Source organism: Terrapene carolina, unplaced genomic scaffold (genome assembly GCF_002925995.2).
Source record: "Terrapene carolina triunguis isolate 2854851 unplaced genomic scaffold, T_m_triunguis-2.0 Scaffold52, whole genome shotgun sequence".
In the NCBI taxonomy this organism is placed as follows: Eukaryota; Metazoa; Chordata; order Testudines; family Emydidae; genus Terrapene; species Terrapene triunguis.
Genome location: NW_020664403.1, coordinates 821,194 through 965,372, shown reverse-complemented (window position 1 = coordinate 965,372; position 144,179 = coordinate 821,194).

Genomic DNA, 144,179 nt, shown 5'->3' with positions numbered 1-144,179 from the left:
AAAGGTTTACAGAGATGCCTCTGAGGATATAATCTGAAGACAATATGTTCACAGACCATCATTATTTATGGTGATATAAGAAGAAAAGAATCAAATTTTACTTGAGTTTGAAGTGAGTTGGCTGAGAATGAGGGGGAAAAAAGTATGATCTGGAAATCACTGAGCTACCACATGCCAAGTAAATTCCATAATGCTGTTTTTACAGTCACTTATATAGTGACACAAGTCGTGTGACACAGGCTTAATATTCTTCTGTGCATTTCTGGATGGCCAAATCTTTTATCTTTTTCCTTAGAATAACTGAGTACAGCTTGCAAGGGTCCAACTCTCCCTATCTGCACAGAGATTTTTTTCTTTAAGAGTTTAAGCTCTTGGGGCTACCGAGTGTATCTTCCTATACATATGTGCAGTATCTCATACAATGAGTGCTACTGCAGTGCAAATAATAGGTGGGGTGCTGTGTGCAGCTAATCCTCCTTAACACAGTGTTCAGAACAAGTGCAAGAGGTGAAGAGATAACAAGAGCATACAACAGCCATGAAAGGTAAGGCTGCATCAAAGGGGACAAGTTGATCACTGCATACTAGCAACAAGCCATAGCAAAGAAGCATCCCTCACCATAGTGCAAGGTCAGAACTCAGCTACAAACCAGATGTGGTGTTGTTCATTGATATTTGTGCACTTTCTGTGACTATGGTAGATAGAGGGCTCAGCAGAAACAGATGCATCCTGCACCTCTGTGTATACATGCAGTTGGTGGTGAGTAATATCATTCATGAATGCTACAAAGGGAGCCAATGCAATGTTAGGCTATCTACATCATAAACAAAGTAGGGAAATGTGGTCTAGGTGAAATTACTATGAGGTGGGTGCAAAACTGGTTGACAGACTGTACTCAGAGTAGTTATCAATGGTTTGCAGTCAGACTGGGGTTCCGCAGGGTTCTGTCCTGGAGCTGGTACTATTCAATATTTCCATTAATTACTTCGATAATGGAATGGACAGTATGCTTATAACATTTGTGGATAACAACAAGATGGGAGGGATTGCCAGCACTTTGGAGGACAAGATTAGAATTCAAAATAGCCTTGAGAAATTGGAGAATTGGTCTGAAATCAACAAGGTAAAATGCAATAAAGACAAATGCAAAGTACTACACTTAGGGAAAAACATCAAATGCACAAACAGAAATGGGGAATAACTGGGAAAAACATCAAATGCACCAAAGGATCTCGAGATTAGAGTGGATCACAAACCGAATATAAATCAAAAGTGTGATGCAGTTGAAAACAAAGGCTAATATCAATCTGGGGTGTATTAACAGAAGTATTGTACGTAAGACACTCTACACTACTCTGCACTGGTGAGGCCTCAGCTGAAATACTGTGTCCAGTTCAGAGGTGCCGCACTTTCAGAAAGATCTGGACAAATTGGAGAGAGTCCACATGAGAGCTACACAAATAGTAAAAGGTTTAGAAAACCTGACCTATGAGGAAAAGTTAAAAAAAAAAATCTGAGCATGTTTAGTCTTGAGAAAAGAAGACTGAAGTGGGACCTGATATCAGTCTTTAGATATGTTATGAGCTGCTATAAAGAGGTTGGTGATCATTTGTTCTCCATGTCAGCTGAAGGTAGGACAAGAAGTAATGGGCTTAATGTGCAGCAAGGGAGATGTAGCTTAGATATTAGGAAAAACTTTCTAACTATAAGTGTAGTTAAGCACCAGAATAGGCTTCTGAGAGCATTGTAGAATCCCCATCACTAGAGGTTTTTAAGAACAGGTTAGACACATATCTGTCAGGGATGGTCTACTTAACGCTGATCCTTCTTCAGCAGATGGGGCTGGAATAGATGACCTCTTGAGGTCCCTTCCAGCCCTATATTTTTATGATTCTAAATCACAGACAGATTGTTGTAATGCCTGATGCCTCCCTAAAGTGAGTAATACAACAGTTGTCAAGGTTACTGTCAGAACAATGGGTATGTTAAAGAGAGTGGCCATGCTAAAGGAAACTGATTCTCCCAGTTTGTCTCTAAAGAGTTGGAACAATAGCCACCTGACCAAGATGCTGCAGTTCGCCAGTGAGTCATATGACAGAGGGGACTTATTTAAGGGCAAGATCCTGTTCTTAGTGCTCTCTCTCTCTGATTGTTTACTGACTGACAATACGAGTACTGCAGGAGGCAGAGGTTAGGAGGTACCTGTCGCCCTTATCTGCAGACTGGGTCCAAGGACTCACAAGAAGGGGTGAGCAGAGATTCTGAGGAGTTGTTTTACCTAATGATCTGTAACACTTGTATGTTCTGAAAATAAAGTTACTGTGGTTTTAGAAACTCCCGTGCAAAGCCCGTGTTTCTAACATTACCTGCCATGTGTCCCTGAAGAGTTAAACTAATCCAGAGCATCCACAGAGTTGGACTCTGGAGGAATGTACATAAGCAGCTGGAGAGGCTTAGGTGGTAAGGATTCAGCATAGCGCAGCTGGAGTGCAGATTCCTACCTTGCAAGGAAAGGGGCCAAACAGGTCTGCACTCAGCATGTGCCATAGAGGCCCAGAGTTAGAAACTAGACACTGCCCAGATGCAGCTGGTGTGGAAGTGCATGTGATCCAAAGGGGGGGTGGATCCAATTAAAATAAACTGGTGGCCATCTTCCAGTGGAACTTAGCCAGGACTGTAACAGGTATCTCACCAAATTCCACTTAGTTTTGCTGCTGACCTCTATATCACCTCTCATCACAGAGTACCCGCTGGAGGGGAACCAAGAGCACTTAGGATCTGACTGTCTGGAAATGAGTTCTTTGCTACAAGGTAAGAGCTTTTTTCTCTCTCTGAACATGTGGTCTCCATTCTCACTCTCCCCCACAGCACCAAATCCAAGTCTATGTCTAGTTAGCGTGAGTCCCCCAGTGTCACTAGAGGAATTGTGGGTGGGTAGGTAGCCTATGCAAATGAAGTTCTCCATGGCAGCACTTACCCCTTTTCACTAATAGAAGGAATAAAGAGCGCTTTCCCCTCTGGAGCTCGTGGCCACAGCATTGAAAATTCAATATACATTAAGAGCTCCGTAGATAATTTTTATTGTAGTTTAAAATATCTGAGCGTTATTAAAACATAAGATTCATGCCTGCTGCTCATGTGTTCAGGAGGAACACTGAGGGTAGTGAGGGTTCTCTCATGTGTACAGTCTCTACTTTCTAAACTGCTCACCGAGGGGAGCAGTGGCTGCACAGTTACGGTGACGACACTGGGTTTAACAGGAGCAGAGCCATTTGGGGGATGTTATTATTATTATTTTTTTGGTGAGGCTATCCTCTGACATGAACATTAGAGGAGGAAGAAAAAACACACACTCTCATCCCTCCGTCTGCCTCCCCCTCACCAGCATAAATGCTTCTAAAGTACTTCCTTTAAATTCTCCAAGCTGATTTTAGTGCAAATCTGCCATGATGAAACTTGTTAAAAATAGACTTTAAATGATAAAGTGCTAGAGGGCTACAACAGTACCTTCTCTCATTGACAGTACAACAATAAAACTGAACCTCAGTGCCACCGGGTTACAGAATCTGAGAAGCTTAATGCTCAAGGCATTCACACATCTTGCTAATTCCACATTCCCATGAGTTCTGAGATTCAGGCTTAGAAATAATTCCCTTTCCTTGGAATCAACTGCTGCTCTTCAGGAAGAGGTAAAAAAAAAACCTAGACAGAAATCTATTAAGAACAACAGTACAAAAGTGCTCAAATCTTTTCGGGCTTAAAAAATAGATATGTATACATTCCTGGTGAATATATTGGTTGGTTCTCAGCTATTTTAAAGTGTATATTTTGGACTAAGCTCCTTTTGAAAATATTTCAAACTGAAGTAGAAAATGCAAAGAGTATTCTGTATTCTGAATATTCTATCTGCAATCTAATATTATCTAAATTCTTCTTCTTCCCTCGTCACTGTGGTATCTCACAGCACACGGTGAAATTGTTTTGCTGGGTGCCATCAGTCTCTTCTTCTCTGGTTAACCCTTTGAACATATGTGTTCATATTTTACCTCCATATATTTAATGTACATTTTTATTTTATTTTATTTGTATCTCCTACAGCTCTCAACCACCAATTTGGCACTTAGCGGGTTACACACCAAGTGGAATGATGTTCTTCTGCACTGTCTAAATGGAGTGATACATTTATTTTGAGAATTTATAGTTTCAATCATATTTCCTTAATCCAGATGAAATTAGTTTATTTAACTGATGTAAACTTCACGTCATCTCTCCTAAGCCTTGATTTGGTGAGGCTTCAAGAGCTAAAGCAAACTGAAAGCAATGCTAACATTTAAAAAACATTTTCTTTACTGTGGTAGCATTGCAGTTGACAGAAAGCATTCTGACAATGTTAGGAGTGCAGAAATTCATTACACTACCTTGTGTTTATTACAGGCCTACATAAAATAAGATTTTAGCTAGGATTAATAGGCCCAGGATGCAGTTTATCTGCAGACGGGGAGCTCTGCATGTAAAGCACACACACTGAAAGAGGACTGGACTATGGCATAAGTACTATATGCCTGTTCCTGGGCGCCCAGTTCCTGCAATCATGTGATCAGATCAGAAAGTACTTTAATTTGAAAAATTGCTTTAATTAGTCCCTACTGTCAATAAAAAGGAGGAACCAATTTTTTCCTCCCTGCAGATTGCTATGGAAGGACATGGGCGTCAGGATCAGAAAGCTGGCTAGGTTCACATTGCAGAGTTCCCTTAGTATTCTCTCCTCAGGTGCGGAGAAGGCTTGGGGGCCCACAGAGGAGAGAGGGTGTTCTGCTTCTCAACCCTATAGATCATGAGGATACGTAAGGAAGGGAACTCTATTTGGAGACCTTCCATTGGAAACCCTTCCCCTGGAAGCAAGACTCCTACAGGATCCATTTCACCATTGGATAGGCCACCCTATGGCAAATCATCCCCAAAGAATGTGGACAGGCATACAATCTGAGTTACCACTGCTTCGAGCTCTATGAACTCAGTCACCTGGAAATGTGCTGCCTAAGAAGGGGAAAATACAGCATAAATCAATCCCCCGCACACACTTGCATCTCCATCCTTGACCTTCAAAATCCCATGCAGCACACACAGAGGGATTTCTTTTGGTGCTAGGGGAGACTGAGAGCACATGAGGTTGGCACTACACCCTTTCTTAGCCCTTCCTCAGCTTGGAACTACTGGGTTCTCCTATCCAACACTCACTGAAGTGGAAGGTAATGTGGGACCCTGCATTTGTTTTTTTAAGATACAGAATCTATTAATATTTTTATCTGCTTAAATAAAAATTAAAGACAACTCAATATATCATAAAAATCCAGGTAGGTCTGTATCACGTGCTGCTAGGGAAGTCTCCAAGGTGGCAGAGTTTCCAGTTACTACTACAGGAAAAGCAAGTGAATTTGTTATGATAAATTGGACACTAAAACAGGATCATGTGTGCAACACATAGGCAGCAGCTCCTGAAGGTATTGTGACAGAGGAAGACAAAAGGTCACCAGGACAGCTGGAGTGTGTGCTGCAGCAGCTATTGCTATACACTTCGAAAGAGAGCATCATGTACTTCCTGTGTCCATGATAGCTTTTGTCCACCGGTCAGTGCAGAAGGCTGCTAGATTCCCTTCCAGGAAGGCCAATCTGGCCTCCACCCAGGTATACAAAGGGGGAAGAGTACAACTTGTATTCTTCCTCCGCTCTTCTGCAACAATGAAGGGCCAGCCTACTTAATTACAAGTAGAGATATGTGACCCTTACTAACTACAAACCATGTTAATTCTCCTGGGATATGGTGTGGGTATGGTTGTGTGTTTTGCAAACCCTAAACTCCGCCTTGTTTGGCAAAAGCTTTGTGGGTTTTTTTCTGAACCTCTGCAATAAATCCAAGCCCATTCTGAGTGACTCTTTTCCTCTCACTACAGGTTGAAGGAAGAAATATATATGGACTATATAGTTCAAAATAATATAAAAACTAATGGATTATTATGGTTTTGACGCAAAACAAGGAAAAATGCAATGGGCTTGACTGAGTTTCATTTTTAGTTTAATTATGTCTGCACCAGAATTGAATCTTCACAGTGACAAGGACACATCCTCCACCCCAATTTTAAATCAATGGTAAAAAAAAAAACAAAAAAAAAACAACCCCCCCCCCAACACTAAAAAAATAAAAAAAAAAAAAAAAAAAAAAAAGTGTACCCCCCCTCCCCCAACACTTCAGCCTAAAATAATTGAATACAATTAAACATGATTTAATTTACAAGATTCTACCTGGGAGGGAGGGTACACTTGTGATGTCTTAAATAAATTCCAGGCATAACCATTAACTGTTACCATGAAAAATCGTAAGAACATGAGCCTAGAATTCTGAGCCTATTGTGTGAACATACTGTATAAAGAGATGATGTGATAGGGTCTATGAGGCCTTCTCTGCCCCCAGCTGGAGGCATCGGTGCCCTGACACCCCTCTGCTCAAGGAAAACCCATTCAGGTTAAACTACCAACAAGACAGTCTTCCAGAGGCCTAGAAGGGCCAGGAGGAACCAGCACCGGCCGGGAGCCAGCAAGCCAGTTAAGAAGGCTTGCCTGCTGCTGCCCAGGGGCAGCGTTGGATAGGGACTGTGGCAGAGGTGTAAATCCTCAGTGCTAGCCAAGAACCTTAGGCCTAGTTAACCACCTTGCCTTGAAGTGCTGCAACTAAGCGTTTGCCTTTGAAGTTGTAAGTTTGTGTAAAGGCACAGACAGACCAATTCTGAGTTTGGTATTTCTATTTAACTGTTTAGAGGCTGACACCGAGCTTAGGACACAGGCTCCCTTTCTCGGAGCAGGCGGTCATAACTTTGAGATTAAGGCAGAGAGTGCCTGCAACACCATGCTTGGTGTTATAAGAGAGTTGAAAACAAGAAAACAGGTGCTTAATTCATTGAATTCAGTGGAGTTACACCAGTGGTAAAAATAAAAAAGACATATTAGGATTAGAGCCATCAAAGTGTTCACAAAGAAACCCTCAAAACATGATACTCACCAGAACAACTGGAAATCTATGTTTGACAAAAGGTTCACTTCAGATTATGAAATGTTTGATCAAACATGGGTCAAATGGGGGTTTGCAAGTAGCCTGTTTTGCAGAGATGCTGATCTCAATTCCATTTGAGATCATTGGGAGCTGCTAGTACTGCACCTCTGAGTATCAGGAAATTGGTTTTGTACACAAAAGGTGTAAATGGGTAGTTTGCAATAAGTTTTGATTGAGATTCTGAGGTTGTTTAACTTAAAACTTAACATGTAACATGAAGCTATGAACCCAGGTGGACCAAAATTGACATGTTTACACAACCCCCTGTAAAGCAAAATGGATGGGCTTTGCACAGGTCTAGTCAGAACCACATTAGCTATAAATATCCTCTATATATACATACATCACTAAATTGATAGAGTGCCCACTATTTCTCACAAAAGTCTTTCCTCGGCGGCAGGGGCGGTGAGTTATATGGGCCCATGGTGCCCGGGCTCCAGCAATATTCAGGGCTCGGGGGCCCAGCTGCACCAATGTTTGGGGCCGGGTCTCTCCCCCGGCCCCGCCTGCCACCCCCCCACACACATCCCCCGAGTGTCCCCCGGCCCCCACTTGCTGTCCCTGTGAGCCTCCCCATCCCTGCCTCTCCCCTGCAGCTCCACGCTGACTCCGCTTTTCTGGCTCCTGACATCAACTGCCGCTGCAGGGTCCTAGTGCCCCCCCATCTACTAATGCCAGAGCAGGCTGTCCTGCCCCTGCCCTTCTGCCTCGGAGGTCCCTTCTTTTTTCCGGCGGGACCCTCCACCAGCACAGGGGGCCCTCCCGCCCACAGTCACTGCTCCTGCCCCACGCTGGACAAGGGGCAGTCCCATCCCCCACCCCCAGTGAGGCTACAGTGAGGGGCAGCAGCAGGGGAGGAGGAGCACATGTGATGGCAGCCCCCGGCATCTACCACAGGGGAGGCAAGAGGGCTTTCTAGACCTGAGAGGGCCCTAGGAGCACGTGCAGTGGCAGTGGTGTGGGGTGAGTGTGCTGCCAGGGGGGAGAGAGGGGCCCCTCCCCTCCCCCAAAGCTCACTGCTGCCAACAGGGAGAGGGCTGAGGGAAGTCCTCATCTCTGGCCCCAGACCCGGCCCAGCCTGCCTGCACCCCAAACTCATCCCCAGCCCTGCCCCACCCCAGAGCCCTCCCCCCCAGCCAGAGTCCTCACCCCCTGCACCCCAACCCTCTGCCCTAGCCCTGAGCCTCTCCAACGCCCCAAGTCCCTCATCCCCAATCACACCCCACAGCCCTCACCCCGGCATCCCCTGCCTCTGCAATCCCTGCCACCCCCAAACTCCCTCCCAGAGCCTGCACCCCCTCCCTCTGCACCCCCTCCTATAGGAGATTTCTATAGAGAGTTATATGAGATGCCATCTGCCTCTCTACCCTTTCGGGGCTCTGTGCCCCAATGCCCTATCTTCTGCTGGCCTGCAGAAAGAAAAGGAGCTGAAATACCTTATGGATTCACCCATGAAATGGCTGCTACTATAGATCACCAAGCCAGACCAGACTTCTTTTTTTCATAAATTTGAGATTTTCTTTCATTCAATTTGACAGTAGTACTGTCTAAGGCACAAGCAAGAGCCTGGATGAGCTGTGATTATGTGTTCTCTGTCAGTGTGCCAGAGGTTATCATTCTATACAAGTAACAAGCCATCATCATTATTATTTCAGTTATTACAGCCTCACAGCCAAAGAAGACTGTAATGACTCTTTTAAACATGTGTTGTTGATACTGTAATAAACTAATATTGTTTGGACAAACTGTGTGTTAACATCTACTGTACTTTTAACTACTTCCACTGACAGAAACTCACCCTCTATTGTTTATAAACACAAGTAGCCAGAAGATGCCATGTGGATCATTCTTTCAGAGTAATTTCTTAACATATATGGGGGGTGGGATGAGGGGAAGCATTGTAGTATTGTGCAATCTATTCCTGTGACTTAACTTTGGTCACAGTACGCCAATATCATCATACAGCAGCAGATCTACTTAAAAAAATAGGCAGCTAATAAGACAACAGAAGTTGGAGGAGCTGGAGCAGGTGCAGAAAATCTCTAAGTATTTATGCATTAAAACAATAGGAACAACTATCTTATAGTGAACTGATTACAATAGGGAACCTTGGGTATAACTTTACCCCAAAGTACATAATGAAGAAATGGTTTTAAAATACTAAATCCAAATATTAATTTCTTAGGTGAAAGCCCCATCAAATTAAGATAGTGTAAGTTTCAATGGCTAGAGTCTAACTCAGACTAAGTATAGTAGTGGTGAGTTATTGCAACATATACACACATGAGGCCAATTGCTGCTCTTAGTGATACCGCTGTAACAGAGCAGAATCAGACCCATGATTATTAAGAGGCTGAACTCCCCTTGAGAGAGGCTGCAACAGGAAGATGTAAGAGGGTGGATTTCAAGATGGTTTGGTAACTCTTACTTAGAGCTGCCTCACTTAGATAATGTCAAAACCATAATATCATTCTACTATCTTTAATTGTATATTTGATTATGAAATTGCATTGTACCATTCTCACGTAGCTTGCAGAAGTGGGGGGAAATATTCTGCTCTACTCCACACCCAAACATACACAAAACAAATCATGCATTTTGTCAGACTTATCATATAGACTCCTCCAGAAAGAGCCATTTACGGAAATATTGAGACTGACCTCTTCTTTGTGTGGAGGTCCTGAATCACATAAACCAGATATTTCTGAAGTCTGAGAGCAGTGTAATTTCATTCTGCTCCCTATGCTGTGAAATATAGAACCATTGGTGTCATGAAATCGAAGAAGTATAAAAATGAAAGTCCTTACTGATAGAAGCATGTGCAGTTTATATTAAATTAAGAGGGATGGAAACAGATCTGTGGCTTTTGAAGTACATGAAAAACTACGTCTCCACCAAAGACACCAGCAGGTCAGGGGTGTAAATGGAAATAACTACTTTAGGGACAGGCTATTCAGGACCCATATTGAAAACCTGTGTATCGCATATTTTCACAAAATCAATTTATTTCCAGCAACTTGGGAGCTTTATGGTTTATGAAATATAGTTATAGTCCAACTGTCAGCAAGGAGCAAGATTTCTAAAGTGGGAAAACAACTGAAGGTTCTGCCCCCTCAATATATATATAATTTGCTTCCATCTGAACCCTAATGTCTCCTACCTTTTGGTATTTACTTTCTTCTGGTAAAACTTCTATATTTTATCTATATCTCAGATATAGTTAAAATCCAAAGTCTAAAGTTCATGTGTATTTCTTTATTTCATAGGAAGTAAAATATTGAGACCAACTTGGGATAGAATGAGAGATTTTTACACTTCTTACTGACCAGTAAATATATATATATATATTTAAGGATGAGTCTAAAAAGACACTGTAGGTACACTGATTGTAGCTAATCTGTTTTGTTATTTAACCTCCAAATGAGACATTTTTTTCAAATAAAGTGGCGTATTAAAAAGTATGTAATTGAAAGTGCTTCTAAAGCTTGGTATACTGTGCTATGCCATGGATATTTAAATACATTCAAAACCATTTACAATTATTAGAGAAATTTCTGCCCTCAGATTTTTTATTTTTATGAATTATAATAAAAGAGAGAATCCTGCTGACTACAATGAGAGTGGCACACCCACTCAACATCAAATATGGCCTATTGCTACTTTTTTGTAATTTCTCCCATAATTTAAAGCATTGGTTAGGGGTAATAATCTGGGATAGTCCACACATTGATGTTTTACTACTGTCTGTACTACTCTCTTCAAGCACCATTCCAAAGTATATTTAAAGCTGTTTGTAGAATAGGTGCTGTCAGGCACCTACAGGCATTGTCTTTGGTGTAAGATCTAGGGTACCAGTTGATCTGTGGTAAGTGTCTGGTTTCTAGGGGCTGGAAGTGGTGTGAACCTGAAAGTGGTGTGATTTTTGGTGTAAGTGACCATTTAAAACCAAGTCCAGTTTGTCTGGGTGGCAAGATGGACCACAGAGCCTATGGGGACTGTCTGTGACTCCATGGTAAGACTGTTATCGTGATCCATGAGTTCACGTTTGTTACTGACTTTGTGAATTTAATTATAGAACACACCACCAGTTTGGATTGTCTTCCAGTTGTGAGCCAGTTTGGATTGTCTTCTAGTTGTGAACCACTTCAAACAGTATGACAGCAGTTTTATGATAATTTACTGGCACTAAGCACTTCTAAAGCTACTGTAACTGGGATCCTTGGGACATATAAAGTTGCCATGTTCTCCCAATGCTCTGGATATTCCTGATTTCCAGAATGGTTCCTTGGGACTGATAGTAGACAGTGGAAGTTACAGTAGTTCTCGGGCTGCTTTAATTTACCCCAGGGATCTAGGTGGAGCACATGGTGGCTCCAGGGTAGGGGGAGGTTCAAAAGTGACTAGTAACCACTTTTATGCCTGTATTCCCCATGGCCCCCACCCTTGGCTGCACCAAGAACACCTCAGCTAAAGATCATTTCCCAACATTACCACCTATCAGCAAGATTGTATGGGTTGTAGGGATATTCCTTATCTTCACAACAGGGAATCCCATTAGAATCTATCAAATCCATGGAACTGTAAGTGCAATAGAGAAAAATTACATGAAGATGGGGTGTGGTATAAAGGTTTTAGCAGCAGGAGTCTGGGATGACTGCATTACTCATGAGTGGCAAAGTCACAAGCAAATTATGCAGGTCATCCTAAAGCAGAGCTAATGGAATCTTTATAACACACCATCATATATTATGTACCTGCCACATATTTTACAGGAAAATTAGAAGCCTGATCTACACAGAGAAGTTTAACTTAAATCAGTTTGGACCCGTACCAATCCCCATGTACACGCACTAGTTTAGCTAGCTTGTTGGCAAAAGTGCCAGCTTGTGAGAGGGTTTTATTAAAGACTACTCTTTAAATCACTTTATATTTGGAGCCAGGTGCCTTAATTACCATGTGTCCAATAGTGCAGGACTCAGAGGGCTGTGAGTATAGAATAGCCACTTACACCTCCTAGTGGAAGCACTGGCTACCTTGCTGTTAGATATTTTGTCGATGTTGCTTTACTTGGTGATACACACCATCAGCAAGCAATGAATCAGTCTAGGAACCTGAAATACAATGAGTCCTGATTAGTCTTCCTAGTGGCACAGCACGGCCCTTTCGGTTGTCAGTGCATCATGCTGTGTGCCTGAATTTAATAATGATTTGAGACTGTCAAATAACAGGCTCAAATGGAATTATTTAATCAAAGATTATTAATCAGAGATTAGTACCGTACTATACAGAATAGAGAAAGAATAGGTACACCAAATGTGGCAATGTAAGAAAAAGACCTGACCTTTGTTTCTTTCTCCTCTGTATCTGGTGAGATGTCTAATTCTCAATACCTCTGACTTTTTATAGTGTACGAGACAAAGAAACACCTTCTGTGGATGGAAAAACACTTTCCTGTGATCGATTTTGTCATGTTATGTTTTAATGTTTTCATTTACCTCACTATTTATGGAATTTCCCTTATGGTAACTATGTTACATGATTGAAAAGCAAAAAGGGAATTTTAACTTGGTCACTATTCCTAACAGTTGGGCCAACTGGCAGTTCCCCAAAAACATCTTTTAATACATCCCCATTTAGTTATTAAAGAAAACATCTGCAATAACAATAGTTCCTTACAAATCAAGAAATCCTGCTTATAACTTAGACACTTTTGGTAGTTTGAGGGGGTCTCTTTCCTAAACATCTATTTTCCCATAGACTCGGAGGTGCCAATCATGATGGATTATGGTCCAATACTCAATCATAAGAAATTCCTGAATAGAGGTCACTTGCAGGTTACGGATCAACACTCTGGACTTACTATTCTGGACTTACTCTTTGCTAATACCATAAAGATTTTGAGAGAACAATTAATATGTAAATGAAATTAATATTCAAATAAGAGGACTAAAAGGGTTAATATTTACTGACCGGTACCAACAAGCAGAGTGTAACTATGCCATAAAAACAACAACATGATGTGCTTAAGATGACTTTTTACATCTTAGAATCCTACAGATGAAAAGCCTGCTATCCAGGGTTTCTAAGGTAAGGGACAGGAGATTAGTTTTTAAAAGGCCTGCACTTCACCCACCTGCACTCAAAGCAGGCCAGCTTCTTCAATACAGAACTGCCCTGGATCTATTCCAGGAAGTCCCAACTCCCAATCACTCCTACTGCAGTGAACAGTCTGTGCCTGATGATTCCTAACATGAACCAGAGTAACACTTCCACAGATGCCAGGGAAGGAAGACAGCTGAGCAGTCTCTATCTAGCATTATAGATCCTTACTCCTCCCTGGCACAAAACACTAACAGCCCTATCCTACCCCAGCCCTCTGGTCCATTTCATGCTGTAAAATACCTCAGAACTAGGCAGCATCACAGCGATTCATTTTTGGGATAGATAACCTTTATGAGCCAGTAAGCATCAGATTCCGGATCTGAGACCCCACACAAAACTACATATCTCTACAGCTACTATGCTTGGGAATTTTCATGCCATGTCTAAGGTTTATAACTCATATATAAGGCAAATGGCATTTAAGACAGTCCCACCCCTGCACTCCTTACAAGTCGACTTGACAATTAATAGCTAAAATGAAATTAAATACCTAGATTCATAATTCTCTGTCAGGTGCTGAGCAATTCCATTAATTTCAGTGAAAGTTAAGGGTACCCAGCATATTACAAGATCAAACCCGCACATAGGGTTAAACTGTTCACTAAACTTATGTCAGGAATGACTGTTCCTCAAGCATATATGCAGAGACTCTAGGGTGTTTTCACTGTCCAGCATAATTTTAGTTGAAACTCTCCTCCTTAAAAAAACAAAAACCAGTTCCTCATTGGGATTCACTGTTCCCTATATTTTTTCTGTAGAAACAATTATAAAATGCAAATATTTATATATCACACTGATCTCCAGTAATCCTCAATAGCAATTCAAAATCCAGTGTTATATTTTACAAATTAGAGAGCAAAAATATTCCTCCCTTTTTAATAGGCACTGTGCTGGCACTCAAACAAGAGGGCTAGAGGTTTATTCTCATAAGATTCAGACACACACACACACACTGCCACCTCCTCCTAAACATGTATTTTATATTCATGCTTTAAAAAGGTTCACCAGAAGTGATTATTTTCTTTTTTCTTCCCTTTATACTAATATAATTGCAAAATAACTGTTCTAACCACAATGCCTTTCCCCCTACTAGGCAGTCAAAATGGCCTTTTGCAGTGCACCACTCACTTTAGATGTAAGGAAAAGAAATTCTAATAGTTCTGAAAGCGTTGAAGATCAGTAAAAGTCAAGACTCACCCCAGATAACACTATAAGAAATATAGATTGCTGTAGTAGGCGTGACTTGTTATATAAGAACTCTCTGAACTGATTGGGCATAAATAGCATAGAAAGAGACCTCTTCTTTATAAGACAAAAGGAAAAATAATCTTCAATATATTAACCAATATGGAGGATGTACTCATCAAGATGAAAACAGAAGGATTCATCATAATGATACACATCACTGAAGGAAAAAAAATGGTTTAAAACTCTGGACTTACTCAAAATGATAGTTAAAGGAACTACAGTTGTTAGAAAAGCAAAGCTTTTAAATCATTCTCCCTTTTTGAAAAAGGATTATCATATATTTTGTCTTGTTTTATTTTAAAACAAAGATGAAGACAACATAAAAATCTCTCAAACCCTTGCTTTCTTCGTGATGATCCTCATTGTTTTCTCTGTTGTCATTTGCATTTCAGATTTTTAAATAATTACTGTGAAAAAATAATTTAATAAATGTCTCTTGTTTATAACCATACTGTTAAATGACCTTGCCACTATTACAAATGACCTTGTGCACTGTTTTTTTGTTTTGTTTTGATTTGATTTTTTTTTTTTTTTTTTTTTTTTTCAAAAAATCACAGCAGGCCCAGGTTCATCACTCAAAAGAGCTCAGTCTGCTAATTGTTGGAATTGCATACAGGGCAGTTCACCTCATATTTCTGGTGTGGTTTGTACATGCACATTAACTTTCTCCGAGGGGCTGGAAAACACAGACATACCCCTGACTTCTCAGAATTATTTTCAGAGCAAGGGGTCCTTCCTGTATGAGGAGCCATACAATTTAGGAGTTGCCTAGCGTGTGTGTCAAGGAATACTCTCTCATCAGCCAGAAAATTACTCCATTATAATATAAGCTGAGCAAAATTCAAATTTCCATTCTGTGGGCAATTCCAACATTGTAACATTTGTTCTTGTCCCAAATCGAGCTGAAAAGTTGAAATTTCAAAATTATTCAAGGAACAATAATTCAAAAAATTCTATTCCAAAAACATGAAAAAGTTTCATTTTGACATTTTCAATTGAAATTGAACATTTCAACATTCCCAAAATTGAAATGTTTTGCTTCAGTTAGTTGAAATGTCCAAAAAAACCTTTATTCAAGTTATTTCAACATTAAACTGCTTTTGCTAATTGTGGTGTTCTGCTTTTCGGGAGATGTAATTCAGGATCCTGATGCCCCCATTTCCCGGGCCAAACTATCTGTCCTATAATGCATCCAGAATCATATGACATTCATGATGACCACAGAGGGAACTCAGTACTTTGTCTTATGGGGAGATGTCGTCCTCCAGGGAGACCAGCCCATAGGAGAGATAATAAGGCAATGTGTCTCAATAAGACAATGCAGTTTAATATTTTGATGAATTGTTTTGAAATCAAATGTTTCAGATAAGTTAAAAAAAGAAATATTCTGATTTGGGTGGAACTCACCCAAAATGGAATATTTCATTTGAATTTTCCAGAAAGAAAAATTGAAAATATTTAGCAAAATCAAAATGTTCTCATGGAGAAATTTGATTTTGTGGAAACTGCATTTTCCATTGGAAAATTATTCCAATGGATAATTCCTTACCAACTCTAGTTACAGTGAAATTAAAATATATATATATATATATATATATATATATATATAAATAACTGTTTATCACTAAATATACTTTAAACATTGTTTAATCTTACCTTATGGAAGACTTATTTGAGTTAATAATATTTCTACACAAAATATGATGTATACAGTCTAACGTAACCACTTTTGAAGCTTATTCAGTATCTAGAATATCATCTATGGAGATTCCACTAAGCCTAATAACCTTAAGCATTAAAACTAATGGTGGGCTTGATGACAGCATAAACCTAAATATATATTACCTGCTATTGGAAAGATTGGCCAAACTGCATTGTAAGACTGGCTGATCAAACAGGGATCAAAAGGTCACATCGATGACATAGTTTTCCACAGGGTATTGGACTATTCCTTGTGCTATAAGGGGCAAATCAATTATCCTTGATGAATAGCCCATCACCTCAGTAGAGGAGTTCATGGCTATTTCAATGATGACAGCCTCAAAGGGCAATACTAAAAGGTTACCTTCCTTCTCCAATCAAGCTTGACCAAAGTTATTAGGCAAGCCCATCTCTATTTTCTTTCTAACCTGGATACACTTTGTGCTATGCTTGATGCTTACTTATATCCAGATAATCATGTACTCCACGGTGGCAAGTATTGTGAGAAAGGTGGCATACTTTAGTAATATAGTGCATGGTGTCATGACTCAAGAGCAAGATGCCTGTCTGATGTAAGTGTGCTGGTGTCTTCCTCAATTTCAAGTTACTCTTAATAAGCAGAAATGTCTTTCTGGGGTGCCAGAAATAACTTGTGTGAAATACAAGCTCTCTCAGTGGCAGGCATCACTCCCCTTCACTCTAATTCAGAAGGTATTCTGTGCCTTCCAGTCATCAACAGCCTGTATTTCACAGGTTAGGACACATTTGAGGACTCCAGTTAATGTGACACTGAGGTCATATATGAAGTCGGTGACCTTAATTCAACTGTAGGAAAACTTATTTTTCCTTTGACATATGATACAACTCTCACCTCCTAAGAGTTTGCACTTGGCTGCTTGAGAGCATAGGATTAGTCCACAATCTTAATGCAAAAGTAGGAAAATTATCTTTCCAGAGACATGCAATATAGTATGACTTTCAACTCTGGGTAGTAAGGGTGATTTTCACGTTTATGCAGACAACCAGAATTATCAAATTATGCATTACATTATAATGTGCAAGGTGGGAATGGAAAAATTGGAAGTCATTATACTGCAAAGCAGGTCTGAGCTGTAAGGCACAAGAGCAGGCATAGAATATAGTAAAGAAAGAGAAAGTACTGCATAACGTAACAGACACTATAATTATATGTTCTTTCCTCCTTTCTTTCAAATTGTATTTCTTTTAACTTTACCCATTCTTTCAGACATTGTTTTCACTGATGTTGCTGAGTACACAAATACAGGATTTGCATCATTGAAATACAAGGCAGGAATAAAATGTCAATACTTCCTTTGTAACTGGCATATTATTTCTGCCATGTATTTCAATGGGAGGAATAAAATGTCAAGTAAACGGCAATTACACAATGAATATATGACATTTTATATATTTGGCGGATAAGCAGGAAAAGAATTTGCTGAAATTGTGTTTTCATTGAGGGGATGGCAAAAAAGCAGGCAAGAATATAATGTGCCTCAATTTAAAGACTGCAAAGGCTCAACTTTTAATGTTTTTGGTATTTGACATTTAAGGAGGACAGGATACCACGACTGAAGGACAAAGAAGAGAGGTAGGAATTCTAATTTTTAAACATAGATTTTTAGTGCTGTGGGAACATGCCTGACTGACAATACTTGTAACTGAAATCCTCAGTGTTATCTATGGAACTGATATGCACTGATGACTTTACTAATCTCCTCCACACCATGCTGCCATTGTACCTCATTTATGACCTATGGGATGACCACTAGGAGCAAAAGGACAGTTCAGTACCTGTGTCCATTCGTTAACTGGATTCCCTGATGAAACTGTAGAGAAAGGGGTCTATTGTAATGGTGTTCTTTTGTGGTCACTAGCCCACTGGCAAATGGATTGAAATGTGATCATCTACCCGACAGTAACAAATACGAACCTGTAAACCAAAGCAAAAAGGCGCTGCTTCCCATTACTAAACTACCATATCTGTCAGCACTGAGAGTTATAAATAAGGACACTGATAGAATGAGGATGCATCTTATAAATCTCTTGAAATGCATTGCAGTTTAAGAGACAGAATAAAAAATGATACCTATTTTATTAAAAAAGGAAGAACTTATTTTTCTGAATAGGTATATCTAGTATGTATGACTATCAATTGCCCCAGAAAGTAGCAGTCTTCATAAGATCCCATTACTGGACCATGAATTAAAGTTGGCTTTAGCTAGTTTAACACACATTGTTCATTTTAAAGAGCAACTTTACACCATGGAATGAACAAGAAAAACTATTTCATTTTAGCGTGACCTTCACCCTTTAAATTCTGAGTCTCCTATCCCACTGGTGGATTTATTTTCTGTTAAAGCATGGAGACAGTTTCACCCATCACAGCTCTAGACACCAGTATTTTAAGCAGCTCTTGCATTGTGCAAGAATATTGCATTGTGTTATAGAATACGTATGGAAATATCCCTATACAAGACAAGAGATTTTGGGGGGATTCTGCTTTATAAAAATATTTTTGAGTTAGAAAATTTGGTTTGTACGTATATATATATAGTTAATGTGTGTATTAGGAATTACCCCCCCACCTTCTTTTTCTGGAATTATAAAGAGCTCTTCTTTGCTCATTGGGCAAAACACTGTGATACATTATATTTAATTATACACCTGTGACCACTTCTGCTGCACTCTTTCCATTAACCATTTCCAACTTATCTGCTGCTAATACTTCAAAACTCTGAGCCATTTCAATCAGCTGCTCAGATTGATTGTTCTGAAAATATTGACCAGAAAAAATAGTGCCCTCTTTCTCCAAAAAGTTGTGTCCTGCTTCCCATAACCCTTCCAGAAAAAGGGCATGGATCCAAGGCCCATGGATAGGCAATATTCATTTCTGGACCAGTGGCAGGTCTAAGGTCCAATATTCATCCATCAAAGCTATAATTGAGAGTTTGTATAACTGGAAAAGGAGTATCCCAGGTTCCCAATCTGACCCACATAGCAGTTTATATAGGTCTTGTAGGTCCCAAGTCATTAGACTTCAAAGTCATGACAATATATATTGTGACAGACCCAGACCAGTGGGGTACAGGAGTCTGGTAGAGGGCAAATATACTGGTCACTGGATGAGTAGTTTTCTGTTCCCTGAGTGACCAGAGCAGGGGCTGCACTAGAGTAGTCAGGAACCTACCAGAACAAGTTAAGGCAGGCAGGCTAATTAGGACACCTGGAGCCAATTAAGAAGAAGCTGCTAGAATCAATTAAGGCATGCTAAACAGGGCACCTGGGTTTTAAAAAAAGGAGCTCAGTTCAGTTTGTGGTGTGAGTGTGAGGAGCTGGGAGCAAGAGGTGCAAGGAGCTGAGAGTGAGAGGGTGTGCTGCTGGAGGACTGAGGAGCACAAGCGTTATCAGACACCAGGAGGAAGGTCCTGTGGTGAGAATAAGGAAGGTGTTTGGAGGAGGCCATGGGGAAGTAGCCCAGGGAGTTGTAGCTGTCATGCAGCTGTTACAGGAGGCACTATAGACAGCTGCAGTCCAGAGGGCCCTGGGCTGGAACCCGGAGTAGAGGGCGGGCCCAGGTTCCCCCCAAACCTCCAAATTGACCTGGACTGTGGGTTCTCCCAGAGGGGAAGGTCTCTGGGCTGTTCCCCAACCCACATGGTGAATCTCTGAGGCAAGAAAATCCACCAATAAGTGCAGGACCCACCAAGATAGAAGAGGAACTTTGTCACAATATATGCATATATATATATACAGACAAGCTTTTGAATGTAATGTTATAGGTTTCTAAAATATACATTATATTTTTTCTCTCCCTCACTGACTTGTACAATTGAACTAATGGTACTAGCATCCTTATTTTTCCATTATTCCAGTAGGAGTCCTTGCAGCATAAGGTATAAATCATTGCAAGTCAGGATGGGAAGATATGACCTTGCTTTACAAGTGAAGGGATACAAAAATAGGGCCAAAAAAACCTCTCCAAAATATTTCTTAAATAGTTTTCCTACCTGCTAAATATGTGGCATATTTAGAATACTTTTTTGTACATGGCTGTAGAAAAGTTTTATTGGCACTCACTTTGGAAGATCTGTGTAATTTGCTCATGTGTTTGCTACTCATGAATAATACAGTCAAACTTAACTCATGCCAAAACACCTTTTTCATTCAATGCCATACCATACCATCATGTATTCTGTATACACATGACAGAGGCGCCTCAGCCAAATCTCCAGATCCAAACACCCTTGAATTTTGAGATATTAGACCTGAATAGACTTGGACAGAAAATGGCTTTCCCATATTGGGAATTTTTTCAAGATTCCAAAAATTTTCCAATTCTGCACTGGGTTAAAACCAAGACTTTTTGAAGTTTTGAAAGAGAAACCTTAGCCAAAAGCCCACTGGTTATGGCACTTACCCGGGGTGTGGAAAACCCAGGTTCAGCTCCCTGTTCTATCTTATTATTCAGACAGGGACTTGAACATTGGTCTCCCACATAAGTGCCCTAACCACTCAGCTCTTGGTTTTTCCAGAGTTGGCTCTTAGCTATTCCACACAGTCTTGAAGTTCTTTCCACTTGTATACATATTTTTTTGAGCAGAGATTTGAACCTGAGCCTGCCATATCCCAGGTGAGTGCCCTACCCTCTACTTATACAGTCAGTCTCTTTTTCTTTTTGGCCAAAGTAGAACAGCTCCATCAGGAGAAAGACACTAATTACAGAGCTATTTTCTATACTAGGCTGGTTGACTGTCTCTTTCTCTCTCTCCTTCCCCCTTCCCAAAAATTCTATCCTGGACCCGAGAAACCTTTCCCACTGAAAGTTACATTGAAACTGGTACGTTCCCATTACAAGTTTTGTTTTTGGCAAATCAGCATTTTCTGTGCAAAAACCCCAAACGTTTTATCAAAAAATTCCTGACCAGCTCTAGATCTGAATCCAGATTTGAACATTACTACCTATTATTAGTATACACAAGTATACTCCTTATGTTAGAATGCTTTGTTTGTGTTGGTTAAGTGACAGCTGATTTAAACTCTGATTTTTGTTAAATGATAGGAATTTAATTTGACTTCTTCTAGCGTGCCCTCTGATATGAGCACTTTGACCATGTCATTTAAATTATGTTCACTGGAGAATTAAGCCATCATACAGATTGCAATCCTTATAATTCCTTTGACTGTTTTATTTTAGAAGGATATGTGGAATAAATATCTGAAATATGATAAAAACTGTGTTTCTCATTTTAATATTTAGCTTCTTCAACAGCTGGATGGTAACATGTAATAAGGGGCTAGCTGATGACCCCATATGTTCTTGGTTTTATTCCTAAAGCTTATGCGTACAGTAGGCTGGATATTAGAGAAGATACTATTATAAGCAGACATCTCTACATTCTAATGTAAGTGACATAGCCAAGGCACCCTCAAGGACCTCATTTAACATTCCAATTACAATTTTGTCAGAATGATGGGCACTAATGAAATTGCTCATTAATGCTGAGCACTGCAATTTTGTTAGCGATGCTAATAAACATGGACAGTGCTATCATTTCTGTGGAAAGATCTGATGTGTGTGTGTGTGTCTCTCTTTCTCTCTCTGCATGATGGATACATGCCATGGCTGAGTTCATGCCATTAACACAGATTTCACTAGCCAGATGGCCAGAGTAACAAAAGGTGAAACTTTGACAGCAGCTTTGGGTTAACAAATATTATGGCTTACAAGTAATTTAGATTAATCCTCTGCCTATTAATTTTGTTATATTAAAAAAACAATAATTTAATTTTTTATTCTTCTGTAATTAGAAGAGTGAACCAGGGAAGAACTTAAATGTATCAACAAGAAAACAAAGGAAAAAAGGAAATGTAAATAAAAGAAAAAGAATGTTCTTTTGGCATTCCTTGAGTTTTGTGACTTTTGATAGTTTTATTCATAGTGGTTTGTATAAACCCTTTTATCTTAAATGAGTCTTAGTTTTCGTTAGTTCAGATCCTGAATTTTGTGTTAGGCTCTTCTCCACCTTGAAACTCAAAGTCAATCTGGTTTCAGCTCCATATTGCATTTTTTAACTGAAACCTTAAACTGCATCAGGATGGTTCAAAACTCAAATCATTCAGAAGATATGGCCACTTTTGCTTTGAAAATTTATCAAAATCTGGTTCTACTCTCACTTACAGCATTTTATGTTTACTTCAATGCAGCTACTCCTGCTTTACACCAGTGTGGTGGGGCGATGCCCCAACCCCTGAGAAAAAGGCTGGAACAGGCCTTTGAGGCTGCACAGGCTGGCAGCCAAGCAACAGAGGCCTGTTAGGAGCCAATCAGGGCAGGGCAGAGGCAGCCAGTCAGGGCCAGGTTAGGTCCTATATAAAGGCCACCTAGCAGGAGGAGAGGTAGTCTTTTCCTGACTGGCAAGGGAGGAGGATTGGCTCCTGGGCTGAAAGGTAGAACCAGTGCTGGGGAAGGGCAGAAGGAGCTGGGGAGCTCCAGCCAAGGAAAACCCCAGGCTGCAGGCCTTGCTACAAAGGGCCAAGCGGGTGCACAAGGCCAAAGGGGAAGCAGCTCAGGGACAAAGTCTGACAAGGGGAGAGAAGGAAAACAGGGAGGCTGCCACTAAAGGGTCCCTGGGTCGGGACCCAGAGTAGCGGGTGGGCCTGGGTCCCCCCCTCGCCCCTTGTACTACACCTGGCTGAGGAGGAGCATGGCCTGATACAGGCTGTGTCTGGCTCCTGTGACAAAGGGCTTAGACTTTGAGGCTGCAGCTGGCCACTAGAAGAGGTGCAGACGGAGGACTGCTGATAACACAAGACCCCCCAGAAGGGGGTGAGACCAGAGCAGTGGGCACTGCTAGAGGGCAGTGTCCTGAAGAGGATGCTGCCGAGCGGGGAGCAACGCGGGTCCGGACACCAACAGGGGAGCAGACAACGGACGGGACACCTCCGGCAGAGGGCGCCCCGCAGAGGACAGAGCTAATTCCCAGACGTGCCAGCAGGAGGTGCTGCGGTGGTGAGTCCCAAACCTGTCACAGCCGGCATAAGTGATTTTACATGCAATGAGCCGAAATCTCCTCTGCCTTGCATTCTGTGCTAAGTGGTTGTACCATTTTGGTCTGGAATGTGTGTTATAGAGTAAGCCCTCCAGAAACCATAGAGATGCCACATTTCCTGTACATTCATTATGCAGGATTTTTGTTTCTTTCATGTGAGGTGCTGCATGCTGGAAAGAGAAAACAGAAGAGCCAAGGACAGTGGATTTGCAGGCTATGGCCAGAGAATAGTAGGAAGTTTGTTACCTTTTTCTCTGTACGGAGTTTCTGTTCTTAATTAAGTTTAATCCTGAAACCAGTCTTGTTAGTTAAGTATATTACATAATACCAGCAGTGGGAGGCAGAGTTTTGGAAGGCCCAGTAAGAGAGGTAACAGTGAAATGACTGCTTTGGAGCCTGTGCAACACCAAGTAGCTTCCTCCCCAGCCTCGAGAAATCCTGAAGATGCCTGAAAACATTCAAACAGGCATTTGAACTATACATGAAAGCTGCAGACAAATAAACTGGAAGATGAGCAAAAGATTGTTCTGCTCTTAACTGTGGCAGATACAGAAGCACTAGCTTTACACAATGCATTCCATTTACATGGTTGAGGGGGGAGAGAGAGGTAAGCTTTGCAGGAAAAAAATGAAAGTCTTTGAAGATCATTGTGTCCCTAGGAAAAAATGTTACTTATGAAAAAGATATATGTGCAGGATGGGAACGGAGAATGAAGGGGAACTGTCAAGGAGTTTGTCACAGACTTAACACTAAAAAGTCAGTTCTGTGAACATGGAATATTAGAAGATTCTCTCATTAATGGTCAGATTGTCCTGGTATGTAACTATAAAAAAAATCTACAACCAGTAACAGAGAGATGGATCTAACACTAGAAAAATCAATACGTATATGCCAAGCAGCAGAACAAACAGAAACATATAAAAGCCCCTACAAAATGCACAGAGCATGACTGGAATATTATAGCTAGCCCAGCAAAGAGAAGGTTCACAGAAATTAAATTGGCAAGTGATAGAAACATTGAAAGCAGGAAACAGTGGCAGCTATCGTAAGTATAGGAAAGGCTCAGAATTTGGGAAATATGCAGAAACTGTAATGAGTCCAACCATTATGCTAAAATGTGCAGAGAATGCATGAAACTGAATGTATTGAGTTAAGAAAGGGATTCCTCCAGTGAAAAGAAAGAACTGTCCTTATGCACAATAATAGAGGAGGCTGCAAACTCAAAAGATTCGCTAATTTAAATGTGCACAAATGTCACATCTGTGCAGGGCCGTCCCTATGGGGGTGTGGGGCCTGGGGCGGAAATCACATCACTTGGGAGCTGGAAGTGACGTCACTTCCAGGACCAACCGCGCCAGGGTTGGGTAAGGGAGGCTGGGGGAGCCGGTGCCTCCCCAAACAGCCAGCCTGGTCCAGCCCACACTCTGCCCCCCCAGCCTCCCTTCGGCAGTGCTGCTGGCCTCCAGGAGGTTGGGGCCACGCCGCCCGCCTTTCTGGGGACAGGGAGGCTGTGACGGCACCATGCGCTCTCCCTCCCAGTGCTCCAACTACCGCGCACTCTCCCTCTGGTGGAATGGGTGGGGCTGGGTCCCCCAGCCAGTGGTTCACCTGCCGCCCATATGGTGCCGGCCAATTGCGCTGGCCCACGGGCCCCCCAAAGCATGGAACCCAGAGCAGTCACCCCAATTCGCCAGCTAGGGATGGCTCTGCATCTGTCACATACAAGATAAACACTGAGGCACAAGTAAATGTTATAACTGAAACAGAAACAGAAAGATGTGAGGAGCACATAAAAATGAAAGAGTCAAAAGTGTCTGAAAATTTTAATGGAGGAACAATTACAGTGTTGGGACAGAGCACATTGATACCTAAATAAAAAGGGAAAATGATAAAACAAGAGTTTGTGGTGGCATCCAGAGACAACCAACCAGTTTTGGGCCAACACATGTGAAACGTTGGTCCCATCAAGATGAAGTATGTTATAGAGACAAAGACAACCTAGAATCAGATATGAATATATTACTAGCATCATATGAAGTTGTATTCACATGAAATGGGTGCCTCCTGCTAACATACAAGATATGGTTAAGAATGATGCAGAACCTATGATACATGACGCACATAAACTTCCACAAGCTTTAAGAAAGAGGGTAGAAGATGAGCTGCAAAACATAACAGATGGTACCATTCAGGAAATACAACAACTGATGGATTAGGTTCACTCCTTAGTTGTTGTAGAGGGGAAAAAAGTGGAGAATTCCAGCTATGTATGGACCCTAAGGAGCTGAACAAAAACATAAAAAGAAAATATTTCCACATGCTCATAAGAAGTGAAATATTGATTAAGATGGAAGGAGTCAAATTCTTCAGCATATTAAATGTATTGGTAGGAATTTGGCAGCACTACTTAGACACAGAGTTTTAAGATCTGCACTTTCAGCACTCCAAGTGGCAGACACTGGTTCATCAGAGGCTCTCTTTCAGAATATATTTGATTCTAGAAGTCTTTCACTGTAGAACGAGCCAGATGCTAGAAGATCTAGCAGGCATGAAAGTATACGTTGATGACATAACAATTTTGGGCAGCACCACCACTGTGCATCAGGAATGAGAGCTAATAACTTTAAACTGAATAAGGCCAATGTCAATTTCAAACAATGGAAAACCATACTTGAGAGAGAGTGTCCTCAAAGCAGAGCTTGCCCAATGAAGCTAAGATTCAGGCAATATTGAACATGCCAACGCCTGGAGATAAAAACATAATTCAAAAGCTTCTAGGCATGTTGAGTTATGTCAGCAACTTCATGCCTAACTGTACAGCTCACACAACTCATCTAATACATCTCCTCTTCAAGGTCACCAAACAGGCATGGATGCCAGAGCATGAAAGAGTCCAATAATTTAAATCAGAGCTCCAGTGCTGCAATTTTTTGACCCATTGAAAGACATCAAACTCCCCATAATTGCCTTGAAAGGAGGGCTAGGAGCAGTAATAGTTCAGTGTAATGAAAATGATTGGTTGCCAGTCTCATGCATCAAGGCCTATGACAATTACAGAGAAGATATACACAAAAATTTTCACACCTTTCTTTACGTTCATAGCTTCAAAGCAGAAATTGATCACAAACCAGTAATTGCAATACACAAAAAGGAAGTGGGAGAAGCACCATCAAGTATGTGACCTGAGTTCCACTTAGTAATGGCACTGTAATGTGGTCTACAACCCTTATACTGAACATAAATAGAGGGGGGAGGAGAGATCCTCCTGTTTACAAGGAAGCAGCTTGGTCACACCCCCTCACAGTTGCCAGAGCTGCCATTCATGGAGGCAGTCACCCACAGCTGCAACCAGGAAACAAGGCCTGCTATAAAGGGAAGAGTGCAGTGAAGGAAAGGAAGGCAGAAAGGTCTTGGGGAGCAAGATGGTGACAATCCTGCACCAGGATGCCTCCAAGAAAACAGCCAGGAGACTGGAAGAGATGACAAGTGAAATGCTGACAGGATTAAAGGAAGGTGAGGGTCCAAACAATGACCTCACTGACAGCAAACTAAGTGGGGGGGGGGCAATCGGGTGATGCTTAGGCCGCTCAAGAGGCCACCCCAAGAGGCTGTGACAGGTAGACACATTCTCACAAACCTATGCACTGTCTAACAATATATAGCCTGATAATCTAGAACAAACCGTAAACATAAATATCAACATGATAAAAGCATCATGTGCTGTATCTCCAGGCACATGGTGTATGGGAGACTTTGGCAAACCAGTAAAGTGCTTGAAACTACTATGGCTTATTGTTAAAAAGCAACCTAGTCAGCAGGCTGTAAAGTGGCCATGCAGCTTGACCAAGGCAGGAAGGGTGGGGGGTTTAGGGTGCTACAGAAAGGGCAGCTTGACTCCATGTCCTTCCTGATAAGAATTGTGTTGAAGTTGCTGATACATTTTAGAAGAACAGGATGTACCCTTAGGAATATCTATTCGGGTCTCAAGGCATCAGACTCTGGAAAGACCCACACCTGGTCAATCAATAATCAGAAGGAGCCTCTTGCTTGCCCAGTGGAACTGCTTGCTTGACAACTTTTCTTTAAGGGACATGTCTTTTATTACTAATGTATAAATAAGGGGAAAAAGCTTGAGATAGGTGGGACTCTTTGCGGGGGGATGGGGACTCTTCAGGACTGGTCTCTCCCTCTGGATGCATCTTGAGTTCCCCACTGGCAGATGGGCTGCCACTGTGCCACTCGAGAGCCACACTCAGCTTTGGTAATTATCAAGGGTTGGGAGTATTTCACTAATCTTGTTGCGGATGTGTGTAAGTGCTTGAGTCTAAGTAAAGTTTAGCTTTAAGTGAAAGCACTCTTGTGTTGTCCTGTTTGTGCCAGCCATCTATCGGTTGGACGGCCATGTCTCCCCTGATTTATTTCCTGACACCTCCTCGCACAGAGTAAAAGTTACCAAGAGCTTTGGGTTGAAAGAACCCCAGGTAACAATGGGATGAACTGGAGACAGACTGCAAGCAGTGACACAAGCTACAAGTAAAGGGGGGGAGGGAAGCAACACTCCTCACCTGCATGTTCCCATTACAGAAATGAGGTTTCAGTGGTCTCAGGGGTGCTCTTGAATGGAGCACAGATAATGCTTCTCAGAGTGATGAGGAGAAAAGTACTGGAACAAATAAACTTGAGATTGACCAAATGACACAGGAGAGCTAAGAAGCTGTATTCTGTCCACCGATGAGTGGTAACATCAGAGAAATGGTAAGCAGGTGTGGAATGTTTTAGAGCTACAGCGATTCCCAGCAGAAAGAACCAATGTTACCACACAAATAACTCAATTCTATAGGACAAAGTCAGTATTGATATATTCAGCCTGGGAAGCCATAATCATCCAGTTATAATGGAGCACTCTACCGATTTCCCAGAAATAGTCACACTTGAAGTACCACAGTTGTCAGAAATATTAAATCTACACATTATGGAATTCCAAGAACAGTAATATCTGACAACAGCCCACTTTTCAAGAATAGGGGATTCCTGAATTTTGCTAACACATACAACTTTCATAATAAAACATCTATTCCCAGATATTCTCAAGCCAATGGATTAGCTGAATGTGGAAGAATTTTCTCATAAAAAAGCAATCGATGCAACAGAAGGAGATCCATATTTTGCATTACTCATCTAATAATACTACATTTGGCTGTCGACAAGTCCTGAACTTTGAACTGCAGTATATTCTCTGGGCTAGCCCAATGGCTCGAACTTTGGTGGGGGGCGTGGTGAAATTGCATCAGGAATGTTGGCTGGCAAGTGACTGAGATTCAGCCCTAGAAAGGATTTCAAATGTGGTCTGCTGGTTGGGTCATCAGTTTCCCTGGGGTATACAATAAGAACACTGATCTATCACCTCTCCCCCCCCAAAAAAATCTGAGTGATATTAGGAGCAATACTGCTGCTGGCTATGATAAGGTACCACTAGGTTTCTTGAAGTAATTTAGGACTCATGCTCACCAGTGGCCAGCACAGTTCTTCACTCAAATGGGCAACGAACATCACAATCTGAAGATATGGCAAATGTCAAAAGTCATAACGCTCCTAAAACTGGAGAAAGACCCACATATTGGTCAATAGCTTGCAACATTATCTCTGTCTGTGCCATTCAAGGTGCTGGAGTGTTAGTCAATACTCAGCGTAGAGTAAGCAGGCTTTCAAAGAGCTCGGAGCACCTGCGTTCAAGTGCTAGCTTTGACACCATTAATCAAAAGTAGTTTTCAGATGGGAGCAGGACAGCAACATGACACTGTCTGGCACATGGGGCTTTTAGTCAAATTGCCAAGAGCACTCCCAGCATGCATAGCCAATGTCATTGACTTTCTCCTCTGCCACAGACAATTCTGAGTGCACATGGGAGACAGAGTTAGCAAGGGGAAAGGGGGAAAAAAACTAAGTCTACCCCAAGGCTCTGTGTTGGCAACGTCACTTTTCAACCTATACACAAATGACCTTCCACTCACCCAGTTCCACAAGTTCACATATGTAGATGACATTTGCTTGGTCATCCAAGCATGCTCATTCTCAGAACTTGAAGATGCCCTAAAGGCTGACTTGATTAAGATGGCCAAATATTGTGGTCAGTAGCATTTACAACCAAGCGTGACCAAGACAATTTTGAGTGTGTTCCATCTTGAGAAAGTCAGAGCAGCCGAAGAACTGAATATCTTTCTCAATGGAGATCTCTTGAAAAAAAAATCCCACCCAGACTACCTCAGAGTAATCCTAGATAGATCTCTCACATAGCTTAACCACCTGAGGAAAACTGCAGTTCAGGTGAGGATGCGTAACAACCTTCTAAGTAAACTAGCCAGCACTTCATGGGGAGCAAACACTCAAATTCTCCAATCTTCCAATTTAGCACTCTTATTCTTCAGCAGAATACAGTGCTCCAGTCTGGCTCCATTTCTCTTATGTAAAGTTGATTGACACACAACTACACTCAACCATGTACACTACAACTGGGATGATTGATCGAAAACAGTACCGTGGCTCCTCATGTTAAGTAACATAACTCCTCCACATATCCATCATGAGGATGCTACAGCCAGAATGGTTGAGAAGATCAGGACAAACCCAAGTCTACCATTACACACAGACCTCTTCAACCACCCAAGAGCACACTTGTCATCGAGGCGCCCCTTGTGGACCCACTTGTCCTGCCCAGATTTCTCTGTGACATTGATGTGGCGTGAAAAATGGTCTGAAGTTGACATAAAAAACAGGTTCTTGTAATTGATCAAACCAAACGTATCAGCTTTGATTTGCCACAGACTCATGGGCCATTCTGAACCATTTAAAAATGGGCCAGGGTCAATGTGTAGCCAGCCTTCTGTCTGGGGTCAACAAGAGGATCCCACCTGCACCTCTGGCCAAAGACAGACAATGTCACACATCACTGGCAACTGCTCTCTGACCAGATTTGATGGTGGTCTGAGGGCTCTGCACTTCTCTGATGAGGCTGCCGCAAATTGGCTTGGCAAGTTCCACATCTAGTAAGAAGATGACTATTCAACTAAAGAGCAACCCACTGCAATATGGAAAGGATATGAACTCCTTTACGACAGATGTATAAATGCCAGATATGACACAAAAACAGAGGATGACTAAAGAGTCTGTGATAGTGAGGACAAAACTAGGAAAGTACAATCTGACAAAATATGACAACAAAGGAACAAGACCTCTTTCACCATTACAAAACAAAACAAAACAAAAAAACACTCCAGTCGAGCATTTGGGAAGATGGGTACTTGCCAGTCAAAGCTATAGTGGTCAAAAAGAAGAATCTCCTTGCTCATATACAGTGATCACAGATGAATGCAAATTCTTATGAAGGAATCATAAGCACCTGTTCAGGATACCTGAGGAGGCAGAGACAAATGAACTGACAGCAAATGTACAAATAAAAAAATAATTCACAAACTGATCCTGTTACTGCCTCTGAGACTGAACAGTCTGTTACAGACGAGGACTTGCCTAAAGAGGGTTCACAATAAAGCAGATCAAGAAGATTGCTGAAATGCCCTAAAGAGACTGATTGAGACATATTAAAGTTTTTTTTTTAAAAGCAAACTGAAGAGTTACATTTGTAGTTTAATTTCATAGTGTTTTACTTCAGTCAGGAAATTAAGAAGAGATTAAAAAAAAAAAAAAAAGGGAAGGTGTGCTGTAGGTTAAGTCCTTCAGGAAATGTTGAAATGTGACACTTGTACACTCTGCATGCAGTCTTTTTATTTTCCTGTGAGGTATTGAATGCTGGGTAAGACAAAAAGGGGTGGGGAGAAACCCAAGACAGGGCGTAAGTTACAAGTGACAGCTAGAGAACAGTAAGAAGTTTTGCTACCTTATTTCTGTATGTAGTTATCATTCTTAATAAAGTCTTTATTTTGAAGCCAGTCTTGCTCATCAATAAGATAACACATGGTAGGCACATTGCCTATGAGTCATAAGATGCATTTCCTCAAGCTTACACCTGCATGATTTTCTACACATAATCCATGTATTCTGTCTTTGTGTGATTGAAGAGAGAGGAAAGGGGGGGGGGAATTTTGATGTGTGTGCATTGCTGTGGGAGGATATGACTGAACATGAGTTAATCAGATTAAAGAGAAGCAGGGCTATGTTGTAAACTCTGAACACTGAGGACTTGTGTGAGAAGAAATGCACCCAACAACCAGGTCTGTGTTAAAAATAACAGTTTTCCTTTGGGAGCATCTGCATGTGGAGTTTTCCAATATATAGTAAAGAAAAAAAAATTGGAGAAATCTTTTCATTTCAAGTAGCAAAATCATTTTGGTGCTGCAGACATAGCAAAATACAAAGGCAAGATAACAGTGCAGGGTGCCATTTTTGCAGCAAAATTAGAACATTTTTGCAACCAATTCTTCATGCTTGAAATGGCCACGTTTTATATATGTCAAAAACATTTTATTTTTGTGGAAATCAGTGAGAATGTGAGCCCATATTTTCACTAGCAGTAAATATTGTCTTATGCCCCTCTATTTAACAAAGACTTATTTTTTGACATCACCATTAACTGAATATCTTTTAGGCAGTGGTTTATAGTGCATCTTTAACTTCAACTCTAAATCTTTCAAGAAGATCATACAAATGGGATCACATACAGTACTGAATATAAATGTGTTGACTATAGTGCACAAAGGTGTGGGGTTTTTTGTAGCAATAAAAACTTTAACAGGTGGTTAAATAACTATGAGAGTTCAAAGAAAGACAATGAGACACTATTGGCCAATTTCTTTTTTTTTTAAATATTTTAAATCAGGATACAACAACACTATAAGTATCATGTACAGCAACTAAAATAACATCATAAGTCATCCCCTTCCTCACATGCCTCAGCTAGTTCTCTATTAATTTCATGATCTAAGTCAAAATTGCCCTCCTTTTAAAACCTTTTCACAGACTTACTCCAGCCTGCTCCACCAAACTTCTCCATTCACCCCCCTTCTGCACTTTTTACTCATCAAGTACTGACTTCCCCTCCATTCCATCACACAATCTCATTCTGTTGATGCAAATGGAACCCAGCTCTCACAAATCCAACTCAAGTCTCTTAACCACAAGATGATCCTTCCTCATCAAGTATTTGCAAGGCTAACATGGCTTACCATGAGTTCTCAGGGATAGCAACAGGCTAATAATGGGTAGTAGAACTTTACAGAAGCACTCAGACTGTGTTTATGCTTCAATTTCACAATATGTGTATCACTCGCTTCCAGAATCCTATTCCAGACCTACCATACCTTATAGTTGCACACAGGATGCTGTATGGTGACATAATTCTTGTTCATTGCTATCTTACAGGCCAGATTCATGATACCCTTCATGAAGTGTTGAGTAGTATCTTATTACACCAATAATCTCCTGGACTTCAATGGGATACAGAGATGGACAAGGATTTCCTTAGTATTCATGGCCTGCCATATGTGATAGTCAACGGGATTTAGGCTACATCTACACTTGGAGCTAGGTGTGATTCCCACCTCGCACAGGTATACTCATGCTAGCTGTTACCAAGCTAGCACACTAAATATAGTGTAGCCGCGGTAGCAAGCAGTGGTAGGGGCCTATCCACCGCAAGTACAAACCCATTCTGGGCCCCAGGGGTATGTACTTGGAGTCACTGTGCTGTCATTCACCACTGCCTGTGATACCACAGCTACTCTACATGAGATCTCTCATCAAGCTAGCATATGTTTGCCTACTTGAGCTGGGAATTACACCTTTAGTTCCAAGTGCAGATGTAGACTCCCAAGTGCCTAAATCCCTTTTAAATGAGATTTAGGCATCTAAATCAGTTAGGTATTACAATGCTGAGCTCAGCAATGCCTAAATACCTTTGAAAATCAGGGCCTAAGTGCCTAACAACTGGATTGCGTCCCCCTACAACACATACACACACACAATATAAGAGTATATTGATAAAGATTGTACACCATTATTATTATTGTTTGTATTATCGTAGAATCCATGAGGTACAGTCATGGACCTGGACACGGGTTTGCTAGATGCTGTAGAAACACAGAACAAAAAGACAGTCATCATGGTATAGCTGGGTCTCCTTTGTTTATTTTGTTTTCAGTCCATTTCTTTTACTCCATCCATGTTAGGAGATTAACTCCCATTGAAGTCATTGGCATCAATAGAAGTTAGATGCCTAACCTTTGTAGGTGCCTTTGTAAATCCTACTAGGGCCTATCTGCATGGATAAGAACCTAAATACCTATATAAATCTGGCCCAATGTAAGATTTTAACCAAAGGCAGGCTGTCTGCACTACAAGCTTGTCCAGACATCTTGGGAGATCTGTCATCCTAATACTGGATAGGAAATTCATGTAATGGTTCTCATCGTCCCCGTATAGCCAACTACTGCTATTTCTAATGATCAAATCTACCACCACAGCTTTTCTGGACCTCACATTGTAAATCCTTCTCCTGGAGTGATCTCAGTGTGTAAGAAATGATCATACTTCTCCAATTTTAGTGGAATGTGGGTCTCATCTGAGGGAGTTCACTATTCCAACTAGTTTCCCTTCCATCATAAGACTTGCTTCCTTGGCTGGAGGATCAGGGCAGACAGTTCTCAGGCAGGCCTGTTCTACAGCATGGTGAAGCCATGAATAATTCCATCTCTTGCTGCTCCTCCAGCCTCAAAATGCTGTACTAGACTCAGAAGGGATATTATGTATCAATCACCTGGCCAGAGGTAGTCATACACTCTGTTCTTGCATCCGAAGAAGTGGGTTGTAGCCCACGAAAGCTTATGCTCTAATAAATTTGTTAGTCTCTAAGGTGCCACAAGTACTCCTGTTATTTCTACCCTAAAAAGTCTGTTGTTGATGCGTTTAGTCGGTAAATGAGTATTAGGCTGACTTAGGTTTCATTATTAAGATAGACCAGGGGTTGGCAACCTCTGGCATGTGGCTCCCCAGAGTAAGCACCCTGGTGGGCCGGGCAAGTTTGTTTACCTTCCGCGGCCGCAGGTTCGGCTGATCGCGGCTCCAACTGGCCGCGGTTCGCCGCTCCAGGCCAATGGGGGCTGCGGGAAGGGCAGCCAGCACATCCCTTGGCCCACGCTGCTTCCCGCAGCCCCCATTGGCCTGGAGCGGTGAACCACGGCCAGTGGGAGCCATGATCGGCCGAACCTGTGGATGTGGCAGGTAAACAAACTGGCCCGGCCTGCCAGGGTGCTTACCCTGGCGAGCCGCGTACCAGAGGTTGCCAACCCCTGAGATAGACGTTAAAGAACTTGGGATTTTTTGTTCACTTAATGGATTTTCTTTACCATTGTCCACTAACAAGTAACTAAGCAGGCTACTCCTGAGTGCAGAACACAGTCAAAACTCACTATGTCATTGTCTCAGGCATCAATCAGCTCAAGATTCTCTCTCTCTCTCTCTATTCCCTCCCCTCCCCCCGATATAGCTGTAAAAAACCCTCTTATTATCTCCAAGCCCTTTGGCTACGAATAATTCTCTGTTTTTGTGTTTGGGTTTTTTTGGCCTTTATTTATCTCTTGATTGCAAGCCTTAACTGCCTCTGCGTGATTGGTTGCCTTTCCCATTTCTTAAGTCCTGTACAGCTTTGTTTTTCCTCTGATGCCTTTCAGCAGCCCTTTATAAAGCCACATTGCTCATTTCTTTTTCCTTGCATTCTTTTCCAGGAATTTGTTGTCTGTTGAGCCTTTTTAGGACTTTTAGGATCCTCCTATCTTTTTCTATATTCATGTATTTTAATAGGGAGGCAGTGTTGCCTAGTGGATAGAGCATTGGACTGGGTTCTATCCTCGGCTCTATCACTGGCCTGCAGAATTACCTCAGGCAAGTCACTTCATCTTTCTGTGCCTCAGTCTCCCCTTCAGTAAAGGGCTAGATATTATTATTTATTTATTTATTTATTTATTTACTAATAATTCTCATCTACTGTGCCTTGTTCATTCAGGGCCAAACTCTGCAACCATCGTTAACATGGAGCAGCACTCACATAAGTAGTCCTATTTATTTCAATATGTTATTTTTATGTAAGTAAGAGTAACAGAATGTGGCCATATATTTCTTAATTTTCCCAAATCTATTTCTTGAATGCTTATAACCTTGTGATGATGCAGTTCTACCCTAATTGAAGTAGAAGCAGGATGTTTCTCCTCTAGTCAGATTATCTATTTTCTAGACCATAAAGCTAAGTTCTATATTGTCTACTTTAAGAATCTCAGTGATAATGATGATGAATGTTTGGTTTTTCTGGTTGCTAAACAGATATATGGGCAGATAAATTCCTCCATGAGGAAAGTATCCTGTGATTTCAAGTTTCTTGAAAGTTGGTCCAGTATTTTTTTTTCTCCCTTACTGGTATCTGTAGCATAAATAGACATGCTTTCGTTTTTCTCTCTAAATTTTTTCTTTGTATCTTTATCCAAATAATTTCACCACCACACTATTCCTATTCCAGTTCTATAACAGTAATGCCTCCCCCAGAATGCAAAAATCATGAATCAAGCCCCCTCTCCCCGCTCCAAAATCATGATTGGCTCAAAAATTGTGTGTGTGGTTTTTTTTTTTTTTTTTTTTTTAAATACTACATGTTGGGTTACATTCTTTTTTAACCTTTAGGGTACACTCAGGTCATGTTTTAAAGTTTTTCTCTGTGTGACTCCAGGACTGGGGTTTTAAGAAAATATCATGAATCACATGATAAAAATCACACGAGTTGGCAGCACTTATTGTGCTAGCCTTGCAGATACTTTTGATTCATATTATCACTACATCCCAGTTTCCTTTCCTGTCCTCCTCTCCTGTAGGGAAATGCTTGGTAGAAGTTTTAATTGATACATGTTGGTAATTATCAATTTCTACTTCCAGCTCAAAAACTGGGTATTTCCCACCGCCCAAGCCCCCAACACACACACTTTTGATTGTCACAATTTACAAAGTTAACACTTACTGGAAAAATAGTTTTGTCTCCTGTGGCCATTAATATTCCTAATGCAATGAAAATACATATTGGGGTCAAAGATAAGGAATACAAACTATGTACTTAAAATACTTTACAGCATTGTACATGGTATTTATTTTAGTGCTTTATAATTTATGCAATATTATATCTATTTTTCTGAACCTGTGATGAATCATGTTTTAAAATCATTAAAAGGGGCTCCAGCAATTTTTCTCTTTCATAACTGATGCAGCAAGCCTAGAGGTGCTGGGGCTCAACGCTGGCACAAATTAAGCACTGTTCTTGAGGCACACTGTGATATCACTTCTGCTTCCCATCCTGCCTGCAAACAGGAAGTACGAAGTCAGGGAAAGTGATAAACATTAGTAGAGAGAAAACATATATTATATATATTTGTCCCAAGCCTCAGAAAATTTTGGTTTGTGAGCAAAAGTTATGGGTCATATCATATTTTATCTAAACCTGTATGCCCTGCCCTATTCTCGTATGTCCTGGCTGTTTTATAAGTCACAGCAATAACATGCAATACAGCTGGAATTCTCCTTAATACATGGCCATGGATGAATTACAATATGAAATTAACTGCCTACATGAATTGCAACCTGATGTCCTACACTGCTGCACTGATTAAGTGCCACAACAAATAGCCATGGCTTTCAGAACCAGTATTACCAGTGACCTTAGCAAATCAACAACTATCTCCAATGGAGAGACTGATTAACTGGTTGATTATATACAGCCTATGTAAGTCATTTTTCTATTTTCCATAAAAGAGAATCACATAATAAAATACTACGAACCTGCTAAATCTGATTGGATAATGACATTTTGATTAGCAGGAAACCACACCAAGCTTATCAGGCTAACTAACCAGCAGCCAGGCCAAAAAAAGACTGACTAATTATAGTATTTGTAAAAGAGACCCGAGAAGGACAATTTTCCCCACTGTGTGGATTTTTTTCTTGAATCATTCAAAATAAGCAACTCTGTTCCTATCCCAGCAACAAACATTTTCTTTTCCTACTGTTTCATTCTACTTGCAGACCCTTACACACAGTAGAAATGGTAAGCACATAGTCATTATGTTTTCTTTTACTCTCAGAGGGAAAAAACATTGAAGGTCTTCCCACATTTTAACCATCCAACCTCACACCCTGTAAAGGAAATTCACTGTGGTTGCCCTTATTTCCAAATATTTGTTTCTATGAACAGAAATTACTATATTAGAGGCTCCACAGCTCTATTTTCAGGGTAGGACTTACTGACTGGTTTCATTCCAAGGGCATAGTCAACCCATTTCTTTCTACAAGTGTCTTTAAAATTCACTAAAGCCTCACAGAAATGAATCTCACTTCAAGATTAACTACTATATTTAAAACACTAGCAAAAGTCATGAAACATTTAATGCAGGTTTAAAATTTTGAATAGTTTTCTGTAAGTGTATACGGTTATAAGACACGATGCATTTAAGAGCCCCATAGAAATGTCTTAAGTTTATAACAGCATATTTTTAATGGTATAAGATTAATATGTTTTATAAAGTATCAGTCTCAGGGTTTTCTATAGCACCCTTAACAGTAGTATCCAAGAGCTATCCAGGTAGATTAGATCTGAATGGTGAGGACCTGGATGTACTCCTTGGAATCTTCAGCTCTTTTTTCTTTCCATGTTTTAGGAAGCTCTGTTTGGGAGATGTTATATTGCATATTTTATTATAATATATATTTGAATACTTATGTACACATCTGTACTATAATATGTTGTTTAATATAAATATATAAGTATTAAATGATATACTAGTATAGATATTTATGTGGACACATGTCTACATATACCTATTTGTACATGTACACATACATGTATATAGACACGCGCACACATGTCTACGTGTGTGTGTGTACATATACATATATACACACTGCAATAGCTTGGACTCTTTTAGGTCATGTCTGGATGTTTTCAGAGATCTTGCCCCATCAGAAATCCTTCTAGTTATGAGGGCACTCAGACTTTGAGTGTTTCAAAAGAGTCTAAAGAGGTCTGGCTTATTTTTGAAGGTTGAGTACAGCTAGACCCCAGGGCAGGGCTTATCTTCAATCCCTCCCTTCAGCAATCAGCTTGTACCTGGCCTGGTGGGACCTTGTGGGCAGCAGACGTTCACTAGCTGGTTCCCCCCCAGCAGCTCTGTTGCAAATGTCAGCTAACTCTGGGGCATTCTTCCTGGTTGTTGCCCCTTCCTGTAACAAATTCTCTCTTTCAAACTTACTTCCTACAGTGGACCAGGCCGTTCAGGTGTGCCTATTTAGTACCGGTTGAAACCAGAGGAGCTGTGCCCCGTGACACACACATTTATCTGTAAAACATGGCTAATATTACTTCCTTTCTCCCACCATTTGTCTATCTTGCCTATTTAGATAATAAGCTCTTCAACTCGGAATGGGTCTTACCGGGTATTTTTAAGTGCCTACCACAATGAGGTCTCGGAGTACTATTGTAAGGCAAATGAACACTACTACTTTTAAAAAATAACTACAGAATGTCAAACTGAAGATTCTTGCAGCCTGATATAAGAGTGAGAATACTTTGGGTTTGTGTAAACCTTTTGGTATTTCATGGCTCCACTGCAAATGCTTTATCTTCATCTCTCATGTATTGCATCCAGGGTTGTTAGCTGATACAGATAGTCTTGATAGGTAATGGATGGTAATGCAGTTGCTGGTGTAAACTGGGTTTTGACCAATAGGTGGCTTTGGACATCAGGAAATGAATTGGAAGTGAATGGCAGGATCAAGAGCACAAGTGATCACTACAGACAGGCCCACTGAAGCAGGCTGTGCATTCTACATGAACTGAAACCTATGCAAAGCTTCTACCTTCAGCCTCACGTTCAGTCAATTACAGTAATTTAAACCAGAGGCGATGAATACATGAACCACTCTGGTCAAATCATCATCAAGAGGAAGAGGCAAAGTTGGAAGAAGATATTTCTTTACACTGCTGCTAACTAATCATCCAGGATTACTAAGGAATCCAGCAAGACCATACCACGTTACACTTGGATGAGCTGTGCAGTGAAAAAGGGAGAATATTACATCTAGCTCTTCAAAGTTTACCTCCTTACATCCATCAGAACTGTGGTCTTCTGTCATTAGTCTGAGCCTGCTGTTCTTCCGCCTGGTGCTGATTTCCCAGAAGCACTGGGACAACTTTGTCATGGCAATGACAAATATGGACAATTAGATTTTCAGGTAGGTGTTGGTGGTGCATTTTTTGTGGTGGAAAATGTGGCATTTCACCACATTTCCTTGAGGTCTCCTATAGACGCTGAAGAGAAAAATAGATTCATGTGGCACATCACAAATGAGGAGCTTTAAAGAAGAACAGTCACCTACCACCATACTTTGGGTCCTGCTACACAGGAATGATAGATGACTGGCATTTTGTGTTTCACTTCATCAGTAACTGCAGAAAGTATGATTAGTAGCATAGGCACTGACTTTCCAAAGTGCTGGGAGTGCTCAACCCCTGGCTCTGCCCCAGACCCCGCCCCCACTCCACCCCTTCCCCCAAGACCCTATCCCACCCCTGCCCCACCTCTTTCCACCCAGTTCTGCCCCCTCCTCTGAGCATGCTGCATCCTTGCTCCTCCCCCCGCAAGCCTCCTGAATGCTGCAAAACAGCTGATTGTGGTGGGTGGGAGGGGCAGGGAGGGGGAGATGTTGATTGGTGGGGCTCGCCGGCAGGCGGGAGGCACTTGGAGGTTGAGGCAGAGCTGATAAGGGGGCTGCTCATTTTTTTCCCTGAGGGTGCTCCAGCCCCAGAGCACCTACGGAGTCAGCACCTATGATTAGTAACATGAGCATTGAGATATGGCCTCTATCTATTCGCATGAGCAAGCAATCCTTTAGTGCTCCTACAGCTGTCTCCATACTGTGCTCTGGTCTGAAGTCTAGCTGTGATGGATTCATGATGTTAGCAGGTCATATGTTGTTGGATATTGGTTTTCCATTACTGTAAACCCAGGTTTAAACTAGATTGACAAAGATCAGGAAAATCTGAGGACTTTGTATGACTCTAAAGTTGCCTTACCACCACCATCTTCTCTAGACTCTTTCCCAAAAATGGAAGGTTACAGACAGGACAATAGTTGGCAAAGACATCAAGAGATGGGCAACCAGAAACTGACCAATGGTCCAGCAGTAAGCATGTTTGAAGAAAGCCAACACCCTACCTTCCATTGAGGCAGCACTGACAACCTCAAACAAAAATGAGTCCAATACTTCTCAGCCTGATTTCATACGCCATAAAGAACAAGGAACCAACTTTAAGGAAGCAATATTAAATATAGTTATTTAATATCGCTGTGTATTTATTGCCTTATCTAAATCCTCCTCTTAGTACTGTAAATATTTTGAACTCATCCCTTATTTGCTTCAGATCCTATTTTAAATATATGCATGCCTCCCTTAGGATTTGCACCAAGCAGTTTGTGTTTGGTTTGTCTTGACCTACAAAGTCCTCTACCAAATCATCAAAAGGACTGACCATAGCATGACAGTCTTTGTGGCCTGGATAAATAAAATCTGTTAGACAAATGTCAGAAAAAACGGATACTTGTGGTAGCAATTTGAATTCCCTACTGCTGTTAAGTTATGAAGTGTCGGAAAAATTGGCTTGTAAATACTGAGGTTTAGAAGAGGGCTGAAATACTTTGATAAAAGCAAAAATACCTATACAAGTAGTAAGCTAGGATGTTATTTCAGGTTTTAAACTCTGACTTGATCTGCTGCCTACTCTGAAATGACTTATTTTGACTGAAACAATTTTCACCAGATCACAGTCATATTTATAAAAAAAACAATCTTTCCCGAGACACTTGAATTTTGTCATAATTAAATGAAACAGGACAGAAAACATTTGCGTACACACATAGGACTAGATTCTGCCAATTAGGCATAGGCCTGAGTAAACTGTAGAGCAGAGCTGCTCCCTGCTCCCTCTACAGAGGGAGTTTAGGGGGGATTGTCCCCTCCTGAGAAAGCACACACTCTTTAAGAGATTGCACTGCATATTCTAAGGAATGGTAAGAGGAAGAACAGCAAAATAAAGACAATGGATTTCAAGAAGGCAGACTTTAGCAAATTCAGGGAGTTATTAGGTAAGATTCCATGGGAAGCAAGTCTAAGGGGAAAACAATTGAAGACAATTGGCAATTTTTCAAAGAGACATTATTAAGGGCACAAGAGCAAACTATCCCACTGCGTAGGAAAGATAAGAAGTATGGGAAAAGACCACCCTGGCTTAACCAGGAGGTATTCAATGATCTAAAAATTAAAAAAAAGAGTCCTACAAAAAGTGGAAACTAGATCAAATTACAAAGGATGAATACAAATAACTAACACAAGTATGTAGAGACAAAATTAGAAAGGCCAAGGCACAAAATGAGATCAAACTAGCTAGAGACATAAAGAGTAACAAGAAAACATTCTACAAATACATTAGAAGCAAGAGGAAGACCAAGGACAGGGTAGGCCCATTACTCAATGAGGGGAGGGAGGGGATAATAACAGAAAATGTGGAAATGGCAGAGATGCTTAATGACTTCTTTGTTTCGGTTTTCACCAAGGTTGGTGGTGATTGGACGTCTAGTGAAAATGAGGTAGGACCAGAAAAGGCTAAAATAGGTAAAGAACAAGTTTAAAATGACTTATACAAATTAGATGACTTCAAGACACCAGGGCCTGATGAAATGCATCCTAAAATACTCAAGGAGCTGACTGAGGAGATATCTGAGCCATTAGCAATTATCTTTGAAAAGTCATGGAAGACGGGAGAGATTCCAGAAGACTGGAAAAGGGCAAATATAGTGCCTATCTATAAAAAGGGAAATAAGGACAACCTGGGGGATTACAAATCAGTCGGCTTAATTTCTGTACCTGGAAAGATAATGGAGCAAATAATAAAGCAATCAATTTGCAAACATATAGACAAAAATAAGATAAGTAACAGTCAGCATGGATTTGTCAAGAACAATTAATGTCAAACCAACCTGATAGCTTTCTTTGACAGGGTAATAAGCCTTGTGGATAGGGGGGAAGCAGTAGACGTAGTATATCTTGACTTTAGTAAAGCTTTTGATGCTGTCTCGCAGGGCCGGCTTTATGAACTGCAGGGCCCGATTCGACTACCTGGCGGCGGTCTAGGGCCTCGGCGGCACTTTGACGGCGGGGGGCAGGGCTGACGAAGGGGGGGGGAGCCGGTACAAATTACCGGGGCCCAGCGGTCCGGAAGGGGGCCTGGGGCCCAGCTTCCCCCCCTCTCGTCAGCCCTGTTTAGCCGGTCCGCCCTTGGTGGGGGGCCCGAAAAAAATTTTTCACTGGGGCCCGAACCCACTCTTGGCGGCCCTGGCGGGGGAGTCTGCTCGGGGTCTTCCGCAGCACTGAAGGACCCCCCACTGCCGAAATGCTGCCGAAGACCCGGAGTGGACCCCGTGCCGCTGAAGACCCAGAGCGGAGCACCGCCGGGTGAATAAAAAAAAATTAAAAATTAAAAAGGCGCCTAAGGCACGGGGCCTCTTAGGCACGGGCATGGGGCCCAATTCCAGGGAATCGGGGGAATTGGCCTAAAGCCGGACCTGCTGTCTCGCATGACCTTCTCATAAACAAACTAGGGAAAAGCAACCTAGATGGAGCTACTATAAGGTGGGAGCGTAACTGGTTGGAAAACCATTCCCAAAGAGTAGTTTTCAGTGGTTCACAATAATGCTGGAATGACATAATGAGTGGGGTCCCTCAGAGATCAATTCTCAATCTGGTTCTGTTCAATATCGTCATCAATGATTTAGATAGTAGTATAGAGTGTACACTTATAAAGTTTGAGGATGATACCAAGCTGGAAGAGGTTGCAAGTGCTTTGGAGGAAAAGATTAAAATTCAAAATGATCTGGACAAACTGGAGAAATGGTCTGAAGTAAATAGGATGAAATTCAATAAAGACAAATGCAAAGTAGTCTACTTAGGAAGGAACAATCAGTTGCACACATACAAAATGGGAAATGACTGCCTAGGAAGGAGTACTGCAGAAAGAGATCTGGGGGTCATAGTGGACCACAAGCTAAATATGAGTCAACAGTTTAACGCTGTTGCAAAAAAAGCGAACATCATTCTGAGATGTATTAAGAGGACTATTGTAAGCAAGACACGAGAAGCAATTCTTCCGCTCTGCTCCGCGCTGATTAGGCCTCAACTGGAGTATTGTGTCCAGTTCTGGGCACCACATTTCAGGAAGTATGTGAACAAATTGGAGAGAATCCAGAGAAGAGGAACAAAAATTATTAAAGGTCTAGAAAACATGACCTATGTGTGAAGATTGAAAAAAATGGGTTTGCTTAGTCTGGAAAAGGGAAGACTGAGAGGGGACATGATAACAGTTTTCAAGTATGTAAAAGGTTGTTACAAGGAGGAGGGAGAAAAAATGTTTTTCTTGACCTCTGAGGATAGGACAAGAAGCAATGGCCTTAAATTGCAGTAAGGGAGGTTTAGGTTGAACATTAGGAAAAACTTCCTAACTATCAGGGTGGTTAGCACTGGAATAAATTGCCTAGGGCGATTGTAGAATCTCCATTACTGGAGATTTTTAAGAGCAGGTTAGACAAACACCTGTCAGGGATACTCTAGATAATGATTATTCCTGCCATGAGTGCAGGGGACTGGACTAGATGACCTCTCGAGGTCCTTTCCAGTCCTTTGATTACCCTCTCTGTGTGGTCCATTACTGAAGCCTGTCGTCAACTGGTTGGAAGCTGAGCCATGATTCATCCTCCCCCAGTACCCTTACTTTGGAGACTATTTGCAGGAATACAAATGCATGAAAGAAACAACTCTGGAGCTCCCCTGAATGCAGGAAATACAGCTGTCCTTACCTATTGCGAGGGGCATGCAAGGGTGTAGAGGAAGGTTCCCTCCGCTCCTCACCGTGCTAGGTACAAGGACTATAATTGATGTTTTGCACCTATCTCTCCACATACACTGCTCTACCACATCTTATTTATGTGATACTATGGGCATAGAACCTTGCATTGGTTTATTTTTTTTCATTTGAGACCTAACACCCATGACATTTTTCTTATTCTCAACCTGAGGTTAAACCTTCTCAAGGAATAAAGCACATCAACAGGCCATGCAACAGTTGTAGAATCTTTAGCACTTCCTGGTGCTGGAGGCCAAATTTTCAAAGAAGCTTGTTTTTCTTTTTTCACGTCAAAAATATCTATATTTGCAGACCAATGCTCCCAATGCTGCATTCATATAAGGCCAATTGTTTATAAAGTGCACAGATATTTCTGTATCAAAGGTGCTTTTTCAATGCAAATCATTATTTTTAGCCATTTTTTCTCTAACTATGCACCATATATAAGCAATCTGGCCTCCATTTTGCAATCTTTACTCAGGACCCCAGCACTGGGGTTAGGCAAGAGAGGGCGCAGACAGTATTCATGGAATCTTACTGGTCATATGCAGGAGGCAGCCTTCATTTCACTGGCTTTGCTATCCAAGTGCATGGTGAGTGCTAAAGTTAATATAAATGATGAACGGTGCCAGAGTGGGCAGTCTGGATGGGTTAAGGATTTGTTCATTCACTTCCTGTACTGTACATCCAGTGTCTGGAAAGCAAAGCTCTTCAATGAATGATGTGCTCTTGAAAGGTTTGTATTTCTGCTACAGTATAATCTGTATGATAAAAACATTGAAATTGCTCAAAAAGGTAGTTGATAAAGCTGTAAAGCAAGTAGGAAAGAGCAAATAAACAATATCTATCTATATCTACATATTAGGCTTTGCTATAAGAAGTAAGGTTTAGGAATTAGCATGAGGCCTACTAGTTAGGCTAAGTTGGCATGACTGTTAATCTAAGGTTATGAAATATAATAATGTGCTTTGTGATAATTAAGAATACTGACAAAAGAACAGTACACCACAAAATAATAAAAACAAGTTTTAAGATAGGGGCTTTTTTCAATCAAGGTACCCATGGAGCTAACCACATTGATGTATGAAAATTTTTAGGAAATTAATTTATTCAAGTAGGAGTACTAAATGTAACAAGCTTAAGTATGTTTCGCCAGAATACCACAAAAGGGCAGGGGCTGCAACTTCATCAGATATGGTCCCAGTCATGTGTTGGTGGAATGGAAATGGGGTTATCCAACCTTCGCTGGGTAACACCTCGGTTGACAAGATGATGTAAACTGGGTTATCACATCTCACTAATGATATACTCCACAGACTAATTCTTCTATCTTTGTTTTCCACAATTCTCAGGAGTTCAAGTGTATGATAACACTGAGAGATATCCTCTTATTTGTATTAATTGATTGTGGCATTGCAGTTATTTGTATGTTGTTTGGATTTAAGTACAGTCTTCCAGTCTCTGTGTGTCTCTCATCAATCCCACCCTAATGAATACTCTTATGTAGCCACCTGGGTAAAGACCCTGTATTAATGATGTCATAGTTCAGAGTAACTGCACCTCTATGAGAATAGCAACAAAGTGAGAGTTAACAGTTCTAAGAACCACATACACAGTTCTTTCTATGCAAGCCTATTTTATTTTTTAGGTAAAAGCACTACAGAAGAACAATAAAAGAATGTACACATATGCAAATAAGCTTACCAGGGTTCACCCCAACCATAACATGGATTCTGGAAGGTGCAGTCCTTCAAATCCCCACTCAAGGGGATTCTGTGTGGTTACAAATTCATCACAGCTTCAGCTCAGAGCAAGCACCCAGTTTTAAGGCCACAGTAGGTCCCGTCCTTCCAACTTCTTCTAAAGGTCAGTGCCCTCTGTGGACCAGGGGTCATGTCCATTTCCTGGATCAGGAAGAAGGCACTGACTCAGTTTAAATCCAAAAATCCTTTCTTTGTCTGTTGGTTGCTGGAGAATACAGTTTGAACTAGCATATGCATACCTCCCCAGTGAGGGTTACTTTCAGGGGTTCCCTTCCTACTGGAGAAGGTACACATAATGCCATAAACAACACATACACAATTACATTTTTAATATAATGTCCCCAACAGGTATTTACCTAATTGAATAAAGTTTATCTTAATTCCATAAGATTTGTTCAGGATATTGTCCATCTGTCACAAGTAATGTGCAATTTTGTACTATAATTAATGAAAGGCTAGAGTTCACAACAAATTGTACAGTTAGCTGAGGAAATCAAGAAGTGAAATTCTGTGAGGCCTGTGTTATGTTATAGGTTGGACTAGAAGATCACAATGATCCCTTCTGGCCATAAAATACATTAATCTGTAATAAGTAGATATGAACCTCTTTAACTGGAGGAGTCTTAGGGTATGTCTACACTATGAAATTAGGTCGAATTAATAGAAGCCGGTTTTATAGAAATCGGTTGTATACAGCAGATTGTGTGTGTCCCCACATAAAATGCTCTAAGTGCTCTAGTCGGTGGACCGCGTCCACAGTACCAAGGCTAGCGTCGACTTCCGGAGCATTGCACTATGGGTAGCTATCCCACAGTTCCCGCAGTCTCCGCCGCCCATTGGAATTCTGGGTTGAGATCCCAATGCCCGAATGATGCAAAACAGTGTCGCGGGGGGTTCTGGGTACATGTCGTCAGGCCCCTCCCCCTCCGTCAGAGCAACGGCAGACAATAGATTCGCGCCTTTTTACCTGGGTTACCTGTGCAGACAACATACCACGGCAAGCATGGAGCCCGCTCAGCTCAGCTCACCGTCACCATATGTCATCTGGGTGCCGGCAGACGTGGGACTGCATTGCTACACAGCAGCAGCAGCTAACTGCCTTTTGGCGGTAGACGGTGCAGCATGACTGGTAGCCTTCATCGGCGATCTGGGTGCTGGCAGCCGTGGGGCTGGCAGCCGTAGGGCTGCATTGCACCAGCCCCTTGCCTTTTGCCTTTTGGCAGTAGATGGTGTATTACGACTGGTAGTCTTTACCTATTACAAGTTGGATCATCGCACATTAGCAGAGTCTTCCCTGAGCAGCAGATCGTGCAATAGGCCTGAAGGCCATCGTCATCATACAGGAAAAATGTGGCTATCAGTCTTAGTACACTAACTGCCAAGCACCCAGTATTTGCTGCCAAGCACCCAGAAGATGCCGAGGGCTATCAGTCATGCTGCACTGTCGTCTTAAGATGTAAAAAATAGATTTGTTCTGTATTCATTTGCTTCCCCCTCCCTCCGTCAAATCAACGGCCTGCTAAACCCAGGCTTTTGAGTTCAATCTTTGGAGGGGGCCATTCTGTGTGACAGTTGTTTGTGTTTCTCCCTGATGCACAGCCACCTTTGTTGATTTTAATTCCCTGTACCTGTAGGCCATGTCGTCACTCGCCCCTCCCTCCCTCCCTCCCCTGGTCCGTCAGATACTAGTTTCGCGCCTTTTTTCAGACCAGACGCCATAGCTAGCACTGGGATCATGGAGCCCGCTCAGATCACCGCGGCAATTATGAGCACTATGAACACCACGCGCATTGTCCTGGAGTATATGCAGAGCCAGAACATGCCAAAGCAAAACCAGAACCAGCCAAGGAGGCGTTTGCAGCGCGGCGATGAGAGTGATGAGGAAATTGACATGGACATAGACCTCTCACAAGGCACAGGCCCCAGCAATGTGGAAATCATGGTGTTACTGGGGCAGGTTCATGCCGTGGAACGCCGGTTCTGGGCCCGGGAAACAAGCACAGACTGGTGGGACCGCATCGTGCTGCAGGTGTGGGACGATTCCCAGTGGCTGCGAAACTTTCGCATGCGTAAGGGCACTTTCATGGAACTTTGTGACTTGCTTTCCCCTGCCCTGAAGCGCCAGAATACCAGGATGAGAGCAGCCCTCACAGTTGAGAAGCGAGTGGCGATAGCCCTGTGGAAGCTTGCAACGCCAGACAGCTACCGGTCAGTCGGGAATCAATTTGGAGTGGGCAAATCTACTGTGGGGGCTGCTGTGATCCAAGTTGCCAGGGCAATGAAAGACCTGGTGATATCAAGGGTAGTGACTCTGGGAAACGTGCAGGCCATAGTGGATGGCTTTGCTGCAATGGGATTCCCAAACTGTGGTGAGGCCATAGACGGAACCCATATCCCTATCTTGGCACCGGAGCACCAAGCCACCGAGTACATAAACCGCAAGGGGTACTTTTCAATGCTGCTGCAAGCCCTGGTGGATCACAAGGGACGTTTCACTAACATCAACGTGGGATGGCCGGGAAAGGTACATGATGCTCGCGTCTTCAGGAACTCTGCTCTGTTTCGAAAGCTGGAGGAAGGGACTTTCTTCCCGGACCAGAAAATAACCGTTGGGGATGTTGAAATGCCTATCGTGATCCTTGGGCACCCAGCCTACCCCTTAATGCCATGGCTCATGAAGTTGTACACAGGCAGCCTGGACAGGAGTCAGGACCTGTTCAACTACAGGCTGAGCAAGTGCCGAATGGTGGTGGAATGTGCATTTGGACGTTTAAAAGCGCGCTGGCGCAGCTTACTGACTCGCTCAGACCTTAGTGAAAAGAATATTCCCATTGTTATTGCTGCTTGCTGTGCGCTCCACAATATCTGTGAGAGTAAGGGGGAGACATTTATGGCGGGGTGGGAGGTTGAGGCAAATCGCCTGGCCACTGATTACGCGCAGCCAGACACTAGGGCGGTTAGAGGAGCACAGCATGGCGCGGTGCGCATCAGAGAAGCTTTGAAAACGAGTTTTGTGACTGGGCAGGCTACGGTGTGAAACTTCTGTTTGTTTCTCCTTGATGAACCCTCCGCCCCCCCCCACCCGGTTCACTCTACTTCCCTGTAAGCCAACCACCCCACTCTCCCCTTCCCCCTTCGAGCACCGCTTGCAGAGGCAATAAAGTCATTGTTACTTCACATTCATGCATTCTTTATTACTTCATCACACAACTAGGGGGATAATTGCAAAAGTAGCCCAGGATGGGTGGGGGAGGAGGGAAGGAAAAGGACACATGGCAGTTTAAAACTTTAACTCTTATTGAAGGCCAGCCTTCTGATGCTAGGGCAATCATCTGGGGTGGAGTGACTGGGTGGCCGGAGGCCCCCCCACCGTGTTCTTGGGCGTCTGGGTGAGGAGGCTATGGAACTTGGGGAGGAGGGCTGTTGGTTACACAGGGGCTGTAGCGGCGGTCTCTGCTCCTGCTGCCTTTCCTGCAGCTCAACCATACGCTGGAGCATATCAGTTTGATGCTCCAGCAGCCGGAGCATCGACTCTTGCCTTCTGTCTGCAAGCTGACGCCAATTATCATCTTCAGCCCGCAACTTGCTCTGTTCATCCCGCTATTCAGCACGCCACCTCTCCTCTCGTTCATATTGTGCTTTTCTGTAATCAGTCATTGACTGCCTCCACGCATTCTGCTGTGCTCTGTCATCGTGGGAGGACATCTGTAGCTCTGTGAACATGTCATCACACGTCCTACGTTTTCTCTTTCTAATCTTCACTAGCCTCTGTGAAGGAGAAACATTTGCAGCTGGTGGAGGAGAAGGGAGAGGTGGTTAAAAAAGACACATTTTAGAGAACAATGGGTACACTCTTTCATGTTAAATTTTGCTGTTCACATTACACAGCACATGTGCTTTCGTTACAAGGTCGCATTTTTCCTCTTATATTGAGGGCCTGCCGGTTTGGTGTGAGAGATCACTCACGCAGTGCCAGGCCACAGATTTCAGCTTGCAGGCAGCCATGGTAAGACACAGTCTTTTGGCTTTTTTAACCTTCTTAACATGTGGGAATGGTTTCAAACAGCAGTGCTCTCATTTCCCATACCAAGCACCCGTTGGGTTGGCCATTTAAAATGGGTTTGCAATGTAAAAGGAGGGGCTGCGGTTTCAGGGTTAACATGCAGCACAAACCCAACTAACTCCCCTCCCCCACACACCCAATTCTCTGGGATGATCACTTCACCCCTCCCCCCCACTGCGTGGCTAACAGCAGGGAATATTTCTGTTCAGCAGAGCAGGAACGGGCACCTCTGAATGTCCCCTTAATAAAATTGCCCCATTTTAACCAGGTGACCGTGAATGATATCACTCTCCTGAGGATAACAAAGAGCGATAAGGAATGGATGTTGTCTGCATGCCAGCAAACACCGAGACCATACGCTGCCATGCTTTGTTATGCAATGATTCCAGACTACGTGCTACTGGCCTGGCGTGGTAAAGTGTCCTACCATGGCGGACGGGATAAGGCAGCCCTCCCCAGAAACCTTTTACAAAGGCTTTGGGAGTACATCCAGGAGAGTTTTCTGGAGATGTCCCTGGAGGATTTCCGCTCCATCCCCATACACGTTAACAGACTTTTCCAGTAGCTGTAGATTGCCAGGGCAAATTAATCATTAATCATTAAACACGCTTGCTTTTAAACCATGTGTAATATTTACAAAGGTACACTCACCAGAGGTCCCCTGTGTGCCCTCAGGGTCTGGGAGCACCCCTTGGGTGAGTTCGGGGGTTACTGGTTCCAGGTCCAGGGTGATAAACATATCCTGGCTGTTGGGGAAACCGGTTTCTCCGCTTCCTTGCGGCTGTGAGCTATCTACATTTTCTCCATCCTCATCTTCCTCGTACCCCGAACCCGCTTCCCTGTATGTTTCTCCAGTGAGGGAGTCATAGCACACGGTTGGGGTAGTGGTGGCTGCACCCCCTAGAATGGCATGCAGCTCCGCGTAGAAGCGGCATGTTTGCAGCTCTGCCCCGGACCTTCCGTTTGCTTCTCTGGCTTTGTGGTAGGCTTGCCTTAGCTCCTTAATTTTCACGCGGCACTGCTGTGCGTCCCTGTTATGGCCTCTGTCCTTCATGGCCTTGGAGACCTTTTCTAATATTTTGCCATTTTGTTTACTGCTTCGGAGTTCAGCTAGCACTGATTCATCTCCCCATATGGCGAGCAGATCCCGTACCTCCCGTTCTGTCCATGCTGGAGCTCTTTTGCGATCCTGGGACTCCATCACGGTTACCTGTGCTGATGAGCTCTGTGTGGTCACCTGTGCTTTCCACGCTGAGCAAACAGGAAATGAAATTCAAACGTTCGCGGGGCTTTTCCTGTCTACCTGGCCAGTGCATCTGAGTTGAGAGTGCTGTCCAGAGCGGTCACAATGAAGCACTGTGGAATAGCTCCCGGAGGCCAATAACGTCGAATTCCGTCCACACTACCCCAATTCCGACCCCCTAAGGCCGATTTTATCGCTAATCCCCTCGTCGGAGGTGGAGTAAAGAAACCGGTTTAAAGGGCCCTTTAAGTCGAAAGAAAGGGCTTCGTCATGTGAACGTGTCCAGGCTTAATTCGATTTAACACGGTTAAAGTCGACCTAAACTCGTAGTGTAGACCAGGCCTTATTGTCCATGAGACTTTATTCAGACAACTCTCCCATTGAGGTCAGTGGGGGAGTTTTGTCTGAGAAAACACTGCCATTTGGGGCATGGATTCATAGAGTTTAAGGCCAGAAGAGATATTAAAATCATCTAATCTGACCTCCTGTATATCAAGGGACATTACATTTCCTCCAGTTAACACTGTTTTGAGAGGAATAATGTGTTTGGCTAAAGGTATCTTCCAGAAAGGCATCCAGTCTTGATCTGAAGATATCATGAGATGGAGAATCCAAAACTCCCTTGGTAGTTTGTTCCAGAGATTAAAGAGTCCTTTAGCACTCAATATTTTCTCTCTGCGGAGGTTCTTTTTACACTGTTAATAAGTCACTTCTCAATCTCTTCTTTTGATAAGCAAAAGAAATTGAGATGTTTAAGTCCCTCACTGTAAGGCACTTTCTCCAGCCTTCAAATCATTTTTATGGTTCTCTTCTACACCCTATCTAATTTTTCAACCTCCATTTTGAAATGTGGAAACCAGAACTGGACACAGTATTCCAGTATCAGTCTCATCAATGCCATATAAGATCATTACTCCTACTTTTGCTTCCTTTATCAAATTTCCCACACTTCTAATATATATGGTTTGCTGTCTATTTTCCTTTCCCCCCAATTCTTTTATATACTGCTTTTGAGATTGTACCCCATTCGACTCTTTAGCACCCTCCCCTTGCATTTCTAGTTTAACTCCCTCCTGGCTCCTCCAGCTAGTCTCCATCCCAGAAGGTGGCGTCCCACACCTGAGAAATGCAGGCTGACAAGTTCACCTAGTCCCATCTCCCACTGGAATGTGGCACAATATTTCACAAACCCAAAACCTTCAGCTTCACTCTACAAAAAAAACAAGGAGTCTGGTGGCACCTTAAAGACTAACAGATTTATTTGGGCATAAGCTTTCGTGGGTAAAAACCTCACTTCTTCAGATGCATAGAGGGAAAGTTACAGATGCAGGCATTATATACTGACACATGGAGAGCAGGGAGTTACTTCGCAAGTGGAGAACCAGTGTTGATAGGGCCAATTCAATCAAGGTGGATGTAGTCCACTCCCAATAATAGATGAGGAGGTGTCAATTCCAGGAGAGGAAAAGCTGCTTCTGTAATGAGCCAGCCACTCCCAGTCCCTATTCAAGCCCAGAGTAATGGTGTTAAATTTGCAAATGAATTTTAGTTCTGCTGTTTCTCTTTGAAGTCTGTTTCTGAAGTTTTTTTGTTCAATGATAGTGACTTTTAAATCTGTAATAGAATGACCAGGGAGATTGAAGTGTTCACTTACTGGCTTATGTATGTTACCATTCCTGATGTCCGATTTGTGTCCATTTATTCTTTTGCAGAGGGACTGTCCGGTTTGGCCAATGTACATGGCAGAGGGGCATTGCTGGCACATGATGGCATATATAACATTAGTGGATGTGCAGGTGAATGAGCCTTTGATGGTGTGGCTGATGTGGTTGGGTCCTCTGATGGTGTCGCCAGAGTAGTTATGGGGACAGAGTAGGCAACGAGGTTTGCTACAGGGATTGGTTCCTGGGTTGGTGTTTCTGTGGTGTGGTGTGTAGTTGCTAGTGAGTATTTGCTTCAGGTTGGGGGGTTGTCTGTAAGCGAGGACTGGCCTGCCTCCCAAGGTCTGTGAGAGTGAGGGATCATTTTCCAGGATAGGTTGTAGATCAATCTACAGGTCAGTTTTATTTTACAGTTTTATATTTCTACTTGCTTAAACTCAAAATGGCTGTGATTTAAAAAAAAATTGACAAGTGATCAATAGAATGAGTATTCAATTTCTTTAGAATTACTGAAATGTTTAACTTTGCAAAGTGGCTCATGTTATGTTGATCATTACTATATAAAAGTATTTTCCTGTCGTAGACCACTATGTGTGACAGCAAACAACCACACACACAAACTTTTTCTATCCTGTGTTAAATTCAATAGCAAAAACAACATACAGCATAGGATTTAAGAAAAGAAAGTATAATTACATTAGACTAAAATGGATTTGTGAATGGAAGAATTCATTGTTTTAAACCATTGGTATTAAGATTTTAAAATTCCTTGAACCCAGTGTCTGGCTGAACTGACAAATCTCTTGCAATAATATATTAGAGGAGCTTAAAGCACTTTAACTTAAAAGTGCTATATACAGTAATCACTTCTTCCACTGAAGGGCAGCCACCTGTGGTATAATATCCAGCATCTGTTTAACACTGCACAGTACTTCCTACTTATGACTGGAAGTGAAGGCACCTATAACCAATTGAAATAGTAGAAGGCGTTTAAGTAGGTAGAATGTAATTACCTGAGTTGGAATTTGACCAGGTCATTGGGATTACTATGAGCGTCTTGTGGGAGCATCAAAAACCACAAGTAGATATCTAACAGAATGTGCAACACTATAGTACTAATCTCATTAATTTTGTTTATTTCTCGCATGCTTGAGCCTTTCTGTTCTAAAGGCAATTGTAATTTCCTCTGTGCAGTATGAATAAGCTGATAGAAATCAAGTTGTTTTCCTAACAACTTTTCCTAGTAACTGTGCTCTTCTAGTGTTATTTAAATAAGACAAACAACGTTAGTCAGGATCTTAGTTTTATACATTTTATACATCATCCAAATAATGGTATACTCAGCAGTAAAGTTCCCTCTAACCCAGTGATTCTCAACCTATTTACCATTGTGGAACGCATATGCGGCGCTCTGTGTGTTACGTGGGCTGCATCCACACAATATATATGCTACCTGTATGGCCCTGATGTCACATGGGTTGCAGCTGTGTGCTGATTGGGCCATAAGCAGCCTGAAGCCGCAGGTTGAGAACAACTACCCAAATCCTAAAGAGGGTTGTTCAATCAATAGTGAAAAAAATGTGGAAAAGTACTCATATTTATCATCATCAATACCACTTCTTAAAGTGCTCCTTGGAGATCCCCTCTCCAAAACTAAAGAGGTTAAACTCAGGCATCCCATAACTCTATAGTTGCTAAATGTACCTGATTTTTACCTGATTTTGAAAATTTGACCAAAAGAAATAATGAACTTTTTGTGATTTTTTTCTTGGCAGGGGCATGTATGAATAATTCTCCCTTTTTAAAACCACCTCTACAGATAGTGTAGAGTCATTCCAGTGTTCCATGTTTCCTATAAACCTCTGGATACTGGGTGTTGCTTTGTTTTGTTTTTTTAAGAGATTTTTTTTTTCCATTAATGTTTTCTGAGGTGAGAAAAAGCGTTAGAGAAGGAAACACTCCCATTTTCTTCCTGACTTCTTATCATGGTTGTCCTGTTTTCCATATCTAAATTAGTCAGTGAATGTGTGTAGTGCCCATGTATGTGTCCATGTAACAGGACATGCTGACCCAACATTCAATTCCTCTTCTCTTTACACTAACTGAAAGACAGGCAATTGGAAGAGGATGTCAATGAACTGAGTGGAGAAACAGCTGATGGGCTAACTGGGTGGAAGCATCCCCAGAAGCTAGGTTCCATGGTCCTTACACCCCTTATCTCAGGGGATTTCACCCCACCTTCCTCAGTGGCTGCTAGGGGAACCCAGGCCCAGGGACCACATAGCTGGTAGCCAAGGTGTACTCCCTTAGGGTACGTCTATACTTACCTCCGGGTTCGGCGGTAAGCAATCGATCTTCTGGGATCGATCCCGGAAGTGCTCGCCGTCGACGCCGGTACTCCTGCTCGGCGAGAGGAGTACGCGGAGTCGACGGGGGAGCCTGCCTGCCGCGTGTGGACCCACGGTAAGTTCGAACAAAGATAATTCGACTTCAGCTACGTGAATAACGTAGCTGAAGTTGCGTATCTTAGTTCGAAGTGGGGGGTTAGTGTGGATCAGCCCTTAGACTCCTTGCTAAAACACTTCCTATCTCTTCTTGCCCCCAGAAAGTGACTGCAGACTCTTTTCCTATAGCCCTTTTTTTGCTGCAAACTTTCTGGCTTTATAATCATGACCCAGCCCCTCCCCAGCTGGGCTTCATTATGAATTAACCCTGACTTTCTCACAGATGCTGCTAGCTCTGTTAATTGGCCTCTGAGGCCCAACCCCATCACAGTGCACTTATGGGCTTAGAAGTGAAGGGCAGAGTAAAAAGGTTATATAAGCTATGATACTGAGGGGGAAAATGAAGGAAAGGAAAAGTAATTACTTGATACAACAGTCTTTGAAATCATATGGAGTCTTTCTATTTACTTCAGTGAGGGTTTCACTGAGCCCTAAAAGAGGACAAGGAGATGAGAGTAATAGGACGAAGATCAATAGAAAGGAGAAATGGAAGGAAGGAAGGAATGTAATGAAGTGGTGGTGAGAGATAAAAGAGCAGAGGAAAGATGAAAGAAATGTATCAACACCAGTGAAGAGATTATTGTGTTTGTTCGGTCCATAAACCATCCCAGCCCTTATACCTTGTTTTCTAGAAGCATGCATCAGGCAGACAATTTTAGTTTTTAAAGGACAGTTCTCTTTTTAGCACACGCCTACAGGTTTCAAGAGTATTATCTCTGGAGTGCAGGGACTTTCAGCAGTGACAGTTTTCATATTAAAAGCTGATTTAGGAAATTTTACAGCCCACACTTACTTTTGGTATGAAAAAGTTAAAACTGGCAGTGTGAATTTTGTTTGAGGTGAGGGTGGATAGTCCTATTTTATGGGAATGGCATCAATTGCAAAGTAGAGATCCCATCACACCTGTGAAATATGAAGTGTTTTATATTTTACCACTATTGCTGGCCTCGGACTTGTGCTTGAAACATATTCATATAGTCCCTGATCATAGTTGATCATTAAAAATCCCACAGCAGTTTACTTAAAAGGTGTGGGTTCCCCAGAAATATTTCAAGAGGTGTTTAATGACCTTCTGTCTACTTAAAGAACTCCCTGGAGATTCAGTTATAAAAAATATTCTTCATCTCCTGTTCAATATACCAGATTTGGATATATAATGTTAAACAACCACTCCCAAATGGCTGTATTTTAGTTGTGTGTGAAGTGATATCTACATATAATTTATATTCTGTATGCCAGACACTGATTTCAGTTGCACTGGTCGAAGTCTGGAGTTAATCTCCTTAAGTAAATGGAAATATTCCCAATTCACATCCTTGTAACAGAAATCAGAATCTTACCCAATATCTATCTAAAGTATGTACAGAGTACCAATCAAAGTAGTATATGAACAACAATGTTGTGACGTTGCACTCCATATGATTTTATGAAAATATACTACTGAGTGTGAATATAATGTAACTTGAATATTCTTCATGCAAAAGGTCTTTTGTAAGGTAACATTACAAATCTTATAATCTACTGAGTGTGGTCATCTTATTTGTATAAATGTATAATTCTTGTATCTGAAACTAGAAATATGAAATATAACTGAAGTTCTATTGCAATTATGCAAAGTGTGGGCCATTAATGGTGGTTTGGAATCTTGATGGCACCCATCAACTAGGACAACTGGTTGTAAATGGCTCTGATTATTTGCAAGCCTTCCTGTGAGTCAGGCCAGGAAGAATGAAGGCTTGGAGTCTCACAGGACATGTGACCATGTCTCCTGGTACTGGAATCCATCTTAAACCTGGGATGGTGTCAGACTCGTCATGAATATCATTGTGAAAAACATGTACGAATTTTGTGTAAGGAGTTGTATATATACATTGAAAATACATTCTTAAAGTCTGTGTCTATGGTCTGGTCACCAGCAAAGGTGAAAAAAAAAAAACATGTTTTCTGATGGACAAGAGTTTATCCATTTATCTGTTTACATGAATAGTGATTATTGTCTCACTCACAATCACCAATTATTAATATTCTAAGTCAAATGTTAATGAAGAGCTGGTGGGGACTTCACAAAGAAACTAACAGGAAGAGAGAAACAGCAGGAGGCTGACCTCCCTATCTGGTAGTGCAGATCAAAGGTTTGATCTACCATATCTGGGGGGCAAAGAAGGCACCTTCACTGAGGAAGCAAATATTTAGTGAGTTTGCTTCATGAAAAAGCAGTCTCAACCAGGTTCCGTTGAAAACACTGGTGAGGACCACCACTCCTGGGCTGTTCATGCACAGCCTCTGGCATGTAAGCTGCTCCCAGCTATTTGCAACTGAATGACACTAGCCAATATCTCCGATCCCAGACACAACCCTAGGAACTTCTGTCTTGCGGTGTCCAGTTATGCCCGCTGGACACTGCAAGCTTATATGAGTTCGTCAATTTAACAAAGACATTGATATGTACCAGGCTGTCATCCCAAGAGGAGTCTCTTACACGCTTCAAACCAAACACTGCTTCAGGTAGAATAAACAAACAGATTTATTAACTATAAAGATAGATTTTAAGTGATTATAAGTCAAAGCATAACAAGTCAGTTTTGGTCAAATGAAATTAAAGCAAAACACATTCTAAGCTCATCTTAACACTTTAAATCCCTTAAAAAACGTAGATGCTTCTCACCACAGGCTGGCTGGTTGCTCTTCAGCCAGGCTCTCCCCTTTGATCAGCACTTCAGTCGCTTGGTGTGGGGTCTGTAGATGTAGGTGGAAGAAAGAGGAAGAGCATGGCAAACGTCCCTCCCTTTTATCAAGTTCATTCTTCCCTCTTGGCTTTGCCCCCCCCCCTTCAGAGTCAGGTAAGCATTACCTCATTGCAGTCCCAAACTGACCAAAGGAAGAGGGGTGACTCACTGGAGAGTCCAACAGATCCTTTGTTGCTGCCTAGCCCAGCGTCCTTTGTTCCTGTGAAACTGGGCTGGGTTTGTCCCATTCATCCCCGATAAGGTGTGAACTGCCTCTCTGCTCTTGGAGAGTTTTTGCCTGGGCTTATTTTAAGCCATGAAGACACATTTGCAGCCTCATAACTATATGCATGAAATTATAACCTCTAACATTACTGTAACAACAATTACTATAACATCACTATAACAACAATGCTCAGTGCATCCTGAGCCTTCTGAAGACACCTGACATGACAAACTTTGCATTTTACAAGGATGAACATGGGGGTGCTGGGTGTTCCCCGAGGTACAGAGCATCACACCCATTATGAGGGAAAATGTACAATAGAACAAAGATATAAGGATCTGATACACAGGAACTGGCAAGAAAGGGGAATTTTGTTTTCTAAGGATTCCAAAAGTACCCATGTCATATGAAAAAGATAAGTACTCCCTGATTTTAGTTATGATTACAACTTTTCAAGTTACGGAGCCAAATTATTTCTTCAGCTACTCCTATGCATGCCTCTCATGGTCAATAAGGCAGAATTTCCTCTACTATTGTGGAGTTAATTCCTTTAGAATAAACATTTTCTATAAAATCTTCCCCATTTTCATTGTTTATGAAGTTTTGTGTAATGTAAGGGAGGGATAGCTGAATTCTATTGAAATGTTACACAGAACATTGTTCTGTTTTGATACAACATAAATGATGTTCACTATTATTATTTCATATCAAAGGATATCTACAAAGTTTGTTATATTTTTTATTGGAAATATGTTGAAGAATGAAACTTTCCAATCATTTTTTTTCTTTTGAACTACAGACAGACAAAACAGGGAAACAGCAAGAAATTGCCCATTCACATAACAAGATAATGCACGCACTTCATCTCCAAAAGGTAGCATAGGAAAAGAGTGCATGTGCAATTTATGAGTATTTGAGCACAATTCATATTTGGAATTTAATAGCCTCTTTTCTTTGCATATGGAACATACCAATATAAATTGCACTTTCAAAAACTGTTAGAGTTTTGAGAGCAAAACTGACAGGAAATAAAAGTCAGTGCCAGTTTTTTAGCTTCTCTAAGAGACTACATCCCCTAGGGCCTGATCCTGAGAGGTACTTAGCACCTCCTATGAAGCAATGAACACTTAAATCTTATTAATGTTCCTGTAATTGAGGGCAATCAGCACATTGCAGGAGACACTCAGGACCAGGTTTGTAAAGGTATTTAGGCATTGATGCACTCTGCTGCATGGCCTACATGACTTAGGAGCCTAAGTCTAATTGAAAGTCAATAGGGATTTAGGCTCCTACGTAATTTCTGACAATGAGACTTAGGTCTTGAAACACTGAACCAGGTAATGCCTAAATACCTTTACAAGGTGTCAGTCCCTTGTGGTAATAAGGCCCCAATGCTGGCAGTACTGCAGACATCTAGTGCAACTAGATTAGAGAAATCACATGCAAAAGAAAGCAGGACAAGAGCAAATAGCATTACCACACACAATATTCCATACTGATGTTAGAGAGGGAAAATGCACACATAGGAGAGGGACACCTTGCCCCAGTAAAAAAAAAAAAAAAAAAAAAAAACAGAATCAAATGTAAGAACACTCCTAAGAGGCCAGAGCTTTCACAAATGAGTATTTCAGAATTAGGATTCACTCTGGGGGAAAAAACTCAAGCAGGAGAGCACCAGCTATTCTGTATCATTCTCTTCCTCCCATCAGTATAGCATAGACAGAGTACAGTGGATAGAAGGTAGATACTGGAGGAAGGTTATCACATACATGCCATAAAAAGATAATATGCTAATGGTGTTACCATGATAAACCCTAATTGCTGAGATCAAGCCACTATCCCTTAGCTCTTCACTCCACTGACCACTTGCAAAGCCGCCATCCCCAGGCAAAGCAAAGTCAGTGCTGTGGGGGACTCCTTGTGACATACAATTTGTAGTATATGTTTAAATGCACCCAGTTCAAAAAAATTGTTACTGTATCTTTAATTGTTGAAATGAATACATGACCAAAAAATGTACTGAACATTTACATGTAAATCTAGAAAGGAGACCATTCATGTATGAAAAATAGTTTTTCTTGTAAGCAAAAGTCATGATGTTGTTCAAATATTACAGGGTTGAGAGCAAGTTCCATTTAAACATTACCCTATACACAAAAATAAAATCCTGGAAAAGAAGTGGGGATGCTTTTTATAGTGGACAGCTGCAATAAAGAATTAAAAACACTCCTCTCCACAGTAGAGGAGTTCAGTTACTGCCCATCTTGGCATTCATGTAGTCCTGTTTGAAGAGGACTATATTAATGCAAACCAGAAACTTTCTAATCTGCACCTGCAGTGTTCACATGCGGGTGATACAGTGCAGCACTTTGGTGCGCACTGCTATTCACACCCACAAAGTCTGAAATATGGGACAATGTAGACATAGTTGTGCAGCAGGGACTATTTCTCTCAGAATATGTTTCTACAGGACCCTGATCTTGGTGCTATTGTAATTCATACAATAAATATGGCGTTTAGAGGTGGTATATAAATTCTAATTCTTGCTAATTTCTACTTCATTTGGTGAGATTGTTTTTTTGAGGAACTCTTGCCTAGATCTACTTTTTAATTATTAATTATCTGTCTGTAACAAAATAACTTTTGAACACCACATCTGATCAATTACAAAATTTGAGGGAATGTTCTAGGCATCCTTTGGCAGAACTCTATCTGACTTTCACCAAAATCAACAAAAAAGAAAAGGGGGGTGGGTGGGAAATGGAGGAGACAGGTAGTCCCTGGTAACTGATTAGGAGACGCACTCGGTTCAACCACCTCTATAATTGTCTATAGATCAGAGAACCCATTAATGGCAGCCATCTTCCAGCATAACAGAACCCACCCCCAATCTCACCTCTGCCCATGGCCACAATACAGTTTAAAAACTTGACACCCTGAATGACTTATGTACAAGAGAGGGAAAAAAAGAAATAATGGTGGATGGGAATAGGGGTACACACAGAGTTCCTGGAATGGGAGTGAGAGAATGGGTAACCAGGGAATGGGGGAAGTGGGCTTCAGAGCCTCACACATGGAGAGAGAGAGAATGAGAGACACTCAGAGCTCCTGACATGCGGGGAGAATGGAGGGCAGTGCTGTGCTGGGCATGAAGGAGATGGTAACTGAAGTTGTGAGGGCATGGGATTACCCAGGCAGAGAGCACAGAGGGAGAATAGAAGCGTGCAAAAGCTGGATCCCATGGGAAAAGGAGGCACTAGTAAAATCTTCAGAATTACTCAGAGCTAGGTGGAGAACCCAAGAGATATCAGATTTGCACAGGTAAAGGGCAGTTAGGATGTCAAGAAGAAGGCTGGGTTCAATGGGTGACAATGGATCAGCATTCTCGTTGTGCCACCTGTCAATACCTGGCATAGTCTGGAGAAGCTAATGATCCTCCTAAGAAACAGAATTTCACAAGTTCATACTTGAAGAATCCCGGTATCACAGCTTCTGGTAACCCTAAGAATGTACAATCCCACAGCTTCCATACAAATAGGCCTGCACTTTGAGTCTTGCAACTCAACGTTGAGGGTTTATCAACAGCGAAGCAACACTTAATCAGCACTCTTGCTCATCAACATGCTATCAATGTTATCTGCATACAAGAAGCTCACATTTCATCTAATAAAGCCGGCTGATACAAGATCAATGGCTTTGATCTGATACGCCACGCTACACACTCAAGGAATGGCCGTGTCCCATATATTCAGGTTACCATTGCAGACACAATCCATCTGTCATCCACTGAATACTGTGATGTCATCAAGACTGACACATTTTGTATAGCAAACATCTACAAGCCTACTAGCGTTAGCTGGGGTTCAACGGATTCTTCCATGCTTATCGCACCCAGCTGTTTATGTTGGAGACTTCAACAGCCATCATACAGACTGCGGCTGCAAAGTGGCTGATGCCATTGGTGAAAAACTTGCGGACTAGGCCTCACAAAATGACCTCGCCATTGTTCATGATAAAAAACAGACATTCCATTCTTCTAAATGGAATGGTGACTACTTACCTGACATATGTTGGGTCAGCTCAGTACATGGCACCTCGCATACAGCATCATGCCAAGTCTTGCGCAACTTTGCACACAGCCAGCACAATATGGATTGAGCCATCACTGATCCATATTGGTCTTCAGCTACCAATAGTCACAAGCATAAAGAAGCAGCAGTTGAACCCATGCAAAGTCAGCTGGAAAAAATACAGTGAGGCACTGGAATGGAGTGTTGTAATGATACTGCTCTGCCACATCCTGATATATCAGGCTTATAGGCGTTTCTGTAGATTCATGTACAAAGCAGCCACCAGAACCATTCCATGCGGATATTGCCCTGTGTATATCCCCTGACTTGAAGAGGAGTTCACCACTCTATGTAAGCAGTCTGAGTCAAGCAGTGATCTGGATGTGAATGACTACTTAATCAATGCTCTGAGCTGTGCTCGCTGAGCCAGATGGGAGGAAAAGACCAAAAACCTGGACTTCACTTGCTCCAGCCGGAAATGCTGGAGTTTACTTTGTTGCCTTGGAGTAGCCTAGCAACCACCAACACCAAGCCAATCATCTGTGCATGCCAGTCAAGTAGCCAGTCACCTCCTTTGAACTTGATTCTTCACTCCTTTTCCAGGAATGTCTGTCCCATGCAGAGTGAATAGAGGATCTTCTGCAAGCAGCACAAATCTAGAGCTTGCCCTGAACCTTTCACAGTTCCAGAGCTGGACAGAGTGTTGTATAATATCAAATCTGGCACTCCTGCCGCCTATGACAACATCCTTCCAGAAATATCTTAGCCCATGCGCCTGTGCTTGGCTGGCTCAATTCCTCAGAAGGGTCACCAATGAAGGAAGACTGCTGAAAATCTGAAGCATGTCAAAAAGTCATCTGCCTTCCAAAAAGACCCAAACTAGGCATCAAGCTACCACCTGATATCGCTGCCTTCTGTGTGTCTCAAGGTTCTAGAGCACCTAATTTTACAGCAAATAGAACCAGAGATGGAGAACATCTTGAATGTTGACCAACCAGGCTTTTGACTAGGTCAAAGCACGTGAAACCAACTACGTGCACTAAAAACAGGCGCTATTTTCCTTGACTTCACCACAGCGTATGACACAGTGTGGCATACGGGTCTACTTGTTAAAATATCAAGAGTCCTCCCACTATGGACTACTGATGCCATTGACCTGCTACTCCGAGACAGACAGAGCACGGTGCATGTGGGTGAGAAAACAGGTGCTTTGAAAAAAATAGATGAACGGGTTACCCCAGGGCATCTGTTCTAGCCCCAACCTTGTTCAACCTATACATCATTGACCTGCCATCAACCCAGTCATTGAAGTTCATCTATGCAGACAACATTTGCTGCAGGCTCCAGGCTCTGACTTTCTTGGAGCTGGAGAAGACTGAGTGACTATGTTGCAAAGCTGGCCGACTACTGCAAGACATGGTGTCTTCAGCCTAGCACCAGCAAGACAGTTTCTAGCACATTCCACCTCCACCATGCCAGTGATAAGAGGGAACTAAACATCATATTGAATAGCCAGAGGCTGAAGCATGAAGCTTACCCAGTTTGCTTAGGCCTCAACTAAACAGTGACATACAAAAGCCCCCTGAGCAATATAGTAGCGAAGGTCAAGACTTGCAACAACCTTTCAGGCAAACTGGAAGGTTCTTCATGGGGACCTCAGTCCTTTCCATCTTGTACTCAATAGCAGAGTACCGTGTGCAAGGATGGAGTTGGTCGGCACATACCAAACTTGCTGACATGCAACTCAACTCAACAAAGTCCATCATCACAGGAACTCTCTGACTGACTCATCTTAGTATTTGCATGTTCGCTGAGCCAAGCAACAGTATTCTCAGTGCCTGAGTGGAACTCTCAGAGCCCACTGCTGAATTTGGTTAGTGGCTTCCAGTTCTGAGCCACATGTACTCCCTTACATTAGGAGGGAGGTTGCAGGTGCAAGCTGCTTGAGAAGGTTCATGCCAACCAAAGCTTGCCCTTGTTTAATGACCTTTTCAATCCACTAGCTACATGTCTTTCATCATGTCACCCACTGTGGTTGAGTTTGCCATGCCAGGACGTGAGAGCAGAGTCCCTGTGGCGGGAAGACTGGTGCTTAATAAAAACCACTCATCAGATCCTCGTCCCAGACCCTACTGCTCACCCGCCCGGCTTTGACCTGCCTCATCATTAGTGGGCCCTTCTTAACCAATTCCAGACTGGGCAAAGCCTCTGTGCAGTCAAGCAGCACCAGTGTGGTCTTTGAGACAATCCAAGCTGCAGCTGTAGCACAGATCAAACAATGATATACATTGTCAAGCAGTGGCTGCTATCCAAATTCAGTGGTGGGCTCTGTGAGTTCCATTTATTCCCTGGAATGCTATTGCTTGGCTTGGTGAACATGCAAATGCCAAATAAATAAATAAATGCTACTGAAAGCAATGAATAGCTTGAGGAACATAAAGATGAAGTAAAGGCTATATGGCCACAAAGAAATTGTTAGAAACCTTGAGAAGAGCAGTTTGGAATAATCTGGATGGATTTGGAATGTGAGGTGGAGAAGGAAGAATAGAATGCAGTGGCTTGTAAGTGGTTCAATCAATCTCTTAGAAAAGAAAGGAAAGGATGAAGGGATATTTGGGTGTGTTGGAAACTCAAGTGGGGACAAAAGTCAGGTGGAAAACAGGGAAAAAGCTCAGAGCCACTGACAGGAAAAAAAAAATCTTTTTAGAAAATTGATTGCCTGTGTTTGTACACAGACATACAGTCTGCTGTCCTAGCCATATCCACTTTGTGAGCAATTATGAATGTTACAGTGAATGTCCAATAAATTATACTTATAATGCACTCTGGACTTTTAAAATCAAGCAGTAATGGGCTTCCCCTTGAATATACTAGTATAGTTTATTTCTAGTCACTATTGCACTTTTATTTCTTTTTGAGCAACCTTACTTTTCTTTTTTGGTTTGCACACTACCCAGAGCATAACTTAGAACTGGATCATAATGTGATACATCATTTCTCAATTACCATATCACAGAATTTACTTGCTTCAGTTGACTCAATCAGCTTAATGCCTTTTCTTTACAAAGCCTGCAAAAAAGGCATAATTATGTGGGTGTTTGATGCAGTAAGGTGATGAGATTCCCTTTGATTGACTCAGACAGGATCTGGAAGATACACGATAAATTGCAGGCCCGATCCTATAGTGAGGTTTCAACAAATACATGAGTGACCAAAATATGGTTAGGCAAAAATTCCAGTAATATCTAGAAAAGATATTTCCATTACTCATGAGAAACAATAGCTCTCATTCTACTGAGAGAATAAAAAAATGTTGGCTTTTTTTTTTTTGGTATTATGATGTATATTTTTTCAAAATGAAAATAGTTGTTATTCACATTAATGATGCACAATTTTGGAATAAAAGGGGTAAATTTGAACCCAAACTCTATATTATAAGAGCCAAATTGTGCCATTAGGTGCCTCATACAAGTCTTGTGTTTGATCTGTGTTTGACTCCAATTCATCAAAGCCCTTAAACATGTATTCTGTTGAGTTAGCATCTGAGCACTTAGTTAGAAAACTTAACCTTTTTAGTTTTCCTAGAAGGAGGGGGCTGTATGTGATTTATTCCTCTGCAAGAATAGTAACTTTTGTATGTATTTTTATTTTTAAAGGAAAAAGAAAAGGCTGCACTCTTGAAGAGCTGATACACAGATTGAATGGAGGGAGCTGACCTCCAACATAGTTTTTAGCTCAATGGTTAGGTCACTCACCTAGGATGTGAAAAACCCCTGCTTGAAATCACCTCTCTGTCTGAAGGGGGGGGGGGAGAAAGTGATTTGAAGAGGAACCAGCCACTTCTCAAGTGCATGCTCTAACCACTGGGCTAGGGGATAATATGATAAGTGGGGCTACCTAAGTCTTTCCTGTTGAAGCTCTTCCACTGTGGCTAAATAATTAAACAAACAAACAAACAAACAATCATTGGAACAGGAGGACTGGATCCCCCACCTCCAAGGTGAGTGCTCCAGGCACCAAGCTATAACGTCACTCTCTTACTTGCCTGCTCTCACTCGTCTAATGAGTCTTTCATTGTTGATCCACAGTGGAACAGCTCCAGCAGGAGAGATGAGGGAGCCCCACCTCAGAATACCCTTTAGCCCAGTGGCTAGAGCACTCACCTGAGAGGTCACTTTTCCCTCTGACACAGGGAGGGAACTTGAACTGGGGCTCTCCTACATCCAAGGTGAATACCTTGACAACTGGTCTAAGAGTTATGAGGGAGGTGGTGCTCCTTCTCCTGTCACCATGCCTAAATTCCTCTGTAGACCAATCTATAGATTATGTATTAATTACACTGATTGCTTAAGAATGTCCAGTAATCACTCTGACGTTTGACAGGTTCTTGTCCCACGATCCAGCCAGTATTGTTAAAATTACTGTTCAGTTGAGAACCCCAATGTACACAGTTGCAACACTCACACTTTAGGAACCCTTCTGTATTTACAATAGTTTATGAATACATTTAGCAAAGTCACAAACACTAACCCAGCAATGTAGGTAGAGATAATACAGACTGTACATCTGCACATACATATATTCATACAACCCCTTTCAGAGCCACCTGAAATGTTAGCCATGATCTTCCTCATCACCATCACCATCACCAGTGGCCATCATTCTGGCATCTCCCAAGGGCTACATCTATTTCTCCACCTGCCATAGGCTGGGATGCAACTTTTAAAATCTGTTACACTGACTCTACTATGTCTAATCCATATTCAGTAGGGGGTTCTCCTCTCTTCCTTATTTGTATGTCCTCACCCTACTAATGTTGGCATGCCCTTCTCCTAGAGGTTAGTGTATTAATGATTTCTACTTAGATCATATATGTCAATTCGTTGCCATGGCATTCTTGTGGTCAGACATCTGCAGATGTTCCACCCTAACATATCCAAAAGCTGGTGTTAGCTCATGATCCTCAGGTTGGCTGGGGTCGTTATGCACAAATTTTCCCCTTAAGCACTCTATTCCCAGTTCCCCAAAACTTAGAGGTGACCGTTAGGCTATTTATCTGTGCCAAAGATCATAGGCCTCAAGCCTTATTTATGCTAACTGCTGAAGCAATGTCTTACAGGAAACAGGCCTGTAGGTTCCTTGCATTGATGCTGAATAAAATAAATGCTAAAGCTGGCTCTGTAGGCTACACCTTTGAGAATCAGAATGTAAACTATTTTTAATGCTGATACTTGAGGGAAACACAGTCAATTCCTAGAGTGGCTATTAACTGTTTTAGAATTCTTTGGATACAAATTACATTATTAAGTTAGCTGAAGCCCCAAGTGATACCCTGACACATGCATAACTATAACTTGTAAGAACAGAACTTGAAATGCTCTTTTTGATTTGGGCCTAGGGCTAGTTAAAGTTAGCTTATGGCTTAATCTTACAAAGAGCTATGATGATGCATTTTACAACACTCCTAACAAAGCAGTCCATGGACCTGCACAGACAGAGTTTCCTGGTGTGTTGTACAACTGGCTTCCAAATGAATTTCAATATTACAACTCAAACAAGAGTAACAGCAACAGCAGCAAACCACCAAACTAAGGAAGCAATAATTAAGCTTATCCACAGAAGGAAGGATTATCTGTGGTATAACTTTGTGGTTAAGAAATTCACATCACAAACACAAATGCTTTATTGCTATTTTTAAGTGCCATACTTTTGATTTGTCAGATATGAGTGATTGCTCATGCTGAAGAAATACCCTTATAAATAATTCCAAGTATTATACATCATAAAACATGCAGAGATACAGCTAACAAGTGCATTTTAGCTTTTCATTTTTAAAACATATTTAAAATATTAGCCAATCTTCAGAACACCCTTATCTTATAAGTACTATTTCTAATTTAAAACTTGGAAAATGGAGACAAAGAAGACAAGTGAGTTTCCAAACAGAGGGAATCCGCATCAGAGATAAAATTGTGTCACAAGTAGAGCTGCTTCATCACCCTATCTGCAGCCACAAGTGTGGCACTGCAGGCACTCCCTGCCTTAGTCCAGTCCTGCTCGAATCATGGTGACCTATCCTCTAAACTCAGCATCAGTCTCTAAACACTTAAATAAAATTAAACTCAAATGATGTCTGCTGCTTGTGCCTTTAAATAAACAAATAACTTCAAAGGCAAGTGCTCAGTTGTAGCACTTGAGGTCCAGGCCCTTCTTAACTGGCCTGCTGGCTCCCTACCGGTCAGTGTCTCCTCCTGGCCCTTCTAGGCCTCTGAAGGACTAAGTCTTGTTGGTAGCCCAGTCTGAGAGGGGTTTCCTTGAGCAGAGCAATGTCTAGACAGGAGGCAGAGAAGGTCTGATAGTCCTCATCATAGATTGTTAATCAGAAGTTTCTTGCTCTAGTCAAACACACCCCACTACAATCTAATATTTTGAAATACCCCATTTACAGTTGCCTGTACAGCTTAATTCTGCCCCCTTGTGTTTTAATCCTGTGTACTGAAAGAGGCGGGGTCCTGTGGAAAAAATACTATACAATTATGTAATTAAAGCCTATCATAAGGCATAATATGTACAAGATAAAATTTCCTCTGATCAATATTAAAGAATCTCAAAAATAACATTCATTAGCATTGGATTGTGGACAGGGCACTCTGCAGGAATGAAAATCAGTACAGATGGAACCAAGATATATACCCTCTGCAAGTTGTGTCAGGAGCAGGCTTTAATACCTACCCATGCTTTTGAATATGATATTGCAAGGAAAGGGATTTTTTTGTTTTGTTTTTATTTTGATACCTTGGATCATTGCCTTTACTAAAAGAGCTTGTAATTCACCAAATTCATTCTTGAATGTCATGGGCTGATATGATTATCATAGGACAAGTGAGGAAACAATAACACACATACAAGGGGGCTGAATTAAGGTTACACAGGAAACAGTGTAAATCTGGCATTTCCTAATGTACAAATGCTTGATTTTACAACCTAAATAAATTTTTTTTTAAATTAATATTTTGGACACAATTTCATAGGGTTTTTTGTTTGTTTGTAAGGCAAAAGCATTCTAAAACTCTTTCTCACCATGCCCCAACAGAAGGGCTTGAACTTGGAGCACTGAAGAACAGACCTCTAACACTTGAGCTACAGGACTAGCTACAGGAGCTGGCAACAGCAAAAGGCTGATGAAAGGGATGGGCCATATTCTGGGTACAGGAAGCATTATTCAAGCAGCATGGACCAGTTCTTTGTTCTCTCCCCCACCCCTGTAGAAGATGGGGGGGAATCTCCTGGCCTATGTGATGTGCCCATAACGGGGAGTATGGAACACTCTGCCATGCGCTGTGTCTGGGGAGGTGTGCTTAGCCTGAGCTGGCTTTCACCTTCCTCTAAAGCTGCTCCTAGAGCAATGTGCAGCAGCATAGGCCCAGTTCTTTAAAAATGTTTAGGTTCAATTATTTTGGCAGTCTACCAAGTTTTCCAAAGGAACACAAGTCGGAAAAGGGAATGGAGATTGTTATGTTTGTACCTTAGCTAAATCTCAGTGTAATTTAATGGGAAAAGAAAAGGCAGCAGGAACAGGAACCCAACACCCATGCCACGGTCTGATCAAAGGCATGGGGTCTGAAAGAAAGCGCCTTCTGTAAGAGAAGGCAGCTGCAGAGACAGTGTCAGGTGGAGTGAGCCAGATCTCTGTAGGAGCCAGGAGCTGGAGAAAGGGAGATATGAAGAGATTCTGGATGGTTGTGATCTTTTTTAGTGATGGAGTGGGCAGTCCAGAGACAGCAAGAGAATGGCAGCAGGAAGGAGGGGGCATGAGAGAGGTGGAAGTGATGCAGGAATGGGTGTAGGAAGTAGACAGGAGGGGGACGGAGTGAAAGCCGGGGTTGGGGCAAATGTCACCAGAGATTAACAGGAGGCTGTGGATTTGGGACCTAGATTTGTGCTGGCAGGAGGAAGATCAGGGTAGAGAGGGTAAGAGGAGCAGGTGAGAGAGCTGGTGAGAACTGTAGAAGGTGGAGAGTAATTGGGAAGGGGAGATAAAGGGGGACAGATGTTACGCCCATGCAGAAGAGAGGTGCAGTGAAAGCCATGGGAGAATGGCAGATGGACAAGATTACAATACAAAAACAACTCACCGTGGAAGATCTGAAGGCATGCTCCTAATCCCACTGCTGAGTCACTGCTGTCTGAGATGGGTTCCCTGCTATCAGCAGAGTTCCCCACTCACAGTCCCTGTTGCTGGTTAGGAGGCAGCTCCAGGGTGTGACCTAGCAGTGTACGTGTTTGCACGCACGCACCCCACCAATAAGCTGTATAGTTAATGTAATAGGTTTAAAAGGACAATAATTCTATTAACAATGTGAGGTACAGGAATTATGCCCTAATCAGAAATGCTAATGGTAATATTTGCTAGAACTTCCTATTTTTAACACAGAGACACAGCCACTTCTGCACACAGAGAGACAACCACTTCTATCTGCGTATGCACACACACAGAGACACACACACACACACACTGCATACAGACAGCGTCTTGTTGCTTTTGTCATGCAGTGGTGAACTTTGAGCTTTGTGTAACACATCATAATCCAAAAGGCAGAGCTGTTGGTATTACTTACATGTGTTATGCAAGGGGAAAAATGCAACTTGGAAATATCTTGAGATAGCTGTAAGAAAGGTTAATTACTTTCAGGGCTGTTTGAACTGTGTAAAACAACGAACGGTCTGAACAGATGAAAATGACAGCAGACATAGTAGATAATACAGTACCACTTGTGACTAAAAGCACAATATATATATTTTTTAAACAGGAAACCATTAAAAATGCTCTTTTTATTATTTAAAACAAAGAAGTGATCATTTTCCTTTCTACCCAGGCTTTCTAATCCTGCCATGCTGTAAAGGATAATTAATAACTGGATGGACAAAAAATAAGTTATTTAATGTATTTCTGGGTGAGATGATATAGGTTAGAGGGTCACCTAAAATTCTATAATTTAAACAGTATTCTACATTCAAGCACATGCTAACAATTCATAATTCCACTCACCTGTTACTCTCTGACATAAAACAATGGGGTTTATTTTTGAGGAGTATTACTGTTCAGGAAAGAGAGATTATGTGATAGTGACACTAACATATTTTCCCCCATATTTTTTTCCTCTCTCACGAAGTAAAATAAAAGCTTTATAGCTGCACACAGAATTGCATAGATATCATCAGCACTGCAGAAACATCAGGTTTAGTCATTTTGGCTTTCTTCCTGAAATTCCAAATAGACATTTAATTAAGTCACTGTTATCAAATATAATGCTTCCCTTCCTTCTGCTGTAGCAAAATGTGTAACACAAGCAATTACTGTATCTCAGTTTTCAATGAAAAAAAGAGTCAGAGGAAGAAAATCAAAGCATACAAGACCCAGTGGAAAGTTAAAGTATATTAAGAAAATTAACAAGTACATTAGTTTATCACTAGTGGCATGTATTGTGAACAAAATTCTGTAAAACTCCAATCATTTCTTCTCATCTCATCTCCAAAATAATGCAGTAGCTCCATGGATTTATTTCAGATTTTAAAAACCCCATCCTTCATGATTATTAAAAAAAATCAAAAATCTATTCTGAAAATAAATATTTCTACAGACATTTTTAAGGTTTGTTTTTTGAAAAATCATCAATTTGATGGAATTATTATAACATGCCAGCATAGATCAGATATACCGAACCACTACTACTTCAGAAAAAGTCTGTGCTGAGTTGTTAAAAATGTCATTTGAACTGAAATTTCAGATTTTAGATTTTGCTTTTTGTTTTGCCTCCCCTACTCCAAACCTGAAGCAAACTGTAAAGTGGCACAACATATTACCTATGTGTCATTCTTGGAAATATGTTAAAGTACTGTAGTAGCAGCAAATGTTTTCTGAATCCATAAGGCTTATAAAGGAGGAGTAAACAAATAGAAAGAAAAGAAATAGATAGAAAGTCTATCAGAAAATAAATACAGCACTTGCAGTTCTAAATTACCGTATTTAAAGTAATATTGTAATCCAAAGCTGACAGTTGAGAAAAAATAAATTGGAGAATAAATTATGCCAAGCCACCATAAAATACGTTCACAAAAATGTGTTTGTATTTTGCAAAAAATGTTTTTGATTGATGTTTCACATTTAGCACCCTTTACATTACAGGCTTCATATCTTCCATAGTACATTACAAATTGTAAATCTCATCCAAATGGTGTTCAATAAGATCCTGTGTTAGCAGCTAAGTTAATATGAGCTCTTTTGTTATCCAGTATACTCTAACTTTCACATGTCACAGTGTTCCCAATGATCTATGAGTATTCTTGGTGTTGTGCTTTAATGCTTTAAAGGGTAAATCCATGCCCCAGCACCCAGTTTGAGTATATACACTGGGAACAGGGGAAAACCAATGGGACAAAGATTTCCCCCTCTCCCTGACAAGATACAGAGCAGCATTTCATGGAGACTACCACAGCCCAATACGAGAAGTAATTCCCACAATCGAAGCCCCACACACTCCTGTAGAGGGAAGTGCCAGAGAACCTATGTAGTGGCAGATGCTCCTTATCTCCAAGCCTACTCCTGCCTTTGATCACAGACTCCTAGGTTCTGTGTTACACAGGGTTTGGGCATCCTGATAAGTGGCCTCCCCACATTTGATCTTACATGCAGCAGAACCTCTCCATTCCTATGGCCAGAGGGCCCTTCATGCCCAGTAAAGATGTGCACCCTTTAGGTGCATACAGTAGCAAAAGATGCTGCCGATTTCTTGACATGGCAACATCATTCTTTGATTCACTATCTTCACAAGATGGTAAACTAGAAAGTTATTTGACACTGGAAGAGAGTCTTGGCTATGAGACTAATACTGTGATATGCTCCGATGGCCGTACGTATTGTGCAATACAACACTTTGTCATCTTAAATATCAGTGATTACTGATTACCGCAAACAACTCTACCCATTTTGTAATGAATAAATAAATGATGCTTAGTGACTATTAATCCTTTGCCAAACCTGGCACAAAAATCGTGCTATCCTTTTGGTATGAAAGTTAAACTGCAACAGACAAATTACAGTGCCAAAATACAGGGTGCTAGTCAAAAAATCCCAAACAATTCAATCATTCTGAGTTCAGGTCATCTGAACTGAAGTTTAGAGAGCCAGAACCAGGAAGGAGTGCCAAGAGATACTGGATTTCTAGTCAGTTCTCTAAAATGCATACTGGGGATTTCTCAGGCTTGGGGGACTGAATGCCCATTAATTTAATGGGAAGGTAAACCCACGAGGAAAACATTGAAGAATATCTAGTCCTGTACTAGGGTTTTTCTACCATAAGGGATGATCTGTAGCTTAGTTATTACATGCTGTTTTCATGGACACATTAAGCCCCACATAGTCCTATGTATTTATTTTAATAGCTGCATCTGGCATATGTTGGTATTATAGCCCTTGGATCAGAGCAGTGTAAGTAGTAGGCATCCTAAAACTTGTATCAGAGAAAAACCTTCATGCACCTAGAGACGAGGTAGGCCTGGGAGTAGAATTGGAGACAGGGAGCTACATGGAGGAAAACTTAGTGTCCAAATGGGGGCAGGGGGAACAGAGTAAGAGGCCACAAAGGCTGCTAAGATGTGGGTGTAAGTGGACAAAATTCTGGGGTGGCAGAGTGGGGAGCAGACTGCTTGTGTAGCTTATAATTCATACATGGCTCAATGTGGGCAATATTTAAAGCAACCAAAGTCTGAAGTATAGAAGTGCTCAGGTAGGATTTCATAACACCTTGAACTCTACCTCTACCCCAAATCATGCTTTATTGCTGAACACTGTGCACAGACCATTAAACTATAAACACTATATTCCAAGAACAGATCAAAAATATCACATACCATTCATATAAATGCAAAAATATATATAGAGACAGATCTCACCTAACATTATGCACAGGCGCTGACTTTTGTTTTTTCCTCCCCCATCATCCCTGTGTGACCGATAGATGAGGGCTCGTGGGGAAGAGGCCAAGTGGGGGTGGGGCCCCAGGGTGGAGCATGGGCAGGGCCTTGGGGAGTGGGTGGGGGGGGAGAGGCTGAGCAGGAGCAGGGCCACGGTCTGGGCACTGGGGCCCACAAAAGTTTGATCCAGCCCTGCAGGTTCTGACCACACCCAATTTTTTTCAGTGGGTGCTTGAGCCCCAGAGCACCCAGGGAGTCAGCACCTACCGTTGGTGCCATCATAAATAGAGAATGTAAATGCCTCTTCAACTCTTCAGTGACTGTAGCTGTCCGCATGCCTGCTCATGCAGCCATCTTAGATTACATGGAGTCTTATGGACTTATTTTATTGAAAGTTAGGTTAACAAATGTACTATGCGTGGAAGGATAGAACAGAATAAGTGGGATGAACTAATTAAAACAAATCACTGATGTTTCTTTTATAGTGCAGTTATTTATATTGTACTTTTCATAATCCCTATACTATATTGCCACTGCTCTGCTGTACATTTATCTTGTACATTTAGAAATATCTTACTGTTTATGAAAGAAAATAACTTGCACTATCAACAATTCTGCTTATCTTTAGTAAAATAAATTAGTAACTAAATTCACCCTGCTACAGTATTATACCACAAAGCATTGAACTTTAGAAAGCTGCAGTCATATGCTCCAGTCTTCATTATGTCAACACCCAAATAATAAATCAATTTGGCAACTGCCTAAAACCTCTAGAAATGACCTGATTCAGGGCAAACCACTAAAGTACATGGACTGAAAATGTCAAATTGCTGGCATCTTTTGAGTTTAAAGCACAGACATGTCTTCTATAGCCACACACAAGCTTGCACTGAGTTCATAGGCCAAATTTGCTAATATGCACCTTTTAAATAAGTTGACCCCACCTACAGTAGTTTAAGATTTTTAAAAAATTATTTGCATACCAAGGCCCTGATAATGCATTAGGATCCACTAGTGCAGGGTCCTAGTCATGGATTTCAGTGAAGAAACTGATTCCAAGTTTATCAGAGTTAAGGATCTGGGCTTCAAGGCAGCATCATTATTATGGCAGGCATCACTAGATTGCACACTTACACAGTTTTCAAAGGTGTTTGTTTATTCATTTTTTTAAAAGCATGCGAGCAAATAGTATTGGGAGGACGTGCTGTAGTATTAAGTTTGTGTGTTATGTAAGCTCCTGTGTAGAGAGTTTCTGGAGAGGGAACCATCTGAGCAGCAGCAGAATATACTCTCTACCTTGATCTCTACTTTGAGTCAATTTGTGAAGCAAAATTGTTCCTGGGATTAGTGCTGCACTGAGACTCCCACATGAAGGGATTGCCCAGCATGCTATTTGACCACCTCTGTTCCAGGACTAATGTGTGTGTAAATAATAGAAAATACACATGGAATGTACCTGGACTCTGCATTACTGATTTTTCCTCCTCTGGGAGGCCAATCTGTGAGAATCCAGAAATCTGCTACCCCCCAGCGGAGGGGAGATGGTGTTTTCAGATTAAGAAACTGCTGTCAAAATAAAGAGCATCATACACAAAGAGTGAAACATGATTTCAGTTTTAACTTCTATTTTAAATTAACAAAACCAAAATAAAGATAGGCTTCTATGAGTGGGAAAGCATGTGCGCTCTCTCTATTTCTATTACACACTCTCTAGCTGCCATTTGGAACTGATACGCAGCAGAAAAGGAAGACGACTTTTAACATGTAAAGGATGAAAAGTTGAATTTTAGCACTGCTAAGAAACCACAACTCCCAATGATTTCAGATACTGAGAGGGATATCCAGCATCCATAAAATCCATGCCTGCAGTACACAGGACACAAACATGAAATCTCCACTACAGTACATTTATAACAATTACACTGAAATTTACCAATGGAGTTTCTGTTGTCAACGATGCACAGGAAACAAACTTACTCCCACATCATCTAGAAAATGAAAGTTACAGAAAGGAGAGGTTGTACAATGTGTATCCTTCTAAAATAAAAAAGGACCTCAAGTGGGATTTTAAATGCTAAAATATCCTGTTAATATAAAAATTAAAGCAGTCCCATTACATAAGCAGTCTTCAATTTAGTATACTTTGGCATATAGTATATGTCAACTAAAACACAAAGTAAAGTACCAGATGTCTATAAAGTCCAAACTATGGGGTTACAAAAAAAACCACACACACACACCCCAACACACTTGCTATATTAGAGAGAGAGAGAGAGAGAGAAAGCACGAGCACATGTGTACACATGAAGAATGCTTGTATCAGCCAAATATATTTTCTTCTTCAGGCACAATTAGCTGATATGTACAAATTCAGGAGCAGATTTACCATGAAACAAAGTGTGCAGTGATACGGGGCCCCCAGTGATTGGGCCCCCACAAAATGCAGGACAAATATCTGACAACCTGCCTCTGAGTCCCGGCTGGCGGCGCAGCAGGACTCAGGCAGGCAGGCTACCTGCATACCATGCCCAGTGGCCTCACACCACTCCCAGGAGCATCCAGCTGCTGGCACGTCTCTGTGCACCCCTGGTGGGAGGGGGGCGGGGGGAGGCAGCTCTGCACACTGCTCCCGGGCAGTGCACAGAGACCTGCTGCCCCCCAAGGGGCACGCAGAGATGTGCCAGTAGCAGTTCTAAGGCAGCTCCTTGTCCACTCTGCCTCCCTCCCTCTGCGCCTCTTCGCTCCTGAAAGCGGCCGGCATGTCCCTGCGGCTCCTGACGGGGAGGGGGGAGTTCCGCATGCTGCCCTCACCCTAAGCATCGACTCCACAGCTCCCATTGGCCAGGAAATGCAGCCAATGGGAGCTGCAGGGGCGGTGCCTGTGTGCAACGGCACACGGAGACCCCCTGACCCCCTGCCTGGGAGCCGCTGCCGAAAGGCTGTATGTGCCAGTTGCTTTGGGAGCCACGCTGCCCCCCTTCCACACCCTAACCCCCTGCCCTAGCCCAGAGCCTGCACCCCGCACCCAAACTTCCTCCCACAGCCTGCCCCCCACACCCCCTCCTGCACCCCAACCCCTGCCCCAATCAAGGTACCTCATTTTATTTTCATTTACTTCCTATTACTTATAATATAGGAGGAGGAGGAAGAAAAAAAGAATGAAAAACAGGGGTGGGGGAGGGGGATATAAGAGAGAATGTTCTTTTCCTTGGCTGGATCCCGAAGGGGGAAGCCCCAAAAATGAAGCTGTGCACAGGGCCCCACTAACTCTAAATCTGCCACTGTACAAATCCTGAAATACTGTTATTACATTGTCTGCCCTAATTGTTTTCTTTTTATTTCAGAGCACACACACAACCACCTGTGTTTTTGTTCAGTATCTTCTTTGTTACAAGAGATCTTCAATTCATATTTATTGTGAGACTGTTTGCATGTACTAGTTATAGCCAATGCCACTGGATTTCAGTAGTCTATCTGGACCCCCCAATGACATCTTCAGATCAAACACACACCTTCCGCATTACTGAGTCCATTCCTGAAGATCCTGTAATCCATGTTTCCTTCTTACTTTGGCTGATCTTAAGGAGAGCAGGAAATGCCAATCAGAAGAGCTCTTCTTGTTCCTATTTGAGGAGAGAGAATCAAAATACTGTTCCAAAGCACTCAAACGGAATGGGTAACAGGGAAGCAGAACGATCAGCAATTACACACTGTAAACTGTGAGTGGAATAAGGGTTGAAGGATTATGCATTGTAAGACGGAAGAGACAGAAGAATGGAGGATGGGCAGAAAGAAAGGAAGCTAAGGATGAAGGGGGGCACAGAATGAAGGAAGCAAGAAAGCAACATGGAAGCTTGGGAATAGAAGCAGTAGAGAAGAGTGAGAGGAGGAGAGAAGATGGGTTGGAGAGCAAGTGATGCCACTGAAGGGGGAACAGAACTTAAGGGAGGGAAAGAAGAAGACCACAGAAGAGATGGAGACAATGTGGGAAAAGGCTATAACACTGAGAGAAGCAAGAGACAGACAGGAAAAAAGGAAAACTATTTCAGATATTAAGGAGAGGCCAATCAGGACAACCCAGCTGCGTGGCTACACAACTCTTAGTTACATATTAGGTATGGGGTGGATTGCTTTAAAGGGCATGGCTAAGTGTCATAGACAGAGATGGAGCTTAATTAATTTTTTTGCCCTATAGAAAGATGGCAAACCTACTCACCAACTTATATAGCCTTCCACTTCAATTATACATGCACTTTACTTAATAGAAATGGTCCAAGAGTCAGGCTTAAGCAAGCTTTACAGCTTGCTTATTCTTCCTTCTGATCCAGTGCAGAACAGTCTGATGTCAGGCACAGCTGATAGTGAGGAAGGAGAGCATTGTGAAAATGGAAACAGGAATAACATTCATCATGTGTTTAACTTCAGACAATTATCAGACAGCACTGGCGGTCTATTAAGGGCAGGCCAGCTCCAAATTCAGATTCTTCAAGTTCTCCCTAGAATCTAAGCTTGGGATCTGGTGCCTTTGAAGATGAAACAAAGTGATGTGAATGGAGAGAGAATAAACAGCCCCTTCATTTCAGCAGTGATTTTGCTGCCAGGGCGTTAAGCCAGGGTGTATGGCTGGCAGAGTCAGGCCAGAAGGTACCATTAACAAATGATCCCATTGATGGGAAGTTGCGTGGCTGGATAAGACCATACAGCTCCCAAACTAGTGGTGTCTATCTCATTATACTCATTTAGTAGTCTCAATTGAACAGCTCTTTGTTACTCCCAAAACTTGGGGTCCATTCTTGCCATTGCCAGCTGGAACTCCCCTTTTGCAGCCACTGCCTTACTAATGTTTTGTTGCCTCTGTGACAAACTAGGTACATGTCTATTATTTCTTCTGAATATTATGTGTGACTCTGTTTTCCTTTTCAATTGTGTATCACTGTCTGTTTGATTACATAGAGTTAAATCAAAGGAGATAGTATTCAGGTTGTTGAGGGGCCAAGCAGCAAGGTTAAAACAATGACACAGATAGGTCAGCCTCTAGGTACCTAGATTCAAGGGAGTTCATCTAACAATGGCTGGCCACCAGTTGTATGGACAAGTTACCCAGCTGACTCCATCCAGGCTAGGATGTTTTACTCTTACCAAAAAGCTACGCCTGAGATAAAAAGATATTGACTGATTAAAAAGTATCCCTGGAAAAAGGAAGAGAGATTTTTATGGTTAGCTGAGAGAGGCTGACCAGGATGTATCAGTGAAGAGGCTGACAGTCTGAGACACAGAGATAGAGGGACAAGTTTGCAAGAAGTGTCAGCTTGTTCTCCCAACTCAGAGATGGGAAATAAGCAAGACCTGTCTGAGCTATGGATAGAGAGATTAAGATTAAGTAAGGAATATGCATGTTGGACTCTTATTTTAAATCCACCTCTTCAAGTTCTAGATACCTTTTGGGAAAGATAAACCATGTTTCATTTTGAAGATGCTGATTCTGTCTCATTGCAAGTATGTGTTGTCACAAGCTTCCAAGGTCAAACCCTCCATTTGGACTTGCAGAATTAGATATGCTTGGTACATAGGAGACTGTAACCCAAGTTCTGGTCTGAGAATAGATGGGTTGTGGAATTCTACCCCAGAAGAGATAAAGGCCTGAGGCCTGATCTTATAGGGGCTGTGTTCAGAGAAATCCAAGAAGGGAGAGTGGTGCAGGAAACCCAGCAACCAGGACAACCTCTTTTGCAAGCTGCCATTTCTGCCTGAGAGGTAATACTATGCTGTCTGTACATCACTCTCCATAAAACACAGAAGTGATAGAGGCTGCCTTGTCAGTGTACATAGCCAGGTCTCTGCCTCCCCTGAAGCCCCCCTACTAGTGAAAAGAATCTCCTGAATTTCTTCTTTGAAGCACTCTGCACCATGACACTACAGGAACGGGCTAGGATGGAGTAGATGGCACTCAGAAGAAGGGGTCCTTGTCACTTGCTAATGATGAAGTTGCTCATACCCAACAACAGCCCATATTGGCAATTGTAGCAGCTGTCACAGTCCCTGGCACAGGCTACCCCTTCTAAGCCTCTTTCCAGTTACTTGAAAGAGGTGCACTTGGGTGACATACCCATGCCTAAATTCTCTTTGGGGTGGGACTCTGCAATCCAATCACTCTCCAACTGTGTCTTCAGGCTGAACACACCTGGTTGCTGACTGTGCTACTTATCAGGCCCTTGGGCTTGGATCCTCGCAAGAGTTCTCCTTCAGAAGCCAGTGCACAGCAACACAGAGGCAGCTTCTTCAAAACAAACTATGATTTATTTTTCCAGAAGGTACACAGTGCTTAAGAGAAATGGATTAAAAACAAAGGCCTACCGGCATTCCCCTCAAGCCCCTGGGTAGTCTCGATGTAGCCCTTGGTGCCAATGGAGAATGGAAGAACACGAGTTATGGCTTGCATGCTCCAGACCCCTGACTCTCAGTAAGTCTCTGGCATGTTCAGCATGCACCCCCGTATGCCTCTGTGTCAGCGTCCAGTTGCTGACAACTTCTCCCCATCCCCTCCATAGGACATATCTTATAACAGATCAATGCTTTTTCCATCTCCACATTCTCAGTCCTGTCACCATGGTTGGGACTGAGGAGACCCTCTTCACAGCTACAAGCCTGGCAAATAATGATTTTTAATGATAACCACTGTACACAGCATTATATAGACTGATTCTAAAAATTCATTGTAAATGAGGAAGAAGCCCATTACCATTACATGTATGGCTCCTCCAAGGCAATTAGATGGACAGACCTCTCTGGGGTAGGCAAGAGCATGGCTTTGAGTTAGACAGACTATTTCTGGCAGTGACCAGTGGCAAGCAGGCTAAAGTGTGCCATGGCCTCAGAGTATAATAGGTTTAGCCCCGCTCACAAAGCTTGGCTCAAGCCTCCTCTCTGCTGCTTGCTAATGAAAGCAGCTTTGTCCCCCTCCTTATATGGGTTGGGTACTGGGTTCTCCTTTGCAATGCCTGGTGCCTCCACCCTGGTGACTCCTCTCTGTGCCTGGGACAAAAGGGGTGCTGGTCTCTTGGGAAAATCACTAATACTACTCTTCTTAACAAGGAATATGACACTGTGCATAAACAACATACATGAACACAAACCCCAACAAATGAAATGCCACACCCAAAAATTTAACAAAGGGGAACTTTACTGGGGGACAGGAAACAGATTCTTGTGAAAGAAAAGTTTAAGGTTAACTAATAAATGCTAAAAACATTAATATTACAACAAATTCTCAATCACTCATCATTTGTAACAAGAACACAAGCCCCAGCTCCCTCTCTGGCACCTTCCCAAGAAGATGAAATGCATAAGATGGGTCTAGATATGGCTGCTGCAGTGCTGAAAATGTTGGCCAGCTTAAAGAAGATAAAATGAGCCCTCTTACAGTGTATTCACTCCTGGCTTCCTGGACTGGAGTCCTGTGGCGCTCTCTGCTAGCTCTAGGTAGCTGATGCTGGGTCAGATCTCTGCCACTCTAGACACCAGTCTCCTCAGGGCTGGAACTGTCTGACCATGCATGGGATCAACAGTTCAAAGACCAGCTTTGTGGGGAGTGGAAATTAGAGACTCTCCCTTCTCCAAATCCAAACAGCGCCCAAAGCAAAGTTAACCCTAGTCCCTTTGTCTCTGAGTCAGGTTGTGTCCTCCCACTGAGGTACGGTGACCAGATGTCCTGATTATATAGGGACATTCCCAACATTCAGGGCTTTGTCTTAAATAGGCGTCTATTACCCCACACCCCCATCCTGATTTTTCACACTTGCTATCTGGTCACCCTACACTGAGGGACTGAGCAGTCCCAGCTCCTCACTGGCCCAGCAAACTGACTCTATAAATCCCTCCATCAGAAACCTCCCTATTAGTCTCCACAAGAGTTTCCAATCCTTTCTGCCCTCACACGACACTAAGCAAGCTGTGAAACAGTGTCAGAGGGCTCTGGGAGTTACAGCCAGTGTTGAACTTAATAGGGTGGGACACCTAAAGGCTCAGTCCAGCATTCCAGGAGCTGGCAAACTCCAGGAGTTACATAGGTGATTGCCAAAGAGGGAATATCTTCTTATTAAAATTTTCTGCAGCCATAAAGCCTACTTCTTCTTAATGAATAATGAGAACAGAGAACAAAAACTTGATATGTATAATATTCACCAAATAGGTGAAACTCAGTATTTGTTTTCTTGTACAGAAGATTAATGTGCATGTTTGAAAGAGAGAGAAGTAATGAAATCCATTTTCAAAATCAATATGAACCACCTGAAAAGAAAGCCAACTACTACCTGCAAGGAAATAAATGTGAAATATAACATGCACTGCCTTAAATATCTCAGTGGTGAAAGGCATAAAGCTAACATGCTACTTAGGCAGCCACATGCAGTAGCTAATATGGGAAGCACAAATTCTTAGCTCCTACAGAATTTGTTAAATCAGCCCCTTAACTAAATTGTTCTAACTACCTGAATGTTTTCAAGGTAATTACCAGTTACTTTCTGGCTTTACTGTCATTCAGAAGTCTCAATAACATTCTGCTAATTATGAATTAAGAAGATTAACTTTTTTCCCTAGATGAGATTACAGGAGGGCTACTTAATTGCATTAATGGCTTGGAGTCATAAAAGTGGCAACTGATTTTTTTATCTCCATCATTACCTAGGGCCTGCTCCACTGAACTCAATAGCAAAGCTTCCATTAACTTAAATGGAGGCAAGATCAGGCTCTTAAAAATCTAATTTTCAAATAATCACAGGCTACAGAACCTGATAATGAAATCCTGACACTTCTACATGCCAGTCAGAATCCAGCACAAAGGCTTGCCCACCATTTGACTTCTGACAATTCATTGACATTCTGCAATCAGTCCAAGAAGCTATTTATATTAGTTTAAGGTTGGCTTTACTTGGAAACCTTGCCACCAGTCTAGTTTTGACATTCACACAGCTTTGTCTTGCTAAGAACAAATGTTAGTGTAATCTCTTATGTAGAGAAGTGACTTCACATGAACCTCTAAGTCAACCCCCCCGTATGCACAGGACAAAGTTTCAAAAAGAGCATATGCTATGGATTTTGTGATGAACTCTGTCATTCAAACAGATTGGCTCTGAAGCTGGAACTCATGCCTTTAAAGTGACGTGGTGGCAGTGAACGCTTAATAAACCACCTACCTCAAAAAGTGGCTGTGTCTCAATGATACTATGTTGATATAGTTTGTGAAGTGCTTCAGCAGCCCTCAGAATAAAAGGCACTATTAAAATAAACAAAAAATAGACCCACAATTTCAAATGCTACTTATGCATTACTATTTTATTAGGACACTCCTAGTTTTTCAAATGATCATCTGGTGTTCCAGGAACTTTTTTTGTGATGCTGGCTATGCCCCAGTTATGTGTTTTTGTTTTTTTAGTTGTTTCTCCGTAACTACAAGACACTTGTTTAAGACTTATTGATATACCAAAGAATTCGCTCTGTATTTAAACGAAAAAAAAAAAAAAAAAGGCATCCAGTGACGAACTGTGTTTGGAGTGAAAAGAAAAGTCGAATGAGCATAGACAAAAAACAAAGATGTTCTTTTGCTCAAAGTGAATGTTAACATTTGTTCAACATTTCATGATGAACTAATTCAGAAGCCTAAGTTACTGCGGGTGGGGGGGGAAGCCTTCGCTCTGAGAAATAAGCAAAAGTCGCAGTTGAGTCAGAAGCTGGCAATAGTGAGACCAGCACATGTCTAAAGAAAGTGACCTTAAAAAAAAAAAAGTCTCCCCAGAAGTGTCTAGTGAAGGGAAGTGATGGGAACTTGTCATCAAGTTTGGAGACTCAGTTTAGATCCCTACCAAAGGATCATTGGTCTAGACATCTGGCTGGATTTTTTTTTTTTAAAGAGCATTTTAAAAAAAAGAATTTCTGACACTTTGTTTCTTATTTGACTGAAATACCACATAGTAATAACAGCACCACAGTATTTTGAAACTTTCTTTTCTAGTCATGACTGAAAAAGTGTAGAGAAGCATAAAAATGAGAAAACATAAGTATTAATTAAACTAGTTTGAACTTCAAAAATATCATTTTCTGTGTTCACTCAGGAATTGGACAATGATTCATTCTGATCCTTATATTATCTAAACCTTATTATTAATATTTGTAATTATTAAATTATTATTAATTATTGTTATTATGAGTATGGTACCACCTAGGAGTGCAGTCTTGGATCAAGACTCCCTTGTGCCAGGTTCTGTACAAACACACAGTTCACCAATCCTTAGTTATAACTTACCACTGTACAATATCTTTAGCGATATAAGAGCATACATATACGCTCAAAAGGAAAGTGAACATATTAGAATTTCTCTTTTGAGTAATTTTTATATATTATACAATTTTAATCTTGTATCTGCAGTGAAGAACCGACTTCTTTAAGCTACTTTCATAGATATAATAAATTTAAGCTATATTAGCATTAATACATGTTAATTTCCATTACCACTGATGTTCTCTCAGGGTGCAATCCATGAAGATGCTTAGGTGTCTATGTTCCATTTCAGACACACTGCAATCCACAACCCTCTTGCTCAGCTGCCACCTAACCCGATAGGTGCCTAAACTCATCAGTGCCTAAATTTTTGTAGTGAAAGTTCTTTAGGCACCTATGTTTCTGCCTCTGTACATGCATACTGCAACCTTCCTCTAGGTGTTTAGATGCCTATCTGCTGCCTAAGCCCCAGAGCAATTTATAAACCAGGGAAGACAGGTGTTTGACCACCTAAATCAGGTTTGGGCCCCTGTGACATTGCACACCATATTTTTTATAAAAATATGTTTATAAGTGTGGATATGATGTAACTGGAATATGCTTTATGCAAAAGGTCTCTTAAAAGGTATCATAACAAAGTTTATAATCTACTGAGTGTGGTCATCCTATTTCTATGAATGTATAATTCTTGTATCTGAAACTAGAAATATGAAATATAACTCTGAGGTCCTATTGTAATTATGCAAAGTGTGGGCCATTAATGGTGGTTTGGAATCTTGATGGTTCCCATTAACCAGGACAATTGGTTGTAAATGGCTCTGTTTACTTGTAAGACTTCCTGTATTCATATGTGCCAGCGAGTGGGTAATGAAGTCTCACAGGACATGTGATCATGTCACCTGAACTGGAATCCATCTTTAACCTGGATCTTCCATTTAGAAGAAAGGCGGGGGGAGGAGGGGAACCCAGAGAGAGACAAAGGATTCCCGCCTTGTGCCAAAGCTATAAAAGGGGGTGGAACAGAACAAAGGGGGCTGCACTCATGAAAAATCCCCTTCGTTACCACCTGAGCTGGAACTAACAAGAACTGTACCGGGGAAAGGATTGGGCCCACACTAGGAAAGAGTCTAGTCTGTGAAAGAAGCTTATTGGAACATCTCTGAGGTTGAGATTTACCTGTATTCAATTTCTTAATGTATTAGGCTTAGACTTGCATGTTTTTGCTTTATTTTACTTGGTGACTTACTTTGTTCTGTCTGTTATTACTTGAAACAACTTAAATCCTACTTTTATACTTAATAAAATAACTTTTGTTTATTATTAAATCCAGAGTAAGTGATTAATACCTGGGGGAGCAAACAGCTGCACATATCTCTCTATCAATGTTATAGAGGGCGGACAATTTATGAGTTTACCCTGTATAAGCTTTATATAGAGTAAAATGGATTTATTTGCCTTTTGGATCCCATTGGGAGCTGGGTGTCTGGGTGCTGGACACAGGAGACTTCTTAAGCAGTTTTCAGTTAAGTCTACAGCTTTAAGGGCATGGTTCAGACCCTGGGTCTGTGTTGCAGCAGGTTTGTGTGTCTGGCTCAACATGGCAGGGTTCTGGAGGCCCAAACTGGCAGAGAAAACGGGCTCAGAGGTAGTCTCAGCACATCAGGTGACAGTCCCAAGGGGGTATCTGTGACTGAACCCATCACAGCCCCAATCCAGTACACATGCTCAGAGGCCACCTTCCAGATCAGGCCCCTCAAGCAAGTTCACACAGAACATCCAAGAGGTAAGAGGCCCTCTCTTATAGCTTTCTTTAGCCTAGTGGGGTAGGCACTCACCTGATTTGTGAGAGGCCTTGGTTCAAGTTCCACCCTCCCCGCTCCCAAGGGACAAAAGGGATCTGAATGTGCATCTGCCACCTTTCAGGTGAGTGCCCTGAACACTAGGCTATGGGATAGGCTGATAGGGGACTCACCCAATCTCGCTTATTGAAGTTGTTCCACCTCAATTAAATAATTAAGTATTAACTGGGCCAGAGAAAGTGTTAGAAGGACTATATCCTTGTTCACTGACTTGAGAGCTGGCAAAACCTTTCTTCCCCTCATGGGGGGTGGGGGGGAAGACTTGAATCTGGGGTCTCCCATATCTTTGGTGACTACCTGATCCACTGGGCAAAAGGTTATAAAAGAGGCCCTGTGAGGGTTTACGCCCCTCGTTACAGGGCAGCACGGCCTAGTGGCCAGAGTCCATATAACCGCCCCTGGTTGCAGGGCAGCACAGCCTAGTGGCCAAAGTCCATATAACCGCCCCTGGTTGCAGGGCAGCACGGCCTAGTGGCCAGCATCCATAGGATAAACCCTTGTCTCACGGTAGCATGGCCTTGTGGCCAGAGTCCATATAACCGCCCTTGGCTACAGGGCAACACGGCCTAGTGGCCAGAGTCCATAGAATGAGCCTGTGACGGTATACGCCCCTCGTCACAGGGCAGCACGGCCTAATGCCCAGTGTCCAGGGAATTAGCCCTTGGCTACAGGGCAACACGGCCTAGTGGCCAAAGTCCATAGAACAAGCCCTTGGTTACAGGGCAGCAGGACCTTACTGCTGGCTCAGTGGGGGTGGTCCTGCCGAAACACGCTGAGGTTTACCGGGGGCAAGGTACCAGTCTGTCACCCCCCCCCGGTCCGGTCCCTCCCGGTTTGGGAGTCGGGGTCGCCCACGAATCCCAGGGTCCTCTGCGGGTCTCCGGGGCCGTTGCCTCCTCTGGTTCCTTCCCCGGTAGGGGTTCGTGCCGGTCGGAAGAAGCCTCTGCTCCGAGCGGCTCTGGGAGCGTCGGCTGGTCCTCTGCAGGAGCTGCCTAGTTAGGACTTTCTCCTTCAGCTGCCAGCCCAGACAGAGCTGAGTTCCCTCCTTTTATACTCACGGAGCATTTGGAGCATGCCCAGTACGGGCGGGGCGGGACTTCCGCTGACAGAGCTACCTGTCTGTCACTTCCGGGGCTAGTGTGGGGCGGAGCTGCCCCGTCACAGGCCCCCTTCCCTGGATGTCTTGTTTGAAGTCACCTGAGGTCCCAATCCACTAGGCAACCTCCATGCATACATACCAGATCAGGCCAAACATGCAATTTAGGTGGCTGAATACCTATTCACCCCTAGTTCATGAATCACAAGCAGAGATAGGCATTTAAGTCTGGTACAGTAACTCCTCACTTAATGTTGTAGTTATGTTCCTGAAAAATGTGACTTTAAGCGAAACGATGTTATGCGAATCCAATTTCCCATAAGAATTAATGTAAATAAGGGGGGTTAGGTTTCAGGGATTTTTTTTTGCCAGACAAAAGGCATTATATACATTTTAAACAAGCAATTTAATACACGTATTGAACAGGCTGGCAGCCCCCCTATCAGCTCCCCTACGTCCCCCTCCCAGCACCTCCTGACCACCGGCGGACCCTACAGATCAGCACCTTCCCCCTGCTCTTCCAGCCTCCTGCCCGTGGCAATCAGATGTCTTGCGGTGGGCAGGAGGCAGGTGAGGGAGGGGGGAGGCTGCGCGCCGCGTCCTTGCTCCTCCCCCCAGCCTCCTGAACACTGCAAGACAGCTGATTGCTGTGGGCAGGAGGCGGGGAGAACAGGGGGAAGGCGCTGATCCGTGGGGTCCACCAGGGGTCGGAAGGTGCTGAGGGGGCATAGGGGTGCTGATAGCGGAGCTGCCAGCTGTGGATAAAGCAGGCGGACAAACGACATTATAGGGGAGCATTGCACAACTTTAAACAAGCATGTTCTGTAATGGAGCAAGGATGTAACATCAAAACAACGTTAAGTGAGAGGACATTAAGTGGGGAGTTACTGTATACAGGGTGGTGCCTATCTCTGAGGGAGGGGCAGGGCCTAGCACATACTTCTGTTATTGGCATCTCCTATTGGCTAGCTTAGGCAACTCCCTGCCCAGCGTGTTGGCTTTGTGGATAGTATTGTAAGGCATCTATCTCTCCCTATTCATTGCATAGAAGGCTAGGAACCTAATCCAGGCTTTGTGAATCACAGTGTTGTTCCTTTGATTTTCTAAGCACCTAAAAGTTAGGTACTGTGACACTCGGTATTGCAATGCCTAAGTCCCTTTTGGGGGAGGGGGGAGGAGCATAGTGACTAAGTAATACTCTAACTTTTCACTTAACTTTTCACTTAACTGCTTCTTGGAGTTGCAATGCTGAAATACTGCAAGGAGTGCTATAGTTGAGAGAACTTTCCTCACCCCGCATAATACAGTTACAAATATTTACCCTAATTTAAATATTGGTGCAACATACTTCAGGCAGCAGCCCTGAAAAGGACACATCTGCTCTTAGCCTTCCAAACTCTGGATCTAATCAGGCAATGTTGTGCTAATAAAAAGGACTCATTAAGCTAACTTTCTTAAATATTTTGTCCGAATTACAGAAGAAAAGATTAACTACTGGTATTTTTCTGATACTTTATACCAAAGGCTGAAGGGTTAAATCACCATGGAGATTTTCTTTTCTTTTGAGAATAGCATAATTTTAACTAACTTCCTTTTACTATTCAGCAGCTGCTATCTGATCTCCCATCACACCTTTAATTAACAGTTCCAGAAAGAATATTAATTGTCATTAATGCTATGCACAGAATATTAAGTAAGTCAGAATAGCAACAAATACAGAGTTTTTAGATATTTGTTTAATACAAATAACTGTAACTATTCCTATTTGGATAGACTGGCACAGAGGATGACAAATATGCTTAACAAATACAATAACAAAGTTCTCTTTTATGGTATTTATACTGAATTATAATGAGAAAGCATAGTCTCCTAGTGTTTCCAGCAGAAATAACAAAGGAAGGATCACTTTTTCTTGGTATTTACACAGATGACACACTGAATGGTGAAGGGGCGGGTGGGGGGGGGGGGGGGAGGGGGGTAAGGCAGGGAGTATTTTTATTTTATCGAATCATTCCCATCTATAGCAACAAAATTTCCAGAGGACCACCCTCAGCTTCACAGTACTATACAGTAATTTTCAGGGGAGGACATCTAAGACAAATGCAATGACACTGGAAGAGTGATGTAGGGCAGTTGTTCTCAAACTGTGGTCCTTTGATTACTAACAGTCCATGAAGCAGACTGGTCTCATCATGGTGTTGGCTGTCCTTCTTTCCAGCTTCTAAATCTCATTTAAAGACATTCAGAAAATATTTAGTATATTTTAGCCATTACTTTTCCATATAAGCAATTGCTGTGATTGCCAAAGGATGCTATGAGATGGGAGAGAGTCAGTCTGTGTGGCCAAGATAGGGAGCTGAGGCAGCCCAAGATCATGACTTAATAAAGAGATTGTTCCAAAACTCTGAAAGCTAGAAAGCCCAACAACACATTTAAAAACAAACTGAGTTATACGATTCTTTCTCCTCACCCCCAACCACCACATGCAGATTCCTTCTTGCTAGTGTTAAAAACTAGGCCTGTGGAAAAGAAGTTTCACCAAAGATGTGAATTTTTAATTGTAAAATTGCCACATCAATTTTAAAATGATACCCATCCTGTTCCTATTATACTATTGGGAGAGTCTTTATCACACTTACCTCCTACAATGTTACATGCTGAATGAGTGAAAAAATCTTTATGTTACCTAGAGTAAGTGTTTCATTGATGTGAACTTTCAACAATAGAACCCTCTGGGGCTGTTGTGAATTCTAAGGAAAATTCCCCAGATAGATGGAATCAAATGACGAAAATACAATGAAATGAAACCTACAGTACAGAGATGCCTTGGAATTCAAATGAGTAATGAAGGAGCATATCTACCTGCTGAGATTATTTACCCACTGTCCACTCAAACCCACCCACTTAGGGCTAGGTTTGCACAGCCCTGCATGGGTGTGCTGGCTTTTACTCACTTTCACTTTGCAATTCTGAATTCACTTGAACTCAACAATGATTGCAAAATTTGGGTGAGGGAAGGTGAACCCTGAACGCATCAACCCTGAACCCATGCATAATCACAGAGTGGGTTTAGGCTCTTAAGTGATATGTAAACATTAGTCTAAGTTCATATTCATGGCCCTGGTGTGATGTTGTCCACCCTGGGGTTTAAGAACTGTCTTCCCCCGCCCCAACATACACATAGAGCTAAGTGGCTTATTGAGCTATTGATCTGAAAACATGCACTAGAAATTGCTGTATTAATGGAGACGGCTACTACAGGTGCCAGGGAAATACAACAACATTATGTAATCTGTGCAACAACAACAAAATACCTGGGCATCAAGCAGAAAACACAACATGAAGAATACTCAGAGACTGCGCTTTCATTGTGGGATAGCATCACAACGCAAATGATTGTTGGTTTAAGGACAAACCTCCTAGAAACTGCAAGAAATTAGGGGATGGAGCACCCAGAAAACATACAAATCAGCACAAAGCACAACCACCACCATTTTACAAGGGCCATACCAGAGGATTTCTGATTCATCAGCTTGCAGGTGACATGGAGTCCAGTGAGAGTTCACTACAGCTGTTTGATTTAGAATACAATCTATTGCAGGGGTGGGCAAACTTTTTGGGCCTAGGGCCACATCTGGGTGGAGAAATTGTATGCAGGGCCGGAGCAGGGGGTTGGGGTTCTGGAGTGAGTGCAGGGTGTGGGAGGGGGTGCGGTGTGCAGGAAGGGGCTCAGGGCAAGGGATTGGGGCAGAGGAAGGGTGTGGGGTGTATGAGGGGGCTCAGGGAAGGGGGTTGGGGTGCAGGAGGGGTGCGGAGTGCAGAAGAGGGCTTAGGGTAGGGGTGCAGACTGCGGGGGGGGGCTCAGGGCAGGGGTTGGGGGGCAGGGTGCAGCATGGGGCTCAGGGCAGGGGGTTGGGGTGCAGGAGGGGTGTGGGGTGTATGAGGGGGCTCAGGGCAGGGAGTTGGGGTGCAGGAGGGGTGCAAGGTGCAGGCAGGGGGCTTAGGGCAGGGAATTGGGGGGCAGGGTGCAGGAGGGGTTCGAGCTCCGGCCTGGCGCCGCTTACCTAAAGCGGCTACAGGGTGGCAGCAGCGTGCACCGGGGCCAGGGCAGGTGCCCTGCATGCTTGCCCTGTCCCCGGCCCTGCGTTGCTCCAGGAAGCACTGCGGCCCCTGGGGGAGGGGGAGCGGAGGGCTCTGCGTGCGTTACACTTGCCGCGCCTCCAGGTACCTTCCCCGATGCTCCCGTTGGCCGCGGTTCCCCATTCCCAGCCAATGGGAGCTACGGGGGGCGGTGCCTGGAGGCAAGGGCAACACACGGGGAGCCCTCTGCCCCCGCGCCCGGGGGCCACTTCTGAGAGCATCACCAGGCCCACAGCGCCACGGGGGGCAATACCGCAGGCCGGATCCAAAGCCCTGAAGGGCCGGATCCGGCCCGCGGGCCATAGTTTGCCCACCCCTGATCTATTGTCTGGATTTCTTTACAAGTGGAAGGAGTAAGGTTTAAAATGGAGCTTGTTTGTGCAGTTTCTCTAACTTCATAGCACTATTATCAGAGGTTAATTAGAGATGAAATTGCCGAAAACCTCAGTGGTAGTAAAATGATACATATAGAGGAAATCCTCATTCGTCTGGGCATTATCATAGGGAAGGCAACAACTGTAAACTGCATATGTTAAACTTCTTTCTTGTGAAGTAAGCAGGTCATGCAGTACTTGATAGACAATGATGATAGAGAAATGAAGCTGTATTGGCAAAGAATAAAATGCCTGCAAGTTGTTTTGGTTTTTTAAAATATGAACTCCAAAACAAAAATTGGTAGAATTTTGATGTCTTTCACGATGGTATTGAAATCTTAAATAATAAAAATGTGCTTGAAGAGCAATTCCAAAATTTCACAATGCAATTCCAAAATGTCATAAAGCTCATCCAATACCTTTTGTGATATACCAAATACAGAGGAAGAAAATCAGCAGTCCCAGAACTCTGGCTTTATAGACAAGGTTAGTTGGAGTTAATGGGATACCTCTACAGGGCAGTGATTAAACAAAGGGGCTGCACATATCTGTGCTGATTTCTAGGTTACCATTAACCCAATATTGCATGTGAATCAGATTTCTTTATTTGAAACAGAGAATACATTTCCTCATTAACAGATGGTAAGCATTTCTTCAAGATCAGCCAAGCCCAAACCTATCTAGTCATGGAGATAAAAGACATTGAGGGCCACAAGAGGGCTAAGAAGCTAATTAAAAGGATACTACCCAATTCTTATGCACCTCGTAGTATCAGACCTCCTGTGATCACAAAGCAGATATTTGAGGTGCCTAGCAATGAGATGAGTGAAGCTTTCTAACATATTCAGACAAAGCAGAGGTTTTTAGGCATGGAAGGGAAGCTTTGTTGCCTTGTTCTGCAGACATTGCTTTATCTGACCCTGTAAGGTCATATACTAGCCAGCCATAGTACCCCCTTGCGTTCAGAGTGCGATGCTGCAAGGGGCCCTGGTCTCTAGCACCTCTTGCAGACCATCTGCCTCTCACCAGGTCTTCTGTGGCTTAGCCCTCCGGCCAAGTCACAAAAATCAGTCCCCTTCCAGGATAAGGAAACATCCAACTGAAAGTCCAAGCTAAACAGCCAAATAATGATTCTTCTACCCCTCTGAGGGTCCACTGAAGTGTTTTCACTGGCCTTCCCTCAGGGCCTTCCTCACAGGAAACCTAATCTACTCCTGCAGTTGGGCTTGCATGCTCCTTCCTCAGAAGCTGGTAGGGGAATCCAGGCCCACCCTCTATTCTGGGTTCCAGCCCAGGGACCCTGTATTAAGCAGCTAGGTCTTCTTCCTCCAAGAAGACCTGTTTTCCTGGGTCACTTCCTACCTATGAATCCCTTTGTGCTGCTTCCTTGCAGCCTGTGCTCAACACAGCCTCTCTCTGGTTCTCAGGTCTCTGGCTTCTCCATTGTCTGCTTAACTAATAAGTCTTCCACCCCTCTCAGGCTCCACTGAAATACTTTTACTGACTCTACCTCAGGGCCTCTCCCACAGGAATCTGCTCCTTGTTGGTTTTCCTACATACAGAACAGTCCTGTCTTCTTTGTAGTCATGCCCATCTCCAAGCTGAGTTCTCCACTCTGTTTGTATAGTCTTTTCCTTTTACAGCTGGGATTACTCATTATCATTACATTGCCTTATCTCCATCAACCCATGCTGCTAGTGTGAGTCTAGCTTGCCTTAAAGGGGCAGTCAGCCTCTGACAGGCTCACACAGACTGAATTCTGCAGGGAGCATCTGCCCCACTAATCAAAAGCCAAAGAAAACATCTGCACAGAACAAACCATTGATTTTCATAGGTCCACCAATGTGACATATAGTTTCTTGTGTTATCAATTATACACTATCCACATATAAATCCCTGAAACCTGAATTCTTATCTAGCTTACCCTGGTGTAAATCATAAGTACTGCAACTCCATCAAAATAAATGACATCCAGAGTAAGACTGATGCAAGATCAGACTTGTGTGTCGTGATTTAAAAATATTTCTAAGTATTTATTTTTAAATTAATTCTACTTATTTTCAGAAAACAATGTTCGTGGATACATGTCTTACTGTGACTTAGTATGAATCATAATAAAAATAGTCATAGTTTTTTTTATCTTTTGGGATTGCTAAATACAAAAAAAGTCCAATATGGTAACATAATACCCAGTACATTTGGTAATTGCTATGCTATTAACATTCAGCTCCATCTTGCCTTATGAATAGATTCTGCCACATTTGTCCCAGCACTGTTTTCCCATCTCCCAGACACACACAAGCAAATGTCACAACAATTTTGAAAGCTAAACACTTACAAAAACCAAACTAGTATCCCTCTTCATTGTGGCACCTGGCTGTGGGGAAATGGATTCTTCTCTTGAAATGTTGAAGTTTTATTAGCAACCTGTCTGCACAGCAAGTGAAAAATTTCACTGCAACTTGACCAATTGTGTCTTTTGATTTATTGTTCTATCACTTAAATAATGTCACTAGGATTCAGGTCTTTTTTGCCTTAATATGACGCTAGAGTGTGATCCTTGGATTGGTCACATCAAGACTTGATTATTGCCATATCCTCTTTAACACACTTTAACTAGAGTTCTGTATTGATCATAACTTGTACAGAATTCTGCAGCCAGGGTTCTTGTCCTTGCTAGGCGTTTTCAATTATTGCCTTTTCTAGGATATCAGAATAATCAGTTCTAACCTACTGTACTGAAAATTGCTCTTTTAACATACAAGGCACTGAATCAAATCAATCTGGCCTATCCCACTCACCTTTTTATTCCCTGAACTCTGTCTTGTATCTGGAGGTCAAGTAATGCAAGCCTTCTTCCTGTACAAAGCTGACTAGCTATCTGTGTAAAGACATCTGGGTTTAAAGCCTTTGAGCATAGAGCCTTTAGCTACTGTGTTCGTTTAATTTGGAACTCCCTAGGTTGCTTTGTGCTGTTTTCAAAGCTAGGCTTAAGCCTGATTTCATTAATTTGGCTTATTCTTTATTCTATATTGCCAATGGCCTTGGGATGCTTGAGATGAAAGGGGCTATAATAGTATAATAAGATGCTGCTGACAGCTACACCAAGCGTGTGTACAGAAAAATGATTGGTCCAAGTCCACATGTTAAACAAATATGGAATGATATATCTCAAGGAGCTGCATATGGTACACAAAGCCAAATGAAAACTGTTGTAATAAGGTCTTGATCCTTCATTCCCTGGCTGGCATGGTCTGGGTAGAAGAAACAAACATTCTTTTGCCAGATGGCTTACCGCGGAAGGCTGGCTATCAGAAGCTCCTTAGAGGTTTGGAATGTGGAATAATCCTGTGAAGATGGAGTAGTGGTCAGAGTGCAGGCGAAATGGTCAAAGTTACATGATAAGTTTGCTTTATTTCAGGATGCCACAGGTGATCCAAAGACTATTGCTAACATGCATAAATGTGTGTGTGTATTTATTTATGTGATAGGTATATCAACATTGTCCATTTTGGAGGTGGAGAAGAAGAATTCCTACAGACCCCTCTCTATAGCAGTGGGATTGTTAAACCACTGTAGATATTTCAATCCATTAAAACTTTCATTTTACACTCAACTGGGGGGGGGGAGGGGGGGGAATTGGGTATTTTTGTATCTTGAGAGTAATGACAGGCAGGTTACTAATATTATACAAATGCTGACTAACTCCAAAGGCAATAGCAGCTACCAAAAAAAGGGGGGGGCCCTCAGGTAAAGAATAGTGCCTTTGATTATGCATACAGCCCCCAGCCTTTGGCTTAGGGAAATTTATCAAAATCTAAAGATCTATTTTTTCACCCATGGACAATATTTTGCTATTGCTATAAAAGCAAGAAGGTATTTGTTTTATTTATTACGAGTAAAAAATTTCCACTGAATTAACTTTTTGTGAACAGAAAGCCTCTAGAGGCCATCTCTCCCTTTAGCTGGAGAAAGATAGGCCTCAGGATCCCCTCCCTGCCCAAGAAGGGGTAGCCTACAGGGAAAGACATGAGGAGGGGATAAGATGACCTGTGGTTTGAGACACCTCTCTCTTCCTCCATTTCTTTGAGAACATTTTAGACAGAAAGGGGGAAGGTGCAGGTCCCACTCCCAATGTAAAAGGACATGGATCAGTAGGGCCAGCCTTCACTTAACCAGAAAGTTCTGGGCATTGGGAGGGATAGCACCACTTTACCCTAACCAAATTGTAATAAACTATACTCTGCTCCCCAGTTCGGAAAGACCTTGTATTAAGATGCAGAACTTTCTCATCTCCCACTAGTATTTTGTGTTGCTGGCACCTGCTTCCGCTAGAAGCCTGAACACACTGAGTTTGGAGGGAGCACAGAAAGCTGAAGTTTTGCCTGGGCAGACGGCTTCCTCTGAACATTGGTGCTCTGAGACTGGGGACCAATCACTGTGAAGCTGCTGGCTGAGAAACAGCTCATCACAGACAACCCTCCAAACTGGCAGGCATCCACAATGGACCCCATTTGTGAATTACTGCCTGATCCCATAGCACTCTGTTCAATGTGAGGACAACGGGACATGTTCTTTTACATTAAAGATCACTGGTTAAAAACCAATAAAATTGCAAGACCATAAAGGGTTAACAAATACTAATATAGGTCAGAGGATTCTCCCGCTACCTAATCCCCATGATGAGGCAGTGGTATCTTCCAGATGTGAGTCAGTAGACATCTTTAATCTATATGACAGGTTTCAGAGTAGCAGCCGTGTTAGTCTGTATCCGCAAAAAGAACAGGAGTACTTGTGGCACCTTAGAGACGGTGCCACAAGTACTCCTGTTCTTTTTAATCTATATGTATTTTCTCCCAACTGCAACTAAAACTTTATGGATTTAGATGGTGTGATGTGCTGTTTGTTGCAAGTCTCCCAGGCACAGTTTACTGATGCACTGCACACAGTAACTATATAAATAATTTGCTTGCTTTAGTCTATATAAATGATTTGTTTGCTTAATGTGTTGGAAATAATTTGATGTATTATAGTCACTGCTGTTGCTGTCATCAGACTACTACAATAAGGAAGAGCTGTACCTCATTTGACCTTTTGCTAGCAATTTTTAAGTAAATACAGGAGTTTTGCCTCTTTTCTACCTTTATCATAATGCTGCTCTTGTAGTTGCTCCGCTCATATTCATTTATTTACATATGTTATATGCCATGAGATAACCAAAACAGTTTTGTTTAATTAATAACAAAAAATCCCATGATTATTTATGCCAGTCCATCACAATTTTGTACACTATAATTCAGTCTCAATAACATATATAACAGAACAGTGAATTTATTAGTAAATTATAGTTGTATGATGAATATTTGATTTCAGTTGTCTACTACAAGATTTTTTTTACTTTTTCTTTTGCTTATAAGTTATGCCATCAAGTTACAACTTGCAATTTTGTAGAGAAACTTTACCTATTTTGTTTCCTACAAACAATTTGACAGATTTACATTATCCAGTTTTCTGAAGAAAATGATACTGATTTTCATATTAAAATTATACAGAAGTGAAGACAGACATCTTTTGTAGTCATAAATTATTCTATTCACCCAACTCTTCTATCTTACTCCGCATCAGGAGGACCCGAGAATGTCTCTAGACTTCAAATGGTCAAAACCACACAAAAATAGCTTCCAAGGCTTCTGGACCATGAAAACTACAAGGCCTTTCTAGTTCCTCTGCTACAAAGGCTGTGAAATACTCTGCTGGAAATATTTTCCCCTTTAGCCACAGAATCACAGAGTGCCTAATTAAGTGATACATACTACTCCCCTCTTATAAGTAACAACCCTGTCTCCATCCAGCTTTCTATGTGGGTGGGTGGAATGTATATGTATTACAAACAAACAACTACGTTAAAAAAAAAAAAAAACATGACTACAGTTGCAAAGTAAAGCACCCAAAGGTTAGGAAATGCAAGAATTGCATTGCCTGTGCAACCTTAATTTGCCCCTTTTGTACGGATGCATTATGATGTAGTGCTTAAGTACATGATCATATATTCTTTTTCTATGGTGCACAGAACTGATGTTGCTCAATTAGGGTTAGATTCACAAAGGAACTTGGATGTGGTGACGCTGAGTGTGGCCCTGCCAACTTTTAGGCACCTAGAAAATCATTGGGGTTCACAAAGTCTGAGTTAGGCACCTAGGCTCCCTGTACAATGAATGGGGAGAGATAGGTGCCTCAGGGCATGTCTATACTTATGGCTAAATCGACACTGCTGAGATCAATGCAGCAGTGTCAATTTAGTGGGTCTGGTGAAGACTTGCTAAGTCGATGGCAGATCGCTCTCCCATTGATTTCTGTACTCCAGCTCCCTGAGAAGTGTAAGGTAAGTCGGTGGAAGCGTTTCTCTCATAAACACAGTGCGGTGTAGACACTGTTGTAAGTTGACCTAAGTTACGTCAACTTCAGTTACGTAAGTTACATAACTGAAGTAGCGTAACTTAGGTTGACTTACAGCGTTAGTGAAGACCAGTCCTCAGAATGTGGGATTCACAAAAGCCAGCATGCTAGGCAGCTGCTCACCTAAGCTAGCAATGGAAAACTGATCCAGGGGCCAGCGGTGGGGGTGTGTGTAAAGCTGTAAAGCCCCGTCCTCTCTCTGAGAGATAGGCACCTAAGTCTGAGCTGCAGGGAGGTGCCAACCTCTGCTTGGGATTCTCGGATGCAAACCCTCCCTTGGGTTAAGTGTCTACACTGCAAGAGGCCAGCAAAGGAAAAGAAGAAGAGGGGGACTAGGACCTCTATGACATACTGGGGTGTTATGCAGACCAGCAAGGCGCTATGTCTCACCTGCTCTACAACATTGGGTACCCTGCAATACCTTTCTGCATTAGCTTTTACCTGGGTCGCTCACAAACAAACTTCAGGCATGCAAGCCATGCCCTGAGTAGATGTAGTCTGCCAGCCACAGTCAGATTACACTCTGGCTTTTACCAACCTCGGCTATGCTGCAGAGTGATGCCAACACACTCCCAGTCTCAGATTTCCCCACAGAAAAATATATGTCCTGTACTGCCCCGCCCTCTACTGAACAGTCCAAATATACCAAGTCTGTTATTCCTTTAAGGCAATAACATATACCAAGCTTATCCCCTTAAATTGAGTTACCCAGACATTTTAAGTTAAATACTCTGGATTACATAAAAAATAAAACAAGTTTATTAATCACAAAAAGATAGATTTTAAGTGAGTACAAGCAATGAGCCATAAAAATCAGAAATGGTTACAAGACAATAAATATAAAAACACTTTCTAGAGCCTAACTCAACAAACTATATTAGATTCAAAGGAAAGTTTCTCCGTGCATGCTTTCAACAGCATAACTGACCAAATTTTCAGATCAGGACCTCTCCTCAAGACTCCAATGGCTGTTTCCTTTGTCTTCTTGAGTGCAGAGAATGAGATGGGTGGGGTGTTGTGGTATTTGCCTCTCCTTTGTAGTTTCAGTCCCGCTTTGAAAAGCTTTGCCACCTGAGAACCAAGAGACGGGGGTATGCTGGAGGAAGGAGACCTCATGCTGTTTCCTTGCTAAAATGCAGATCTTTGTCCCTGCACCCCTTTCTTGCCAGAGAATGGGCACTTGATAGGTGACAACCCATCATCTTTGTTGACACCTGGCTGGGGCATCAGCTCAGCCTTTGTCTTGAGAAACTGGTTTAGCCACTTCCGATACTTATCTGGGAAACACATTTCACTCATGATTTCAGCTTATGTTCATAACTTTACACATAATGTTGCTACATGCATTTTACCATATTACTATTCAGCAAGTTATGAGTTTTCAAATGGTATCTCACCTGGCATGCATTGTACAAAGATTATTACAATAGGGTGTGAATACAGGGGTGCTTTCCATCAGACCTCCCTCATAACTTTTAGCCCTGCAGTCAGAGTACTCTCTTGGGATGAGGAAGAACCCTAGTTCATATTCCAACTCTACCTGAGTGTGAGAAGGGATTTGCTGCCTCTGAGGTGAGTGCCCTAACCACTAGGCTATAGGATAGTCTAATACGGGGATCCCTCAGTCTGTGTCCTGTTGAATCTGTTATACTCTGGATAAATAATTTAAAGAAAAACAAACATTGGAGCAGAGGGACTGCATCCTAGGTATTCCACCTCCCAGGTGAGTGCCCTATCAAGCTACAAAGTCATTATTATGCTTGTTCTCTTTATCCCTCTACTTCATGGGTGCCCAATGATTCTTTCATTATTTATTCACATTGATCCCAGTTCAAATCCCTTCTCCCCCTGAGGTGGAGGGGGGACTTGACCCACAGGTCTCTAACATTCCAGTTGAGTACCCTAACCATTGGGCTAATAGTCACAAGGGAGGCAGGCCTCCTGCCCCAGCCTGTGGCTGTTTTCTGAAAGCTTGCCTACAGAGGCTCAATTTGGTAGGCGAGCTCTGATAACACCTATTGGATCAGACCCCACAGATGAGGTAGGTGGAGGAACACCTATCTTCCCTCAGTTTGAGCATCGCTCTGGGGGCTTCGGCATCTGGACATCTGGCATGGAGCTGCAGTGAGCATGCTCAGAAGCAAAAACATAGGCACCGAGGGAAATCCTACTGCAAAAATGTACATGCCAAGTGAGTTTAGATATCTACAGGGTTCTGGGGAAGTTTCTGTGAATCACAGTATGCCCTGATCCTGGCATTTAGACACCTAAAGTGGCAGCTAGGCACATAAGCCCCTTTGTGGCTCTAGTCCTTATTGAATCTTACCTTAGGGTGCAGTACCTCCTGTGCCACTGACACCTCAGCCAGTCTAGTTCCTCCATTTATTACAGTTGCTGTCTACTTGTGGTACTTCTTCCCAGATGGTGCCAGCACATTAAATATCCTCAGGTACTATCTTGTGCCAGTTCTTCCCTGGCCTTCTTTACTTTCTCTTTTCTCCCTCTAGGGTACCAAATTAAATGCCTGCTTAGCATGTCTTCCATATGGTATACAGCTCCCAGCCACCTGAGCCTTCTTTCTTTGATGATATTTTCTAATATGCCCAGCGCTGTCAGCTCCCTTACTCTCACATTCACTATTTTGTCTTTCCATGGAATGTGAAATATCTTCCTCAGCCATCTGTGGTGGACAACCTTCAATCTCTTTTTGTTAGCCACTGTCATTGGCCAAGTCTCTGCTCCATATAGTAGGATGCTCAGTACAATCACATGGTCTAATCTGACCTTTAGTTTGGTGTGGAGACCTCTATTTGACCAGATGTTGTTCATCCTTCCAAATATGGTGTTTGCTTTTCCTAATCTCATTTGAATATCCTTATTATAGCCACCTTCAAATATCATCACACTCCCCAGGAGGCAGAACTCTAGCTGTTCAATTTCTTTTCCATCCATGTACATCTTTAAAATAAAGAGGAGATGCAGGTAAGATAGATTCAGTTCAGATTCAAGATACATGGGTTCAGGAGAGTGTTGCAGAGGCAAAAGAAGCAGCACAGAGGGGAGACTGCAAGCCACTCTACAGAATACTGAAAAATATTTAAGGAAGAATCAGACCATCACAGCTGATATCCATTAGGGGCTCTCATGGACAGGTGTTGAAAATGCACAAAGAACAAGCCAGATGATGGAACGTACATTTCCTTTCCATATTAAACTGTCCAGAGCTGACAATAGTGCACAGGTTCAAGAGAAATGTTAGAAATAGAAGAGGGACCAATAAGACCTGATGAAATTAAAGCAGCCATCAAAGGTCTCAAACCGGGGCAAAGCTCCTGGGGTTGACAGAATTCAAGCAGAGCTGCTAACAGTTGGAGGCAAAATTGCAATTGAATAACTAACAAAACACTGTAATGAAATATGTGTGAAACAACAAGGAGCACAAAATGGAAAATATAGCATCATTGTAACATTACCAAAAAAAATGTGGTCTTAGTGTATAAACTGAATAGCTATTGTACTGCTATCAATCCCAGGAAAAGTATTGGCTACCATTATTCTGAATAGAATGAAAAAGAGTGGATGAAATATTACAAGAACAGGCTGGGTTCTGTTCAGGTAGACTACGTTGTGAACAGACACTCACTTTTTGACAGATCATCTAAAAAGCTACTGTTTGGCAACAACTCATCTGAATCAACATTATCAACTTTAAGAAAGTGTTTGGTAGTATCCAGACAGAGAGAGACCCACATGGAATATTGCTACCATAAGAGTTTATATATCATTCAGCATACCTCATGTGCTATTACTAGTATAATACATATATGAGGATTAGCTTTTCTGTGTGACAAAAGCCAGTCCTCTAACATCATTATTAGCATTATAACAACACTTGAATACTTCAAATGAGATTGGAGTTCCATTGTGCTAGGCACTGTAAATATAAATAAGAGTTTGTTCTGAAGATTAAATAGACAAGATAGACAAAGGACGGGAGAAAGAAACATCAGATGAGAAACTGAGGCACAGAGATATTAACTGGCTTGCCCGAAGTCACATAAGATGTTTATGGCACAGTGAAATATTGAACTCTGATCTCTTGTCCCCTAATCTAGGGCCTTACACATACAACCATTCTTTCCTCCCTGACCTGGGGTGATGGCCATTTTTTCATTAGTGTTTAAGCCTTGTAGGCTGAGTAGTCCTTTTCTTTTCTTACTTTGCTGACAAGCCTATTCTAAAAATAATCTATTCTCAATTGAATGCTCTGGAGAATAAACAGCATATGGCACAACATTTGGGAGGTATAGCGGTTCAGATATGGATGGAAGGAAGATTTTTAAAGGGTGCCTACTGCTAAATTTGGATACTGGGGTCTACCCTGATCCTATCCTGAAGTTAGACAGGAGAATCATGTATGACAACAATGTCTGTATTAATCATTACATGGCTTTCTCTAGATGACTTTAGTTATGGGTCTGTCAAACAGGGGAAAGCGTTTGTCACATTCTGAAAGTTTAAAAAGAAAATGTTTCACCAACAGTGAGACTCCTGGTACTTAGTTCTCTTACGACATAGTTTTCATATAACTGACCTCTTGGCCAGATTACAGGATGGGCTGTGGACCCACAGGAGAATTAATGCAAGCTAGAACTGGTGTTAACTCCTGTTAGTTAACAACATGGCCATAAGAGAAGTATTCAAAAGAAACAAGACATCAGGTACTGTGGGTGGCAAGCTTATTGGCAAGGGCTTTCCATTACCCTACTCATGTCACTTTCTGTGACAAAGTAGGTGGTAGTTGGCATATGGTTTAGATAGCATGCAGAGCTTTCCTGTGAAAAGGGTAGGCTGATTTACAGCCAGCAAGCACCACTTCCCAAGGGATTACATACTCCATGCTACAGCCTCTTTTGGAGAGCAGAATGTATAAAGGTTTTTCAAAATCACATCCATTTTGTCCTTTTCTGCTTTTTTGGTATGTCTTAATGTGTTATAAATATCACTGTCTTATGACCCTGCTGTTGTAAGAAGCAATGCTCTGCTTTTGTCAGATTTTTCATTTGCGCCAAGTGCTGTAAGAGGGAGCTAAAAACCTTCTTCCTAAAAGTTCCCCAGTTACTGTCTATATTTCCTGCCATTTATATTGGCATCAGAGGTTTAATTGCATCCATTTTAGCACAGTAGCCTGATCTCTTCTTTTGTTGCACCTTTGTAACTTGCTTTTTATCTTTCTTTTTTGGAGTTTAGTTAGTTCTGGCACCACAGACACATAGTAATAATCACTCAGAACAGCCATTTAGCTAGAACAGACAGGACCACCTTTTTAAAGGTGTCTCAATCATACCCCTGATTTTCTACCCTCAATCAATTACTGGCACAATTCTACACATAATCTTAAATGACTGTAGATGTAAAATAGTCTGATGTGCTGATTGGTAATCTGTTAATGAGACATCTAAATTCTACCACCTATGCTTACAAAACTGCACTCACAGATATGCCAAATTAAAAGCCACTTCAGAAAATTTGGTCCAAAGAATCTGAGCTTCTCCTTCATTTTTCCGGAGGGGTGGGAGAGTTTATCTAGAAACGGCACTTTACCCTAATAATTTGTGATGTCATAGTATTTGTTACTTAATTTTTCAACAAGTTTCTTAATCCCGCTGATAGATTCTCCCAAGTCTATGTTAATGAACATATTGGCATGAGTTCTTGCTCTACAAACAGATCAGCTCTAGCACACAATTATAAAGTCACAGAAATTAGAGATGCAAATGAACTATTAGGTTATCTAACATAATGCGGAACAGGAGTAGTGGGGGTACAAAACCTAACTGGCTTCAAGACTGAGCTTGATAAGATTATGGAGGGGGTGGTAGGATGAGACTGCCTACAATGTCATGTAGCCGATCTGTGACTGCTAGGAGCAAATATCTCCAGTGGCTGGTGATGGGACACTATATAGGGAGGGCCCTGAATTACTACACAGAATTCTTTCCCAGGTGCCTGGCTACTGGGTCTGGCTCACATTTTTAGGGTCCAACTGATCACCATATTTGGGGTAGAGAAGGAATTTTTCCCCAGATCAGATTGGCAGAGACCCTGGAGGTTTTTACCTTTCTCTGCAGCATGGGGCCTGGGTCACGTTCAGGTTTAAAGTAGTGTAAATGATGGATTTTCTGTAATTGAAGTCTTTAAATCAAGATTTGAGGACTTCAGTAACTCAGCCAGAGGTTATGGATCTATTATAGGAGTAGGTGGGTGAAGTTCTGTGGCCTGAAATGTGCAAGAGGTCAGACTAGATGATCATGATGGTCCCTTCTGGCCTTAAAGCCTATGAGTTTAAGTTATTTTTTGCAATTCACCAGCAGCAGAAATGACTCTGCACTTCTATTATATGTATACTTCCTTGACATTTATCATCTGTATTTTTTCATGCATTTGGTGAATCAAGATTATTTCTCCTCTACTAACTATTTCTTCCTGTTGAGGTGAAGATTACTCAATCAGGATCTAGGATTAAAACAGGGGCATTTAGAAGCTGAACTGTTCCCATGACTGCTACCACCATTATCAGGCTTATTTTATTTACAAAGATTTCTTTAGTAGTTATCCCCCTATTATCAGAGCACCTCATTAATGAAATTAGCTTCGGAACATCTGCAGTGATATAGGAAAATATTAATAACTCCATTTTAGAGATGGGTTAAATGAGGAAGTAAGAAAGGGCGTTGAGAACCAACAGCTGACCCAGCACACCGGTCACTTAGGGTATGTCTACACTGCAATTAGCCCATCCTGTGAGGTGGGAGGGTCCCAGAACTCAGAGTTAAGCCGAAACTCAGAAGACTATTTTGCAATGAAACAGACCTGCAGCCCAAACCTCACAAGCCCAAGTCAGGTGGGCTTGCAAGGTTTTTAATTGCAGCGCTAGATTTTTAATTGCAGTGTAGACATACCTAAATGCCAGTTAATTTCCCCCAGGGTAGATCTGATAGGGCCTAATTAGTGGATTAGAATAGGCTGGGGGAAAACTAATGAGGAAATTGGCTTTTTAACACAGGAGGTACACAAAGGCACTGGAAGGCACTGCAAGGGAGAGAGTCAGGCTACTAGAACCAATCTCTGGGTAGCGAGATCTCATACCTCTCCTTGGCACAGATCTGAGGAGAAACTGTAAATAATTATGGTATATGAATTAGTAAGGTGGTGGAAAGAGCAAATGTAAATAAACTGCACTGGGGTGTTTAACAAAGGAATATCTCTGAATATGTGTAGACAGAACATAAGAGAGGAACAGGATGTTGCCCTATCACAGGAAGAGAGAGGTGAAATCATTACAGGAAGCACGAGGCAGTCAGGAAAAGAAGCCAGACCTCCAAACTCCCACTCTAATACTTGGCTCAGGTGAAGTTGAGAACTTAGATTAAGGACAATAAAGCTATTTACCAAAACAAGATTTCGGCACACATATTGACACATATGTTATGTATGTGATAATGAGAAATATCTGGAAATCTGTCCATTTTGGCAAGGGCACAAAGTTCTTCAGTGTAACGTCTTCTTATTTTCTTTTAAATTAACATAAAGGAAAAAAGAAGTTAAAGGTCCAGAAAATCTATTATCCACCTCAGATGAGCCACTCAAAGCAGTTCTGTATTTGCTATCTGAATTGATCATCAGAATGGAATAGTTTTCACCTAACTCACCTGCAGTCAGTCAAAGATACACTCACTTATATCTGCATCTTGATTGGTAAAGAGAATTTTTCCAGACTTCCAAATTTTTCACTGAAGAAGAGGGAAACAATAGATTCTTTTTGACTCATATCTGTTTTCAGTCAAACAGGACCTAGGATATTTCTTCTTATATGCATGCCTTTAATTTGATGGTAACCTTGGAATTATGTTTTAATGCAACTAATTCTGCAATTGTTGGTAGTTGTTGTACTTATGGTTTGGAAGTCCTGCATAAAAGCTTTTGACGAAACATAAACTAAAGCTCCAAGCTACTGCAGCAGTATCAGCTTTTTAACAGTCCTAAAATGTTTTCTTTTAGATCAGTATCACACTCTGATTCTGGAGGCTTGAAAGCAAAACATTGTGTATTCATTCTGTGGTAGGGTGAGGGAGCACGTGCTTTTGCAAAAGTGCATAAACTGCTACTTGCATATGGGTGTCCAGCAAAAATAGCAAACCAAAAGATATTTTTAGCACACAAATATTGAGGCAGAAGGTTTAATGTTTTGCAAAACCAGTTGATGGCTGCATTCCAAATTAGGAGGGCATGATCTGACCCTTTGTGATTTACAGTTATAGACTAGAAGTGACAATTTTGAATGATTAGACGAGTGCCAGCTCTGAAATAGTTAAAGTAGAGCTATTGTTTAAAGGTGGATTATTCTAAGTGCTCTAAAATCCACAGGCTAACTTGGATTGTCTTGAAATTCACTGTGCCTCCTAGGGGGTATTAGTATGTCCTCATTTAAACATGAGGTTCCAGATATGGTTTCCCTAAAAAAAAAAAAAGTATTTTAAAATGCATCTTGTTCTTTTAGCTTTTTTCTGCGCTTGGTGGCTCAAACTTACATGCTGTGATCATTGAACCAGAGCTGTTTTCTGTTTTAATAATGGTATTTTAAAGTGTTCTAAATCCACATGCAGAGTCTGATTTAACTTTAGAAGTATTGTCAAGGAAATTAGCATTGATAAAATAGAGGGAGGAAGAAAGACTTCAATAAGTAGTTACAATAATCATGTTTCCTGAACAATGGGACTGAGTGTGAACAAAGGAAAATAAGTTGGTGGGTTCTTTGATAAAAGAGTTAGCTGATACTCAGCCTCTTTAAGATAAGCTGCTTATAACATCTTCAGATTCTTAAAAAAATGTTGGTGCAGGACTAGGGACTTGGGGGAGAGAGTTGGAACACTGAGGGATATGCTGGAGTGTTTGGGAGGGATGCAGGGAGTGGGGCAGGGAGGTTGCAGTGAGATGGGAAATGCTTAATTTGCAATGAAAGAGGTGCCGGGGCTCAATCTAGGCAGCCAGAGAGTGGCGGCTGCTGGTGGCTGCACTGCCTTCAGAGCTGGGTGGCTGGAGAGCAGCGGCTGCTGGCTGGGTGCCCCGCTCTGAAGGCAGTGCCATGACTAGCAGCAGGGCAGAAGTAAGGATGGCACGGTGTGGTGTATTGCCACCCTTACTTCTGTGCTGGTGGTGCTGCCTTCAGAGCTGGGCAACTGGAGAACAGCAACTGCTGGCCAGAAGCCTAGAAGTGCCAGGGCTATGAGCTGCCAAGCCTAGAGACCCGGCAAGCCCTGGCACAAATTAAGCACTGGAGGTGGCGTAATAGAGGGAGAGGGGTTTAGGACTCCAGCAAAGGAAGGGCAAACAGGAGCGGCTAACAGGGGAGTTTTGCGAGGGAGTTTGGAAGGGGAGTGTGGGTAGGTACACTTGCCATTCTTTAAATTTAAGCCCAAAACACCCCCTGATAAAAACAAAGGAACAAATGAACGAGCTACAGGAGTAAAAATATAATGCAGTCAGAAATCCAGCAACAGAATGGGGGATATCCAGTTTATTGCACCCAATGCAGGATATATGATTACCTACCCTATAGACAGGTGGCATATGTGTGCATTCGGTGCAAGGAGCTCCTGGCCTCAGAGACCATTTGTGGGCTTTGGAGACCAGAGTGGATGAACTGGAGGAGCTAAGGGAGACAGAGAGATACATAGATGAGACTTTCAGAGACATGGTAGAATGGTCCCATCCCTAGTCTGACAGCCTTTGTGCTATTGAGGAGTATGAAAGTCTCAAGGAAGGAGAACATCCAACTGGAGCAGAGGGAAATGATCCCATAGTTGGGACCCTCCTTCCAGATGATGTTGTGGTATCCTCTCGCACTGAGGATACCTCTCCGGGCAAGGGAACTCCAGTTATTAGGAAGAGACAGGTATTAGTAATGATTGAATCACCCATTACAAACATAGATCGCTGGGTTTGCGATGACCAGGAGAACCCCATGGTGACTTGCCTGCCTGGTGTAAAGGTTGCGAATCTCTCGAGACAATTAGATAGACTTATATGTAGTTCTGGGGAGTAGTCAGTGTTAGTGGTACATGTAGGTACCAATGACATGGGAAGGATAGGAAGCCAAATTTAGGCTGCTAGGTAAGAGACTGATGTCCAGAACCTCTATGGTAGCATTCTTTGAAATGCTTTCAGTTCCACACGCAGGGTCAGTTAGACAGGCAGAACTCCAGGGTCTCAGTGTGTGGTTGAGACGATGGTGTAGGGAGGAGGGGTTTAGATTCATTAGGAACTTATTAGGAAACTTTTGGGAAATGGGGAGCCTATATAGGAAGGATGGGCTCTACCTAAACCAAAATGGAACCAGATTGCTGGCACTTAAAATTAAAAAGGTCGTAGAGCAGTTTTTAAACTAAGGGCTGGGGAAAAGCCAACAGGTGCAGAGGAGCACGTGGTTCGATCGGAGACATCCCTTAGGGGAGGATCTATTAATGGAGATTCTCTATGTCCTAGTAAGGAGGAGAGGATGGAAGATGATAATATACAGGTAAAATCTGATGAGAAACAGTCAAATGAAAAGAAGTCCCATTCAATTACATCACATAATGGCAGACAGTGAAAAAGTGACAATTTTTTAAAGTGCTTATATACAAATGATAGAAGTCTAAATTCTAAGATGGGTGAATTGAGTGCCTCATATTAAATGAGGATATAGATATAATAGGCATCACAGAAACTTGTTGGAATAAGGATAATCAAGGGTAAACAGTAAAACCAGGCTACAAAATATGTCAGAAGGACAACATAGACCGTACTGGTGGGGGAGTGGCACTATATGTGAAAGAAAGCATAGAAGCAAATGAAGTAAAAATCTTAAATAAACCAAACTGTACCATAGAATCTCTATGGATAGTAATTCCAGGCTCTAATAATATGAATATAGCAGTAGGGATATATTACCGACCACCTAGCCAGAATGGTGATTAAAAACAGCAAGGAGTCTGGTGGCATCTTAAAGACTAACAGATTTATTTATTATTATATATTTATTTATATTTATTTAAATAAATGTGTTAGTCTTTAAGGTGCCACTGGACTCCTCGTTGTTTTTGTGGATACAGACTAACATGGCTACCCCTCTGATAGAATGATGACTGTGACTGTAAAATGCTCAGAGAGATTAGAGAGGCTATTAAAATAAAATAAAAAACTCCATAATAATGGGGGATTTCAACTATCCCCATATTGACTGGGTACATGTCACCTCAGGCCGGGATGCAGAGATAAAGTTTCCTGACACCTTAAAGGACTGCTTCTTGCAGCAGCTAGTCCTGGAATCCACAATTCTTGATTTAGTCCTAAGTGGAGCACAGGATATGGTCCAAGAGGTGAATATAGCTGGACCGCTTAATAATAGTGACCATAATATAATTAAATTTAACATCCCTGTGGTGGGGAAAACCCTGCAGCAGCGCAACATTGTAGTATTTAATATCAGAAAGGGGGACTACACAAAAATTAGGAAGTTAGTTAAACAGAAAGCAAAAGGTACAGTAAAAAATGTGAAATCCCTGCAAGCTGCATGGAAACTTTTTAAGGACACCATAGTAGAGGTTCAACTTAAATGTATACCCCCAAATTAAAAAACATAGTATGAGAACCAAAAAAATGCCACCATGGCTAAACAACAAAGTAAAAGAAGCAGTGAGAGGCAAAAAAGCATCCTTTAAAAAATGGAAGTTAAGTCCTAGTGAGGAAAATAGAAAGGAACATATACTCTGGCAAAAGAAGTATAAAAATATAATTAGGAAGGCCAAAAAAGAATTTGAAGAACAGCTAGCCAAGTCTCCAAAAGTAATAGCAAAAAATATTTTAAGTACATCAGAAGCAGGAAGCCTGCTAAACAACCAGTGGGGCCACTGGACGATCAAGATGCTAAAGGAGTGCTCAAGGACGATAAGGCCATTGCGGAGAAACTAAATGAATTCTTTGCATCACTCTTCACAGCTGAGGATGTGAGGGGGATTCCCAAACCTGAGCCATTCTTTTTAGGTGACAAATCTGAGAAACTGTCCCAGATTGAGGTGTCATTAGAGGAGGTTTTGGAACAAATTGATAAACTAAACAGTAATAAGTCACCAGGACCAGATGGTATTCACCCAAGAGGTCTGATGGAACCCAAATATGAAATTGCAGTTTTATATTTAGGTAATCAGCAGAAAGGTTGTTAGGTGTATGGCCAAGTCATCCAAGAAGTATGACACTGCTGGTGCTGAAAATTGGGAACTGTGTGATATACAGTACAAGATAGGCCTTTTTAATCTAATATACACAGCTATTAACCCCCCTCCCCGAAAAATAAAGTGTCACAATTCTTAAAACTTGCTTTCTGGACACCCTATTACAAAGGCACCGCTAACTTCAATCCTGTGCAAAGACTGTTGAGCCAGACCATAAGAAGTCTCCCAACCTTTTATAGGCTACTGTATATGAGGGCTTTAATAATTTAGAATAAGCTAAAGCTAAACTATAAATCAAGTTTTAACAAACATTTCTGTTGCTTCATTTTCCAATCTAAAAGGAGGAAATGTCTTTCTATGTAATAATTGTGGGAGAAAATGCAAGTCTTCTGAGGCAGGGAAAATAATTGCTAATGCTGATACTAGGTGGGAAGAAAGTTTTCTTTTCATTTTATTTCCATCTTTTATTGGCCCTTAAATACCTTTATTCTGCCTTAGTACTCTGCCTAGTGCGGGGGGAATAGTTTTGACTATGATTAATCTATTAAGGAGTGAAGTATCCAACTCTCACTGAATGTCAATAGGATTTGGGTACATAACTCCTTCAGGCTCATTAGAAAAAAAAATTAAATTAAAATACCTAACTTACTATACCATCTTGAAACCTCAATCACATTCTGAGTCAAAGCCTCTAAGATAAATCCTGAGGTCCTTGCTCATTTTTTTTAACTCAGTCCTTACTCCAGAAAATTCCCAATGATTTCCTGAGGAAGTCTGATCATAAACTAAGTATGAATTTAAGGATTTGGCTCTGTCTCATGGTGTCATCCAATTGATTACACATTAATATGTACAATTCCAATTTGGAAAAAAAAATCATTTTTTTCTTTGTTGATGCTAATTTTGAACATGTAAGATGAAGCTGTCATTTTTTCACACAAACAAAACCAAATATCCCATCCATAAGGCTTACAGTCCTCAACTTCCACCGACTTTATTATGAGTTAAGGATGCTTAGTACTTCCACAGGACATAATTAGTACCTGAAGGTTAATGTAATTGCAATGAATGCATAGACAAACAATTTTTATTTCCTGGTAACTATGTGGCAAAATACATTGGGAGCTGTCATGTTTAAAAGAGCTGGTGAGATAATATAAACTGAATCAACATTTCAAGAAATTTAGCTATCTAGCTGTAAACTGGCCATGGTTTCTACTAACATATATGTTGTTAATTAGTATTCACTGAAGGCTTGTCTACACTACCGCGGTAAATTACGCTATTCCAGTTACATGAATAATGTAACGGGAGTCGACGTAGCTTAGGTCGACTTACCGTGGTGTCTACAACGCACTGCGTCAATGGGAAACATTCTCCCGTCAACTTACCTTACTCTTCTCGGAGTGGTGGATTACCGTAGTCGACCAGAGAGTGCTGTGCAATTGATTTAGTGGGTCTTCACTAGACCCGCTAAATCGACACCTGCTGCATCGACTGCAGCAGCGCCGATCTATCGGTAAGTGTACACTGGGCCTGACTGTTGGATAATTTTCAGATTGTGGGTGGCTCACAAACCATTCAATTACAACTACCGATCATCACATTTTGTTTGCAATTCTTATTCCAACTGGTGACATGGCATTGCTTCTGCTCCCTGCCTGGATGTCAAATTTTTGAAAGAATAACAGATGATGAACAATAAATAACAATGAATGACAATGGACAAAATATTTCCCACACAAATTTTCATAAATATCAGATTCTTTCCCAACTATTCCCATAGATTAGGACAGAGGGACAACAAGGCTATGCAACTCTAAAGTCTCACTTAAAAGCTATTTGAGGGCTTAAATGGAATTTAAATGGTGCATAGGACTTGTTTGCCCTCTATACAGGAGTGAATTTCACACATAATGAATACTATGACCTCATGAATAGCAGCCAATTGAATTTGATTTACTTTATTCACAAATATATCAGTGTATTTTCGCTCATTGTTCAATTACTAAATTGTTAGACTCTGAGAGGGAAAGAGCACGTCTCAGGATATACTGGATATTTGATTAAGTCACATCACTGGCATTTGCAGTTTTCTGAAGGTGTAATTTAGTCTACTGATGCATAGTCACTGTTTCATTTAGCAGGGTTAATTTATACAGTTGAACAAGTTACCACTATATATCTCCACAATCATCTAATAGTTTTACTTCTTTATCAGATATTTACTGCAGAGAATCTGATTGTATGTGGTATTTTTTTTTTAAAGGTGAACAGAAAATATATTGTTTAAATTTATTTTTCCAGAGACTTGTTGATTTTTCTCCTTTTTTTCCTATCTGAAGACATATGGCTTTAGGTCTTTGGACAGCTAGTTGTACAATTCTCTTCTGCTGAGAATTTGTAAGATTGAGTATCAATGATTTCAAATGAGGAACTTTAAATAGTACTTAATTGAATTAATCCTTAAGTAATAAATGAGCAATTTGTATAATAGTTTGTACAGTGCTCATCTAAGCTGAATGGCACAAAGGGCCCTGAATTGGTTTAGCATTTAATTACACTTCACAGGTTTACAGTTCATATTTATAATATATTCTCCTCAAGTGGGCTTTCAAGAATCTCTGCCAGACACAATAAATAATGGTTATGTATACAGCTGAATTTGTGGCGATTCAAGGAAGGGGAATGGCTTATCAAATTAAAATAAACATTATGGCTGCCTATGTGAGTCCTATACACTTTCCTCCAAAAGCTGCTTTTCACCAGTTGAAATAGATAATCAGTAATACAGTGTTCTGAAAATGCAGAGTGATGCTAATACCCTCATACTTTTTTTACTTCAAATGTAAATCAAATCCATTTGTTCTGCAATATTTATCTTGTAAATTTCTGTCATTATGAACACTGCTTGAAATTCTCATATTTGATTTAAATTATACTTGTTCCAAGTTACTTTGATTCAAATTACATCCGGTGGATTTCAATAATGCAATTTCATTTTACTTTTTTATTAGTTATTAAAACTCATGAAACCACTTCTCCCAGAGTGGCTGATCTGTAGCTTAGAGCTGCATATTCTTTCACAATGTCTTATCAAACTTTTTATGAGGGTTAGTCAACAATAACCACAGATGATGATACTAGTGTCACATTTTATTTTCTATTTACCCTAGCAATAAAGAAGCATACAGACTATGAAATATCAAACAAGAACCACTGTATAAAGCTCAGAATCCACATTTTATTATGTAAACTGTGCTAAACATATGCAGCAATGTTTAATATACTTGTTTGTAGTTGTTATTGTTCATACAATGCAATTATTCAATAAAGTGTTAAAAGTGTTATACAGAATTATAACTGAACATTATATTGCAAAATCATACATCTATATACCTGGGTGACGAAAATAGTGTTAATAAATTTATGTGCTCTCCCTGCTGTCATATATTTTACTTTAAGGATTCCTACAGTAAACACAATTTTGTTAGCAATAGCTCCTTGATGGCTTGTAAGTACAATCAAACAAAAATTGGATTATGCATATGTAGAAAAGAATACCATGGGATAACCCCTTAATGTAATATGGGAGCATTTTAGCGTACTACTGCTATCGTTAGACTTGAACTTGCAGTCCTCACATAGGCAACACTCCAAATGAAGGAAATGAGAAATTGTTCAAGGGAAGACTGCAGGATTAGACCTGTATTCTGCTAGCAAAATGTTAATGCACTATATCACTTAATCAAAGAAATTAATTCTAGAGAATAGCATTTAATTCTTACTTTGTGTTTTTCAACCTTATACGTGAAAGAACTTTACAAAGTAAATTACATATCATTATCACCAAGGGTCCAAACTGAAGTATATAGAGGAGAAGTAACTTTCCCCCATTGCAGGATTGTTCTGTGCATTAATTTCTGGTGCTTCGTTAACTCTTATTTTAAATGTCAAGAGATGTGGCTCTCACCACTTCCCTAAGGAAACTATTCCAAAAGAAAGAAGTACGACTCTCCTTTCAAGTATCGGGGGTAGCCGTGTTAGTCTGTATCTGCAAAAACAACAAGGAGTCTGGTGGCACCTTAAAGACTAACAGATGTATTTATGCATATACTTTCATGCGTAAAAAACCTCACTTTTTCAGATGCAACATCTGAAGAAGTGAGGTTTTTTACCCACGAAAGCTTATGCCCAAATAAATCTGTTAGTCTTTAAGGTGCCACCGGACTCCTTCTCCTTTCAAGATTGAACTGTGCTAGGAATGGGAAAGAGGGGATGCTGCCTGAATAGCAGAACTGGTCCTAGGGGCTTATGCCTTTGAAAGGCATAAAGCTCTCTGGGAGCTGTGATAAGTGCAGTGAGAGGAACCCTTTGCTCCAGAGCTTCTTGCAGTATATATCCATCCTGCAGTGCTCAGACACCACCCTAGTGCAACTAGCACTAATAGCAGCACTAATTATCTTTCCTTCCCCTCCCTTGCATCCAATAGGCAAACAGCTAAATAATGGCCCATCACTTTGCATACTGGGAAAGGAAGGGCTCATTCCCCTCACTCTCCGCTGTAGTGTGCCTCTGTTGGAGTAATCATAATTTTATCCTGTAATTATAAATATTGTAATAATCACTTATAGAAATCTAATGATTTATTGGGACACTGCAAGTAACAACTCCAGCATTGACATAGGACTAAAACATCCTACATCTCCCCCTCAATCAGATATAACAAAATAATATCAAAACAACAACTTACCAATAAGACAAAGATACATCACCATCTATTGGTGGAGGTGCTGTGTACACTAATGATTAGAATATGATTAAATGCTATAAACAGACCTATAAAAGGAAAAACTTTTTTCTTAACTGTCTTAGATATATTTTATTTTTCAGTCTGTGTAGAAACTGCTGTGTATTGTAAATGTAAAGAATATATTTTAATAATGGTTGAACCACGGAAGATTTATAATTTTGAGTAAGCTGAAATATGCCTCCAAAAGTCTAGATCCAAACTTCTTGAACCTGCTTTGGTTCAACTGATTTGGAAATTTAATGAGACAGCTATACTACAAGAAGCGCAGCTCTCTCAGTAATTCTAGCAGTTGTGCTTGGTTTCATCTCAGCCAAAACAAGGAAGATCAGAGGCATGGGAGAATGTATAGGATTAAAAAAAAAATCTATGTAAGACTGTTTAACTCAAAGATTCTGTAGCTTGGTTTCATCTGGAGTTCTGGACAAAGGTTAAGATTGTTCTTCATTTTCATCACATTCCATTTCTAAAACTTTTATTCTGTGCTTTTTATTTATTTCTTATATATAAAATTGAAATTTTTGTATAAAGAAAACTAAAGAGTCCTCATCAGTTTAAATTTGGCTTCCCAGAAATGTCATTTTTTTACAATGTGTCGGGGAACTATGTTGTAATACTTTAATTATGATATAACAGGTTATTGCTATTGTAACAAACCTGCTGTTATGGAGTCCCTACTGCAACATCCAGACAGTCAAGGGCTGCATAATCCCCAGAGTACAGGAAAAGGAAATAAATTAGGGCCTGTAAAGAGCCAGAAGCTGCACGACAGCGGGAGCAGCAGGCTGGAGACAAAAGCCTGGGAGCTGGCTGTGGGGGAAAAACTGGGTAGCAAGCAACGTGGGAGCTAGAATCATAGAATCATAGAATATCAGGGTTGGACAGGACCTCAGGAGGTCATCTAGTCCAACCCCCTGCTCAAAGCAGGACCAATCCCCAACTAAATCTGTAGGGCTGAGAATTAAGAAGATACAGAGTTATTTCTGGCCCAGAGACAGTTGTGCCTGCAATAAGGATATACAGGACAGCAGCCTGCAGGTGGTACACAAGTATGTATGGGTTATAAGTAGAGCTGGTCGGAACATTTTAGTTTTTGTTCCTGAAAAAAAATTTCAATGAAAAATTTTTATTTGCATCAAAAATTTTCTTCTGACGTTTCTGGGTCTTCATAAAAAAATCCTACCCAGCATACTGCCAACTAATGAAAAGGTTCTCAATTTTTGGCTGCTTTTTGAGGGGCAGGATTTGGGAGCTTTTGACACCCCCTCACCCCAATTGTCAAAAACTGAAATTTCCTGCAGAAACAAATAACAAAATACTGAAAACAAGTTTTGAATGGAAAAATGTTGACCAGTTCCAATTAGATTATTATTGTTTTAGCTCTGTGCTGGAGTATCCCTTTGGGTTGGGGCTATATTTTTTGTAGCCATGGCACACAATTTTATCTAGGATGTTTTCCCCTTTTAGTTTCTCGAAGCCCTAGTCAAGCAATTGCGTGTTACTCAAAGTGGATAAGTGTTTATAGGAACCCACTGATGGCTACAGCCTGAATATCCTAGTGCTTGGAGCACTTACAGCACTTACCTCCAGTTCTAAAAAAAGAAGGGCTGGAATGCACTTCTGGTACAAAGAGTGACTATTAATGGAATGGTGTCAGATTGGAGGAAGGTCTCAAGTGGGGAACCACAGGGATCTGTTCTGGGTCCGGTGTTATTTCATGTATTTATTAATTACCTGGATGTAGGAATAGAAAACATACTGATCAAGTTTGCAGATGACACAAAGTGGGGGGAAGTGGGAAAGAGGTTGCAAACATTTTAGAGGATAAAGCTAAAATTCAAAGAGATCTTGATAAAGTGGGGAACTGGGCAATTGACAACAAAAGGAAATTCAACAAAGTCAAATGTAAGGTGGTACACTTAGGAAAGAAAAAACAAATGCACAAATATAGAATGGTGGATAACTGGCTTTGCAAAAGTACTACTGGGAAGGATCTGGGCGTTGTGTTGGATCACAACCTCAACATGAGTCAACAGTGTGATGCTGTTGCAAAAAAAGGCAAATGCAGTTTTGTGTTGCATCAACAGAGGCATAGCATGCAAGTCACAGGAGGTGATAGTTATGCTCCACTCAGCGCTAGTTACACCTCAGCTAGAGTACTGTGTCCAATTTTGATCACTACTGTATAGAAAGGATGTAGAGAAACTGGAAAGGATCCAGAGGCTAGCGACAAACATTATCAAAGGGATGGAATGCAAGTCATATGAGCAAAGGCTGAAGGAACTTGGTATGTTTAGTTTGGAAAAGAGGAAAAGAAGTGGGGGCATGATAGTGGTCTTCAAATACTTGAATGGCTGCTATAAAAAAGATGTATAAAAATTGTTCTTTCTTGCCACAGAGGTCAGGACAAGAAGCAATAGGTTCAAACTACAGCACAGAAGATTTAGATTAAATCTCAGGCTGCAAGAACAATAGAACAATGGGACAAACTGCCTAGGGAAGTTGTGGAATCTCATTCACTGGAGGTTTTCAAAGAGGCTGGATAGCTATCTGCTTGGACGGTTTAGACACAACAAATTCTGCAACTTGGTGGGGGATGACCCTTGCAGTCCCTTCTAACCTAAGATTCTATCATCCTGCTTCCAGTACTATCACCCATAAGAGCCACTCCATAATTAAGTTAAGGGCCAACGTAAAAATGTTCTACTAGTTTTGCAGTGTATGAGACAGTTTGTTAACTATGACATTAAAATAACATGGGACACAAATTGATTGCATTCATTTGATAGTAGGAATGCCTCCCAGCTCTGTTGCACCCACCCCAAGGCCCAATTCTTGGTTTTATACACACACTGCACAGAGTCCATAGGACAGCATCTCTGTGGAGTGATCAGTGGGGGACTAGAGAGAGAAATGCACTTGTGGGAGGAAATGAAAAAATATTCCCCTCTTGATGTTTCCTCCCTCTCAACAAGACTTGAGAGGTTCATCTCTCACCCATATGAATTGTCAAAATAATAATTACTTTCATGTGATAAATATCAGCATTCTAATGTGACACACAGAGCTGGACAATACTGCAATATAGTACCTGCAAAACCCTTTTTATTTACTTTTCTTGAACATGCATGTGAACCAAATTTTGGTCACAAGTATATTTTCAGAAAGATAGATAAAAAGTTGCATATACCCTTCTGTCTATGTAATCATCTTGAAAGCTCGCTCTGGGTTTTGGGAGTTCTCCAGTCAGGGAACAGAAGAACTGCCATATGGCTTACATGACCAAACTAGTTAAAGCAATAGTTGCAGGAAATAGTTCATGAACTGAACTATGTCTGCATAAACCAGTCAACAAATATTTTCAAACAATTAATATATACAAATCCAAGTCTGTGGCACATGATTTGCCAAGAGAAGGAGGGAATGCATTTGTTAAATTGTTCACTAAAAACAGTGCAATCATCTAAAAATTGTTCCCTAAAAATATCACAGTCCTGCAACCTTAAAATGTTACCTATCAAGCAGGAAGGGAAAGGGATCTTGGTGACATGCAATGGAAATCAGCCTGCAAAGCTGGAAATCTTTAAGGTGGACATTTAATTCTCCAAAGTGGTGATAGTAAACAGGGTCGGCTCTACTGCTTTTGCTGCCCCAAGCAGCACGCCGAAATGCCGCCGCAGACGGCGGGGGCAGTCCATGCGCCGTTAGGGCGGCACGTGCGCTTCCGCGGCGGCGGCAATTCGGCGGCAGCTTCTGTCTTCAGCCAGAAGACAGAAGCCGCCGAATTGCCGCCGTGGGCAGCTGAACAGAGAAGCTGCCGCTGAATTGCCACCGCCACAGAAAAGCGTGTGCCGCCCTAACGGCACACGGACTGCCCCCGCCATCCGCGGTGGCAATTCGGCGCGCTGCTTGGAGCGGCAAAAATACACTTGCAGATTGCCGCCCCAAGCACCTGCTTGGAATGCTGGTGCCTGGAGCCGGCCCTGATAGTAAAACAATGGATCAAATTTTGAAGAAGAAAAAATCACTGGATGGCTAGAAATTAGCAGAGCCTCGAAGCAGTTTTTTCCCAGATTTACTTAATTGCTTTGAACAAATGAGAGAATTAGTGGAGGAATAGTAACTGGAAGGAGTTGCAAATAAAGTACTAGAATCTAATCCCACAAGCTGCTGATGATCATCTCTGAAGCACTTAATGCACAAAAACTCCCATTGACTTCAAATGGAGTGGAGGGTGCTTAACACCTCACCAGAGCTGCCTCCGGGAACAAGCCCCTAGGGAAGACTCAGAAACAATACCAAGGAGTCTAGAGAGATTAGGAATATGGACAGTAGGTAACACAATGGAAAAAGGAAGCCAGTACACATTTTGGGGGAAATATTTTTGAAACACAGATAATGAAGGGAGAAGCCTGAAAAAGTAGACATGCTTGAAGAGACCAATAATAAGGATGTTAGTACACTGCAAATTAGTTAAGAATGTATAAAGTGATATGTCAGATGAAAAGATAATTGTGGACTGCATATGAAGAGTGACCACATCACATAGCAAACATGTAACCCCTTGTTTAAGATTCTGGTGCAACCACACATGGACTATTGCACTGAGTTCTGGGTACCATACTGCCAGATAGATATTGACAAATTAGAGACTTCTTATTGATGAAGCACACCAAAATTATCAGGGGTCTAAAGGAAATGACTTAGGTATCTCTTAGCCAAAATATACATTTATAAGCTTTCCCATTATGAAGGAAGGACATGGTAGTGTTCTACAGATATTTGGAAGATATAAACAGTGGGGATGGTGAGGAATTAATTTGGTAAGTACAAAGGATTATAACAAGAAGAAATTGAATGAAATTGAAAAGATGAAAAATTATGCTTAATTAAAGCTAGGCTAGACAAACCAGTAGAAAAATATTCTGGAAGTATCATGTATTGGCTTGAGATGGCCTAGATAACTAAAGGGATTCTTTCCACCTTTAATGGTTTAGTGAACATATTTTATTAGCTTTGTGTGTCATTACAACCTTCCATAGATGTTCAAAGATCACTGTGTTATAGCTAAGGAGCAACATTTTTCATGTCTGGAAAAGAATAGCCTATGGATAATCATAACAAGAAGAAAGGTCAATAGATCGGTTGTCATACTAAAAATAATTGTACTGTTCTAGCTGTCACATTGGAAATATGCAATGTAAATCACCTAACACTAACAAAATGTTACAATTTGCTACATAAAAGTAGTTTGAAAGGAAACACAGAATACATTCATTTTGGTGTCTTTCATATAATATTTGCTTATTAAATGTAATGCTATTGAAACCAGTTTTGCAACCTACATATTAGAAATAGATCTCACTTAGAATGATTTACAAGTCATATCTCAGAAAGCATCCCCACCAAGAGCTTTTTCTCTAAAACTAGCTTCCAAAATTGTGCCAACAAGTTTTTGTTCACACAAACTGCTACATGTGCATAATTCGTATGTGTGCACATATACAAGGTGTGTATTCATGCAAATGGGAGTTAGATATCTAACTACCAATTTGCAACGCCAAATATCCATTTGGATGTTCTAATACAAGTTTGCAGTTTCAATGTTTATTAGTGCAAAATTTGCAGGAACATTTTTAGAGACTGACATCCAGACCTCCTGATTTTTTGATCACAAGTTTTCTTTGTCAGTGAAGAATGAAATCCATAGCAGCTTTCCAATGCAATGACTTTACAATCTTTTAAGTGGTGATGCATGTGAAATACATTTAACATTTTTATGAGATATTGCTAGAAACAATAATCATAATGTTCCAGCCAATGACCTTATGCTTTCATCCACTGTTTTCAAATCCACAGAACTAATCCTTCAGGAAGAAGATTAAGGGCCAAATTTTGTTCTGCCATGCTGGTGTAAGCCAGAATAACTACTGGGTATACAAGATGTAACAGAAGAATTTGTCCATTAAATTAAAAACCAATTACATTAATTCATATCTGAAGCTCAAATGAGAAAGTAAAAAGTCCTGGAAATAAAGATAATTTTTTTTATTATTTTTTAAACAAACAGGGGAAAATGCAATTTAGTGACCCACTGGTTTAGAAAGTTTGAGCTGTTAGTGATGCAAGGCACAGCAGGAGGAGCATCAGTGTCCACACAATGGGGTTGGGAAGTCTCCATTCAGGATTTGCAATGCAAGTGAAGTCCCTTGAAAACTAAACAAATGTTGCTTTTCAGAGCACTAAAAGCCTTTTCCCTAAGAATCTCTAGCACTTCATGTATTAAGGTAAGGCACCAATTACTATTTCTTGATAAGGCAGAAAGCTGGAATAAGGAGCTGTTCTCCCCACCCAATAAAGCAATCACACCCACGAGTTCGATGCCCTTAACCCAGCAGGCTCACTCCACATGATGAGACTGAATTCCCGCTTCTGCTAAAATAATGTTGAAAGCCAATGAGAGATTGAAGCGCATGCAAGCATGGGAACCAAGTGAGTTGCCACAATACGAAGATTTAGATTGATTCTTATTTTTAGAAAGAGGGGTCATAAAGGTCTGGGAACAAAATTCACATTATTGGCACAAACAGCAAATGATTAAGATTCTTCTGGATCCTGAAAGTCTCAGATTGGCCATTTCACCTCAGATTGTTCAGGTTCAATGAAGTCTAGGGTGTATCTGTCTGTGTGTGTTTCATGCAGGCTCTGCTGCTTCTGTAGCATTAATTAACCAAGCTGGAGTTAAATAACTGCACAACCACTACTTCTGCTGCTAGTGTCATTAGGTAACCCTCCAGAAAAAAATAGCCTTTAAAGAACAATTTAATGAGTGCACTAAAAGAAAGTGCAAGACAACACCTGAATGTTCCACTCTCCCCACCTTGCCACAAGGGGTCCTGACAACAGCGAAACTAATGTGGCTGTGCTGCATAGGCGGGAAAGGGCAAGATTCTAGGGCTGTACACAAGGGATTTGAACCCCATGCAAGGTCATTGTCACCAGGTACAGAGGAGGCTTGGGGAAGACAAGGATCTACAACTACAAAGATCCACTGTGTTACCATATTTCAGGTTCCCAAAAATAGGACACTACTGGAGGGGAAGAAGCTGGGGAGGGGAAAGGAGGGGAAGGAAGAGAGGGGGACCTGTAGGGAGAGTACTGTTGGAGGTGCTGGAGGGGGTACCAGTGCCAGGGGTACTCACTGGGGGCAGTACCGCTCCCTGTCATGGTGTCTGGTGCAAGCCCAGGATGAAGCAACAGTAGCCAGTCAGTGCCGCCCTGTGAGACCCCATCCCCAGGCTGAAAGCGTGGACCTGCGTGGATGGGATCCAGCAGCTGTGGCTTGCAGAGCAATGGACCAATCAGCTGCAGATTCAGGGGAGGGACCAATCAGGGCTCTTTCTGAGCTGCAGCTTCTCTGCTCCATATAAAACCTAGGACATTTCCTGTTATTTTTAAATTCTCCCCTGGACAGAGCCTCAAAAAGAGGCTTTGTCTGGGAAAACCCAGACATATGGTAACCCTAACTGACCTGCACCCCGATGTGTCACAGGGCATGGGAATTCTGGAGTCACAAGGGGACTACTACCCCCTGAGACCATAGTAGCTGCTACAAAATGTTGATGCAGTCTGGAATGAAGGATTACTTTGGCTCTCCATTAGAGTCTGCTCACTGAGGCTGTGTGCTTAGACTAGGATTTGATTTTAAAAGACATATTACACCTGGAAGCAAAAGCAAATCATCAACTGTTCCACACAGCATTTTTTTTTTTTTGGGTCATGGTTGACTTGAAGAGCGATCACATGGTCAGCCTGAAATACTGCAGCACACTGGAGTATAAAACATTTTAAATGTGCCCATCACCATCACGTCTAGGTACAATTTAGACAGCTTAGACCAATTTCCCCAAAACAAAGACCCATATACTGCAAACAAATCCGCTACAGCAACTGAGCTGAGAAGATCAGAGGCAGGGAATTCTCAGCCAGTCAACACGATGACAGAAATATTCAAAATCCTCCAGTTAGTAGAAAGCTTGTGTAAAGGCAGGTGTCTTACTTAGTGCTGTAACAGTGTTTAGACACAGATATATTTCTGTTGGGACTGGGAGTGAATACCAGAGCTACTGCCTGCCCTTGAGCTTGCAACAACTCCACCCTTGGGGAGGGATAGCTCAGTGGTTTGAGCATTGGCCTGTTAAACCCAGGGTTGTGAGCTCAATCCTTGAGGGGGCCATTTAGGGAACTGGGGTAAAAATCTGTCTGGGGATTAGTCCCCCTTTGAGCAGAGGGTTGGACTAGATGATCTGCTGAGGTCCCTTTCAACCCTGATATTCTATGATTCTATGATAACCAGTGTTATTTCCAAATTCAGCTGTCACAGGGACTGTGGTGGTCTATGTAATACTCTAGCTTCAAACAGTTAAGGCTCAGTAGCCAGCATCTTGAATCTTTCCTAGAAGCAAACTATCAGCCAGTGCAAAGAACAGAATATAAGGGTAATATGGGCTTATCTAGTTGTTCTACCTAAAAGATAGGGATTTGTATTCTGCATTATCCTAAATTTCAAAGTACACCTCTACCTCGATATAACGCTGTCCACGGGAGCCAAAAAATCTTACCACATTATAGGTGAAACCGCGTTATATTGAACTTGCCTGATCCACCGGAGTGCGCAGCCCCGCCTCCCCCGGAGCACTGGTTTACCGCGTTATATCAAAATTCGTGTTATATCGGGTCGCGTTATATCGAGGTAGAGGTGTACCATTCAAGAGTAAACCTAGTTACAGCATGATGTACTTATTTAACCATAAGGTGACAAAGACATAGTTAACTAATTAAGATGTGCATCCCAGAGGAAAGGACACAATCCCATAGCCAGATGAAATTGCAAATATATTTACAGCCACTGGTGCTTCTGGAGAATACAGAAGCAGAGAGTAGTTTATTAAGGTCCCCAAGATTGTAATTAACTCAGTAAGAGTTCCAGAATCCATCAGAAATTCATCAGTAAGAGCAGATCATCATTACTAGTCCACCACCTCATCAGGAAAGAGAAAAGACCCTGGCCTTTGCCTGGAGAAAGCAATCACACCATTACAGAAGTACGTTCATTATATCACCAATTACCATCCCCATGACAAAGATAAAAATCTAGGGTGTATCCACTTTTGTGAGTAGAGTCAGAAACCATTAATAAGGTTGGCAGAATTTGTTTGTTTCTTTTTTTCAATAATTACTGATGGATAATATCAATGCTTATATTAAACATTTTTTTATTTTTATCAATTAAAATTTTCACAGTTACGGGAAATTATGGGGAGGGAATGGACAATTATTTAATGACAGACGTTGAGATTCAAAAAGTTAGCTTTATAACCTTAAAGCTTTATAATCATTAAAAAATAATTGTCAACATCATATGTCAAAATATACAAAGTAAATATCCTTAAATCAAGCTCTACTAAGTTCTCGAGCAGCATTTTTCTTACTTTGCGTATCTGTAACATTCAGTTATCATTTATGGATTTTTTTTCTTATCAGTTTGTGTGTGTACAGTGAAATCACATTTACTGACATTTATGAGTACAAAATTAATCTTTCCAAGCCTAACCATCAGGCATATCAAGCCGATGCTGAATATGAGGGTCCTCAGGTCACAGGCGAATATCAAAATATTCTGATTAGAATCCCAATGGTCCTCAACCTATTTACCATCGTGGGCTGCATATGCAGTTCTCTCTGTGTTATGTGGGCCGCATCCATGCAATATATTTACCACCCTGCTGCTGTGGCTGCCCAGTTGGGCACATGTCCCTCAACGCCTGCTCCCAGACAATCAGGAGCAGGGGCAATCCCACCCACTGAGCCATAGGAGACCCAGGCTGGGAAGCCGCCCATGGAAGAAATTTCCACCCCGCACCAGCTCTCCCCCCAGAGATAGGACTTATAGGGCAGCCTCCTGCTCTGGCTGTGAGCTGCAGGTCTGGACATGGCCAGCAGGGTTTGGGCAGGAGGGCGCTATCTGGTGCAGGCAGTCCAGTGTGCACTGCAGCCTGGAGCATGCTCATCCCACCAGAGGCGACACGTAGCTGTGGCTAGTCAGTGGACATATGCCCGCCCCATTACTCCGGACACCCAGAAGTGAGGAGGCAACGCTTCCCCAGTGGTGGCACTCGCAGTCATGCCCTTCTCTTCCCCCTGCCACATCCTCCATCCCCTTTCCTCTCCCCACTGTCCCCTACCCCTTTCCCCTCCCACATCCTCTCTCCCTTTCTCTTCTCTCTGCCCCATGCCCTTTCCTCTCCACACTATCTCCTGTCCCCCTCCCTCCAGCCCCATTCCCTCATCCCCTTCTCTTCCCCATCTTACCCCATCTCTTTTCCTTCCCCACTGCCTCATCCTGCTCCCACACGCGGGGGCGGCTCTATGTATTTTGCCGCCCCAAGCACGGCAGTCAGGCAGCCTTCGGCGGCATGCCTGCGGGAGGTCTGCTGGTATCGCGGATTCGGTGGCATGCCTGTGGGTGGTCTGCCGGTCCCGCGCCTTCGGCGTACCCACCGCCGAATTGCCGCCGAAGCCGCGGGACCGGTGGACCTCCCACAGGCAAGCTGCCGAAGGCGGCCTGACTACTGCCCTCACAGCGACCGGCAGGCCACCCCCCGCGGCTTGCTGCCCCAGGCACGTGCTTGGAGCGCTGGTGCCTGGAGCCGCCCCTGCCTACACGGTACTCACTATTGTAGAGAAACAGGACCCAGCACAGGTAGAAGAGGATGATGATGGGCACTAGAATCCAGGAGGCAGTGTCCTGGAGCTGCCAGCTCACCCAGGGAGAGGCGCTGAGCGAGTTGGCGCAGATTGGGAAGCACAGAACCTCCCTCCCCCCCGACAGGCTGAGCAGAGTAAGCCACGCTCAGTGCTCACAGAAATTAGGGTTGGGGAGTAGTCCCCAACTACGCCCGAGGCTGGTGTGGGTTGATGACCTGGCACCTCCTTCTGCCCTGGCACCCCTACTGCAAGTCCCTGAAGCATGGGATCTCCCCCTCCATCACCACAGAGGGCTGCTTTGCCTTCCCTGTGGACAGAGAGTGTTCCAGCAGGGTTCCATGGTGCCATCTCCCCCTCAGCCAGGACCTGGAAGAGGCAAACTTTGAATTTTTTTTAGCACACAGCTGGGACAGATGGTGAAGGGTGCACCTTGGTCACATCACAGGTAGCCTCCTCCTGCCGTGGCTCCTCACTAAAGTGATGGGGAGGAGCAATGGAAACCTGAAACCTGGTGTCAGTCATGCCACTTCCTTGGCAGATCACCAACTGGAAGACAGTGATGAGTCACCTTCTTGGTTACTAGGTTAATGCTGCAGCCCATGAAAGGCCACATTAAGAGCCAGGTGAAGAATTATTGTTGGATTTATTTTCAGTGATTTTTTTTTTGTCTTTCCTGATTGAAAATTGTTTCTAATCAAAGCCTGATCTTCTCAAATGCATTTGTTATCCAAATTGTTAAAATAATTTCTTGGTTCACAGCACTTCATTATGAGTATTTGAAATTCAAGTAGCTTTGATTGATCACAGGGGTCACACGCAGAGCTCTGACAAGTACCAGATTACATGAACCTATCCACATTTTAGCTGAATCATAGAATAATAGAAGATTAGGGTTGGAAGAGACCTCAGGAGATCATCTAGTCCAACCCCCTGCTCAAAGCAGGACCAACACCAACTAAATCATCCCAGCCAGGGCTTTGTCAGGCTGCTTGTTTCACTGCCCCATCAAATCAAGTGGTATTCCATGGATATGAGCCTAGGGAAAGGTATGCTGAGCTGGGACTCAGGAGACAACGAGTTCAAATCTCAGTTCTTCAACTCACTACAGTATATGTTTCCGTGCACTTCATAGCCCTTATTAGTAAGCAAAGCTTATTGTAGGAGACAATCAACTATCATCTCTCCTGCCAGTTTAAACATAAATTAATCAATATATTGCACAAGGTCATTTGTGGCAGAGTTGAGACTAGAACTCAGGTCTTTAATGTGACAGACTGAAATCTTACCAACTCAGTGCCATCCTCCCTTTTAGGCCTGTTATTTCAAATCTTGCTTTAACCATTAGACTACACTTTTTTCTCAGAGCCAAGAACATAACTCAAGAATCCTGAATGCCAATGCTCTATTGCTATCTAGCCAATAGTGCTATAGCACACTGGCAAAGTGTCCATCGTGCCCTGCAGGTCCACACTCCTTTATTTCAAGCTGTAGATGTCTGTGCTGGGGATCTAAAGGGCTATGATTCAAATCTGTTGCTGACTCCTCAAGTGGGGTGTCCTTATGGTGAAACACTTGCAGTTTCCTTTAAGAAAAACAGATTAATTAGCACTGGAAAAAATAGTATAAAACCTGTTTTAAAGGACTACAAACCATTATATACTATGGTCAGGGCCGGCTCCAGCATTTCTGCCGCCCCAAGCAAAAAAAAAAAAAAAAAAAGCCGCGATCGGTGGTGGCAGTTCAGTGGCAGGTCCTTCGCTCCTAGAGGGAGTAAAGGACCTGCTGCCCCCGAATTGCCGCAGGTGCCGCCCCTCTCCCTTGGCCGCCCCCGGCCCTGACTATGGTGTAACATAAAAGGGGCTCCACATTTCGGTCATTTGTCACACATTTTAATTGCTTTCATCACAGATGGGCAGGTTTGAGGGTTGAGAATTATAGTTACATGATTTTTTGTGTGTGTGTGTGCCTCACTTGAATAAGCATAACTCTTACAGATTTCTAAATATTCACGATTCCAGATTTGTTTTCCCTGGCTTAAAATTCACTGTTTAGGTGAACGATTTGGCTTGTAAACTGTTTTCACTACAATATTTGCAAAATGAATACAAAAGAAATGGGCATGAGCACAAAGTCAATTTATTTAAAACTTCAAACAAATATTCACAGCCCTCGTCACATTTGTGCACCTGAAAAAGAGATCACTTGATGGGAAAGAAAAAATTGTTACAAAATCTTTTTCCCCCTCACTATTTGAAGATTTAGGCCAAGGTCTACATATAGAGGAATGGTGGGAGGATGGGTGTGTGTGTGTGTGTCAGCATTTCACTATTTTTAACCTACTGCATCTGTGGCATCCATTTTTTGGCATTAATGCATGTTAATAACTCCTTCTTCTCTGTTTTTTCACCCCTGCAAACCTCATTCTTGAGCACAGGTATTGAATAATAATAATACATAATGCAGTGGGAAAAAGGGACCTGTGGTCACCAAACAGTGAAGCCCTATAATAATCCCAAATGTCAGCAAGTTTAGTGTAATATCAGTTTATCTGCTGTGTCCTCTACTACAGAACTATATTCTTCCCTTTCACAGAATGAAATCAATGATCTAATAGTGTTTTCTATTATTAACTATTATACACAAATGACCTAAATACATAAAATTGATGAGACAGGCCACAGCAAATTTAAGAAGCTTCCATCCTTTATCTTGCTTTCCCTTATTTTTTTTCCTATTTTCAACTTTTCTATTAATATCAAACATAACTCTAGGCTCATGAGCTTAACAAATCTGAAGAACTTTATTAGGGAGAAGGGATAAAATATGTTTGGTTTCTGAATAACTTTTCCTAATGACTAACAATGTGTCTGAATATCATGTTTGTATACTTAAATTTGTGCTGGTAAACACTTGTACATGGGTCAATATTTAACAACACAAGCGTTAAATCCCTTGCCGCTCAACTATAAGTACACTAATAGAAAATTCACAATGTAAAATGAAGAGCTGAAATTCCAACCTTGAAAACATGAAATGCATTCAACTCATTTGAACTCTAAATTGATTTCTGCTAAACATCACTCAAGGCTAAGTGAATTTTAGTTAAAAAGTTACTGTGGCATCATCTGTCCCTCTAACAAGGATGACAAAAATAGCCTCTGGTCTACCTCCAACTGAGCTCTTCTTATCTTTTCCAGAAACCCATCTGCTGTAACATCAATGAAGACAGATTTTTTCTGAGTACATTTTAAATGCGGTGACATTTATTCTAGATACTTTAATATGCATGTGTATTAAATCTGCTTGTTACTTTATATTTGTAAGAAAAGTACAAACAACAACAAAAAATAGTCTGTCTTGTTATGGTCCATGAAGTTCATTTAAGGAAGATTTGTAAAACAAAGTCAATTCTAATAGCTCATTTTCTTTGATAATTCTACCTCTGGAAAGTGTGACTGGGGATTCTGTAATGTCAATGATATAGAAGGAAAAAAGATTCTCCTCAATGTACTGTATCAAATTTAATTCTAGCATAAGGGTGGGGGGAGTTATAACTTCATTAGGAATTACACCACTTTCACCAAAGTGGAATTTGATTCATATTTGTCTGATGCATTGGCTTGTTTTCTAAACACCGGAAAGAAAAATTAATCAGATATTTGCCTGTATGTCTTATGCAAATGATATAATACCATTATGAGTCTGATCTACCATTCAGAATGTTCATTAGTAGATTGATTTGAAAATATTTGTTTAACTTCTATAGAGTTTACTGACTGTGGATGAGATCTTTACAAAAGACAAGTTTGGATTGTTGTTGCTTCCCTCCACCCCTCTGCTCTACATATATGTTAAAGATCTCAGGACACTTCTTTTACGAGTAAGTAAAAGTTTTCCCTGGTATCCTTGGCCAAATGTATTACCTCTAACCACTATAACATGTGCTGTGTACTAGTTGTCTTAAACTTCACCTCCCTTTGGAGAGGTGACTGTTTCAGGAATGAAATTATTCCTGATGTAGTTTGTTCAGTGCTATGGGATGAGAGTCAGAACACACAACAAATTAATTGCTTTGCTAGTCTTAATTTGAGACAATGAAGATATTGAGTAGAATACTGTAGTAATTCTAATTAATAGTTCCCAGCAGATCTACAACTATTTTGAACCAAATTAACTTTCCTCTCAAATGCCTACATGGGCTGCTGTTATTAACAGAGTGTTTCAAATTCCATATTTATTTGCGTTTACCCATTGAGAAAATTAAAATATTTTCAGACATTGTTTGGACATCCTTAGGTAAGGCAGTTATATTATCTGCAGTATCGTCTCAACAGAGCTCTTAAGCTAAGACAGGGGTTCTCAAACTGGGGGTTGGGACCCCCCTGCGAGGTTATTACATGGGGGGGTCACAAGCTGTCAGCCTCCACCCCAAACCCTGCTTTGCATCCAGCATTTGTAATGGTGTTAAATATTTAAAAAGTGTTTTTAATTTATAAGGGGGGGGGGGGTAACACTCCGAGGCTTCCTATGTGAAAGGGGTAACCAGTACAAAAGTTTGAGAACTACTGAGCTAAGACAGTTAGGTGCTGCCATTAGTATAGATGGTCCTGAACCCGATCCTGAATACCAAATACACATAAGCATCCTAACTTCCTGTCTTTAAAATATCCTCAACCAATATTCTGGATCCAAATGTTCTTGAGCTCAGGGCTTCAAATTCCAAATCCAAACCTAAAATTTCACAACTTTTGAAGTGTTGAGATTCAAATTGACTATCTGACCAATAAGAGAGGTTTAAGCAGTAAACTCTGATGACAAGTCAATATGGAGCTTTTGCCTTTGGTGACCTTAGTTCAAGCTTATCTCTAGTCAGGAGTAGATGGGAAGCTATCAAGAATTAAAACTTTAAAGTGGTAAAAATACAAAAACATTTTCTGGCAAACTAATCACAGTGAAGGAGAAAGGAGGGATACAGCAGTTTGGCTATATCAAACATGGAGGAGAGAGTAACAGACTAATGGTTACACCATTGGACTACAAGTCTAGCAATCTAGGTTTAATTCCATTTTTGTCACTGACTTCCAGCATACTCTTTGCAAATCAGTCTCTCTCTGCTTCAAACTCCCATTTATAAAATTGGCAGTATACCTACTGCACTGGAGTGTTGATTCATTCATGTTTCAACACTCGGAGCTCCTTGTGAAGAAGATGCTGAAGAACTACTAAATATGTATTATTAATAATAAAATGAATGCAATTTAGTGGTACTCGTATACTCAACTGAACATAAAAAATTAAATGGGAAATAAAATAAGGGTCAATGGGGGACCACAACAAAGCTGGCAGCACAACTAATAGCTTGTCTTCATTGCAGTGTTAGTTCTAGGTGTGCGTGCACATAAACACAAACACACAGACACCCCTCTTCCATTACTGTCTTCAGTGAAAATTTGGCTCTAAGACATTAAAATTACAGTTACATACAGGAAAAGAAAATATTACAAATAGGAAAGGGATAAATGATCCATACATTTGAATTTGATTACCTTTGTGTGTGTGTGCACATGCTTACACACACACTTTAAAAATCTGAATAACTTTAACATGATCTTTACTACATTGATTTCTGAGTACTATATAATATTGTGGCAGAAATGGCAAAGATATAAAACATATAGAAATCTCACTGCTTATAGGTTTGTATCTGAAGTGGGGATAAATATTTTTAAAAGGCAAAGTACAGAGCCATTCATAAAGGTTGATTAAAAACAGCAAAAACAAGAAGAAGCTTGAAGGTACTATTGCTTCTGAGATTGAGACTCAAAGTGAGTTGTCAATGACTTAAGTGCTTTTCCTTTTTGTGATACAAGTGTATACCAGCAACAGCCCAACGTGGGGCTCCTGTAGAAAAAGGGGAATTTTAAAGTTACTACAATTATGTAGTTTATAGAAACAATAAAGTTAGGTCAGCTCTTACTAATTTTTTTCTCTTACTACCTACTCAGGGGTGTGACTCCCACTGTTTTAGTCACTGGGGTTCTTGTACATACGTTAGGGGACACCAGGATTAAGACCAAGCAAAATCATCACAATTATTAACAATGGTTATTTTATCATTAAAGAAAGGAAAAGAAAACTTCAAACAAAACAACATAAACGACAGAACACAAATGAAGTGGTCACTTACATTGCAATCTCTTCTGTATTCCTCTCAGCTCTGGTCTACACTGGGGGGGAATCAATCTAAGATACGCAACTTCAGCTACGAGAATAGCATAGCTGAAGTTGACATATCTTAGATCGACTTCCCTTGCATCCTCACAGCGCGGGATCAATTGCCGCCACTCCCCCATTGACTCCACTTCCGCCTCTCAGCAGCGGTGGAATTCCAGAGTCGACGGCAGAGCGATCGGGGATCACAGAATAGAATATCAATCATAGAATAGACCTCAGGAGGTCATCTAGTCCAAGCCCCTGCTCAAAGCAGGACCAATCCCCAACTAAATCCCCAAATGGCCCCCTCAGGGATTGAGCTCACAACCCTGGGTTTAGCAGGCCAATGCTCAAACCACTGAGCTATCCCTCCACCTTGATTTAGTGTGTCTACACTAGACATGATAAATGGATCCCCGATAGATGGATCACTACCCAACGATCTGGCGGATAGTGAAGACCTGACCTCAGTGATGAGTTCTTAACAGAGATTACACCCTTGAGAGTGAACCACCTTTGGGGTGTCCTTCATTTGGTAAGTTAAGGCCAAAGTATATTGTTTTGCAAATGTATTGTGAATTCAGTCTTAGTGTCTTAATAGATAACTAAGCTGTTTATAGCTGTATAAAAGTGTTAAAAGGCAGGTGGATCCTGTTGGTTATTTATTAATAAACAACCAGTTTATAGTTCGACAAAGTAAGTAGTCTTAACTAAATCCCATAAAATCAAATCAAATATTTCAAACAGTTCCTTAAAACAAGCTATTTAAGGTGCTGTTTTAAGGCTGGCTAATTACAAATATTAAGAATCTTATATCCAAATAAATACCACTATTTCTTTGTTTACCAGTGTTTAGCCCATCTCCTCTCCAGGGACACATAGATTCATAGATTCTAGGACTGGAAGGGACCTCGAGAGGTCATCGAGTCCAGTCCCCTGCCCGCATGGCAGGACCAAATACTGTCTAGACCATCCCTGATAGACATTTATCTAACTACTCTTAATTATCTTCAGAGATGGAGATTCCACAACCTCCCTAGGCAATTTATTCCAGTGTTTAACCGCCCTGACAGTTAGGAACTTTTTCCTAATGTCCAACCTAGACCTCCTTTGCTGCAGTTTAAGCCCATTGCTTCTTGTTCTATCCTTAGAGGCTAAGGTGAACAAGTTTTCTCCCTCCTCCTCATGTCCCCTCTCAGTCTTCTCTTTTCCAAACTAAACAAACCCAATTCTTTCAGCCTTCCTTCATAGGTCATGTTCTCAAGACCTTTAATCATTCTTGTTGCTCTTCTCTGGACCCTTTCCAATTTCTCCACATCTTTCTTGAAATGCGGTGCCCAGAACTGGACACAATACTCCAGCTGAGGCCTAACCAGAGCAGAGTAGAGCGGAAGAATGACTTCTCGTGTCTTGCTCACAACACACCTGTTAATACATCCCAGAATCATGTTTGCTTTTTTTGCAACAGCATCACACTGTTGACTCATATTTAGCTTGTGGTCCACTATAACCCCTAGATTCCTTTCTGCCGTACTCCTTCCTAGACAGTCTCTTCCCATTCTGTATGTGTGAAACTGATTTTTTCTTCCTAAGTGGAGCACTTTGCATTTGTCTTTGTTAAACTTCATCCTGTTTAACTCAGACCATTTCTCCAATTTGTCCAGATCATTTTGTATTATGACCCTGTCCTCCAAAGCAGTTGCAATCCCTCCCAGTTTGGTATCATCCGCAAACTTAATAAGCGTATTTTCTATGCCAATATCTAAGTCATTAATGAAGATATTGAACAGAGCTGGTCCCAAAACAGACCCCTGCGGAACCCCACTCGTTATGCCTTTCCAGCAGGATTGGGAACCATTAATAACAACTCTCTGAGTACGGTTATCCAGCCAGTTATGCACCCACCTTATAGTAGCCCCATCTAAATTGTATTTGCCTAGTTTATCGATAAGACTATCATGCGAGACCGTATCAAATGCCTTACTAAAGTCTAGGTATACCACATCCACAGCTTCTCCCTTATCCACAAGACTCGTTATCCTATCAAAGAAAGTTATCAGATTGGTTTGACATGATTTGTTCTTTACAAATCCATGCTGGCTGTTCCCTATCACCTTACCACCTTTCAAGTGTTTGCAGATGATTTCCTTAATTACTTGCTCCATTATCTTCCCTGGCACAGAAGTTAAACTAACTGGTCTGTAGTTTCCTGGGTTGTTTTTATTTCCCTTTTTATAGATGGGCACTATATTTGCCCTTTTCCAGTCTTCTGGAATCTCTCCCGTCTCCCATGATTTTCCAAAGATAATAGCTAGAGGCTCAGATACCTCCTCTATTAGCTCCTTGAGTATTCTAGGATGCATTTCATCAGGCCCTGGTGACTTGCAGGCATCTAACTTTTCTAAGTGATTTTTAACTTGTTCTTTTTTTATTTTATCTGCTAAACCTACCCCCTTCCCATTAGCATTCACTATGTTAGGCATTCCTTCAGACTTCTCGGTGAAGACCGAAACAAAGAAGTCATTAAGCATCTCTGCCATTTCCAAGTTTCCTGTTACTGTTTCTCCCTCTTCACTAAGCGGTGGGCCTACCCTGTCTTTGGTCTTCCTCATGGTCTAAACCATTTGGTAATTAACAGGAGAAACTGTTCATATTTAAGTTACAACAGCATTTCCATATCCCAATAAAATTATTACAAACTTTTTTAAACCTAATCACTTGGTACTACCTTAATTAATTTCTTCTCACCAATCCATATTGAAGTCTTGGGGAGGTTTTCTTTGGGTTGGTTTCTTGAGTCGTCTCAGGTTTTTTAAATGTCATGGCTGCTTGCTTGTTGAGATGGCCAGGATAAATGGAGGAGTGCATGCTGTTTAAATAGAGTAACAGAAGGTGTGCATGTACTTACTGGTGCTCACTTCAGTTTTTAATATTCTTCTCCTTCTTTCCATTAAATTATAGGAAAATGAACCTCTTGTAGGCTTGTCTAGATTCCAAATTGGTTGCTGTTATCTTTTCATTGGCTTCATGGCATTGAGGATTGGCTTAGGTGACACCATCTTCTGAATACGTAGTCTGTTTCAATGAACATGCAATATTTCTAAATGCCTTTGTTATTCTTGTGGCAGGAAAGTCCCAGATAACCTCTTAAAATTAGAGTTTAACTTTTTCTTTTTATTCAATTCAATTCATTTTCTGAAATATTCCTTCAATTTTTTTTTAGAGTGCAACAGGAAATGAAATTCTATTTTCAAAAACTCCAAAAACTCCTGGTTTTTATAGAAAACATTTTTATTTCTCAAACAGTTTTTTAAAATTAAATAACTCTTAAAGTTTTTAGCTGAAATAGTTATTAAAGAAGTTGTTGATACCAATTTAGATGGTTCTTCTCTTCCTCATTTCGGTGAGGGAATTGTTCGAGCACTATTAATTCCCCATTAATATAAATATTCTATACTTAAATGGATTCTTACATTAGTAATTATTTTAACAATTATTTTAAGGTCATTCAATTCCATGCAGGTACATAAAGCATTTTACCATTTACATAGTAATGATATTGGAAAATTATATTAAGATCTTTGCATTTAGCTAACATATTTGAAAGTATGATTTCACAAAGGTGTTTGCCATTTCAACACTGAAGAAATAAGCAAAAGGTCTGAAACATTTCCACCTTCACATGTTTTTTTTTCCCTAGAAGCTTTTCTGAATGAAGTTTTAGAGTAATTATAACATTTATTTCAACAAGTATATTTCTAGAATTTTCTGTGCAAGTTTACTTAGAAGGGTTTTTTTGGGGGGGGAGGGGAAGAAGTGAAAAAGCCCACTGCACCATTATATTTAATGCTCTGCACGATTATATGTAATGCCCTACATTCCTCTTCACAATCAAGTCTTTTCCTAAAACATGAATGGTTTACATTGTTTGTTTCTTGCTATAAGGATTACATTGGTACCAACTGGTATGGTCAGGGCCGGCTCTGGCTTTTTTGCCGCCCCAGGCAAAAAAGCCTCCGGTCGCCCCCCCCGCACCTTGCCGGGGGGGAGGGCGGCCGGAGCCCTGGGAGGAGGGCGGCGAGCCCCGGCGGGGGCTCGGCTCTCCCCCCGGCGGCCAGAGCGCCGGGGGCAGGGCGGCGAGCCCCGGCGGGGGCTCGGCTCCCCCCCTCCGGCGGCCAGAGCGCCGGGGGCAGGGCGGCGAGAGGGCGGCGAGCCCCGGCTGGGGCTCGGCTCTCCCCCCGGCAGCTAGAGCGCAGGGTGGCAAGCCCCGGTAGGGGCTCGCCACTCTCCCCCCAGCAGCCAGGGGGAGGGCGTGGGGGGGGGAGGGCGGCCAGAGCGCCGGGGGGAGGGTGGCCAGAGCGACGGGCGGAGGGCGGCGAGCCCGGCTGTGGCCCCGCTCTCCCCGGCGGCCGGAGCACCGCGCCGCCCCCCTCCAGGGGCCGCCCCAAGCACCAGCTTGGTTGCCTGGTGCCTGGAGCCGGCCCTGGGTATGGTCTAGATAAAACACTCTTAGGGGTTTGTTTCTTGACCCATGGTCCTTTGAGTTACAATCTGTATGTTACAGCACTTCAACTTCTATTAAATATTTTGTACAAAGCACAAATTTCAATAACCAATCTTTTAAATATAGTACAAAAGAAAATAGTATACAGATTAAAGCAAGGTAAGTTTTAAAACACCACTTTTCTGAGTTTGTATAATATTCATAGGAGTAATAAATATGGTTTTATGGGAAAAGAGGGGTTATCATCCTTACATTTGCTTGTCCTTTGGAGATAGAAACAGAAGCTGCCTGAAATGTTTTTAACCAGCCTAAATATTTTTATAACACGCTAACTAACTAAAACATACACAGGTATTGCTATATTTTAAAGCAACCTGGTATACCGTAGGTATGTCTTTAAAGTCAGCAAAGATGCAAGCTAGTTTATAATGACCTAATATTTTTTAAAAAGATATAATAATTGTATTAACATCATTTCTGCATGAATACTGAGGTTTCTCCCCTACAAATTGCTTCCAAGAGTGGTATCTGAAAAGCATACGCAAGGCCTAGTACAAAAGTGTCACTGATGACTTTTCATGAGTTGGTGGAGTCTTTTGGACTTCAATGGATGAAGAGAGTAAACATACAGATGAACAAAAGCAATCAATGACTGGGTTCTCTATTGTGCTGGAAGCAGGACAAAATTTGCCCCAGGGGTATGTGCTGAAAAAAATCTTTACAAAGGTGTCTGCAAATCACGATATCTATATCCTTTCTGTTCAAAGCCTACCTACAGGAATTACATATCTGTATAGAAACATTGATTAGGGTAATCCATTAAGCCTTTGTCTGCTGTACATTCACTTTCTTTAAAAAAAAAAAAAAAAAAAAGTCAACTTCTCAGGTTACAAAACCCCAAAGCCTGTCTTCATGAAAATGTATTTCACAATGTAGAAATATGTTAATCTGTTCCACAAAACAATATTGTGAATGGAAAGAATATTCAAAAACATTTTTCAACCTTCTCAGATGTATGCAGTTTGCAACAAAGTCAAGCAGAGTAATTTCATACATCTGTCAGAGTTTGATAAAACAAAAACTTAAGCTTCTATGTGCAATTATGAAGAATCTTTAAAAAAAAAAAAAATCATGAGCAAACATCTGCCACATACAGTATTCTCTGACATTGATATTAGGGGCTACTTAGTACCCATGAGTAGAAAATCTTTAACAGCTGGAATAATTATGTGATTACACCAGAAAATACATCATTAACACTGCATACAGCACTTCCTCTGATTTTGTTTTCAGTTACAGGCTTCAATATTCATTAAAATATTTTATGAATTTTAACAAGAGCATATTTTAGATCTTTTTTCACAAATTGCTGTATATAGAAATAATTTTAATCATTGTATTTCTTTAAATTTTACATTGGCCCCAAATTAATCATAATTTCCAGGCATAGCAGTAATAAATGGATTGTTTCTTTTATTTGTCTGACTGACAAATGTTTGTGCTTAATCTTTCATGATGTCCCCAAAGTTGGGCTGATCATTTTTTTAACAAATATTATTGGTCTAGTTTTTACCTGTCCTAATAGTCTTTTTGTCAAATCCTTATTCAATTATTCAGTCAGTCTTTGATATGAAAATTATATAAATGCTTTCTCTAAACTAGATAAAAGGATTCCAAACTGTTCAAAGAGAATATTGTACTTTCTGTCATTTAGCACTGCATGACAGTCTGTGGATCTCTTGCCATATTCGTTCATTCTGTATGCCTGGCCATTAAAAGTAAAAATAAAATAAATTAAAATAATAATTAGCTGTTAGAACATCTGTTTGCTAAAAACACTTTTTTCTTAAAATTCTCAACTGAAAGACATACAAATGGGGATCAGACAATATCACTTGTGTCTGAGCTATATATTGACACAGACATTTTATTCAAAGAACCTCTTTCACTTTATTCTATTCTCTTGCTCCACCTAGAAAGCTTCCTTCAACCGCCACGTATTTCACAAAAACAGGTAGCTGGGCAACAACAAACCATGTAATATAATAGGAGAATAGTAATACTTTGTATATTTAATTGATAATCTATATGGCAGGTGTTCATAGAACTGTCTTTTACTCACACATATACACTTGCTTCTTGTCCTCAGTCTAAACTGCTGAAAAGCTAGATCACTACCATCACACCATAGTAGCCTGTGAATTCAGTTCAGCTGTTTGTTAGAGCTGAGAGTAAAAGCTTAGAATGTTTTAGTGCCAAGTGAGGAATGTCAGTATTTCATCCAGTATTGGCAGAGGTAAAGATCTCAGTCTCTTCTTGCCAAACTGCAGCTACAGTAGTGACCTACGCTTTAAGATACAAACTATAACTGTATAGTTCAATCCCTTTCTTCACGCTTCATCTGTCTTTTTCATATCGCCTGTAACATCTTTGGGTCAGAGAACATCTTGTGTATGTACAAGGCCCAGCACAAAGGGACCCCAATCCTGATGGGGAGTGTAGAAGTAGCTCTGGATGCTACCACAAACAAGTAACTCATAGGAAACAACATTTCTTCCCTAAACTCTATTTTGTACAACTCAGCAAAATAAATTAATTAGTGCATACTTATATAATAAGGACCAAATTCTACCCCAGCATACATCCTGTGGATTCACCACTACCTTCTGTGGGATTGCATGGGTTCTAAATTAGGACAGAATTTAGCAATAGATCTTTACATTTTTTAATACATTGATCTTCCCAACATTTAAAACCAAGATTCTCAAAGCACTTCTGTAAGTCTGAATTAGTCCATATTACCATATAGAGAAAATGAAAGGCACATTTAAAATTAATTGAAATATATAAATGGTGTATTTAGTTCATAGTTCCCACATCAGGGTGTAACTGATTATTATACACATTCCATAACTGCCCACCGCTGTAATATCTGAATAACCTGATGTACATTTTTTCAGTTACAATAATAGAGCATAACCCTGCCTTTTCTCCACTTTCATAGCCTCCTGTTATAATAACCAGATTCCAAGTGGAATTGCCCCTCACGCCAAGCAGTAAGATGTGTCTTGGAATACATTCTAAACATGTTAAGAGTCTAGCTCAGATAAATCTCAGAGCACGTTTGCAGTATATTAGTTGCACTATTGTTGCACCATTGAGGCTTAAAACTTCCTCTTGTAATCATTAGATAGCAATGCTATAAATCAGTAAGAGAAACACTGGAAGTGGTCCTTTCTTTTTCTTAAAAAAAGCATAACAGAGAGCCTTTCAGAATCAAATTTTGACCTCAGATGTGCATGTGCATCTCCCAATATCTTGAATTAGAACTGTATGCTTTATTGAGGATTTAATTGGTCTGAAAATACACGATAAATGAAAATGGTCCTGTAGTGAGTGAATCTCAGAGTGAATATGAAGAGCAGGCACCAAATGTGTCCTCTCTCATAGGTGCCTTCAGTTGAAATATAGGTGTAGCTGCTCTAGAAAGTAGGGCTTGTCTACACGGGGACCTCCAGGAGAGTAAATTCACACCTTTAGTTAATTCAGATTAATTTTCCTGGGTCTCCCCTTGTAGACAATCCATAACCTTGCAAAATAATTGTGGAGGAATCTGGTGTATATAGCTATGATCCTGTTTTCTGTGCACTGCATCTTTACATGTAAACAGTCTACTTACCTTTCTGCTGTGGGGCAGGGGTTTGAGGTGAGTCAGAATAAGGAAATCTTAAGGAGTGGGACACATTCTGCTCTCATGACAATTTATTATTTGCTCTGTTGTGTTACTTCATCTAAAATAAAAATGAAAGTGCATGTTTTGCTCTTTGTGTAAACAGTTTCCACCCACAAATCAGGTAGTTAATGGTAGATAGCTAAATTTAATCATTTGTGCTGGTTATTGAATGTGCTTGCAAACTTGAGCTTTCAAGATAAGAGGTATGGCTGAAGCTCACTTTGAAAATATAGCCTGTAAAGAATTAACATGCTTTTGAGTTTTTATAGCATTGAGTGAGATACTTACATGGGAAAAATCCAATATGTAGATCCCAAAAGGAATACAAAATTAACAAGGCTTAAACAGAATACTTGGCTTTCTGTTGCAGATGTGCTGTCTATGGAGAAACAACAACTTCTTATTAGAAGGACATCTCTAAGTCATTATTGTTGTTTGTTGCTGAAGATTACACATAATGTAATGTGCAATGTTAGTGGAGAAGCATGGGTCTGTAGCCTTTCCCCTCTGCCCCCCGCCCCCAAACATATTGCATTCTGTAACAGCAAAGCAATAGCGTCTAGTACAGGGATCGGCAACCTTTGGCACATGGCCCATCAGGGGCCAGGACAGTTTGTTTACCTGCAGTGTCCGCAGGTTTGGCTGATCGCAGCTCCCACTGGCTGCAGTTCACCATTCCAGGCCAATGGGAGCTGCGGGAAGCGGCGCGGGCCAAGGGATGTTCCCCCATTGGCCTGGAACAGCAAACGATGGCCAGTGGGAACTGAGATGTAGAACATGCAGGCTATGTTATCTGATAGGAGGATCACATCAGCAGGAGGTAATGGGAGCAGGCGTTCCTGACCACTCTCATTTCATGAAGATTGATGTGTAGAGACATATCTGTAGGTGACCATTTGCCTTGCGTAGTGAGGCCATTTAAATGTGAGCAATGTCACTGTGTGAGTGACACTACCCACATATGCTACTCAATATGAGTAAGGTGATGGAAACTTGGGAGCCAGTTGAACAAACAGAATTTAAATCTACGCTCTTCACTGTGTGGGATGGGTCTTAGCAGGAAGTTAATTAATGTAGCCTACTTCGTACAGTGTGTCAAATTACTATTATATGATTCTGTGAAAAAATCACTATTATGGATTTTGAAAATAGCTAAGACAAAAATAAGTGTTGCACTGAAGTTCTAAGACACAAGTGTTCAGCCATGTTTCCAGTCTTAGTACTCTTTATGGCAAAGTTTTAGTTAAAGTAAAAATGAAGAATATAAACTATGAACAGGATGCCAGTTCTTTCATTCAAGCTGTCCAGTCAGTTAGGGAAATTCAGCTTTGCTTAATTTCTCATAACTCAAAGATTAGCTTTGCTCTTTTGCAAAATGGCCTGGGCATGCTCTCATCTTATATATAAACAAGTGATGATGGAGGAGATTTTCAACAGCATCTAAGTAAATGAATTGAAATGCATGAAAAATAAGACTCATATATGCTCCAAAGATAGCCTAAAATGTTGAGTGATTGGTTCTGATGCATCATAATGAGAATTATAGATGCAGTTTTTGTGGCAGCTATGTATACAACATTGCTTACAGTTTTCCATTCTAATTCCCTGCAGATTAATGCACTGATGAGCATCCATATATACCCCATGAGGACTCCCGTTCACCAAACAAATGATTTTGGGGTACTGAATTTCAGAAATACATAGTGCAGTACATGTTTATTTCAACATGCTACACATGTGCAGGTTGGTTTATAGAGAAAAATGACAGAGTACCGTACTGTGTAATCTGAGAAAGGGTATGATAGCTTCAACGTTGTCATTTCCTGACTTTCAAATGCGCAACTGTGCAGCCTTAGCATTCTTTTAATACAGTTTTATTGATTGATATGAGAGTTTCCGTTGACAAATTATGTTTCATTTATGAAGAAGATATATTATCTCCAGTTCTAGTCGGCGGTAGTGAGTGGTTTTGTAAGACAAAGTGGATATAGATATAGAATGGAGTTCTTATCCCAGTAGAAAAATTAAGATTTCTTCACAGCCCAGTAGCAATCTACCAGTAATCCAGTCGGGCATACATAAACCACCAGGAAAGTTTCATATTGAGATTTTATATTCACTAGAGTAACTAGGGGAACTTATAAATACTGACGCTTGGACAGGATAAAAGAGCCAAGAAAGAGTTAAGGGCTGCCTGCCAGTCACATGATTCAGCAGGGGCTAAAAGAAGGGGTGTGTCTTTTTTTCCAGGACAGAATGAGATGCCAGGGGAAAGGCTTTTGGGGCCTCTGCAAACAGGTTCTTTTTTTTTTTTTCCATGGGTATAGCTTTGTTTTGTGTTACTTTGTGACTTTTTTATTTGAATAATGAACTGTGCCCTGAAAGACACTTAGGTATGACACTGGTTCTTTCCTGTGCTGGTGAAGGAGCCCACAAGCATATGAAGTCCTTATCAGATGATAACAAGATTTAGATGATTGTATGCTGAGTCTATGAAAGCTGAATAAGGCCCAGATCCTCGAAGGTATCTTCAAGTGATTTCAGTGGAAGTTAGGTGCTTATACCTTTTAGGATGTGGGCTTAAATGTTTATACACAGAATGTGAAAATGCCCAGTGATAACTACAATTTGGAAAATTTCAAAGACATAATTAATCAAATGTTTGAAGTGAAACTGACATTATTCCTACACTGTCACACTTATGTACCTCACAGCTGTCTGCAAAATGCAGTTGAAGTTTACGAATACCTTAATGCAGCTTGAATGTCTGAAATTTGGGTTGTCACTATTCCCCTTTTTCAAGTTTCCAACCCCCTTGTTGAAATGTTGTGCCCTCACAAAATCTTGTAAGTGAAAGTTATTTATATCTACCTTCTCCTAGAAGTTGCTATTGCTGCTGCTGTGGTGGCTGAAAAAAAATCAAGCCATTGATTTAAGTTGCTTATATTTGGATTTAGGTTAAGCATGTCTTGTGTAAATAGGTCGTGGAGTTCTGACGGGTGCATCTCCCACTCGTGATCGTGTGGGAATTTGTGACTGAGGTTGTCTGCTATCAAGTTCTGCGTGCCCAGGAGGTAATTCGCGGACAAAGTGACGTTGTGAGAGATGCACCAGTTCCATAGCTTCATTGCTTCTGTGCATAGGGAGGGTGACATGTCCCCTCCCGCCCCCAGCG